The 120,794-nt window shown below is 64.3% G+C and overlaps 5 protein-coding genes across 20 annotated transcripts; 4 read left to right on the top strand and 1 right to left on the bottom strand.

The window, feature by feature from the left end:
- Positions 1–232: 232 nt before the first annotated feature.
- Positions 233–25,532, top strand: STAT6 (signal transducer and activator of transcription 6). 7 transcript variants are annotated; one of them, XM_075901815.2, is made up of 23 exons: positions 233–541; positions 2,417–2,712; positions 6,401–6,532; positions 8,052–8,190; positions 12,688–12,771; positions 13,367–13,505; positions 15,795–15,856; positions 16,051–16,199; positions 16,418–16,549; positions 17,245–17,433; positions 17,524–17,611; positions 18,626–18,748; positions 19,067–19,159; positions 19,605–19,811; positions 19,892–19,986; positions 20,496–20,632; positions 21,731–21,877; positions 21,999–22,068; positions 22,618–22,746; positions 23,102–23,176; positions 23,387–23,479; positions 24,352–24,498; positions 24,586–25,532. In XM_075901815.2, exons 2-23 carry the CDS (start codon positions 2,705–2,707, stop codon positions 24,710–24,712), a joined length of 2,565 nt encoding a protein of 854 aa, XP_075757930.2. In that variant the 5' UTR covers positions 233–541; positions 2,417–2,704; the 3' UTR covers positions 24,713–25,532. The 7 variants fall into 7 exon arrangements, with proteins under 7 accessions (XP_075757930.2, XP_075757932.2, XP_075757933.2 ...); XM_075901817.2 differs by lacking the exon at positions 2,417–2,712 and having other exon boundaries at positions 234–541; XM_075901818.2 differs by lacking the exons at positions 233–541; positions 2,417–2,712 and adding an exon at positions 4,344–5,215.
- A 35-nt stretch (positions 25,533–25,567) lies between these two features.
- Positions 25,568–32,524, bottom strand: NAB2 (NGFI-A binding protein 2). Its single transcript, XM_075901823.2, has 7 exons — positions 32,292–32,524; positions 29,130–29,932; positions 28,639–28,772; positions 28,158–28,209; positions 27,688–27,820; positions 27,314–27,514; positions 25,568–26,662 (listed from the first exon to the last, which is right to left on the bottom strand). The coding sequence occupies exons 1-7, from the start codon at positions 32,353–32,355 to the stop codon at positions 26,568–26,570; spliced, it is 1,482 nt and encodes a 493-aa protein (XP_075757938.1). The 5' UTR covers positions 32,356–32,524; the 3' UTR covers positions 25,568–26,567.
- A 10,455-nt stretch (positions 32,525–42,979) lies between these two features.
- NEMP1 (nuclear envelope integral membrane protein 1) lies at positions 42,980–58,529 on the top strand. 2 transcript variants are annotated; one of them, XM_075901826.2, is made up of 9 exons: positions 42,980–43,133; positions 47,222–47,343; positions 50,815–51,034; positions 51,610–51,682; positions 52,097–52,190; positions 52,787–52,901; positions 53,534–53,759; positions 54,863–55,036; positions 55,557–58,529. In XM_075901826.2, the coding sequence occupies exons 1-9, from the start codon at positions 43,061–43,063 to the stop codon at positions 55,741–55,743; spliced, it is 1,284 nt and encodes a 427-aa protein (XP_075757941.2). In that variant the 5' UTR covers positions 42,980–43,060; the 3' UTR covers positions 55,744–58,529. The 2 variants fall into 2 exon arrangements, with proteins under 2 accessions (XP_075757941.2, XP_075757942.2); XM_075901827.2 differs by lacking the exon at positions 42,980–43,133 and adding an exon at positions 44,504–47,119.
- A 1,397-nt stretch (positions 58,530–59,926) lies between these two features.
- MYO1A (myosin IA) lies at positions 59,927–82,924 on the top strand. Of its 8 annotated transcripts, none has more exons than XM_089774587.1 (31): positions 59,927–60,184; positions 62,232–62,381; positions 62,627–62,742; positions 63,919–64,013; positions 64,944–65,048; positions 65,298–65,344; positions 66,247–66,310; positions 67,117–67,215; positions 67,450–67,553; positions 68,237–68,384; positions 68,593–68,711; positions 69,006–69,092; positions 69,398–69,463; positions 70,291–70,395; positions 70,969–71,031; positions 72,622–72,822; positions 73,161–73,387; positions 73,789–73,989; positions 74,308–74,401; positions 74,923–75,072; positions 75,487–75,555; positions 75,925–76,011; positions 76,658–76,744; positions 78,246–78,332; positions 78,827–78,901; positions 79,494–79,706; positions 80,373–80,479; positions 80,613–80,745; positions 81,399–81,551; positions 81,898–82,025; positions 82,511–82,924. In XM_089774587.1, exons 2-31 carry the CDS (start codon positions 62,259–62,261, stop codon positions 82,632–82,634), a joined length of 3,477 nt encoding a protein of 1,158 aa, XP_089630713.1. In that variant the 5' UTR covers positions 59,927–60,184; positions 62,232–62,258; the 3' UTR covers positions 82,635–82,924. The 8 variants fall into 8 exon arrangements, with proteins under 8 accessions (XP_089630713.1, XP_089630715.1, XP_089630717.1 ...); XM_089774588.1 differs by having other exon boundaries at positions 59,937–60,184; positions 79,572–79,706; positions 82,511–82,922; XM_089774589.1 differs by lacking the exon at positions 78,246–78,332 and having other exon boundaries at positions 59,929–60,184.
- A 25,049-nt stretch (positions 82,925–107,973) lies between these two features.
- TAC3 (tachykinin precursor 3) lies at positions 107,974–117,285 on the top strand. Of its 2 annotated transcripts, XM_075903402.2 has the most exons (7): positions 107,974–108,128; positions 110,135–110,286; positions 113,803–113,911; positions 114,074–114,103; positions 114,395–114,448; positions 114,746–114,820; positions 116,412–117,282. In XM_075903402.2, exons 2-6 carry the CDS (start codon positions 110,173–110,175, stop codon positions 114,817–114,819), a joined length of 381 nt encoding a protein of 126 aa, XP_075759517.2. In that variant the 5' UTR covers positions 107,974–108,128; positions 110,135–110,172; the 3' UTR covers position 114,820; positions 116,412–117,282. The 2 variants fall into 2 exon arrangements, with proteins under 2 accessions (XP_075759517.2, XP_089630910.1); XM_089774784.1 differs by lacking the exon at positions 107,974–108,128 and having other exon boundaries at positions 110,136–110,286; positions 116,412–117,285.
- Positions 117,286–120,794: the final 3,509 nt, after the last annotated feature.

The raw sequence follows: 120,794 nt of genomic DNA, 5'->3' as shown, positions 1-120,794 counted from the left end.
GGGTGGGGGCAGGGGCTGCGGGGCGGGAGCGAGGGTCCCCGGCAGGGCTGGGGGCCTGGCCGGCAGGGGCTGCAGAGCAGACGTGTGCTGGCGGAGCGGGAGCAGGGGAGTCCCGGCCACCCTCCAGCTCCGGCCAGTCCTGGGTCCAGCCCTGCCGGGGGCGTGGGGGGGGGCACAGGCCGGGGGAGCCAGAGGCCGCGGCGCGCAGGGCTCCAGCCGCAGCCAGGCGCCGCAGACGGCCCGGGTGCGACCCGCCCTCCCCAGGCCTCCTCCCTCTTCCTGCCGTGGGTTACTTTCAGTTACAGTGCAGAGGCTCTGATGTCAGCCTGCGAGAGCCTCTCCCGCACCAATCGTCACTTGGCGCCCCGTCCAGCCCTGCCAAGCCGGAAACCCCACGGCGAGCGCCCCACGGGGAGCGGGCGGGGGGCCGAGAAGCCCTGAGCCCGGCCCGCCAGCCCCCGGCCCCTCTGGGGCAGGATGGATTAAACAGACGCGGCCGCTGGCAGCAACGTCTACAGCTTGGCACGGGGCTGGCCACAAGGTAACGGCGAGGCTGGACAAACGCGCCCCCCCCCCCCCCGGGAATGGGGCTGGGGGCCGGGCCATCTAGGCACCCAGGGACCAGCTGGCGGGAGGGGGAGGGAGGGGATCCGCTCTCCCAGCTGGGCTCGCTCGGGCCACCATGTGCCCCAGGAACGGGCTTGAGGCCTGGCCAGGAATGAGGGTCCCTCCCCGCCCCCCGGCTACCTGCCCAGGCTGGCAGGAGCCACGGCTGCCTTTAAAATCTGCAGCCTGCTGAGGAAGTTGGCTGCTTCCTTCCAGGCATCCTGCCAGCTGGGCAGCCCGGAGGCCTGACAGCGAGCGAGGGAGGAAGCCCTGGTGTTGCTGTTTTGTTGACCAGTATTACCCAGACTCGAAGGCTGTTGCCCCAGCCCGGGGCCGCAATGCCACTGAGTTTAGAGGGAGTGGGGACTAGTGGTTAGAGCAAGGGCTGGGCGCCAGGACTCCTGGGTTCTCTCTCCAGCCCTGGAGTGGCTCTCTCCTCAGCTCCAGCTGGAGGTGGGGCAGGGAGCCAGGACCCAAGCTTGGCCACCCAGGAGCCGTACAGCTGGACGAGTCTCTCTGGAGTTCCCAGCCGGGGAGGGGGTGCAGCAGGATAAATAAACCAAAAGGGGGAGGGGGGTCCGGCCCTTTAAGGGAAGTCACTCTCTCACTCCTGACCATGGAAAGAAGGGATTCTGGGACTTGGAGTCCAGGGAGCCCATGGGTGTGGCCTGCAGTGCATGCTGGGAAAGGGAGCAGGGCTATAAAAGAGCTCCCTTTGGGATGCTCAGGCAAAGCCAAGAGAAGGGACAAGTGTAGGTGTCAGGAGTAGGGCCTCTTGGGAGGCTGTGGCCCTTCCCCAGCTTGCATGGCTCTGGCCGATAGGGGAGGGGGCTAGCTGTTGTCCCCCCACCTGCCCCGAGCGCTAGGTGCCCGCTGCTGTGCAGGTCTGAGCCCCCTTTCCAGAGGCCTTGCAGGGGGATGCTGGGCGGTGGGGGGCAGGACTGCTGCAGCGTGGGGGACAACCCCAGTCCCGAGCCGGTGTCTATAGGGGGAAAACCAGGCCTCCCTCACCCAGCGGGTGGGGAGGGGAGCAGGGCCGTGTGCTTTCAGAGCTAGAGGACCATATGCTTTCCTGCCATCCCCCTCCTCCCTGTGTGCCCCCCCCCCCGAACTGAGCTCCCTTCCCGCAGGGGGGGCCCAGAGGCGAGCGACTCAGGAATGCCCCTGAGGAAGGCGTGCACAGGAAATCCGCAGTGGGTGCTGCCCCCCCTCCGGTGGCTTAGGGTAGCTACAAAAAGAGGAAGGCCGGGGAGCGGGAGAAAGTGGAGAGGGAGGAAAAGTGGCCGCAGCTCCTGGCGGAAGCCGAGTTTCTCTCTGCGTATCCGGCTCTCTTTTCCATCTCCGTGGGACGGGGTATCCCCCTGCCCCTGCCCCCGAAAGTGGCAGCCCCCAGCTGGCAGGCGCGCCGGAGAGTGGCTGGACGGCGCTTTCCCACGGTTCCCCTGAGGGTATCCCCTTCCCGGCGCTCCTCATGCGCCTCCCAGAGAGAGATCCGTGCCCCCGCCTGCCTCCGGGGGAGGCCGGTCCCTCGCAGTCCGGGGGGAGTTTCAGGCCGGTCAAGGCGTGGCTGATGGGAAATTCTCTGCCGGGGCAGCGTGGAGCAAGAGGAATGTGGCTGGGTAGGGCTCCGGGAGTGAGGGGGAGAGGAGCAGGCCAAAGACTGGATGCTGGGTTGTGATGCAATCTAAGGGGCCAGGCCGGATCCGGCAGGGAGGTTTGGGGAGACCAAGGGTCACCTGAGGCCTGGTGGGGAGAGGCTCTTTGCTCTGACTTGATGCCTGTGCACCCCACTCTGCCCCCACTTTTCCAGGCAAACAGGGGAGGGGAGGCTGCAAGGAGAACACCCAAGGGGCTTTTCTGCTCCTTGGAATCTCCCCCACGGAGCCACGGAGAATCCAGGGAAGAATCGGGAGCAGCTTCCGGGCCTTTGTTTTCACAAGCGCCCCTGCACGTTCGCGCTGCTGCGGCGCCTCGTGAAACGCAATCGTCTGTCCTTCCTCAGCCCTAGGCAGGGAGTTCGTAGCCCTTGTTCCCATTAGTCCCCGGACGAGGGTCATGTCAGGTCGTCGTGAGAAATCCTGCCCGGCGTGATGAAATCATGTGTCGGTGAGTTCTGCAGGCTCACCAGTGTGTGTTCAAACCACGGTGGCTGTGCTGTGCGTGGGGGCCCCTGTGGCTCCCAAAGTCCCCCGTGATTCTACGGCTGCAAACCGCCCTGCCCTTCCTGTGGGCGAAAGACCAAGCTCCACCGAGCGTCAGACACGGGTGGGGTCAACTGGGGAAGCCCCGTTCTCTCTCGCTCTGAATCGGCAGAGCTTTCACTGGCATGCGAACTGTAGCTTGTGGCTTCCCGTCTGCCACACGCCCGGGCAAAGGGGGTTAGGAACCTGCCAGCCTGAGAGAGGGGGGTTGGCTTGGCAGCTTTCAGATGGCTTGTATGCCTTGAAATCTGAGCCGCGTGGGACCTGAGCCGGCTTGGAGAGAGAAACTGAGGCTGTGAGAGGCGGAGTCATGGGAGGCAGGTGGTGGAGCTGGGACTGATCTCCTGGACTCTACCCCTTGGGCATTCCTTCCGCCACGAGTTTGAAATCTCTGCCGGCTTCTCGCCACCAAGAACAAAAGCCGCACGGGGTGGGCGGACCCTGTCTCAGCCCCGGACCCGAGCAGAGAAGCTGCTAGGTTGGGAACCAGGGCCGCACGGGACCCTCGGAGTCACGCGGCTGGTGGGTGGGGAAGGGCCCAGCGGGGGCGCAGCCGCCAGTACAACCCTTTCCTCGCGGTGCCGGTGCCTTCCTGCCCCACAGGGGTTGGGGGGGGAAGCAGGGGAGCGGGTCGGCTCCTGCCTCTTCTTGCCAGGAAATGACAGAGCAGGTCATGAGTAACCGCAAACAGCTGGGCTACCGCCTCCAGTGCTGGGACCGGCCTCCGCTTCCCACTGCCTATGACTAAGTAGAAAGCCCACGGAGGCCTCCCTACTTCCCCGGTGGGGCCTCGCCTCCTCCCTCCTTCCCCTGAAGGGTCCGGGAATACCTGCTGCCCAGGGGAGAGGAAAGGGGTCACCTTGGCAGCTGCCAGTCTCCAGAAAGGGTCCTGCCGAGCCGGTAGCAGCCAGCTAAGACTGCAACCGTCGGCACGGACCCCCAGCCCAGCCGCACGGGCCCCCAGCCCAGCCGCACGGACCCCCAGCCCAGCCGCACAGGCCCCGCGCCGCGTCTACACACCCGCAGCCCCGCCGGAGCTGGGAAACCGGCAGAAGCACGCTGGGCACGCAGACAGCGCCGTGGGCGGCCGATTTGCCCCGAAAGCCACCGAGGGGTAGCCGGGGGTGGGGGGTAACTGCCCAGATCGGAGCTGATGCAGGATAGGAGCTGCCGATTCCTGCCTGCTGCTGGTGGGAGGCCTGGTCTGCTGTGTGGCCCCGGGTGCCAGGCGGGAGGCGGGATTTCAGGAGCTCCGGAGGGGCTCAGAAACCACGGGTGAGGGGCCCGGCGCCTCTTTCCGGTAATGGCACTTCTGAGTTGGCCTGGCCTCCAGCCCCGAAACGTGGTTATCACCTGCCCGGGTGGACTTGATCCGCAGGCCCGGCTGAGCAGCCCCGACACACCCCAGGGGACTCTGTCTCCGGGGGGGAGGGCTGAGGGGACGGGGCAAAGGGGCGTGGTTGGGCCGCACGTGCCGAGGAATCAGAGCGTCTCCAGGGTGAAAGTCGTTGGGGGGGGGGGGAATTCACACCCCGCTTCACGGAGCCGGTCCGGCTCTGAAGGGCCACCCACGGGGAGCCGGCTTTGTCGTCCCCCCACCCCCGCCAGCGCCTCCCTTCGCGGGCCTGGCTGTAGCTTTTGAGACCTGGGGCTCCCAGCAAACTCAGGCCGGGGCCGGTTCTGCTCGGGTCCTGTTTTCCCCCCAGCAGGGTCCATGTTCAGCCGCGCTCTGCAAGGGGGTGGAGATCGCTGGGGTGACCCCGCGGGTGTTTACCAGCGTGAGCTGGCTCCCTTCCCATGGGCGTGGGGAGACTGGAGTTATCTGGCAATGCTGCATTTGGGCCAGGATCCACAGTCAAAAATTAACCCATTCCAGGCCCCCCAGAGCTGTTGCCGGCTTAGGATGGGGAGAGGACGGAGCCCTGTCGATTTCAGAGGGCCTGGTGAGGGGCCTGGGTTTGTTTCTTCCCTTCATGGCTTCGCCGCATTCTGCCGCCCCCGGCCGCGGGCGGGCAAAGTGGGTGGTGCCCACTGGCAGCTGAGAACCCTTTTCCATCTGCGCCACGCGAGTGGAAGGGGAGGAAAAAAAAGGCCTTGGGTGTTTGCCATCCGTCACGCAAACCCACTTCCCCAAGCAGGCGGCTTTGGTTTGCTTTCGCCGAGGGGCCGCTGCGTGTTGTCAGCCGGGGCTGGTTTCCTGGCCTGGCCCGCGAGGCCTCCGCAAACGCCGGCTCGCCTCCGACTTTGCCTCCGGGATTGTTTGGAGCCGTCTCTAGGGCTCAAGCTTCACTCCTGAGCTTGGATCCCAGAGGGAGCCGGCTCCTGCCAGCGTCTCTGCGCTCCGCCTCCTTTCCGAGCAGAGACGTGCAAAGATCGGGCTGCAGGGGAAGACGCGGGGAGGCCAGCGTGTGAGCAAACTGGAGCGGCTCTATGGAAACCCAGGGCAGGGAGGGGGAGGCGGCTATATAAGACCTGGCCTGAAATGTTTCTCGCTTGCAAACGGTGGGTCCTGGCGGGATTTGCCAGCTGGACCCAGGAGCAGAACGTGTCCCGTTTCCAGACTCTGGAAGGACTAAGGTGGCACAAGGAATGCAAGACGGGAGCGGATCTTTGATCTGTCTGTCTCCGCCAGGAAGCAGATATGGGGCACGGGGGGGAGGGGAAGTTTCTTCCTGACCTCTAAGAGTTAGGGGGCAGCATTTGTCCTGGAGCATGAGAGTTTATGACCTTCCCATTACAGCTCTTGGTCTAGAAACGTCCGTGTGTTCCCACTTGCCAGGACATCCCGTGCCAGTGAATCCCACCCGTTTGTTAAGCGTTGCTGAGATGGTGGGGGGCAGGGGGCAGCAGGCTCCCCAGGAGGAGGGGGGCGTGCACGCTGGGGTGGAGAAGGGAGAGGCGATGCCAGGGAGGGAGGTGGGGCGGGCACAACAGGCTTTGGAAATGACGGAAAGGGTGGGCCAAGCAGAGATTGCGTGCTTTGCTGCTGAACGGGCAAGCTGGGGGTGTGCGGCTCTCAGGCCCACATGCTCCAACTCCCTCTGCCCTAGACTTTAAACCTGTCCTCAGTACTTCTCTGCCCCCTCCCGAGCACCAGCCTGTAAGATATTTATCTCCATACAAACAACCCTGCCCCATGAGGCTGTGTATTCTCCCTGTTGTAGAAATGGGGAAACTGAGGCACATCACCACCACCACCACCCCCCACCCCCCCACCGCACAGAGCAGGGAATTGAACCGGGCTCTAGCAGCATAACCACCGGGCCACCTGTTCTTTCCCCGTCCCTTGTCCCTGACACGTGGGACGATAATGATGCTGATCTCTTCTCTTCAGTGGCACTGCTCCCCTCCTCCCATTTATGGATGGGGAAACTGAGGCATGAGGCAGAGCCGCAACTTGCGAAGGCCCCGCAGAAGACCAGCAGCTGAGTGGGAGCCAGAGCCCAGGTTTCCGGAGGCCTAGTTCAGGGCTCTCTCCACTAGTCCACATTGCTCTTTCCGGGGTCCCCGAGGGAGAAGCCAGGTAGCTTGCAGGGAAGGTTTGGGGGGTTAACGGCGGCTGGCTCACGTGGTCCTCTCCTGCCTATTTTTAGCCCCGTAGGCGGCAAGATGTCCCTGTGGAGCCTCGTCTCTGCCCTGCCTCCGGAGCACGTCAGCGGCCTCTACGGAGAATTCCCAGGCAGCCTGCGCGGGCTCCTGGCCGACTGGCTGGAAAACCAGCCCTGGTGAGCGCCAAGCGCCCGTCCCGGGCGCCCGCCGAGGGGCAGGACCCACAACCTGCCCCCGCCCTGCTCCCTCTCCCCTCCCCTCCGCTCCCTGCCCTGCCTCCCCACCCCCACCCTGCTCCCTCTCCCCTCCCCTCCCTGCCCTGCCCCCCACTCCCGCCCTGCTCCCTCTCCCCTCCGCTCCCTGCCCTGCCTCCCCACCCCCGCCCTGCTCCCTCTCCAGCCCCCTCCTCTCCCGTCCTGCTCCTGCTCCTCCTCCCCTCCCGCTCCCTCACCTGCCCTGCCCCCCACTCCCGCCCTGCTCCCTCTCCCCTCCCCTCCGCTCCCTGCCCTGGCCCCCACTCCCGCCCTGCTCCCTCTCCCCTCCCCTCCGCTCCCTGCCCTGGCCCCCACTCCCGCCCTGCTCCCTCTCCAGCCCCGCTCTGGCTCCTCTTCCCGTCCCGCTCCCTCCCCTGCCCTGCTCCCTCTCCCCTCCGCTCCCTGCCCCGCTCCCTCCCCTGCCCCCTCCTCTCCCGCCCCTGCTCCCTCTCCAGCCCCGCTTCCCCCCACCCTCCCCTGCTCCCTCCTCTCCCATTCCACTCCCTCTCCTCTCCTTCTCCTGCTCTGCCCCGCTCCCACCCTGCTCCCTCTCCCTTCCGCTCCCTGCCCCCCCACTCCTGCCCTGCTCCCTCTCCAGCCGCCTCCTCTCCTGCCCCGCCCCCTCCCCCGCCCTGCAGCCTCTCCCTCTCCCCTCCACTCCCTGCCCCGCTCCCTCCCCTGTCCCCTCCTCTCCTGCCCCTGCTCCCTCTCCCTCTCCCCCCGCTCCCTCCTCCGCCCTGCTCCCTCTCCCCTCTGCTCCCTGCCCCCCCACTCCCACCCTGCTCCCTCTCCAGCCCCCTCCTCTCCCACCCCGCCCCCACTCCCTCCCCCACCCTGTACCCTCTCCCCTCCCCTCTCTCCCCCGCCCTGCTCCCTCTCCCATCCTCTCCTTCCCCTGCCCCCCCACTCCCGCCCTGCTCCCTCTCCAGCCCCCTCTTCTTCCGCCCCACCCCGCTCCCTCCCCCGCCCTGCTCCCTCTCCCCTCCACACCCTCCCCTACCCTCCCACTCCTGCCCTGCTCCCTCTCCAGCCCCCTCCCCTCCTGCCCCACCCCGCTCCCTCCCCCGCCCTGCACCCTCTCCCCTCCGCTCCCTGCCCCGCTCCCTCCCCTGCCCCCCTCCACTCCTGCCCTGCTTCCCCTCCCGCTTCGTCCCCCGCCCTCCTCTCCACTCCCTCCCTCACCCCCCCCTCCACTCCCCCCTCCCTTCACTCCTTCCCCTGCCCCACTCACTCTCCCGCACTGCTCCCTCCCCTGCCCCACTTGTTGTTCTTTCCTCTTGGAGGAACCAAGCCGCAGCTCCGGCTCCTAAAATCCCCAAACAGGGCCCTGAACATCGGGAGCAGTTTGAAGACCGTCCCGGCCTGGTGGGAGGAGGTGGGGGGGGGAAAGTCTGGGCCGTTTGCAGCCGTTCCTCTCACCCGCGCTTCCCTCCGCCGCCAGGGAGTTCCTCACGGGCACCGACGCGTTCTGCACCAGCGCGGCCAACGCGCTGCTCTCTGCCATGGTGGAGAAGCTCCGCAGCCTGCCGGGTGGCAACAGGCAGCCATGTCAGGTCCTGCAACACATCAATAACCTGGAGGTAGGCCCGGGACGGGGTGCGGGGCAGGGGACTCCCAGGGGTGGGGGGGCACCTTGCCAGGGCTAGGAGCATGTCACGTAGCAATGGGACACGGGAACACAGTCCTCAGCCTGGGTGGCCGGGGTGAACCCCTTGGGGCATCCGCCCCCCCCAGGCCTGTTCGCTGACAGCTTGGGACTTGCCTCTGCGGCGCCTCCTGCTGGCTGCTCTGGGGGATTCGTTCTTCAGCCCGCAGGGCGCCTCCTTCCGCCCCCGGCCTCACTCCGACGCCCCAGTTCTGGACTCACGGCGCCACGGCGCCCCCTTCAGGCTGCTGCCCTCTGGCCGTGCCCGCGCCAGTGTCTCTCGGCCGCCTGCCGGGGGTTTGGTGGTAGGCCTTCCGTCTCAGGAGCCAGCCACAGTCTGCATGAGCCACGCCTTGGTGGCCAAGTGGGATGCAAGAGGTTGGGAGGGCACCCAGGCCCGTTTGCGACTCTGGGTCCCGACCCAGGGACCCTCTGGTGGCTGCCTTGTCATAGAATCCCAGGGTGGGAAGAGACCTCAGGAGTCATCGAGTGCAGCCCCCTGCCCAAGGCAGGACCAACCCAACTCAATCACCCAGCCAGGGCTTTGTCAAGCCGGGACTTAAACACCCCTAGGGATGGAGACTCCACCCCCTCCCTAGGGAACCCATCCCAGCGCTTCCCACCCGCCTAGGGAAAGAGTTTCTCCTAATATCCAACCTAGATCTCCCCCACTGCAACTTGAGACCATGGCTCCTCGTTCTGCCATCTGCCCCCCCTGAGAACAGCCTCTCTCCATCCTCTTTGGAACCCCCCTTCAGGGAGTTGAAGGCTGCTCTCAAATCCCCCCTCACTCTTCGCTTCTGCAGACTAAACAAGCCCAACTCCCTCAGCCTCTCCTCGTAGGTCATGTGCTCCAGCCCCCTAATCATTTTGGTCGCCCTCCGCTGGATCCTCTCCAATGCGTCCACATCCTTTCTAGAGTGGGGGGCCCAGAACTGGACACAATACTCCAGATGTGGCCTCGCCAGAGCCGAATAAAGGGGAATAATGACACCTCTGGATCTGCTGGCAATGCTCCTCCTAACGCCCCCCAATATGCCGTTAGCCTTCCTGGCTACAAGGGCGCCCTGTTGACTCCTGTCCAGCTTCCCATCCACCGGATCCCCCAGGTCCTTTTCTGCAGAACTGCTGCTCAGCCATTCGGTCCCCAGCCTGTCACGATGCTTGGGAATCTTCCGTCCCACGGGCGGGACTCTGCACTGCTCTTGTTCCCGGGGACGCTTCCCCTGCGGCCCCTTTACACCCTCCTGGCCCTTGTAGCAAGGCCACAGCCTTTCAGCCTTTTCTTGCCCCGCCGAGCCTGCTTCCCCAAAGGGGCGTCTCTGGGAGCCAGGTCCTGCACCATCCCTGGTCAGGGCCCAACTGCCTAGGCTCTGCTGAGCAGCTCCTTTTATACAGGCCTGCCCCGGCAAGCTACACCCTGATTGGCCCATTGAAAGCCTTTGGGCTCTCCCCTCCCCCGCCGCTTGCATTAACCCCTTCCTGCCAGTGTGGCGCAGCCGCCCTAGCACACAGCTGTCGGGTGGGCCTGCCTGTCTTGCATGCGGTGAGACTGCAAGGTCTCAGCTCAGATCCAAACAGGGCAGGTACTTTCCAGCCTGAGCCCCTGAGCAAAGGTGTTCTCTCCAGGCACAGGTACGAGCCAGAGGACCCCGGCCACGGAGGACCAATATGGAGTTAGGTTTATTTTGGTCCCAGATACCATTTCACGCTCACCTCGGCCCTCCTTGCAGCATCGAATATTACAACCCCGGGGCAATTTTTTGCATCCCTTGAACCTTCCCCCACCACGCTCCACCCGCAATGACTTTTTCGGGGCAGGGCAAATATATTTTTCATGTCTTTTGCATTTTGAGCGACCCTCTTTTTCTTTTTAACGAGTGTCAATGTTTCGGTAAAAAGTTGTGGGATTTTTGATTGACTTTTGATTTAAAATGGCGGGGAGGGGATAGGGAGGTTGGCGTTCAAACCCCAAAGTGGGGACGTGTTTTTTACTGAAAACCTTTTGCTCTTTCATTGCTCAGATGGCATCTTGTTTTTTCCCCCTTCCAGGAAAGTTAAAAAAATAAAATCTTTGGAAATTTTCCCAGCAAAAAAAAATCGTGGATGCTTTTTGGATCTGCTCTACTAAATACAAAGAAGGGATTAAATCTTAGATCAATGTGTCTGAGTCTCTGTTGATTTAATCATTTTTCCTGGTACAAATTTATGCCCATCGGGCACTTTGCCCAAACACATATGCCCGAACTTTCTTTACAGGACTAAAAATATTGGCACTCTCTGTTAAACTCTTTTTGTAATTCCATGCTAACACCAGAATCTTCGGTGCTAGTCGCTTAAAATCACAGCTGCTGTGTACCCCAACTTGGAACCATCATACCAAACTCCTCTGTTTTGATTTTTAGCTTGTTTGGAACATTCACAGAGGACCAGAATAGCTTCTTGTGCTTCTTGTAACCCACTGGAGCATGGGAGGGATTTTTAATTGAAATCCTGTTTGGGCCAAAACCACCAAGACCTTAGAACGGCAGCTGTTTATGACAAAGGGGATCCTTTCACCCAATCTTCCACTTTGAAAACTTGCCAAAAAGACAAGGTTTTGGATTTTTTTTTCCCTCGCACTTCATAACAAAGTTTTTTAGGGGGGAGTTGTGACTTTTCGCTATTTTGTACAACCCGAGAAAGGTATCGATGTAAAAAGTGAAAATCGAAAGAAAACATTTTCAAACGGTTGAAACAAAACCTTTCATAGAATCATAGAGCTGAAAGAGACCTCAGAAGGCCATCAAATCCAGCCCCCTGCCATAGGCAGGACCAATCCCAATTAAACCAACCCTGCCAGGGCTTTGTCAAGCCGAGACTTAAACACCTCTAGGGATGGAGACTCCACTGCTTCCCTAGGGAACCCATCCCAGCGCTTCACCACCCTCCTAGGGAAACAGTTTTTCCTAATATCCAGCCTGGACCTCTCCCACCACAACTTGAGACCATTGCTCCTTGTTCTGCCATCTGTCACTACTGAGAACAGCCTCTCTCCAGCCTCTTTGGAACCTCCCTTCAGGAAGTTGAAGGCTGCTCTCAAATCCCCCCTCACTCTTCTCTTCTGCAGACTTAACAAACCCAAATCCCTCAGCCTCTCCTCATAGGTCATATGCTCCAGCCCCCTCATCATTTTGGTGGACCCTCTCCAACGCATCCACATCCTTCCTGTAATTGGGGGCCCAGCACTGGACCCAATACTCCAGATGTGGCCTCGCCAGAGCCGAGTTAAGAGGAATAATCACATCTCTGGATCGACTGGCAATGCTCCTCTTAATGCAACCTACTATGCCATTGTGATAGAAATGTAGCCGTGTTAGTCTGGTGTAGCTGAAACAAAATACAGGGCTATGTAGCACTTTAAAGACTAACAAGGTGGTTTATTAGGTGATGAGCTTTCGTGGGCCAGACCCACTTCCTCAGATCAAATAGTGGAAGAAAATAGTCACAACCATATATACCGAAGGATACAATTAAAAAAATGAACACACATGAAAAGGACAAATCACATTTCAGAACAGGAGGAGGATGCAGGGGGGGGGGGAAGGTAAATGTCTGTGAGCTAATGGTAGTAGAAGTGATAATTGGGGAAGCTATCTTTGTAATGGGTAAGATAGTTAGTATCTTTGTTGAGACCGATGCATAGAGTGTCGAATTTTAGCATGAATGACAGTTCAGAGGATTCCCTTTCAAGTGCAGATTTAAAAGGCTTCTGAAGCAGGATGCAGGTAATTAAGTCGTTGAGACAGTGTCCTTTCTGGTTGAAATGGCAAGAAACTGTTTTTTCTTTGGGATCCTGTCTAATATCTGTTTTGTGGGCATTGTCCTTTGGCGAAGTGTCTGAGACGTTTGTCCAATGTACAAAGCACATGATAGCATACATTATATATGCCATTAGCCTTCTTGGCTACACTTTCAATTGAGCCAAGCCATTTTCTTTTTCTGGATTATTGGGTGGCAAAAATGTGCCAAGAGTTTGAATTTGCATCCCATTTTTGAGTGGGGGGGGGGGGAGAGAATTCTAAAATCTCACACTTTTGTGGGACAGGAAAACTATTTCTCATCCGACACCTAACCAACCCCACTTAATCTGAGAGCTGCCTTTGAACCGACAGAGGTCAAACCTTGAGTCTTTGCTGTGTTCTAGTCTAGTGGCCCTCCTACCCTCCTTGTTAGGGTGAGCTACTGGGGAGGCGAAGATCCGTGGGCTCGTGGCTGCGGGTATAACCTGCAGCCACGGAATTCTCCACTCACGCCCACAAGCAGGGCAGCACATGCTGATTTGCACCAGTTTGCACGTGTGTGGAGGAGGCCGCAGGAGGCTGGAGTCTGGGGGAGCATGGGTAGTCTCCTGCTATTCATGCTAACGGCGTCCCCTCCGTGCCCGTTACAGAACACGTTTCGGAGGGACCCGCTGCGGTTGGTGGGAATTGTGAAAGGAATTCTGGAGGGCGAGAGGGCGGCTTTGCTCAAACAGGTCAGTGACTCACCTGAAGGGGCGTTCCCTGGAGCTGCACGTGCACACACGCGCACGTGCAAACGCCCACGTGCACGCCTCCAGCCCCTCCTACCCAGCAATTGCACTTTGTCCTTCGTCCCAACCTACAGCCTTCCCCCACCTCGCTGCAGCTAGCAGCATCTGCTGACCTGTGTTTGGCCAGGGAGGATTAGGGCCCTAGACAGGGGGTGCGTATGGCAGTCAGCCCCACTGGTCTGCTGTCAGATGGCAGGAGTAGGGCTCTGTGCCGTGGGATTTCCCAGGGGATTGTGGGGGCCCAGCTACAGAGATGCTGTTTGGATCACATTGGCCCAGGGATCTCGTGGCTGGTGCTACGTGGGTCTCGCTGCCACGGCTCGGGCCATGCGGTGTGTGGGCGGTTTGCCCCCCTCTGGGTAAATGAGCCCCTCCCCGGCGGTTCTGTATCCTCCCGCTGGGGGGCTGCCATCCTAGGGAAGTGCATGACGCCACAGCATCTGAATGAGAAGAGATGCGGCTCCGGGTCTCCCCCCGCAGCGGGCCTGATGGGGGGGCCTGGGCTGATGTATAACACCCCCCGTTGCTGCTTCCCTAGGATCGCCACTTGCCGCTCAGCTTCCACCGCCGGCAGGAGGAGCTGAAGTTTGGATTGGACCTGCAGAGGCTGCAGCACCGCGTGGGGGAGATCCAGGCGCTCCAGGAGCGGTGGAAGCAGATGGCAGAGGGGATCAGAGGTGAGAGGCTCTAGGAGGGGCTGGCAGGGGATTGGAGGGACAGGTGGGAGGGGCTGCAGGTGTACAAAGGAATGGAATTAAAGAAGGGCTGGCAGGGGGTTGCAGGGACAGGTGGGAGGGGCCAGAGGTGTGCAGGGGGGTGGGGTTAAAGGAAGGTAATTGAAGGATGGGTGGGAGGGACTGCACATGTGCAGAGGGGGTGGAGCTAAAGAAGGGCTGGCAGGGGATTGGAGGGACAGGTGGGAGGGGCCAGAGGTGTGCAGGGGGGTGGGGTTAAAGGAAGGTTATTGAAGGATGGGTGGGAGGGACTGCACATGTGCAGAGGGGGTGGAGCTAAAGAAGGGCTGGCAGGGGATTGGAGGGACAGGTGGGAGGGGCCAGAGGTGTGCAGGGGGGTGGGGTTAAAGGAAGGTTATTGAAGGATGGGTGGGAGGGACTGCACATGTGCAGAGGGGGTGGAGCTAAAGAAGGGCTGGCAGGGGATTGGAGGGACAGGTGGGTGGGACTAGAGGTGTGCAGAGGGGCGGGGTTAAAGGAAGGTAATTGAAGGATGGGTGGGAGGGACTGCACATGTGCTGAGGGGGCGGAGCTAAAGAAGGGCTGGCAGGGGATTGGAGGGACAGGTGGGTGGGGTTATGGGCATGCAGATGGGGTGGAGTTAAAGAAGGATTAACAGGAGATTGGAGGGACAGGTGGGAGGGGCTGCAGGTGTGCAAAGGGGGTGGAGTTGGGGGCTACACATGGACCCAGCCAGGTTCTAGACTCCAGACCCTGACAGGCACCCTAGTGACCAGGCTAATTATGCAGTTGCCATGGTAATGGCCCAAGAGGCCCCACCCACCCCATCTGGCCCCGGGCTGGGTTTGTTCCCTCCACAGCTCGCTCTGCCCGGGTCCAAACATGCCCCCAGCCCAGCCCCTGCTCCCCTGGCCCACTCCAGTGCCACACAAGGAGACGGGGGCTCCCCCAGCCTCCCTCAGCTTCTCTTTCCTGGCCCTCGGACTCCATCTCCCCGCAGTCCCCCTCCGCCCCCATGCACCTCCCCTCCCCACCCCAAGCTGGGAGCTGTGGGGCAGACATGCCCCTCCACGGTGCCTCCTGCTGGTAGTGCTGGGAATAGCTCTCGCCAGCCCACGGGGCGCTTCCCTCTGCCTGGTGTCTCCCCTCTCACCCCGTTCTCCCGTGCCGGACCCACGGCGCTCCCAAACCTCTTCAAGGCTCTGCCCTCCAGCAGTGCCTGCTGCAGTGTCCCTCGACCCCCTTCCGGCGGGGGGGGGGCTATCAGTCTCTGCACTCAGGGGTCCTCCCCTCCCAGGGAACCCCCAGTTCCCCTGTACCCGCCTTGCCTCCGTGAGCCACCGCCCATCTTCACTAGCCCCTGCCTGAGGGCAAGAGGCAGCCTGACATGGCCACTCAGCACTGGCAAGGGAGTGGGGACTCGTCTCTCTGCAGCCCAGTATCCTCAGGGCGCCCCAGCTCTGCCTGCCTTCCCCCAGCCCTGCTCCATCTCAGGAAGCCCCCAGTTTCCCCTGGCACCCCGGTCCCGCCTGCCTCCCAAAGCTCTTAACCCAGCCCCCCGCTGGGCCCTAATGAGCGATATCAGCTTCAGCCTTAGACTTTGCTCCCAGAGCTGGGTTTTAGCCTTAAAGAGCCAGTGTGGGGCAGGTGCCCCATCACACCCCCACCCCAACACACAAGGGGCTTGGAGAGTGGAGGGCCTCAATCTCTTGGTGGGGGGGGGGCTTTCCCCTGCATAGGGATGCCAGATAGCTTCACAAAAAAATCCCAAACAGGCAGGGAAAAATTGTTTGAGCCAAGAAAAAAAAAAGGCACCATGCCTTTAAATTTCCTCTCTCCCTCCCACCCTCGCGGACGCCGCCAGCTCTCCGTCCAAAGAAAACAGAAATACTGGACATTTTACATGTCTCTTTTTTTTACCGGATGGAAGGCCAAAATACCGAACTGTCAGGGCGAAAACCGGACACCTGGCAAGCCTACCCCTGCAGTCAACCCCCCCATCTTCCCTGCCCTCATCTCGCCCTTCCGAGTAAGCTCACCAGCTCAGCCCTGAGCTGGGTATCACAGGCCGGTGCTGGAGACCCAAGCCAGGGACCGGAGCCGACAGCCAGATCTGCCTCTGGGCTGGAGAACTGCTTCCGGCTCCTCTCCCCTGCTCCAGGCCCCCGGTACCCGCCCTGAGTGGGTGGGGGAGGGGGGGTACAGAAGCAGCTGCTTTTCTGTGGACACGCATGGGTATTAACCAGGCCTTTGTCACACCCCTTCCCACAGCCTGTCGGCAGCCAAATCTGCAGGAGTCCCCGCTGAAGACAGAGGGGAAACTCCAGGGGAACGTGAGTAAGGAAGGCTGGGGCGGAGGGTGACCAGGGGGGCGGACTGACAGGTGAGTGCAGATGCCATGGTAGGGAGGGGGGATGCAAAGTGACCCCATATCCGCAGAGAGGCACTCTCGTCAGGGCTCAGCTGCAGCGAGGGGGAGGACAGGCCTGCCCACCCCCGCCAACCTGCCCATCCTGTCTCACCCCAGGATCTGCCCGCTCTCCTGCTGGGGACCGTGAAGGAGCTGGAAGGTGCCAAAGTGCAGGTGCTGAACAGGCTGCACATCTGGAAGCGGCAGCAGCAGCTGGCGGGGAACGGGGCTGTGTTTGAGGAGAACCTGGCGCCGCTCCAAAAGAGGTGAGCCTGGGGACAGGAGCAGGAGGGGCACAGGGACTCTGGGGGCTCCCCTCTCCCTCCCAGCACTGACAACCCTTGGCTGCGCTCTGACTGCTGGTGGGTGCGGTGGGATCTGCACCGCTGTCTTGCCTGCGTGGGGCTGGGAACCACAGACCAGGCTCCCGGCCCAGCACCCTGGTCGGCTCAGACGTGTCCCCACCCGGCTGCTTTCTTGGCAGGTGTGAGAGTCTGGTGGACATTTATTTCCAGCTGCAGCAGCTGGTGGCAGCGGCTGGCGGGGAGCTGGGCTCCGACCTGCTCTCCCGGCTCCTGGAGAGACTCAACGCAGTGCTGAGCGCCCTGGTGGAAAGGTACCGCAGGGCAGGGCCCTGGCTGGGGGCAGCAGCGCTCCTGGGGGGCTCAGAGGGGCTGCTGCAGCAGAGGGGGACTGGACTTGAGGGCTCCCCTCTGGGCCGGAGTCTGCTTGGCCCTTTTGTGAAGGTGAAGAGACAGGAGCAAAGCACTTCCCAGGCTCCTCCAAGGGGATAGTGACAATGTGCCCCCCACTCGAACCACCAGCCCCCACTGTCCTCCCAGAGCTGGGGGAAGAACCCCGGAACCCTGGCTCCAGTCCACCTGAACCACTAGGCCCCACTCCCGTCCCAGAGCCAGAAATAGAACCCAGGTGCCCCGGGTCCCAACCCACCTATTCTAACCACTAGACCCCCCCCCACACACACACACCTGCCTGGAGCTGGGGGAAGAACTCAGGTCTCCTGGCTCTCAGCAACCCTCCTGCTCTAACCTCTAGGCCCCACTCCCTTCCCAGAGCCAGAAATGGAACCCAGGAGTCCTGGCTCCCAGCCCGCTGCACTGACCATCCCACCTTGCTCCTCCCCAGCCAGGAGGGTGAATGAGGAGATGGGGGGGCTCGGTGGGGAACGGGAGGAGGAGGAAGTTGGGAGGCTGATCCTGAGGGGCTGAGGAGTCTGGGATGGGACCCTCAGCTCCTGCCTCGGTGGAGGGACCCGCCGGCTCCCGGTCAAGCCCGTGACCCTCCCCCCAGCTCCTTCCTGGTGGAGAAGCAGCCGCCCCAGGTGCTGAAGACCCAGACCAAGTTCCAGGCCAGCGTGCGCTTCCTGCTGGGCCCCCGGCTGCTTCAGGCCTCCACCAAGCCCCAGCTGGTCAAGGCCGACATGGTGACGGAGAAGCAGGCGCGGGAGCTGGCGCTCGGCGGCTCCGGCACCCCGCTCAGGTGAGACAGCCCTGCGGGGGCGGCAGAGCGGGAAAGGGCGACCCCTCGTCTGTTAGCCCCTCGCTGACCGCCCTCCCCCTCCCCGCACAGCGAAAGCACCGGGGAGATCGTGCACAACACAGTCGCCCTGGAGACCAACAGCGCCAGCGCCGCGTCCTCCGCCACCTTCAAGAACATGGTGAGTCGGGTGCCCCCCCCCAAAGCTGGCGGCAACGAGCCGAGTTGGGAGCCGGGGTTGGGGCCCGAGGGCCACCAGGGTGTGACGGCGCGTCGGGGGCCCCCGACCCTGCACCGCCGTCCGCAGCCAGACGTGACTCTCCGCTGGCCAGTAGAGTCGAAGGGTTTATTGCTTCTCAGCTGGGTGTGGACACAGGAGCCAGGGCAGTGCCTCAGTGCTCCTTGGGGCAGGGGCTTCACCCCCTTCCTTGGTCTAAAACATCCTCCTTAGCCTAGCTCAGACTCAGCTCCCCGGCCCTACCCCCAGCCTGGGGACAGTCCCGGGGAACAGGGTTGTTATCGGCTCAGGCCAGGTGCCTGGGCCGATCCACATGGGGAGTGAGTCGGTGGGAATCGCACATAGCAACACAGCCAGGTGGGGACACTGGGTTACAAAGCAGACAGCCCCCCCACTATGTCACACAGGGACAGTTTGGGGGAAGGGAGAAGCAGAGGAAGGCTGCGGGGCCTGAGTGAGGGGCACCGGCAGGGCTGGGGGGCAGGGACTGTGGGTTGGAAGGGAGGGGCACCGGCAGGGGGCAGAGCTGGGCTGGCAGGGACTGAGGGGGTGGCAATTAGGGGCACTGGCAGGGCAGGGAGGCAGGGGCTGCAGGGCGGGAGTGAGGGGCACCGGCAGGGCTGGGGGGCAGGGAGCTGCAGGGTGGGAGTGAGGGGCACCGGCAGGGCAGGGGGGCAGGGCTGGGGGGCAGGGAGCTGCAGGGCGGGAGTGAGGGGCACCGGCAGGGCAGGGGGGCAGGGGCTGCAGGGCGGGAGTGAGGGGCACCGGCAGGGCAGGGGGGCAGGGAGCTGCAGGGCGGGAGTGAGGGGCACCGGCAGGGCAGGGGGGCAGGGGCTGCAGGGCGGGAGTGAGGGGCACCGGCAGGGCTGGGGGCAGGGAGCTGCAGTAACGCCCAGGGAAGATGCTGGGGCCCTGTCTCTCCAGCCCGGCTGTGACTCTCTCTCTCTGTCCTGGCAGCTGCTGAAGAAGATCAAGCGCTGCGAGCGCAAGGGCTCCGAGTCGGTGACGGAGGAGAAATGTGCCGTGCTCTTCAGCACCGACGTGACCTTGGGCTCCGGCAGCCAGACCTTCCACCTGCAGGTCTGGGGCTGGCGCTCTGAGGCAGGGTGGCTCCTGGCTCCCAGCCCTGTCCCTGGGCCCTGGGGGGGGGGGGGTGTCCCGGCCAGGCTGCCTGGATCCGTTTGCATCCGGGGCTGGAACTCGGCTCCGCCCTCCAAGGTCATGGGCCAAGCCCTGGGGCTCTTGGAGATGCGGCCGCTGAGCTCTGCAGTCCCTGTGCCTGACCCGGTGCCCATTTGGGCGCCCGCTGGGCCATCCCCAGGCCCGATGCCACGGTGAGGGTGGGCACCGCTCCCCCTGCCCCGCCCCCACTCATGGGCTCTGTCCTCCTCTCTCCAGGCCCTGTCCCTGCCTATCGTGGTCATCGTGCACGGGAACCAAGACAACAACGCCAAGGCCACTGTGCTGTGGGACAACGCCTTCTCCGAGCCCGTGAGCCCCGCAGGGACGGGAGGGCGGGGGGAGGGGTTTGCTTCCGCCGCCTGTGGCCACAGCACGGAGCCAGGGAGTGGGGGCTAGTGGTTAGAGCAGGCAGCTGGGACTCCTGGGTTCTTTCCCCGGAGGTGGGGGTTAGAGGAGAGGGGCAGGGGTTCTTTAAATTACCAGCTTGGGGGGGGGGGGTGTCTAGTAGCTAAAGCGAGGGGGGCAGGGCTTTGGACCCAGACTACGATCCTTTTCTCGGGAGGGGAGTGGGGTCTAGTGGTTAAAGCCGGGACGTCTGCCCAGGACTCCTGGGTTCACCCCTCATTTGGCCTGGCTGCCCCCCACTCCATGTCCAGGATGGCTAATAAATGAAGCAGGAGGGTGGTGCCAGGGGCCCGAGGGGCTGGGCGGGCCTGGGGGCCTGGCCTGACCTGCCCTCCATGCCCTGGGGCAGGGCCGGGTCCCGTTCGTGGTGGCGGAGCGGGTGCCGTGGGAGAAGATGTGCGAGACCCTCAACCTGCGGTTCATGGCGGAGGTGCAGACCAGCAAGGGACTGCTGCCGGAGCATTACTTCTTCCTGGCCCAGAAGATCTTCAACACCAGCACGGCCAGCCCCGAGGACTTCCACAACCGCAGCGTCTCCTGGGCCCAGTTCAACAAGGTGAGGAGGGCGGGGCGGGCTGCGGGGGCAGGCTGCGCCCTCGGGGCCCGGCCTCACCCCCTCTCTGCGGCTGCCCACAGGAGATCCTGCCCGGCCGGGGATTCACCTTCTGGCAGTGGTTTGACGGAGTCCTCGACCTCACCAAGAGGTGCCTCAAAAGCTACTGGTCAGACAGGTGGGTGCCTCGGGGTCGCCCCGGGAAAGACTGAATTGGGGGAAGGGGGTGCAAGAATGGTAGAGCCAGGGAGAGAACCCTGGCTGGCAACCCGCTGCTCTCACCACTAGGCGCCGCTCCTTCCCGATGCTGGGGACCCAGGTGGTGTGGTCCCTGCCCTTCCCCCATGCTTTAACCACTAGACCACGCTGCCCTCCCCAAGCTAAGAAGAGAGTCCAAGAGTCCTGGCTCCGTGTCCCTTCTGCTCTAAGCACCCAACTCTACTCCCTTCTCAGCTCTGGGGAAAGAATACAGGCATCCTGACTCTGGGCCCCCCTTTTCCTCCCCCCGCCGCTCTAACCACTAGACTCCACCTCGCTCCCAGAGCTGAGGACAAAAGAACCCAGGTGTCCGGATTCACAGCCCCGCCCCTTGCTCAGTAAAACGGGAGGGGAGGGAGGCCCGAGAGAGGAGGTGGGGTGGAGCCGTGGCTGCAGCTTGCTCTCTGATCCATCTGTCTGTCCACCCAGGCTCATCATCGGCTTCATCAGCAAGCAGTACGTCAGCAAGCTGCTGGGCGCAGCGCCTGATGGGACCTTCCTGCTGCGCTTCAGTGACTCGGAGATCGGGGGCATCACCATTGCCCACGTCATCCGCGGCAAGGATGGTAGGAGGGGGCAGTGCTCATCCCCAGCCAGCAGGGGGTAATAGAGCTGGGGGGAGGGGCAGTGCTCAGCCCCAGCCAGCAGGGGGCGATAGACGGGCGGTGAGGGGCAATGCTCAGCCCCAGCCAGCAGGGGGTGATAGAGCTGGGAGGGGCAGTGCTCAGCCCCAGCCAGCAGGGGGCGATAGAGCTGGGGGGGCAGTGCTCAGCCCCAGCCAGCAGGGGGTGATAGAGCTGGGAGGGGCAGTGCTCAGCCCCAGCCAGCAGGGGGCGATAGAGCTGGGGGGGCAGTGCTCAGCCCCAGCCAGCAGGGGGTGATAGAGCTGGGAGGGGCAGTGCTCAGCCCCAGCCAGCAGGGGGCGATAGAGCTGGGGGGGCAGTGCTCAGCCCCAGCCAGCAGAGGGCAATAGAAGTGTGGTGAGGGACAGTGCTCAGCCCCAGCCAGCAGGGGGTGATAGAGCTGGGGGGGCAGTGCTCAGCCCCAGCCAGCAGGGGGCAATAGAAGTGTGGTGAGGGACAGTGCTCAGCCCCAGCCAGCAGGGGGCGATAGAGCTGGGGGGGCAGTGCTCAGCCCCAGCCAGCAGGGGGTGATAGAGCTGGGAGGGGCAGTGCTCAGCCCCAGCCAGCAGGTGGCGATAGAGCTGGGGGGGGCAGTGCTCAGCCCCAACCAGCAGAGGGCAATAGAAGGGTGGTGAGGGACAGTGCTCAGCCCCAGCCAGCAGGGGGAGATAGAGTGGGGGGGGCAGTGCTCAGCCCCAGCCAGCAGGGGGCGATAGAGCTGGGGGGCAGTGCTCAGCCCCTGCCAGCAGGGGGCAATAGAAGGGTGGTGAGGGACAGTGCTCAGCCCCAGCCAGCAGGGGGCGATAGACGGGTGGTGAGGGGCAGTGCTCAGCCCCAGCCAGCAGGGGGCAATAGACGGGTGGTGAGGGGCAGTGCTCAGCCCCAGCCAGCAGGGGGCAATAGAAGGGGGGGCCGAGCTCAGCCCCACCAGCAGGGGGCGATAGAGCTGCTGGGGTGAGGTCCCGGGGAGCCCCCCAGCCATGGGGGGCGTCGTACCTGAGCCCAGGCACTGAGGCTGACCCTCTGCCCCCCTCCCCTTAGGCTCCAGCCAGGTGGAGAACATCCAGCCCTTCTCCGCCAAGGACCTCCACATCCGCTCCCTGGGCGACCGCATCCGGGACCTGGTCCAGCTCCGCAACCTGTATCCCGACAAGCCCAAGGACCAGGCCTTCGGGAGCCATTATAACAGTGAGTGTCCGGGGGTCCCTGGCCCTCCAGCGCCTTCCCCTGGGCCCTGCCCCCGCACAGACCCCCCCTTCCCTGGGGTTCGGCCGGGGGGGCCGTGTCTCACCCCTTCCTCTCCCCGCAGAGGAGCAGATGGGGAAGGACGGCCGCGGCTACGTCTCCACGGCCATCAAGATGACGGTGGAGAGCGAAAGGTAGGTGGGGGGCAGGAACCTCCCTCCCCTGAGCCAGCCCCTCCCCCGTGCTGGGGGGCTGGTGCTCTTGGGGTCAGGTAGACAGCACGCAGCAATGGCCCAGCCCCTGCCTGGTTTTTCTGGGGGTCAACGCCCCCCCCGCCCCCCGCTCCCCGCAGCCCAAAAAGGTTCCCCACCCCCGTCTAATCTTTTCCACCCTGGTACAGAATAAATTTTGTGTTGTGCACCGCGGCAGGTGCGACTGTGCACCACCAATAGAAACACCCCCACGGACGAGTCCCCCCCGACCCAGCCCTGCACCCGCCTGAATGGGGCTTGGGCAGACGGGCCCACAACTCCTGGGGCAGATCCCCCCCCCCCCAAGCCTACTAAGTGACCCTCTGCCCGTTGGCACAGGACGTGCCAGGCAGCTGGGGGAGGTGTTCGGGGTGGGGGCAGAGAGGAGCTAGAGGGTGGGGCCTCGGGAAAGGGGGAGGAGCTTGCGCAGGGCCTTTGGGTGACACATGAAAGGCCACGCCCCCCCGCTGCCACGGTGCTGTGTCTCTGCAGGGATCAGCTGCGGCTGTCCCAGGTGCCTCCTGAGGGCGTCCCTCCCCCAGCCCAGGGGCAAATATTCGACTTCCTGGGCCCCAGCCCCGAGCAGGCCAACCCGGTCCAGATGCTGCCCCCCGACATGCGGTAAGACGCCCGCTCCGACCCCCTGCGCTTAGTACCTGCCCGGGCGACCGTCAGCCCCAGGAGGCGGGGCCAGTGGGTCGGGCTGCTGCCCCGTGCCCTTGGGGGCGGGGTGAAGCCAGGCTGGCTTGTGCCCCTGGCAGACCCACGCTACGTGGCCCCGGCAAGAGGCCAGCGCCCCGCGGTGCCCAGCCCCGCAGGCTGGGGTTCAGCCTCTGCTTTCCAGTGTGGGGTTGCGTCCCGGGGCAATTAGAGCCGTGGGGCCCGCGGAGAATCCCCATAATGCTGGGGGGCTGTGGCCGGGGGGGCCTGACCCTCGGGCCCGGCCCTAAGGCCCTGTGCGTCTGTTTGTCGCCAGCCCTGCCGGGTACCCTACCCCGATGGTCCTGCCCCCGTTCCACGAGAACATCCCTGCCGCAGACCCATTCCACAGGTAAGCGCTGGGCCGGGGTGGAACTGGATTGGAACCGGCGTCTGCCGCAGCTCTCCTGTGCCCCATTCCCACCCCCCAGCTGAGGGGGGCTGGGTTTCACCGGCATCGCCCAGCCCCCGGGGAGGAAGGGGTTAAGGTCGCCTTCCCCGCAGCCCGACTGCCCCCCAGGGCCCTTTAACACCCTCCGCCCGGTTCTCGTCTTCGCTGCAGCCCCCCGACGTTGCTCCCCGTACCCGTGGGCACCACGGCCCCAGCGCTGCCCCTCTGCTCCGACAGCCCCTTCAGCAGCCCGCCGCTGGCACAGTAAGACACCGGTCCCCTGGGTCCCCACCCCTGCACAAGCCACTGCCTGCCCCCCAGCTCGGCCCCATGGCACAGTCCCCCACCCTGGGAGGAGACCGGAGCCAGAGTCCACGAGAGGGGAAAGGCCCCGGGGCCCATTTCCTGACCCCCAAGTCGGCCAGGCCCGACCCTGGGGCCCGATAGGGACCGGCCCCAGGCCCCCCCCCAAGTCGGCCAGTCCCGGCCCTGGGGCCCGATAGGGACCAGCCCCAAGCCCCGCCCCGCCCCCCCAAGTCAGCCAGTCCTGCCCCTGGGGCCCGATAGGGACCGGCCCCAGGCCCCGCCCCCAAGTCAGCCAGTCCCGGCCCTGGGGCCCGATAGGGACCAGCCCCAAGCCCCGCCCCGCCCCCCCAAGTCAGCCAGTCCTGCCCCTGGGGCCCGATAGGGACCGGCCCCAGGCCCCGCCCCCAAGTCGGCCAGTCCCGGCCCTGGGGCCCGATAGGGACCGGCCCCAGGCCCCGCCCCCAAGTCAGCCAGTCCCGCCCCTGGGGCCCGATAGGGACCAGCCCCAAGCCCCGCCCCGCCCCCCCAAGTCAGCCAGTCCTGCCCCTGGGGCCCGATAGGGACCGGCCCCAGGCCCCGCCCCCAAGTCGGCCAGTCCCGGCCCTGGGGCCCGATAGGGACCGGCCCCAGGCCCCGCCCCCAAGTCGGCCAGTCCCGGCCCTGGGGCCTGATAGGGACCAGCCCCAAGCCCCGCCCCCAAGTCAGCCAGTCCCGCCCCTGGGGCCCGATAGGGACCAGCCCCAAGCCCCATTCCCCACCCCAGAGCCGTCCAGTCCCTGCCCAGCTGGAAGCTGGCACCCCCCCCCCACCGGCTGCTCCGTGCCTTGCAGGAATTTGCTTCCCTGGATGCCCCCGGGCTTGGGGGACCTGTCTCCCGAGCCGCACGACGAGGAGATGCCAGAAATCCCCCCCTGCTCCCTCTCCAGCCTCTTCTTGCCCTGCGAGACCCTCCTGCCACCCCCGCTGCTGCACCGGGGGTAAGTGCACGGGGAAGGGAGGGGGCGGGGGACGGGGCTGGGCCGCGGCTGCCCCCCCAACGCGCCTTCCTCTTCTCTCCCGGCCAGCGTGGGCGTCAACGTGGACCTGCCCTCGGAGGAGGAGATCGACCGGCTCCTGCAGGACGCGCAGATGGAGGAAGGGGCTCAGCCCTGCGGCTTCCCCGGCGACCCCATGGCCAACTCCAGCTGGTGACCGGGCCACGGGTCGCCCCCTACTGGACACGTGGAGAACGGCGCCCACCCCGGAGAGGCGTGGCCAGGGGCCACCACCCCTGCCGGACTCAGAACAGAGCTGTGGGTGGGTGGGTGCTGCGTGGGGGGGGCAGCGTGGCGGGGGGGCTGTCGGGGTCCCTCCCATCACCGCCTCATGCTAGCCACGTACAAACGCCACCCCCCCAGACGCGCACATCCCCGGGCCTCAGCCCCCCGTAGCCCCCCCACTCTGGGTTGTGCAGGGGGGGACCTCAAGTGGGAGGAGGGGTCCTTCCGGGTGGGGGCTCTCAAGTGGGAGGAGGGGTCCTGCCAAGGGAGGGGGGCTGTTCTAGGAAAGGGAGCCCGTCGGGGGTTGCTAGCCCTGAGGCTGGGGGAGGGCAGGCTGCCTGGGGAGGGGCGTGGGTGTTAGCACGTTGCCCTGGGTGAATGAACCCACCATCCATTGCTGCCGGTGCCCCTCACTTCCGACCCTGCACCCCCAGCCCCTCACTTCTGACCCCACAGCTGTTGCCAGCCCTGGGCTCCCCCTCAGCCCCTCACTCCCACGCCGGCAGCTGGTCAGGCTAGCTTCCCCCCCACACACATACACACCCCTCTCTCCTGACCCCTGGCAGCCTAACCCTGCCCCCCCTGTATTGCCCCGGGCTCTCCCCTCCATTCGCTGGCACCCGCCCCCTCTGTGACGCCCCCCGCCCCATCCCACGGACCCCCACCTGGCAGCCAGGGAGTAGGGAGGGGGAAGAGATTAAGCCATAAAATAAAGTTTTATTCCAAAATAACAAAATAAATAATCTACTGTACACATTGCAAAGGAAAAGTCACTAATGCTCAAAGCCGGTGGCCCCCAGAGAGGGAACGGGGGGAGGGGCTCTGGTTCTGAGGGGTGGGGGTGGGGCTCTGGTTCTGAGGGGTGGGGGTGGGCCCCCGGGGTGGGCCCCCCCCCCATCTCACACCCCCATCTCTCTATAGGCCCTCACACAGTAGAGCTCAGCCAGGTGGCTTTTAAATATGTCTCCACCCCCCTCCCCGGTGGTGGCACGGGGGGGGGAGGGATGGTGACTGTCCCTTTAATCTCCCCCTCCAGCTGTACCTGGAGGGGGGCAGGGGAGAAGAATGGCTGGGGGGGGAGGCAGTGCAGATGTGCAGAAGACAGACCCACCTTCCCAGGATCTGCATACCCCCCCCCCCCCTTCAGCCCAGGGAGGAGCCGGGCAGGTGGAGGGATGGGGGCGGATTTGGAGGATCCCACTCTTTGGGTTGGCCGGGGGGGGCACGGCCCCAGGAGTGGACTGGACAGGAAGGCCCAGCCCCCCACCCGTGACAGCCCCAGCTGGGCCCTTCCCCTCCCTACCCCGGCGGGCGGCTGGGCTGGACACTCTGGGTTTTCATCCCTTCTTTGGGTCACCCAGGATCGGGCCCCCTGTCGGGCCTGGCTGGCAGCGACCCCAGCTCCTGCCTCTCCCTGCCTGCTTGGGGGGCAGGGGAAGCCCCCCCCATTCCACCACCCTGAGCAGAGCTGTTCAGACTCAGGTTGCCCCCTGCCAGCCAGCCTGGTGAGGGTGGTTTTGGGGGGACCTGTGGGGGGGGGGGGCATGGACGGAGGATACTCCTGTGGCCTGGGCCAGCTCTCTCCAGCCTGGCAGTGCCCGCAGGCTCCGGGGGGGGGGGGACGGACCCTGCTCTGGCTCCCCCCCCCCCGTCACTGGGCTGCGACTCGCCGTGGGGAGTGAGAGGTGGGGGGCGGCTGCCCAGGACGTACCCAGGCACCTTATTGCTTGGTTAGTGGGGGGGGGGTTCCCGTAGCCCCACGCCCCCAGGTGGGGGGCTCCCGCAGTTCACTGCCGGCTGGTCTCCTGCTCCACCTTGATGCTGCTCCGGCGGGACTCGGGTGGGGCCGGGGGCCCCCCCTCTGCCACCCCGTCCTCGAACTCTGCAGGGAGACGGAGGCGAGGTCAGCCCGGCGGAGCTCCCCCGCCCCCCCCCCCAACTGCTCCTAGCAGCAGGCTGGCCCTGGGGGAGCCCCATGGGACCACCTGCTGGCTGGGGGGGGAGCCTGCAGGGTAGCGAGCTGGGCCCTGGCCAGTCACCCCCCCCCAGCGTCCGACTCCCGCAGGCCTGTCCTACCCCCCCTTGTCTCTGACAGAGCTGCCTTCTCAGGAGAAACCCCCCCCCTCCCGCCAGACTCAGTGGGATTCCCAGGACGTCACCCGCCCCCGCCTGCCCCCGCCGCCCCCACTTCCTTCCTCCCCTGCGTGGGGGGCGGGGGGGGAATTTCCACCACAGCGTCTTTTTTCCATTCAGTAACTGGGGAGACTAAGAGCAAAGCACAGAGCTGGGCCCAGGCTCCAGCTCCCCACTCCCACCTGCCGGTGCCCCCCACTCCCGCCCCCCGGCCCTGCCGGTGCCCCCCACTCCTGCCCCCCAGGCCATAGCACACCTGGTCTCTCCCGGCCATCTAGCCTGAGCTGGGTGCGGGGAACGCCGTGTGGGCAAGGCTGACTCATCCCCCTTCAGGCCCCACCCCCCTCCGGAGCCTGCCCTGGCCCCGTGACCCCCTTCCCACCCCACAGGGGCAGCTCACCTGGGCCTGGGGACTTGCCCGGCAGGCAGGGGCTGAGATGCCCGCCACGTTCGTGGGATACCAGCCGGGCCAGGCGCAGCCCCTCGTCCATCAGCGTCTGCTGCAGGATGTGGCGGCTCCAGAGCCCGTGGGGGGGCAGGCTGAGGGGCAGGTCGGGGGCGGCGCTGGGGGGTGGCGTGAGGCGGGGGCAGGTGCTCACAGCTGTCGAGAGAGTGAGTGTCAGTGGCCGGGGGGGGGGAGATATGAGGCAAGTCCCAGGGATCTCTGCCCCCCCCAGGGCAGCTATGGGGGTGGGAGCACAAGCAGCCTCCCCCCCCATAATGCAAGGCAGAAGGGGGGGGTCCGTGTTCCTCCCCCTGATGCTCCCCACTCACCCTGCAGGTGCCCGTCCAGGCTCTCTCCAGACAGGCTGGCTGCGTCCTCGTCCAGACTGGCTCTGTAGGGGGGCGCGTAGGCCTCCGAGCCCCCCGGCAGCTGCAGGGGTTCGGGGCGGCTCTGCTCACCCACCTGCAGGGCGAGCGGGTGGTTAGGGGGGGTGGGATGGGGCAGAGCATAGACAGCACCGCCGGGCCCGCAGGCCCAGGATGGGATTCAGCCGGACCCCTCCCCAGGTGGGCACAGGTGCCAGGCCCCCCCCCCACTGCTGGCACCGCGCAGAGAGCCCTGGCTATTGGGGCTGGCTTGGAGCCTGGGGGGCCGTGGCTAAGGCGGGGGAGACACCCCAGCTGGGGCAGTCACTCTTGCTGCTCCACTGCTGCGCCCGCGCCCCCAGAGCCGGCATCGGCCCCGCTCAGCTGCACCCTCAGGCATGTCCCCTCCCCCCCCCCCCGCACCCAGCACCCACCTCCTGCTTCAGCCTCTTGGGCTGCGCGGCGCCACTCTCGTCCGGGTGCGACCTGCGGGGAACGACGGGACGCTCGGTATCAGGGGCCTCCCGCGGGGCAGGAGGAGCCAGGCGGCTACGATGCTGCTCCGGCTTGGCTGCCGGTCGCACCCCGGGTGGGGACAGAGCCAGGCAGCGCTGGAGGGGCAGGGCCGGGGGGGCGGCTGGCTCGACAGGAGCAGAAAGTGCCCCGCGGGGAAAGGCGGCTGAGGGGCAGATGGAAGGGGCAGGGCAGCTCTGCGGGGGCAGGAATCTCCCGACAGCCTGACTCCCCCCCCCCCGCCCCATGCCCAGTTCTTCCTCCCACTGCCCGCCCCCCCCACTTTCCACCCCCGCGCTCCTCCCCTCTGCACCTCCCTGCCCGCCCCCTGCTCTGCAGAGGGATGCCCCAGCCTGGATCCCGCAGGAGGGATTTCCCGGGGCGGGGAGGAGCCCGGCTCACCTGGCTCCCTTGAGCGAGGACAGGTAGGTGCTCTCCCGGGCCACCTGGCGCGACAGGGAGAAGAGCTCCACGCGACGCAGCAGCAGCGTGTGGTCCCGCAAGCAGAACTGCGCGGCTGCCTCGTTGATAGTCAGCTGGGGGGCGGGGAGGGGCAGAGACGAGGCCGTTAGCGGGAGGGGGTGGAGCCGATCCCCCCTAGGGGGTGGAGCCGATCCCCCCTAGGGGGTGGAGCCCAGCATTAGGCTGGGAGGAGCCTCAATGCCGGGGTGAGGGGCAGAGCCGGGAACTGGGGGCCGATGGGAAAAAGGTACAAGGAAGGATCCAGGGAGGGGCAGCAAGGGGGGGAGGGGCAGGAATAGAACCCAGGCTCCCAACCTGCCTCCCACCCCCCGCTCTCACCGCCACCCATCAGCTGCGCCGTCCCACCCCAGAGGTGGCTGCATTCTGGGGAACGGGGCGAGGGCCCCCCTGTTCCCCCCCCCGTGGCTCACCTCGTGCAGCGTGAGGGGCTTGCCGTCGCGGCGCCGGGCCTCGCCCCGCCCGTAGATGGCGCTGTGCCGCCGGATCTCCTCCTCCCGGCGCCGGTCGCCCTCCTCCAGCTGGAAGATGTGCCCCACTGCCTTGGCCAGCTTCTTGTTGAGCTTCATGAGGGCCCGGAGCTCGGCCTCGCCCCCCCGCGGGCAGCTCTGCAGCAGCCGCTCCACGCCCTCCGCCACCGTCCGCGCCAGCTCCGGGTCCAGCTGCTCCGGCGCCGGCTCCCCGCCCCCCGGCGAGAAAGGGGGCGGCCCCCCGTCCTCCTCCGCCCCGCCCCCCTCCAACTCCGGGGTGCTGCGCCCCGGCCACTGGGGGGCCGAGAGAGGGGACAGCTTCTCCCCCAGCTCTGAGGGGCTGCGGGCGGGCGGCGTGGCCAGCCCAGCACCCCCTTTCCCCGGGGCCTCCCCGGGGCTGGCGTGCCCGTTGCTGAGCGACTTGCGCCCCCCGCTCTCGGAGATCTTGAAGAGGGGGATGCTGCTGACGGGCAGGGAGGCCATGGGCTGGCTGAAGAGGCCGGGGTTGGAGGCCCACTCCCTCAGGGCCTTCTGCAGGCGCCGGACGTGCAGGGGCTTGGTGGCCATGCCCACCAGCGCCATGATCTCCAGGAACTCCTCCTCGCCCGCCTCGCACAGCTGCTGCACGTCATCCCCGCCCTGCTGGATGAAGGTCTCGTAGTAGGAGAGCAGGTTCGCTCGCTGCAGCACGCGGTACAGCTGCAGCTCGCCCAGGGTGCGGGGCAGGGCCATGGCGAGGGGCAGGCCTGTGAGGGGAAGAGGGGACATCAGGGCCAGAGCAGGGCGATGTGGGGAGGCGAGCGGAAAACCAGCGGCCGCTTCCCCGCACTGCCTGGCCGCAATCCCACACTGCATTCTGCACTGCACCCCGCCGATTCTCCCACCCTCGCCTCCCTGCGCTGCATGGCCGCAATCCCCCACTGCGCTCTGCACTGCACCCCGCCAATTCTCCCACCCTCGCCTCCCTGCACTGCATGGCTGCAATCCCACACTGCATTCTGCACTGCACCCTGCCGATTCTCCCACCCTCGCCTCCCTGCGCTGCATGGCTGCAATCCCACACTGCATTCTGCACTGCACCCCGCCAATTCTCCCACCCTCGCCTCCCTGTGCTGCATGGCTGCAATCCCACACTGCATTCTGCACTGCACCCCGCCAATTCTCCCACCCTCGCCTCCCTGCACTGCATGGCCGCAATCCCCCACTGCGCTCTGCACTGCACCCCGCCAATTCTCCCACCCTCGCCTCCCTGCACTGCATGGCCGCAATACCGCACTGCATTCTGCACTGCACCCCGCCAATTTTCCCACCCTTGCCTCCCTGCACTGCATGGCTGCAATCCCGCACTGCACTCTGCACTGCACCCGCCCAATCTTCCCGCCCTGCGCCTAGCACCCTCGCCTCTCTGCACTGCATGGTGCAATCCCACACTGCTCCCTACACTGCACCTGCCCAATTTTTCCATCCTGCGCCTAGCACCCTCACCTCTCTACACTGCATTGTGCAATCCCCCACTGCTTTCTGCACTGCACCCTGCCAGTCCTCCCACCCCGCGCCTAGCACCCTCACCTCCCTGCACTGCACGGCTCCAATTCCCCACTGCTTTCTGCATTGCACCCCACCAATATTCTTTCCCTCACCTCTTCATGGTTCGTGGCTGTAACCCTCCACTGCATTCCACACTGCATCCCCCCCCAAACCTGTTGCACCCTCCCCCCCACGTCCACCAGCTTCCCAGCTCTGCATCCAGCATCCTCACCTCCTTGCACTACATGGAAGCAACTCCCCACTGCACTCTACCAACCTCCCCACTGCACTCTACCAACATGGAAGCAACTCCCAGCCACTGCATGGCTCTAAACCCTACCCCTTCCCACTGCACCCAACCAACTTCTCTGCACTGTACCTAGCACCCTAACCTTCCTGCACTGACTTGCTGCAACCCTCCTCGTCACGCTGCACTGTTCTCCACCAGCTTGCCCGTTCCCCTCTGCACTGCACCTGCCCAATTTTCCCACCCTACACCTAGCACCCGAGCCTCCCCGCACTGCATGGTTGCAATCCCTGCTGCACTCTGCACTGCACCCCGCCAGTCCTCCCACCCTGTGCCTAGCACCCTCACCTTCCTGCACTGCGGGCAGCAGCCTCCCCTCACTGGATTCCACACTGCACCCTACCAGTGCCCCCCCCAACTGCACCCAGTACCTCCTTCACACTCTCCCAGTGCCATCCAGCCCCCCCCCCCCCAGTATTTTTGCAGAGGGCTCTCGCTAAGGGGCAGTGCCCTATGTCCTCAGAGAGAATCCTGCTTTTCTCAGTGCCACTGGGACCTGAGATACACATGGCTCCAGATGGCGAGAATGCTGCCCCCCCCCCCCGGGTGCCAGCACCCCAAGGAGCCGGGGCAGTTGGCAACCAGCTTGGAGAGCCTGATCCACTGATCACCCCTCTCCACAGCCCCCTGGCCAGCCCCACTCCCACGCAACCTGGAGGGTCTTTCTCCTTCAACCAAGAGACATCCCCGCACCCAGCCTCTGCCCCCTCCCCCGGAAATGTCTGTGTGGCAATGCCCCCCCCAGACAGGGGTGCTGGGGGTACATGGCAGCTCCATCCCTGAATGGGGAAGGAAGAAGACCCCAGCCCCTCCCCCATCCACTTTCCCCAGCATCCCAGATCCCTGCTCAGGTGCCTTATTCCCATCCCCCCAGGCCCACATCCCAGCAAGACGCTCTGAGCAGTGTGTGGGGGGGGGTACAGTCCCGAGACACCCCCCCCCCCAGCTCTGCTCTGACTTTGCTGGTCAACCAGCCCCTCCCCCAAGCCCAGTGGTACTCTGACCAGCTCCTACCCAAGCTTCCCTCCCCAGGACCAGACCGACCCCCCCCCCAGCTCACCTCCTGCCCCTCTTCCTGCCCCCTGTGCCCCCAGCACTGCCCCTCCCCCACTCCTCAATACCCGAAATTATCCTGTGCCTGCCCCCCAGCGCCAGCCAGCACCCCCCCTCCCGTGCCAACCCCACTTCCAGCCCCCCGCCCCCGGCTCCCCCCTGCCAGGCCCCACCCCGCGCCAGCCCCCGCCCCCATGTGCCAGCCCCCCCTCGCTTACTGGCCTGGCTGGAGCTGCGCCCGGCCGCTCTCGCTCCCAGCTCCGCGGCGCCTCGCCCGGGCATGGACGGCGGCGGGGGGCCGGGCGGGGGCTCTCCGGGGTCCCCGCTGCCCCGGACCGGCTGGATCGCGCCGCGCTCCCGGCTCGGCACCGGCCGCTCGCTCGCTGCCTCCGCCGCTGCGCTCTGCGCGCCGCCCACACGCGATTTACAGAGAAATAGCAGCGCCCGGCTGCGCGGCGCGGCGCGTGGGAGGCTCCGGGGGCGGGACCCAGCGGCGCCTCCCTCCGCCGGCCCCCGGAGCGGGCCGGGCCGATCGGCCGAGGGGTCGGAAGCGGGGGGCGCGGGGCGCAGGCCGGGGGGAGCGCAGGGGGAAGAGGGCGGGTGTGGGGGAAAGGGCGCAGGGGGAGTGGGCGCCCCGGGGGGAAGGGAGAGGACGCGGGGGAAGGATGAAGGGGGGGGGGATCCCAGGGGGAGGAGTCCGGAGGGAAGGGGCGCAGGGAGAGTGGAGGGCCCAAGGGGAAGAGGGAGGCGCGGGGGATGGGGCCCAGGGGAAGAAGGGTGCGGGCTGGGGGGGACCCAGGGGGAGGAGGGTGCGGGCTGGGGGGCGCAGGGGAAGGAGGGTGCGGGCTGGGGGGGGCAGGGGAGGAGGGTGCGGGCTGGGGGGCGCAGGGGGAGGAGGGTGCGGGCTGGGGGGGACCCAGGGGGAGGAGGGTGCGGGCTGGGGTGTGCAGGGGGAGGAGGGTGCAGGCCGGGCCGAGCGCAGGGGGAAGAGGGAGGGCGCGGAGGAAGGGACATAGGGGAGAAGGGTGCGGGCTGGGGGGGTGCAGGGGGACGAGGGTGTGGGCTGGGGGGCTGAGGGGAGGAGGGTGTGGGCCAGGCGGAGCGCAGGGGGAAGAGGGAGGGCGCGGGGGATGGGGCCCGGGGGAGGAGACGGGGAGGAGGGAGGGCACAGAGGAAGGGACATAGGGGAGAAGGGTGCGGGCTGGGGGGAACACAGGGGGAGGAGGGGGGGCACAGAGGAAGGGACATAGGGGAGAAGGGTTGCGGCTCCCCTCTCATACCCCTCAATACCCAGGTGGGGTGGGGGGGCCTGGGCAGTGCCTAGGCCCCCCCACCAACGGGCTCAAAGCTGGGGCTCAGTCTTAGCCTGGTACGCAGTGCAGCATCCCCCCTATATATCGCTTCCCCCCCCCGTGAGAAGAACCCCTTCATGGCTGGGGTGCCATTGCCAGAGCCTGTCCCCTCCCATGCATCCTGCTGGGTACCCCGTGTCCCATCCCCCTGTGGCTGCTGTCCCGGCTAGACGGATAAAAGCCTTCTGTTGCTGCCAGCCAAGCCCCCCCCCCCCCCACAGCGCCTTTTGTGTGGACAGCCCCAGGTTCAGAAGCGGGGAGGAGGAGCAGGGGCCTGGCCGGGCCCTCGGCGCAGCCCACATGTGCCGTGTGGGCTCTGGGCTTGGCGGGGGCGGAGGGAGAAGTGATTCATCTTGGTAGCAGAGAGGTCACGGTGTGGATTGTTTCTGCCCCCTCCTTCCCTTTGCGGCGGGAGGGGAGGTGTCCCGAGATGGGAGCAGGTGCCTGTGAGGGGGAGGTAGGAGGCAGGAGCCTAGCACAGGACCCAACCCCTCCTCCCCCATTAGACGTTCGGGGCCCCTGACATCCATTAGATCAACCTCCCGGCTGCTCTCACTTACGCCCCTCTCCCCATGCCCCTGGGATGCAGAGAATACCCACAATGCACTGTGCTCTGGCCAGGCCTGCCACTTGCCACAGGCCGGAGAGGCCCCTGTGTGGGGCTGGAGGGGGGCCCGGGCCCCGTTGTCCCTATGTGTGTGGTGCTGGTGCAGCCAAGAGGGGCACAAGGCCTCGTCCCTTCCCAGTTGCCCCTGCTTGGTGGCTCGGTGACAGAGAAAGTGGCTCTGGGACTGGACCGGTGTTGTGGGAAAGCTTCGGTTCATGCGCATCCCTGGTTGCTATAGTAACCCTGAGCATCATCTAGGCATTGATGTGGTTAACACAGGGCCCTTGGAAGCACACGTGTAGCTAGGCCCAGCGCGGATGGCAACAGCTGGATGTCCAGGGCCCCCCTTATCTGGGGGGCATGTGAGCTAATTTGAGGGGTGGGGTGAAGATACGGGGGAACCTATGCCCCCAGCATAGCAATGACATGGGGCACTTTTAGGGCATTGCTCAGTCTCAGCCGCATCTAAGCACCTGCTAGCAAATGAGGATGTTTTCATGGCCATCGTTAGGTTTCAGAGTCAACACTCCCACCCAGAGCCAAATGGCTGGTGCCAGTCGGCAGATGCTGTGGGTAATGGCGGGATGTCGAATGGTGGTTTGGCTTGAAATTGGGGATTTGTTCCAAACGAAGGCAGACTCACAAGTACAGCAGCTTGGGGCGCCATGTTCCTGGTGCATGGGTGCACACGCTGACTCCCGGGGCAGGGAGCCAATGAGTCCTGTTCTGCTCTGTCTCACTCCTCCCCCAGGGCACCCCCTTGTAGTCCGTGGGAATAGCTCAGCTCTGAAAGGGCTCTGCCTGGTTCTGTTCCCTGCATCTCAGCTGCTTCTGGGGTCTGCAGCCTCCTTGGCAGGTGGGGGGAGAATCTGGTTCTCCCAGAATACTGGGATGGAGCCAGCGTGGACGGGCCGTAGCCCTGTCGGGGTCAGTGGGTCTGGATCCTGGCTGGCGTGGGGCCGCATCCCCGTCGGGATCAGTGAGGCCGGGTCAGTCTGCTCCATTGCAGTTGGCGATGCCGAAGCGACGTCACTTCCCAGAGGCTGGGGATCTCGCCCCTAGTTCGTTGGTAACTCCTTGGGGTCTCCATTTGCACCCCTGTCCTGGCTGCCCTTCCCTGCAGGCCCCTCCTCCACTCCTCGTGGGTTGAAGTTTCTTTCTTCCCCCAAAGAACATCATGCCGCCCCCCACAGCAGGGCTGCGGTAGGGTCCCTGGCCATTGCTGCAGGAAGGAGCTGGGCGGCAGGGAGCTTGTGTGAAGTCGCAGGCCACGGCTGCCCCGGGGGCAAATCAGGAATCAGGGATGGGTGCTGGGTGGCCGAAGAGCTGATGGTCCCTGCGGCCTTTCCTTCCCCTTCCTGGTGCTGAGAGAGAGGAAATATCCGCCCCCCCCCCCAGCCATGCCCCCTCCCCATTCCTCCCTCTCCCCTCCTGCACAGCCCTCTGTCCACCCCTGCCCATCCCCCACCCCTACCCCCTTGCTCCACTGCACCCACGTGGCTCATTCAGCCACGCTCCGGCAGCTATTCATAGCCCCACTCGGGTCCCTGGCGCAGGCTGGTGGCTCTGTGAGATGGCAGGGCCGGACTGCCTGGCGGGTGCTCAAATCCACCCACTCACGTCATGCCTCAGGAGCAGCATCTCCTGCTGGTCCCAGCTCCCCAGGGCCTCTGCCGGGCGCAGGCGGAGCTGGAACTGGCGGGGGATGGATGGCGAGGGCCCTGGAGGGATTGTGTGTGACACGTGGGCACATGGACATGTATGGACTAACGGTGTGACTCCCGGCAGCTCCATGTACCCCGCAGCCCCCTGCCAGCCTCTCTGGGCTCCCCATCCCCCACTCCGCCGGTGCCCCCCACTCCCAACCTGCAGCCCCCTGCCAGCCTCTCTGGGTTCCCCATCCCCCACTCCGCCGGTGCCCCCCACTCCCAACCCACAGCCCCCTGCCAGCCCATCTCTGGGCTCCCCATCCCCCACTCCGCCGGTGCCCCCCACTCCCAACCCGCAGCCCCCTGCCAGCCCTAGCACAGGCCCAGTAAATGTGGGGAGGGCTGGAGAGAACACCCAGGATTCCTGGCTGCCATTCCCTGCCACCCTATCTCCCTAGACCCCTCCCCACCCACACTCCTCCTGCGCTGGGCATGGTCCAACGCATCCTGGGCAGTGGGGTCCAAGCTGCTCCAGGCCCTTGTCACAATGTGGGGCTCAGGGTGCCCCCTGGGGGCTGTAAAGATTGGGGTGTGAAAGGATCTAGTCCCCCACGTGAGTCCATCTCTTCCCCACCCCGCGGGGATCAGGGCAGCTGCATGGGGCTGGGAGGTGTTAGATGTGGGGTTCTAGCCCCCCCAAGCGATGTGGAATCGCGCTCCCCCGGAGTGATCTGGAGTTCTGGCCCCCCAAGGATGTGCAATCGGGGTCCCCGAGGGATGTGGGGTTCTGGCCCCCCAAGGATGTGCAATCGGGGTCCCCGAGGGATGTGGGGTTCTGGCCCCCCAAGGATGTGCAATCGGGGTCCCCGAGGGATGTGGGGTTCTGGCCCCCCAAGGATGTGCAATCGGGGTCCCCGAGGGATGTGGGGTTCTGGCCCCCCAAGGATGTGCAATCGGGGTCCCCGAGGGATGTGGGGCTCTGGCCCCCCAAGGATGTGGAATCGGGGTCCCCGAGGGATGCGGGGCTCTGGCCCCCCAAGGATGTGCAATCGGGGCCCCCGAGGGATGTGGGGTTCTGGCCCCCCAAGGATGTGCAATCGGGGTCCCCGAGGGATGTGGGGTTCTGGCCCCCCAAGGATGTGCAATCGGGGCCCCCGCGGGATGTGGGGCTCTGGCCCCCTAAGAATGTGCAATCGGGGCCCCCACGGGATGTGGGGCTCTGGCCCCCCAAGGATGTGCAATCGGGGCCCCCGAGGGATGCGGGGCTCTGGCCCCCCAGAACGACGTGAGGATCAAAGGCCGCCGCCCCGCTCCAGGAGCTATTTGGGGCTGGCCGGGCTGGAATTCACTGGCCCGGCCCCACGTGCTGCTCGCCCCCTCGCTGACGCACATCCCCCGCCCACGCGGCCGGAGCTGGCTCCGCTAGAGCCCGGCAGCCGCCCACGGGCCGGGCCCAGCTGAGGAGGGGGGGTGCCCAGCGGCCCCTGCAGCCCGCCAGCCGTTCCCGCTGCGCTCCCCTGCGGCACGCAGCTGCCTCCTGCTCCCACCACTGGGCCACACTCCCCTCCTGCAGCTGGGGAGGGAACCCGGAAGTCCTGGCTCCCAGCCCCCCTTCTCTAACCACTGGGTGACACTCCCCTCCTGTCTCTGGAGAAGGGAACCCAGGAGCCCTGGCTCCCAGCCCCCCCTTCTCTAACCACTGGGTGACACTCCCCTCCTGCCTCTGGAGAGGGGAACCCAGGAGTCCTGGCTCCCAGCCCCCCCTTCTCTAACCACTGGGCCACACTCCCCTCCTGTCTCTGGAGAAGGGAACCCAGGAGTCCTGGCTCCCAGCCCCCCCTTCTCTAACCACTGGGTGACACTCCCCTCCTGCCTCTGGAGAGGGGAACCCAGGAGTCCTGGCTCCCAGCCCCCCCTTCTCTAACCACTGGGTGACACTCCCCTCCTGTCTCTGGAGAAGGGAACCCGGAAGCCCTGGCTCCCAGCCCCCCTTCTCTAACCACTGGGCCACACTCCCCTCCTGTCTCTGGAGAAGGGAACCCAGGAGCCCTGGCTCCCAGCCCCCCCTTCTCTAACCACTGGGTGACACTCCCCTCCTGCCTCTGGAGAGGGGAACCCAGGAGTCCTGGCTCCCAGCCCCCCCCTTCTCTAACCACTGGGTGACACTCCCCTCCTGCCTCTGGAGAGGGGAACCCAGGAGTCCTGGCTCCCAGCCCCCCCTTCTCTAACCACTGGGCCACACTCCCCTCCTGTCTCTGGAGAAGGGAACCCAGGAGTCCTGGCTCCCAGCCCCCCCTTCTCTAACCACTGGGCCACACTCCCCTCCTGTCTCTGGAGAAGGGAACCCAGGAGCCCTGGCTCCCAGCCCCCCCTTCTCTAACCACTGGGTGACACTCCCCTCCTGCCTCTGGAGAGGGGAACCCAGGAGTCCTGGCTCTGGGAGGGGAGCAGGGTTCACTGGTTAGAGCAGGAAACCAAATGTCTGGACCCCTGCGTTCAGTTCCCAGCTCTGGGGCTGGGGGGCAGGGAGTAGGAGGTTCAGGACTCCTGCGTTCTGTCCCTGGTAAGCTGTGAGCCCCCGCAGTGGCTGCACTGTGGGCAGCAAGTGGGCACAGCCCTGCCAGTTCCCTCAGCAAGAAAATATTTGGCATTAAAGTCCAGGGCGGGGGTTGGGAGCAGCAGGATCGCCAAGAATCTGCCTCCCCCCTCTGTGGAGCTACTGGGGGCTGCCCTCCCCCTCCGTTCTCTCATTTTCCATGTATGTCCCCCCCCCCCATACACACACACTCCCTCCTCCAAGCCCAGCCTTCTTGCCTGGGCTGCCAGCTGCTGCATCTCTCCTCCCCCCCCCCCAAATAAGGGCAACTGCATTTCAGTCCTGGGTCCCCTTACAAACAGCTGCCATACTGCAATCCAGAGGTGGCTGCCTCCCAGCACTGGGAGGGTAGGAGGGGGGAGAAGATCCCTATATAGGAAGGTACCATGCTCCACCCCAGAAGTGGCTGCATCTCAATGCTGGGAGATTGATTCCTATCCAAACTTACTGCCTGCCCCACTTTCCAGAGGGGTCCATTTCACCAGCAGATGCAGCAATTTGGGGACAAAATGTGGGAGTTTATTTGGGAGGGGGATGAAGTGGGAGAACTTCATGTATTAGGAATTACATCCTGGATCAAAATAAAACAAAGGCCAAGAGACGTAACGCTGATCGGATGGACCGGCCACATGGCGTAATGGATACAACACTCTGCTCCTTGCTCCACACACCTTGGCCAAACGCCTTCCCCCACCTCTGTGACTCAGTTTCCTCCCACACACACACGCAGCCCCTTTGTCAGTGGTAAATGCTTTGGGGGCAGTGACCGTCTCTCCCTGGATCTGGAATGGGGGTGGCCAGAGGTAATGCCCGTCTGCTCCCTTGGAGGTGCCCCTGCCAGGGGTTGGTGGGCCCCCTTGCTAATTTCAACCGTCTCCTCTCCCGCCCCCCGTGAAAAAGGCCTGTGCACCCACTCGTTCCTCCTCCCCTGGTAGGCGACGGCCAGGAGCCCAAAGCGCAGTGGCAACTGGAGCAGAGAGGAGGCGAGAGAGGGGGGCAACGCCCATGCTGTGCACCCGCCGTCCGTGCCACCCCTTGGCTTAGGGGAATGGCCCTTCGAGAAAAGCCCCGGGGTTTATATTTCAGGCAGGGAAAAGGCTTGTGAATTGCTTATTTTGCAACGAAAGGGGGTGGAGGAGCTCAAGCAATATTTTGACATCCATCACTGATGCCGCAGGGCTAGGAACAGCCAGCCCAAGTGGGGCTGGCACACAATAAGCACCGCCCGGCCCTTGCTAGGGTAGGTAACAAACCCCAGGGCCCTGTGCCAAGTGCCACGGTGCCTCACGACGGCAGCCCCGGATCGGTGCTGCCTGCAGCCCGGGGGAGGCTGCACGGAGTGGATGATTCATGGCAGCGCCGGCTGCTGTTTGCGGGAGCGTCCTGGGTGTTTTGGCCAGCCCTGGCGTGTCACCAGCCCACTGGGCAGGGAGGCCAGGCCCAGCAGGAGGCGCTGTCACACCCAGAGGGATCAGCCTGTTAGGACAGCGACGGAACTGGGAAACCCAGTGGCTCTTTCCTTCCTTCGTTCCAACGGGGCAGAGGCGGGAGAGGGGGAAAGCTTAGGACTGGTCAGATCATCTGCGCATCCCAGCAACCGCCTTGGTTCCTTCTAACCACTAGGCATGATAGCCCCCCAGATCCTTGAACGGACAACCCCCTCCCCACTCCCAGCACTTGGACGTGGGGGCATTTCTGCCCCTGCCTCCCTGCCTCTCTCAGCTGCCACCCTGCAGCCCCTGGTTTCATTGCTCTGCCATAACTTCAGCTGGGGCACATTGTTGCACCTTGTTCTCTCCAGCAGCTGCATCTCATGAGAGCGGGCTTGAGACCCCGTGGGGCTGAGTGCAGAGTAAAAGCATGAACAGCCAGAAACCTGGGAAAGTCCCAGGAAGAGTTTTGTAATACCTCCCCCACGCACACACAGACACACAAAATCCAATGTCTCCAGCGCTGTATGTTACCCCAAACATCTGTAGTTTCCCATTTAAAGTCAGCAAGTGAGTAGATGCCATGCTGGACTTGATCTTTCCAAACCCAGATCAGCTTTCCTCCTTTAAAGTCCCTTGCAGCAGCCCCAGAGACAGTCTCTGTATCTGAACTCAGGGGACATGGCAGCTTGTGCTGGAAATATGGGGGGTATAGAGAGGCTGGATTCCTTGCAGCTTTTCAGGGGCCACCGTCGCGGCACTGAAGGCGAATGCACCCTGAGGCTCATGGGGAGCCTGTTCAGCTCCTTCCAAGCATCACGTCTGCCCACCCACGCGCCGCCTTGCAAGCTGGGGAGATTGTCAGGACTCTGGGACTCCATTAAAGGCCGGGGGGAGGGGGCTATGAGCTAGAGAAAGAGACACGGTCCCCAGCTTCGATCCACTGAGCTGATTTTATTATTATTTCGCAGCCGTCTGTAAGGTCCAGAGGCCTCCTTTGAGGATGGAGCCCTCCTGGGTTAGGCCCTGAGCACAGAGGAAGACACACGCATGGGGAGAACAAAGGGCTCACCGTCTAACTAGAAAAAAAGGAGAAACTGAGGCACAGGGAGGCAAAACCTTTTTGTCAAAGTCATGGGAATGAAAGCCAAGCGTCTTGAATCTCTGCTTCATTCCCTTACCCCGCTGGTCCACAGGGCCTCTGCAGATTAACGAGGGCCCTGATCCTATGGTGCTCGTGCACGTGCTTCTTTTCAAGTCCACGTGACTACGTGTGCGCAGGGAGCGAGGCACATGTGAGCGGGCCGGGCCGGGGGCACCAGGAGCCAGGTGGGCTGTGCAAGGTGCGTGGGAGGAAGGGCAGATTCGATGGGATGCGATGTCTCTATAAATAGCTGCAATTGTCAGGCTATATATATCGACTCACAAAGAGATGGAGGAAGGGCCACTTGCACCAGCACCGGCTGGCTCATTTCTTGCCGGCGTCACAGCCCGGCGGGAGCTCGAGTGTTTAGTGGCGCAGGGGGGCGGTTTCCAGGCGGGAGCTCCGTGCTGGAGGGGCAACATGGTGGGAGGTGGCACTGGGAGCAGCAGGCAGGCGGACAAGGCTGAGGCTGCTGGCCCAGCAGGGTGAGTAGAAAGGGGCAGGGCTCTGAGAAGTGTGTGTGGGGGGGTCAGACACTTGCCCCCAGTGCAGGGAATCACCCGCAGGAGGTGGAAGGACTCGGAAAAGGCAGCATTGTGGTGAGAGAAGGCCTACGCAAGAGCCCCTACAATAACAACCCAGCCCCCCACGAGGGACCCTACAATAACAACGCACAGTCAATCTGTGGAACTCCTTGCCAGAGGATGTTGTTCAGACCAGGACTTTAACAGGGTTCAAAAAAGAGCTAGATAGATGCATGGAGGACAGGCCATCAATGGCCGTTAGCCTCTGTGTGTCAGAATCTGGAAATGGGCAACAGGGGATGGATCACTTGATTCCCTGTTCTGTTCATTCCCGCTAGGGAACCTGGCTTTGTTGGAATGCAGGATACTGGCCTAGATGGACCTTGGGTCTGACCCAGTGTGGCCATTCTTATGTAATAACAACCTAGCCCCTGTGAGAGACCCTACAATCACAACCCAGCCCTCCAGCAACCCTACAATAACAACCCAACCCCCCCATGAGACACCCTACAATAAGATCCCAACCTCACAATGAGAGACCCTAGAATAACAACCCAGCCCTCCAGCAACCCTACAATAAAAACCCAATCCCCCCCATGAGAGACCCTACAATAATAACCCAGCCCTCCGGCAACCCTATAATAATAACCCAACCCCCCATGAGAGACCCTACAATAATAACACAGCCCTCCAACAACCCTACAATAACAACCCAACCCCCCATGAGAGACCCTACAATAATAACACAGCCCTCCGGCAACCCTACAATAATAACCCAGCCCTCCCATGTGAGACCCTACAATAACAACCCAACCCCCATGAGAGACCCTACAATAATAACACAGCCCTCCGGCAACCCTACAATAACAACCCAACCCCCCATGAGAGACCCTACAATAATAACACAGCCCTCCGACAACCCTACAATAACAACCCAACCCCCCATGAGAGACCCTACAATAATAACACAGCCCTCCGGCAACCCTACAATAATAACCCAGCCCTCCCATGTGAGACCCTACAATAACAACCCAACCCCCATGAGAGACCCTACAATAATAACACAGCCCTCCGGCAACCCTACAATAACAACCCAACCCCCCATGAGAGACCCTACAATAATAACACAGTCCTCCGACAACCCTACAATAACAACCCAACCCCCCATGAGAGACCCTACAATAATAACACAGCCCTCCGACAACCCTACAATAACAACCCAACCCCCCATGAGAGACCCTACAATAATAACCCAGTCATGAGTTCAAATGTTGCTATGGGGCAAAGACGTCACCTGATAGGTAGAGAGGTCTGTCAATCACCCTGGTTGCGCACGTGTGGGCTGTGTTCTGATATACTGGGGAAGCTGTCTGTCACCGTCGTTTCTAGGGGAGGGTGTAAGAGTTGCTACGGGACTGTTTACTGAGGGCCGCGGGGCTCAGCTGTCCAACGATAGGCTGTGTAGCTTGTCAGTCAGCGTGACAAGCGGGAGGCGGAAGCCGGGCGTGGCCGTCAACTGAGCCGCTCTCTGATAGGCTGAGGAGGGCTGTCGGTCAGCGCGGGTGCGCGGGGGCAGGAATTTGCGTCACTCTAGGCCTGGCCGCCTATAGGCTCGCGGCCCGCCCGCCCCCCCGGGTTGCTAGGGCGGGTTGGTGACGGCGCGGGCGGAAGTGAGCGGCGCGGCCATGGCGGGAGGCATGAAACCAGCCCGGGGGTGGCGCCTCCTGGGGGCCCTGCTGCTGCTGCTGGGGGGCGCAGGTACGGGGGGGGCACCCCGAGGTGGGGCTGGCGGGTCCCGGGGGGGGGGGCACCTCGAGGGGCGGGGCTGGCGGGTACCGGGGGGGGACCCCGAGGGGGGGGCTAGCGGGTACCGGGGGGGGACCCCGAGGGGGTCTAGCGGGTACTGGGGGAGCACCCCCAGGGGCGGGGCGGGGCTGGCGGGGGGGGCACCCCGAGGGGGGGCTGGCGGGTACCGGGGGGGCACCCCGAGGGGGGGCTGGCGGGTACTGGGGGGGCACCCCCAGGGGTGGGGCGGGGCTGGGCTGGCGGGGGGGGCACCCCGAGGGGCGGGGCTGGCGGGTCCCGGGGGGGCACCCCAAAGGGCAGGCAGTTCCTGGGTCACTGGGGAGGGCACCCCAAGGGACTGGGGCTGGCGGGCACTGGGGGGCGCAGACCCATAGAGTGAGGAAGAGGGGGCGGGTGCTGGGGGTGGTGGATGGGAACCCAGGGAGGCTGAGAGCGGTGTGTGTGGGGGGGAAGAGGTGGCATGTACAGGAGAGCTGGGGGTGGAGCCACTTGGAGGGGGCCTTTCCCGAGAGCACCTGGAGTGGCGAATGGGAGAGCAAGGAGCGTACGGACTATAGACCCACAGAGAGCCGTGACTTCTCTGACCCCCCCTCCCCATTCCACTGGCTGCCCCTGTGTGGGGAGGTGGCAGATAAAACCCCCACCACTCTGCTACAGCCCTTTCTGTCACCCCACCCTGGGAGTCAGCACTGCCAGCTGCTCTGTTCAGTGGCCACCTTCCCCCCCCAATCCCAGCCCTCTGTGCCCCCAAACCCCACATTGCCAGCCAATCCAGGCTGTGCATGCAGTGACTTGGGGGGAGAGACTTGCGAGTGGCAGACCCCAATCAGTGTGACTGTGAGCCCCGGGGGTTTGGGGTTGGCAGGCCAGGAGAGCCTTGGCAGCCGGGGTAGGGCGGGGGGTTGATACAGGGCAGGAGGGTGCTGGGAGGCAGCATGGGGCCAAGTGGGGAACTGGCAGGACAGGGAGGGGTCAAAGCACAGTGTGGCCTGAAGTGCTTTATACTGCACTTTTCAAAATGCATCCATTCCAAGTGAAGCTTGTGAGCTCTCCAGCAGGGGAGGGGGCAGCAGTCCGGGGAACGGGACTAAGGCAGGACAGAGGAGGGTGTTGGCGGGGGATGGTACACAGCAGAGGTTGGAGGAAGCCTGGGTTCATAGACAAGGCTGTTCTGAGACTTGGGGTCAGCTCCCGGCTCTGCCGCAGACTACAGTGTTTCTATGTCCCCGTTCTGAAGCTGTACCATGGGATTGATGAACCTTTGTCTCCCAGTCCTCCTCTAGGTCAGACTGTAAGCTCTTTGGGTCAGGGACTCTTTGAGGCCACATTGTGCTGGGCCCAGCACAAATCTTAGGACCTCCGGGCACCTGCCTGATGGAGGTATGGCAGAACTGCTTGTGAAGAGGATGCCTTCCTGCCCACAGCGTGGGCATTTCCTGCATGGTTTAGCATAAGGAACAAAATAGCATTTCAGGGAAGAAAGAGACTCTATGAAAAACAAGCAGTCTTTTGATCCCTTTAGGAGACTCTGGAAAATTCCCACTTCAAAGCCAGAGGAAAGGGGATGTTAAATCTATTGTGGCTTGTGTTAAGTGAGAAGTTTAGGATGGTGGTGGGGGACGGCCCAAAAGCGAGTTAATTTTGTGTGTTTGAAATCGCTGCTTCTGGGCTCAGCCCTTTGACGTGTGAGTTATAAACAGAGTGCCAGTTCCTCCTGGTGGTAATCTCACTTTGTAGCTACTTTAACACCTTCCTCTTTCTTGCGAGTGCCCGAAGATGCACCAAAGGTTCTGTGAGTTTCTGCGGGAGTGTTTCCAGTCGTTTGACTGACAGTTTCTCTGGGGAGCAGCGGGTGAATTGAATGGCAGTGAGGTCTGTCATGGGTTTAGCTGCCTCTCCGGTCTGCCTGGTGTGGTGGAGAAGGGTGTAGGTCATCTGATTGGAAGTGCCAGTGTCACTTTTAAAGGTTATAAAATAAAATGTCAGTCAGGAGGCAGAGACACATACTGGGTAGCAATGTTCCCTCTAACCTTTAACATCCATGTGCAGAATAATTTTATGTGCACCGAGGCATGTGGGAATGTGCACCACCAGGAGAAACAAAACACCTAGCTATGGGCGCTCTGCTAATTAGCTGGTCAGCATCGGAATCTCTCCTGAGTCGCTTACAGCTGGGTAGGGGACACCAACTGGGGATAGGAGACCTAGTGCTGCAGATGACTTGGTGGCTGACTTCAGGCAAGTCATGTCGCTGCTCTGTGCCTCAGTTTCCCCATCTGTAAAAGGGGTCTTGCCTCCTTTGTGAAGTGCTTCAAGATCTATGGATGAAAAGTGCGAGCAGAACTTTGCCTTGCATGAAGGGTCCACATGAGCCCCAAATGTTGTCTGGTCACACAAGTTGGTGACTGTAGCATAGTGATTTTTAATGTAAGTCACGTTCTTTCCCTACTAAAGCTGTAGGTAGCTTAACGTTTTGTTTTTTTTTCCTCCTCGGTCTAATGTCTCCCCTCTTGGGGAATAACACTTTTCTATGAACCTAAGCACGTTGGTAAATAGTCTAAAGTCACACAGCATTACTCAAACGCCCACGCTCTGCCATGAATCTACATGAGCCTGAGCCATCTCCGTGGGAGATGCGTGCGCCTGTTGAGACTCTCAGCAGCCTATAAGACACGCATGCCTCGATGGACGCCCCGGGTTGGCTTTTCCCTAAGAAGCCTAAAGGGGAGGATTACCTCCTTACAAAGGCACTTACCGATGCCAAGCCGGTTATAAAACACGAGGACTTCGACGGGATGAACTAAGCTACTAATAGCGACCCAAAGTAATGGCCACCCTGCTAGCTGATCCAAATTCCACTATCCGTCCCCCTTCTGCTGCTGTCCTCTACTGACAGCTGTTCTGTATTATGACAGGGGAAGGTAAACTGAGGCATGGTCTAAGGTCGCAGCTGACTGTAAAGCTAAATCTGGCCTCGGTCCGGGTCTGAAGGTGAAATTGATGCGTGTTTCCTTCTCCCTGTTGAGTGAAAATGCACCTAAGTTCGCCGCGCAAGTTATAGGACTGGCATAAATGAGGGATTCCCCCTTGTTTTAGCCACCGACATTGGGTCTGAAGCAGGAGCTAATATGGGGAAATTAAGGCTTGTGCTCGAGGCCAGAAGCGACTAGCTCTGTGAATGCCTCTGGTTGCTGAGTAAGTTCCCTCAGGGCTGTCTCTCCTAGAGCTGGCATGCTTCCCACGCACACAGGGGCAAAGAACACCGGGCTCACAGCTGCTTAGGAAGAAGGGAGTGACTGGAGCAAAACATGGGTTTGTTCCCAAAGCACAGTCCCTTGCAGATGCCACTGTCTGGCAGGAGACCAGGCTAGTTGGGGCCCTGGTGTGGCCGTTCTCATGTCAGCTCTTCAGGGGCTGCCGTGGGCTGCACTACAGGCCCGTGGGTGTAAATCAGGAGTTGTTACGTTGAAGGAAGTGGGCTGCACTAGTATGTTTAGAATCAGGGTCATGTTCCAGAAAGGTTGGTCTCTGGCTGGTGTTTCCTTCGCCTCAGCCTTCCCAGGACAGCACGTTGGGGGCTGGTGGCAGTACGGAATGCCCGATCCCTAGTCTTGGGGGAAACGTCTGCTCTTGCTTTAAACAGAATCGCTCCCAGAGAACTCCCTCCCCGTGGACTCCACCTGTGGGATGCTTGCTAGGTTCTAAGTCTCCCTGTAAACACAAGCCACTCGCGATGGTTTCTGTCCCCGGTGAGTGTGAAGAAAGTCCATAGCAACAGGAGCTGAGGGCGTAGCGCTGTTGTGGTGCCTTCCTGGGTCTGCAGGCAGCCTGAAACGAGCTCAGGAACAAACAGTCCAAGTGCCCACCTGCAGATCTCCGACCCCGGCCGCCCGTCCTGAATACCAAAGCCTCCAGCCTCCCCGCTCGGCACAGAGCAGGTGCTGCGGAGGTGGGGGCAGGGCCGGACACAGCCGGCGATCGATGCTGGGGTCTGGTTTGTTACTAAATCCTCTCCCCTCCCTCTCCCCTGTCTTACGAAGGTGGCAAGGCCCCAGTGATCCAGCTCCGAGAAGGGCAGGTGCAGAACGCAACGGCCTCGCAGCAGTTCTGCTACGCCAACCCAGGGACCCCGAAATGGCACGACATATGGACCCGCATGCAGGTAGGAACTGGCGACCGCTAGGCCAGCCGCAGAGCAAGGGCCATGTCTCGCGGCCCCGTCGCTTGCGGACAAGCCAAGAAGCCCAAAGAAAGAGGCTTTGCCAGGTTTGTGCTCACCAGCAAACGTGCCTTGAACTCCAGCCCCCTTGGTCCTATGGCCTGCGTTGGGGAGAGAAAGGGGGTAACCAGGTACGGGCCAGTTGCCGCGACAGACCCGTCTTGCCTGCCTTTGGGCCAGTCCCTGGTGGTTTCTCAGCCTTTGCCTTGCTCTTCCCATCCGGGGGTTTTCGTGGCATTAGCAACCAGACTGTGCCTGGTGCTCTCTAGCAGGGGTGGGCAAGATGCCGTCCATGAACCGGATCCGGGCTGCCCCCAATTGAGCCCTGGAGGCAGGGGAGCGTGTGAAGCCATTCGCTGTTCAATATGGCTGGTGGCTCCCTGTAGAGCCACATGCCCCTGGCAGGGGGAGGGGGAGGAGGAGAGACTTTCTGAGCTCCCCACGCTCCAATTGGCCTGGGCTGGGAAGTGCACAAAGTCTCCTCTCCCTGCCGGGGCGTGCGGCACCTACAGGGAACTGCCCCTTCCGCCGGGGCAGAGTTTGTGAAGTGGCCCCCCTGCAAAAACAGTTCTCTTCTTCTCTCCCTCCCCCCCAGCTCCCCCCCCCCCCCCCCCGCTCTAGTGTCACGTGGGAGCACAGCAAGGCCAAAGAACGACCTTACTTCTCCTAGGGACGCGTAGCAGCGGTCAGAGCCGGCAGGCTTGGTTTCAGGACTCCTGGGTTCTATTCCCAGCGTTGGCAGGGAGTGTTGTGTAGTGGTTAGAGCAAAGGACTAGAGGGGTCAGGAGTCCAGGGTTCCCTTCTCCCGTGCTGCCGCTCGCTCGTGTGGCCTGTGGGTCTCCGCTGGAAAACAGGGATAACGTTTGAAGCAGGTCAGGCTTTTCTGGTTGGGGAAAACCTTCGACTTGCGGGCTGGTTCCATCAGCGTCCACCATGGGTGCCAAATGGTGTCGCTGCGGTTTGTTAGGCAAAGGATCTTGGGAAGGCGAAGGGAAGGACTCAGGGTTAAAGAAATGAGGAATCGCGTTGGGGGCTCGCTCAAAGACCGGATGCTCATATGAAACAAAAGACAGGACTATGCAGCACTTTAAAGACTAACAAGATGGTTTATTAGGTGACGAGCTTTCGTGGGTGCTCATATGATACTGAGGCTTTGTCAGACATGGGTGCAGGCTGTCCCCTGACACCTCCCCAAGCTCCCCCACCACAGTGGGCACACGCTGTCCCGGTTTTTCACAGGTGCTGCCCGGAGGTTGCGTCTCCCGTGGGCAGAAGTGGCAAGTGTCTGTCAGGATGAGGGTCCCTTTGCGTCGCTGCTTCTGGAGCTCCGTGGCGATGTTCTTTGCATCCTCCTCAGCTGCGATTCCTTCCTCCCGCCTCCGGCTGGGAGAGAACCGCGCGCCCGCTGTCAAAGGCGAAACTGCCTGACGAGCGTGTCGGGGAATGAATAAAAGGAGCCCATCGAGAGAAGCTTGTGCGATCAGCACGCAGCTCCTTCCCTCAGGGAGACGCCGCAGTTCGAACAAGGATGTGTCCGTTCAGACACCCAAACGGCGTGTTATGCCGCGAGTTACAGATGGGGAAACTGAGGCAAGGGGCAGGGAAGCACATGCAGGAAGCAAGTGGCAAAGATAGGAACCCGCTAGACCAGGAGCAGGGAACCTCTTTAGGTCTGGGGGCCGCTGACCCACAGAAAAACCAGTCGGGAGCAGCTCACAAGTGAGAAGCAAAACAAAAAAACAAACCTGCAGTGAGAACATTCCCCTCACACACCAGAGCTTGGGGGCCCCAAGCTAATCGATTTTGTGTGCCAACACGGGCTCCCCAGTGCTGGGGGGGACACGACCCTGAGCTTTTGGGGCCAGATCCAGACAAGCCAGCGGCCACATCCCCCAGGCCTTAGGTTCCCATTCCTGCTCTAGACTTTCTAGCTGCTGGTCCTGTGCTTTGCAATCCTCCCTCGTCCTTCAGCTAGTCCCCTGAAAATATCTCTAAATGAGACCCATTTTTCTTGTAAGTCACATTAACTGCTCCCAGCTAGAGGTTCTTGCTGATGAGAAAAGGAGACATTGAGGAGAGTCGGTAGCTTGGATGCGAAGGGGATTGTAGGTATCCAAGTGGCTAAACTTCCTGAGAAGTCAGGTAGTTACTGGCAATGCGGCAGGGGTGTTTTCTCTGCAGAGCGCGAAGCTTCTGTATTTTTCAGAGCCCTTGCACAGACCTGCATGCTGGCTTGGCTCTTAGGCCGATGGCTCTTCTAACTCAGTGCTTTTTGGCCAGGAATGTATGTGCCCCTAGAGGAGCCCAGACCCCTTCCAAGGTGTCTTGCCTTTTGATCTGGGTGTTTGCTGCGTTTACAACAAGCTCCTGAAAAGCGCCAGCAAAGTCCGTCCGCACTGCAATTTCATACAGACACCGACTGGTTTATGCCCAGATAGACTGTGCCCAGAAATGTTAGTACGGTATTTTGGCGTTGATGGATTTATCTTGTAATCACACGGTGAAAACGAGAGAGGGGCCAATTTTTCAGCTGTAGGGGCTGGGACACTGGTGTGTTTGCTTACCAAAAATCAGATGAGCACTTAACGGAGGTGAAACTTGGGGGACACCCAGGATGAATCCAACTCCTGAAAGCGTCTAGTAGTCTGGAAAGTTTGAGAGCCGCCTAAGTGACTCTTGATTAGTCGTGTGCTACTAAGTCACTTAGGTTGTTACCTTTTATCTCCCGAAGAACTTCAGAGACCTCCCTGGCAGCTGTAACGAGCAGCAATTCAGGTGCCCTGAGACCATTGATCAGGGAGGAGAACGAGCCTCCCTCGCAGCCGGCGAGCTGGCGTTCGAAAGTTCTAGGCCAGGACTACTCAACTTTGGAAGCCCTGGGGCTGCAATGATACTCACAGCGCATGCCGAGGGCTGCAATTGAAGTGTGGTTGCATAAACATGCAAATATATGCAAATAACTTTTCACACTGACGGGCATGAATACAAAGATTAAGCCATGGCACCCGCCCCAAACGTGGCCAGTGAGAGCCAGTCAACCTCTCAGGCTCTGCCCGCAAGGCTAAGCAGCCAGCATTTCCCACAAGGCCCAGCGCTCCTGGCACCTCCTCCCTGGGGGCTAGAAACACCGACATCCTGTACCCGTCTGTTCTGCCAGCCCGTCCGCTTGCGTCTTTCAGTGCTTGCCCTGCCTGGGAGATGCCTCCCCATTGTGGAGCGTGTTCGCAGTGGAGGCCACGTTCAAAGATCCCACCTGTGGGCCCCAAACAGCCCACGGATCGTGTGCTGAGTAGCCCTGTTCTAGGCAGTATGAACCCCGCCCAGCACAGGTCCCCATCTAGTTTTGTCTCCCTCGCACGCTGGCTCAGTCGCAGACCCCTGGGGGCGTGCGATCCACCTCTCCCCCGTCCGCAGATCCGCGTGGTCAGCAACAAGATGATCCGCGTCATCCAGGTGGAGAACGAGGAGAAGCTGAAGGAGCTGGAGGAATTCAACGTGTGGAACTTCCTCGCCTCCTTCCTGAAAGAGAAGCTGAACGACACCTACATCGCTGTGGACCTTTACACTGAGAAAACCTGCCTGAAAGTCGAGCTCCTGGAGCAACCCACCGCCTACAGCGTCGTCCTCTTCCGGTGTAAGCTGTGCTGGGGGTCAGGCTGCCCCGGCCCGCTTGGGGCTGGAGGGGCGATTCCTCCGGCTTAGTGGAGCACGTGCTAGCTGCTCACCTTGCCTGGCTACTGCCTGGCCCGGCTTGGTTGCCCGTCCTATGCTGGGTCCCATGCTGGTTAGAAGAACCCAGCGAGTCTTGCGGGGTGTCGGGGCGAGTCGCCCTTCGGGCGGACGGGATCTCTGGTAGGTGCTCAGGACAGTCGGTGGAACCAAACTGCAGGGAGCTTGGTCCAGAAGGGGCTCCTGACTGGTGCGGGGGAGACGCCCCTCTCCCAATGTGGGCTGCATAAGCCTTGGAGAGAAGCGGGGGGCACCCGTCTGGTTCCTCCCGCCCCAGGTCAGTGTGGTACCACGGTAGATCCGTGGTCTGAGATTCACCAGGGTCAGAGCAGAGCCTGGTCCTAGGGTCCGTTTGCCCCGAGACGGGGTCCATTTGCCCCGAGACGGGGTCAGGGGTCTGCCTCTACGTCGTGCTGGACGGCAGGGCCCTGTCGCGGTCGTGTAAACCAGGTTTCTCTGATGCCATCTTCTCTCTTCTAGGGTTTGACCCCAAGCTCTTCGTGGTTTCCTTCCTGGGCCTGCTCCTGTTCTTCTGCGGGGATTTGCTTAGCAGGTGGGCTGCCCCGCCGCTGCCCCTGCTAGACAGCCAGACCTCTGCGCGGTGCTGCTCCTGCCGTCCTGTGTGCTTGACCTCCCGTCTGTGCCAACGTGCTGCTGTGCCCAGGGGCGTTCCCGAGCACTGCCCGCACCAGCCTCGCCCGTCCCTCAAGAGCTTTGTAAACCCAGGGCTTGTAACATCCGTAGCTGGCCGGCCTCCTCCTAGCTGTCCTGGCCGTTAAATCCGGGCGGTCGCTCGCCAGGCAGCGGATCCCACTTGGCTCGGGTCTGTAGCTCCGTAGAGCTTTGCTCTGTTCCCAAGATGCAGCGCGTGGCACCTTAGCTCCCTTCTCAGCTCTTGCGGTGGCGGAAGGCGCGGTGGCTACGCTTTGCCGGGGGCGCCTCTCAGACTCGCCCCTGGTCTCCGCAGGAGCCAGCTCTTCTACTACTCAGCTGGGATAAGCGTCGGCATGCTGGCCTCACTGCTCATCCTCATCTACGTGATGGCCAAGGTGATGCCCAAGGTGAGGCTGCGGTTCTGGCGCCAGGCAACCGGGGTGTTACTGGGGTGGCATGGAGCACTCGGCACCTGGCCGATGTGCTAAAACATGGTTCTGATGCACTGGGGGAAACTCATCTGGGCCTTTCGGTGGCAGGGCCGCTGGGTCCGAGGTCTGGCCGCTGCTCTGAGCAAGGTAGAAGGTGGTGAAAACGTCACCCTCGTTCGGTGGCACGGCTAGCGCTGAAAGCCTGCTGTCCCGGCGCGGAGGCATGTCCGGAGAGCTGCCGGCTGTTTGAGGAGGGCGAGGGTCCGCCTGGCTCGTGTGGTACAGAAGCACCCAGCTGAGATCAGGCCCCCCGGGTGCTGTGTAGCGAGTGACGGCTGCCGTCTGCCATGGCAGGGGTAGGAGGGGTCGAGGAGTGGAGTGACGTGCTCCAGGTTGGGGAACAGAACCCAGCCCGGTACCACGGGGCCTGTCTAGCAGCTGGAACATCAGACAGCGGCAGGTCGGCTCCAGCAGAGGGCAGGGCGGCGCTACCGGCAGAGCAAGTGGCGGCCTGTTTGCTGGACCCCGATGGACACCCCTGTCTTGTTCCCACCTCTCCCCTTGTGCCCTAGAAAAGCCCCATCTACTTCATCCTGGTGGGCGGCTGGTCCTTCTCCCTCTACCTCATCCAGCTGGTTTTCCGAAACTTACAAGAGATCTGCAAGTCGTATTGGCAATATCTCCTGGGTGAGTCCTGGTGCTTGTAGGGGAGAGGCTGCGACTTCTTTGCGTTTGGTCAGCTGTCTGCGCCCGCTTCCAGGAGAGGGGGTCTGGGAGGCCGGGGAGTCCTGGGGCCTGCCTGAGCAGCACCTCCGCTCAGCCGAGCATAGCCACCTAAGCTGAGCTCAACAGTCCCCGTCCAAAGGGGGTTTAGAGCCGGGGGGCAAGACGTGGGCTGGATCCAGCCTCTCAAGCCTTTAAATCTGGCCCATGGTCCACTTGCTGGGCCCCTCCAGCAAGGAGCAGCTCCCGGCTGCTCAAAGTAGCTGGATGCTCCCTGTGCCTCGTGTCGGGGGTGGGGGGAGGGGAGGCTTTGCGTGCCGCCCCCACACAGACTCTCAGCTCCCGTTGGCCTCCGTCGAAGTGCAGCCCTTGACCACGTGCCAAACTCTTGGAGTGGCCCCCGAGCAAAAGTGCTTGCCCAGCTCGGATTTCGCGTCTCTTCCCTGGGAAGGGGCCCGGGATTGTAGCAACGCCCGTGGCATGGGGCCGGGAAAGGAGCAGCTGCCTTGCCGGCGGGGCTGGGAGCCCGGTGTCCAGCGACGGCCCGGCCTGTTCGCCACAGCCTCCGGTGACTCCCCTCGTCCTGCCCCTGCCAGGCTACGTGCTGCTGGTGGGCTTGGCCAGCTTCGCCGTGTGCTACCGGTACGGCCCGCTGGAGAACGAACGCAACATCCACCTGCTCACCTGGACCCTGCAGCTCCTGGGCCTGCTGCTCATGTACGCCGGCATCCAGATCCGGCCCATCGCCCTGGCGCTGATGGCGGCCGCCGTCTGCACCAAGTACCTGGAGCACCCTGTGCAGTGGCTCTGCACGGTCTACAGGTGAGGCGGGAGGGGTTTGGTCCTGGGTCGGGAGCCGGCTGGCTGTTACCTGCCGGCCGAGTGGCTGAGCGGCAGTAGGAGATGGCGGGGGGAGGAGAGGGGGCGGATAAGAAGGGAGCTCCCAAGCCAAGCGATGGCCTGGCTCTAGGCCGGGGTGGGGAACCTTTTTGGGGTTGGGGGACCCACAGAAAAATCACTCGGGGGGGGGGGGCTGCACAAATGAGAAACAAGACAAACCTGAAACAACCCCCCCAGCCCCCCAAGCAAGAGAGACCACCCCATGTTCCCTAGAACTCTGGGGGGGCCCAGCCTAGTAGATTCTGTGCCCTCCAGCCCTGGGGGGGGGGGGGGGGGGCTGGAGCGCCAGCGCGGGTTCCCCAATGCTGGGAGGCCCCGGAACCTCAGAGGTCCGATCCAGACAAGCCCCCAGGCCTCCGGTTCCCCACCCCTGTTCTTGGCCCTCGGCTTGGTCAGAGGGAACCTCTCTAAGGTCAGCCCGAAAATCTCCTGGGTGCCCCCGTGCGCCAGGCAACCGGAGCCTTCAGCTCCGCGTCCTGCCTCAGACCCGAGGCAAGGGGAAGGATTGGGGGAGGAGGGAGTGGCTTGTGCTTGGGCGGGTGTCAGCGCCCCCCCCCCCCCCCCCCCCCCCGCCGCCCCTCGGGTCTCTGGCTAAGGACAGATTTTCGGAGGTGGCGGGCGTAGGCCTGGCTCTGCTCCCACCGCTGGAGCATCCCTCGAGTTCCTCAGGGGCAGGGTTCCAGCCCCGGCTGCGCTGCCAACCCCACGCTGGCCACTGTGTGGCGCCAACGGCCGCGCAGAGCTTGCTGCTTCCCGCAGGCGTCCGGGCATCTGTCTGCTGGGCCCGGTGGGGCAGCGCCAACCCCCCTCCTCTGGCCCGGGTGGGAAGCTGGCTTGAGGCAGGGCCGGCAGCGTTAAACTGGGGGCCCAGCCGCTTGGAGCCTTTTGCCCAGGCCAGTGGGTTCCCGCCTGGCTCCTCGGGGGCCGGCCGGCCCAGCGGCAGAGCCCCCGCGGCTCTCGGGGCAGCCCCTTGGTAGGGGACTGCTGCAAACGGGGACTGCTGCAAACCGCTGCTCTGCTGGCAGGAAGGTGCAGAAAGCGGCCGGGAAGCCGAGCCCCCCCCGCCTGCTGACCGAGGAGGAGTACCGGCTCCAGGGGGAGGTGGAGACGCGCAGAGCTCTGGAGGAGCTGCGTGGCTACTGCTCCAGCCCCGACTTCTCCGCCTGGACGGTGGTTTCCCGGATCCAGTCTCCGAAGAGGTAAAACGCCCTGGGGGCGCCCCCCCCCGACAGTGCCCCCTGCTGGGGGGGGCGTGGCTCTGCACACATCCAAGGGCTGCCTCTCTTCTCTGCCAGTGGAGCAGCCTACAGCTGAACTGGGGACCTGCCAGGGCCGTGTGAACCCCCCGGAGCTGCCTGCTCTGACGGGCTGTCACCGGCATGTCCCCGCCGGTCCCAGAGCAGGGCAGCTGGCTCCTTTTCCCCATGCCTAAGCGTCCCTATGGGGCTGGGCTCGGCTGGTGGTTGGGGCAGCAAGACAGGATGCCCCAGTTCTAGTCCCAGCTGTGTCTGAGCTAGGGCCTGTCGCTCCCCCACCTCCGTGCCTCAGTTTCCCTAGCTACACAACAGGGTCAGTAGTTCCACTGTGGAGGTTGAGGTTTAGTGATGTCTCTGCCCTTTAAGGGATCAGAACGGCCACACTGGGCCAATGAGTCCTGCCTTGCCACAGTGGAAGGCCCAGGGCGGGTGCTAATTGCTCCCCATCTTCGTTAACCTCCAGGTTTGCTGACTTTGTGGGCGGCGCCTCCCATCTCACCCCGAACGAGGTCTCGGTCCACGAGCAGGAGTATGGCCTGGGGGGCTCCTTCGTGGAGGACCAGCTCTTCGAGGACGACGAAGACGACTCCTTCGAGGGGGAGGGGCGCGCCCACTCCTCCATGTCCTTTAACCACCTGGGCTTGGCGTGAGGCAGCCGGTCAGGAGCCCTGCGGACCGACTTGGCGGCGGAGCCGCAGAAGCGCCCTGCCGGCCGTGGAACGGTCGCCGCTCTCTGAGCGCCCCCGTGAGCACGTGTGCGTGAAAAGCCCATCTTGTCGGTGCGAGTGCACCAGAGTCAGCTGCTCCCTGCACGGCTAGTTGGGACGGGGCTTTGCACGGTGCGGGAGAAGCCGCTGGGTGTGTGTCGGGGGCGCACTCTCCTGCTGGCGCTGGGCGGCCTGCCCGGTCCGGGGCAGAGAGCCCTCGGGGCTGCTTGTGTGAGCCGCCCCGGCCTGACTCCAGTTGGATGGGCAGGAGGGCTCTGGCCATGACTGTAATTTGTCTGTAGGACGCAGCGTCCGCCCAGGGCTCGGACCTCCCCTAGAGCGGAGGGAATTTCCCCGTCTACGCTTGTGTGCGGCCGCAGAGCCAGTCCCAGTGGCTGTTGCTCTCCTGGTGCCCTGGGGCTGAGCTGTGCGGGAGGCGAGCAGCACCGGGTACTGGCCCCTGCCGCCTCCCCGTCCTTTGGCCCCCGCGCGGCTGGCGCTGTGCTGCCGCTGCTGTGCGGAGAGCCTGGGCGTGCGCTGGTTCGCAGGCGGGCCTGCGGGTGGGCAGGGCTCTGCCCCTGGGCCCAGCAACTCGATCTCTTCCTCTTCCCAGCTGGGAGCCGCTTTGTTTGCACAAGAGGAGAACTTTGGACCCGCTGCCCTGACAGGTGCGTGCGGAGCAGCTGACTTTCCGGTCTCCGGCTCGGAAGGGCTGCCAGCTTCTCCCCCATCGCAGCAATGGGGGCGGGGCCAGGAACGGGTCCTCTTCGTACCAAGACCAAAGAGCCCAGAGGCTACTGAGCACATGCAGCCCCTGCCCGCAGGGCCGAGCAGACGTGCGCTGCTCCTGTAGCTGAGCTCCCTCGTTTGAACTGTGCTGTGCCCCTTCCTGCAGCCACGCCAGGGCTGGCTCCCCCCAGGATCGGGACCTCTCAGGGCTCCCTTGTGTATCTCCCTGGGCAAGCAGGTGGCACCCCCCATCCCCGGCTTCAGGATGCCTGTGGACGCGTCCTCCTCCCTGCTCGCTCTGTGGCCCGTTTATTTACAGCCACAGCCGTTAGCGGCACAGCACAGCCCGGCCCGTTAGCTGGCGCGTGCCCCCGTCGGCACCGTCCGCAGGCTTCCTTGAGCCCGTTCTCGGCCTGACCCCTTCCGCGGCCGCTGCCGAGGGGTCCCCTGCTAAGGCCGAGCACAGGGTGGGGTCTGCGGGGCGCTGCCATGTCCCCTCCCCACTTGGGCTGGCCCGGGAAGGATTCCAGGCCCCCGAGCCAGGGGTTAGTGTACTGCCCTGAGCTCCGGGTGGGGCGGCTCGGCTGCGCTGGCCTCTTACCCGAGGCCGGGGGGATGCAGGGATTAGCCCAGCTCTCCCGCCCTAGCTGTGCGGAGCCGGCTCTGGGGCCGAATGTGGTGGCAGCCAAGCCCTCGGCCTGGCCTGCTCTCGTTCACTCCGCCGGCTGGGTCCCAGCTGGAGGCCGGGGTGGGTGGGTGGGACAGGCGGATCTACCTAGAGGGGGCAGTGGCTGGCCGTGTGCACAGAGGCCAGCCCAGGCTACTGCACCGGGTAGCCCATTTCCCTTGCGGCTACTTGGCGCTAAGGGTGCATGTGTTACCAGAGTGAATTAGGAGCACAAATCCCATTGATTGCAACAGCTCTTGTGCTCCTAAATCACCTGGGCGCTTCACATCTCCCAGGATCACTGCCTGCCCCCCTCCTCCCCCCCCCCAAACTGTTGTCATTCCAAAGATCTTCTCTGGGTAAACGGGTGAAGCGAGACACCCACCCCAGCCCCCTGCCTGTCGTGTCTGATGGTGACACGCTCGAGGGGGGACTGAGCCACTAAACTGGGGGGGCACCCTACTGCTCTAAGCAGAGTGGCTCCCACAGCTGGGACTGGCTGTCTGGGCACGCAGGCCCCGGCCCACCACGTGCCCCCTTAGATCCGGCAAGCCAGCTGGCCGGCTTGTGCCTTAGCGCTGGGCCGGTGCCGAAAGCCGCCAGGGTGCCAAACCGCCAGGCACATCTCCCCGGGCTGCTCGTCCTCGTCCCTTTCACAGCAAAGGCCCCCGCATCGCGCAGTGTCTGGGCGCCAGTCAGCCAAAACCAAGAGGGGCCGGGTCTGTGGAACCAGGCGTGCTCAGGGGGGCTTCTCAGATAACCCCAGGGGCCGTGAGCTGCCCGCCTGCCGCGGGGGTTGTGCGACGGCAGGTCTGCATTGCCCCTCCCATCCCTCCAGCCTCTCCGCTCTGCGCACGCTGCGTCCCAGCCTCTTGCTCCTGGACGGCCTGCGTCAGGCCTGTCCGGCACAAACGCGGGGGCTTCCCCTCCAGCTCTGGGCAACTCTCTGAGCAATAAGGGCCCGGCTCTTCCGTGAAGAGCTGGGGGAGCAGCTCGCGTTCACTGCTCCGTAGCACCCTGGGGGCACCTGCAAGGCAGTCGGACCGGGGGGCGTCCGTGGGCCACAGGGAGACCCGTGCACTGCAGTTGTCTTGGCACTGTCTGCCTGTCGCCTGCCCTCCCCCGAGGTGGCAGCCCCTGGGGGCTCGTTCTGTTACATTTTGAAGGATGTCTGTGTTGCCGCGCTCCTCGTATCGCTTGGGCCTGCGGGGAGCCGCCTGGCGGAGGGAGCCGGCACAGGCCTCGCGGGCCCGCCTGCCTTTGAACGCTTGTTTCTCTCCCCGTTGTTCCCGCGGGTTTGGAATTTTAATAAAGTTTGGTTTTGTAGACGCCAGCGTGTGGGAAAGTGGCGGTTCGGCTCCTGTGTGGCTGTAGCGCAACCCGCCCCCAGCTGTCCAGCCTGCCTGGGGCAGTGCCCTGCTGCTGAGGTCTTGCCCCCAGGGTGGATGGCAGCTGGGGGAAGGAAGGGAACAGCGGGGCACAGCCCTGGCCTGGAAGGGTGCCTCTGCATGGGTTAGGACGCACTTGCAGAACACAGGACTGTCCGGCTCCCAGGCAGGATCCAAGCTCACGCTCAACAGGGGTGAAGGGATTTCCCCCTCTGTCCTCGTTACTGGCCTTGCTGGGGCTTCGTTAGCGAGCCGGGGGGAGGTCAGAGAACGCGCTGACCCACTTGCGGGGCTGAGCGCCATACTTCCCGTCCCGGCTCGCTGCAGGCAGGGAACAGAGCAGTCTGTCCGAGGTGCGGGCGGGAGCAGGGATAGGGGAGCTGCCGGTGTTCCTGTGTGATCAGGATACTGTGTACTTTGTGCCAGCCCAGCCCCCGCTCTTGGAGAGAGGCACAGTCACCGCCATCAGCCACGCCGGGCAGCCCTCCCCTCTAGGGCTTGTGGGGCACAGGCTGGCGAGCGAGGCTCCTCTGCCAGATCACACGCCCCTCTTGTGTTGGCAGCCGATTAGCCAGGCAGTGGAACCTTAGCCCCGGCTCTACTGGCTTCCCCCGGTGCCCTTGGCTGTGTCACACGAGTGGGTTGTGGCTCCGTTTCCCCAGGGCTCGTAAAACCTGCCTTGCTGCGGTTCTCGTTTCCAGGGGGCGGACGGTGGGGGGCATGTGGGTAAAACAGTGGCCAGGGAGCAGGAGAGACCTGGCTTTGATCCCCCACTCTGCTACTGCCTACGCAAGTGCCCTTGAGTAAGTCACTGACTCTGCCTCAGTTTCCCCTGCTGTGAAACGTGCCTCAGTTTCCCCTGCTGTGAGGGGGAGACCCTCCCTTGGGCTAGTCAGACAGACTCTTTGGGCTGTGCATTTGTACAGCGCCTAGGCTGGAGGGCGGGGAGCTTCGCTAGGGGCAGGACTGTCCTTCCCATTGGTGGGGTACTAGGCCGTACTACCACATGGCCGCCCCTATGCCTGATGGCAGCCGGCTGGTGGTGGCGGCGCGATGATTTTTTTGACCTGTAATTTTATAATCTGCAGCCGCACACGGATGAAATAGTTGTAAAGCGAAGTTTATACTAAAGTGCTATCGACTAACAGTCAATTCAGCAACAGCCACTCGAGAGCGGGGGCTGCATTAGCACCAAATGGCTCTTTCACCGGGTCGATGTTCTGCTAAGGGCTCTGGCAGGCTTTGTTACGGAGCCAGGGAGAGGAAGAGGCGGGAGGGGGGGCATTAAGACTCAGCGGTGCCCCAAATTTTCAGGTGCCCTACTCAGCAGTGTGTTTTGCCTATAGGCAGAGAGCGCCCGGGCTAGCATGCTAATAAAGAACCGGAGAGTCCTGCGGTGCCAGAGGCTGCCCCGCCTCACGGCCTGCCAGGAAGTGGGTGGGGTGAGGGCTGCGAGGGGGTGGCCCTGCCTCGCGCTCGGCACACCATGGACAGCTCCCTCTGAGCCAGGGCAGGGTGGCACAGCCGGCTCCTTCCGCAGAGCAGCCCGCAGAACCGGCCCGACGCACCGAGGTGCCAACAGCGTGGTGTCACTGGGGAGGTGAGTCCGGCTCTGGCTGGCTGTGCCCAGCCGCTCTGCGCCTTGCCCCGCCTGCCTGGCATCCCCCGGCCCCTGCTGGGCAGCAACGCCCTGAGCTGGAGGGCGGATTCTGCGAGACCATCCTCTCTTCCCGAAAGGAGCCGCCGGCCAACTCCCGGCTGGAGGAAATTGCCTGCCCTTGCTGGCCGCAGCTTCCAAGGCGAATTCCGAACCTTTTCCTCCCCGGTCTGCCAGGGGAAAGGCAGCCCTGCAGCCTGGCCAGCTGCCGGTGGGAGACGTCTGCACCCAGGCAGGCCCGACTGAGCCAGCAGCCAGGCACTGAGGGTCGTGGTGCGGGGGCCCCGTGCCCCATTCTGTCCTACTGGGGGGGGTGGTAGTTTCCAGCAGGCCCCCCGTATGGTGGGAGAGGGCCCAGCCCTGGGCAGGGGTTGTCTAGTGAGATGGAACTCTCTCCTTGGCTGAGATGATGGGAAGCCAGAGCCTGGATTTAGGGCCCCCCCTTTCCACTGCCCCCCCTAAACATGCAGCCTCAAACCCCTCCCTGGCCTTGACTCTGCTTTCTTCCCCCCTGCCCGCTGCCTGGGCCTGTGCTGACCTTTCTCCAGCAGGCCTGATAAGCGCTGCTGCGGTTTATGGCCCGGGGCAGAGTCCGGGGCGCGGCCGCAAAGCGAAGGTGAAGGTTGGCTCATTCTGAGCCCTGCTATAAAGGGCCGGGCGGGTTGAAAATAGCAGCAGGCAAAGGCAGGAGCCCGTGGGGCTGTGCCAGCTGCTGCTGTGGGCCCCGGGGGCACCAGGTGGAGCCGAGTCCTGCGGGCCCAGGGCTGTGCCCGGATCCTGCTGCGAAGATTTACCTGAACTCTGCCCCGGCTCCCAGGGCAGTGTTGGCCCCCTGGCCAAAGCAGGGTCCCTGGCGAGCCAGCTGCAGGGCTGGGGCCAGAGGGGCACTGGAGTGGGGGGAGAATAGGGCTCCTGCTGGGAGGAGCCCCCCTTCCCCCCCAGGAAGCAGCAAGGAAAGCGCCATGAGGAGCCATGCAAATGGCCCAGCTGGTTCCTCTTGGCCGGGCCTGCATCCTGCCCCAGCGGGGGCTTCCTGCCCTGAGTCACTCCTGGCCCGCTGGGGCGTTAACCCCTCAGGCGCCAGGCCCACCTGCCCCTGTGATCTCCTTCCGGCAGCGGGGCCTCCCCCGTTTCCAGTCCTGGGCGCCGGCCTGTGTCCACCAGCCTCAGCTGCAGCCTGGAAAAGCAGGGACCTGGGGGGGGGGGCACACAGGGAACCCAGGTGTCCTGCGTCCTACCCACTGTGTGGCCCCTGCGCGGCAGCGAGCCCGGGTGTCCTGACTCGGTTCTGGGAACACCCCCAGCACCGGCTGCCTCTCGCCCCAGGGGCGCCCCCCTCCCCTTTACGGCTGGCCACAGACTCTGGGCCCTCCACCTGCTGCTCCCCTAGGAGCCACTGGGGGCAGCTCAGCGAGGCACCTGGCATTCGGGGGGGGGGGCATCCTGCCAGCACCCCTCACTGCCGAGGGACGGGGCAGCCATGCAGCTGGCAAAGGGGCACCCGGCTGCTCAGCTGAGCCCAGCCAGCTGCAGCGGCCACGTGGAAATGCAGGATCCCCGGCCTGGCTCCCAGCCCCGCTCTAACCACTAGACCCCACTCTCTTCCCAGAGCCAGGGGTGGAATCCAGGAGTCCTGGCTCCTAGCTTTCCCTCCCCTGCTCTAACCACTAGACCCCACCCCCTTCCCAATGCTAGAGACAGAGCCCAAGAGTCCTGGTGCCCCCGTCTCCCCTGCTCTAACCACTAGACCCCACTCCCTTTCCAGAGCCAGCGACAGATCCCAAGAGTCCTGGTGCCCATCCCCCCAGGACTCTCACCCGCTGAGCCAGGGAGCTGGACTCTCCTAGATGGATTCAGCTGGGGGCAGAGGCTACTGTCTGGGTCGGGGGGGGGGGGGTGCCCCTGCTCTATCCACGGGGTGCAGCACCCCCCATTACACCCCTCGGCGACAGGGCCCCCCCCCCCGCTCATTGCTCTTCTCTCCCTCCAGCAGTCGCCCCTCCCCCCTGCTGGGGCCATGGAAGCCAACCCCTCCCTGCTGGACACCGTCGGGGTGGGGGACCTGGTGCTGCTGGACCCCCTGTCGGAGGAGTCGCTGCTGCAGAACCTCAAGGAGCGGTTCCAGCACCAGGAGATCTACGTGGGTGTCGGGGGCTGCCCGGGGGGGCACTGGGGACCCCAGGAGGCTGGACCCGGGAGGGACTGGTGCACCCTGGCCTGGGGCCGGTCCCGGTTCGCTGGGGAGGAGGGGAGCCCCGATGCAGGCGGGGGGCCGGACCCAGCCTCTCCCTGCTTGCTCCCATGGCCTGGATCCTCTCCCCTCCCCCCCAGGGGTGTGCACGCCCCCCCTCCCCCGCACTCACGGCCTCTGTGCCCCCTCCGCAGACGTACATCGGGAACGTGGTGATCTCCGTGAACCCCTACGCCCCCCTGCCCATCTACTCCCCGCAGGTGGTGGAGGAGTACCGCAACTGCAACTTCTTCGCCGTCAAGCCGCACATGTGAGTGGGCCTTTGCCGGGGGAGCCAGGGGATGGGGCGGGGGCCTGTCCCAGCTAGGGGGCGCCAGCTCCATTGTGATCTTAGGATGTGGGGCTGGCTGGCACGGGGGGCAGAGGCTCCCATCCATGCCCAGGGCAGGGGACTGGTTGGCTTGGGGGGCAGGGCCTGTCCCCCTAAGGGGTGCTGGTTCCCGCCTGCCCCCTGGTTGGCAGGGACCGAAAGCCCCTAAACGTGGCCACTCTGGAGCAAATGGGGTCCCAAGTCGGGGCCTGGGCTCTTGCTCAGCGACTCTACCGGGGGCTGACGGCGAGGCAGGTCCCAGCCCGGGCTGTCCCGGCGGGGCGGGAGGCCGTGGGGGGCTGGCAGGTAACAGGCTCAGATCGGTGGGGGTCAGAGCCGCGGAGTCGGGGCGGCTCGCAGGAGCGTTGGCTTGTTGGGGGGCAGGGCTGGTGAGTCCACGAACTGTGTCCTGCAGGCACAAGCACCGTGTGACACGGGACCCCTCAGTCCCCCCTGCAGCCCTGCCCCCCCGTCCCGACCCCCCAGCCCTGCCGGTGCCCCTCACTCCAGCCCTGCCCCCCCCCGCCCTGACCCCCCAGCCCTGCCGGTGCCCCTCACTCCAGCCCTGCCCCCCCCCGCCCCGACCCCCCAGCCCTGCCGGTGCCCCTCACTCCAGCCCTGCCCCCCCCCGCCCTGACCCCCCAGCCCTGCCGGTGCCCCTCACTCCAGCCCTGCCCCCCCCGCCCCGACCCCCCAGCCCTGCCGGTGCCCCTCACTCCAGCCCTGCCCCCCCCCGCCCTGACCCCCCAGCCCTGCCGGTGCCCCTCACTCCAGCCCTGCCCCCCCCCGCCCCGACCCCCCAGCCCTGCCGGTGCCCCTCACTCCAGCCCTGCCCCCCCCAGCCCCGCCCCGACCCCCCAGCCCTGCCGGTGCCCCTCACTCCAGCCCTGACCCCCCAGCCCTGCCGGTGCCCCTCACTCCAGCCCTGCCCCCCCGCCCTGAACCCCCAGCCCTGCCGGTGCCTCTTGCTCCTGCCCCACAGCCCCCCCCCCAGCCCTGCCTTGCCTGGGATTCATTTGAGACCCTGAGGCCAGGCCTGCAGCTGGGCTTGGCAGTGGGGCGGGAATTGGTCCCTGTCTAGCCCCCGACTCTTCCCTCCCGGCTGACCCCCTGTAGCTACGCGATTGCGGATGATGCCTACCGCTCCCTGCGGGACGGCGACAGGGACCAGTGCGTCCTGATCACGGGCGAGAGCGGCGCCGGCAAGACGGGTGAGGAGGGGATGCTGGGGAGGGGGGAGGTCTGGTGGGGTCGGGCGGGGGCAGGGCTGGGAGGTGCAGGGGGGTCTGGTGGGACGGGGGGAGGGGGCGGGGCTGCAGGCTTCAGGGGGGTCTGGTGGGGCAGGGGCCTGGCGGGGGCAGGGGGGGGGGGCCGGCGGGGGCGGGGGCAGGGCTGGGAGGGCGGGGGCTGGGGCAGGGGGGTGGGGGGCGGGGCGGTGGGGCAGGGGCCTGGCAGGGGGGGGTGGGGCTGGCGGGGGCGGGGCTGGGGGCTGCAGGGGGGTCCGGTGGGGCAGGGGCCTGGCGGGGGCGGGGCGGGGGCAGGGGGCGGGGGCTGCAGGGGGGTCCGGTGGGGCAGGGGCCTGGCGGGGGTGGGGCTGGGGTCTGCAGGGGGGTCCGGTGGGGCAGGGCCTGGCGGGGGCGGGGCTGGGGGGCGGGGGCGTGGGGGGGGCTGGCGGGGGCGGGGCTGGGGGCTGCAGGGGGTCTGGTGGGGCAGGGGCCTGGCGGGGGCGGGGCTGGGGGCTGCAGGGGGGTCCGGTGGGGCAGGGGCCTGGCGGGGGCGGGGCTGGGGGCTGCAGGGGGGTCCGGTGGGGCAGGGCCTGGCGGGGGCGGGGCTGGGGGCTGCAGGGGGTCTGGTGGGGCAGGGGCCTGGCGGGGGCGGGGCTGGGGGCTGCAGGGGGTCTGGTGGGGCAGGGCCTGGCGGGGGCGGGGCTGGGGGCTGCAGGGGGTCCGGTGGGGCAGGGGCCTGGCGGGGGCGGGGCTGGGGGCTGCAGGGGGGTCCGGTGGGGCAGGGCCTGGCGGGGGCGGGTAGCAGGGATGGTAAGGCCCCAGGGAGCAGGGGCCGGGTGCTGGGCAGGGGCCTCAGACCGGTCCTGGGGGTGCCCGGTGGAGTCGGCCCCTGCAGCAGGCAGCTTGTCCCGGCAGAGGCCAGCAAGCAGGTGATGTCCTACGTGGCGGCCGTGTGCGGGAAGGGGGAGCAAGTGAACCAGGTGAAGGAGCAGCTGCTGCAGTCCAACCCGGTGCTGGAAGGTGGGTCCCCCCCCCCGGTTCCTCCACCGCGGCCTGGCCGGGCCTGGGGGGGCTCCTGAAACCTGCAACGGGGCTCCCGGCTGCCCGCCCCGGCCGAGTTCATCTGAGCCCCCCTCGCGCCAGGCCCGAGCCCGGCAGTGCCCCACGGCTGCCTGTGGCCACGCCCCCAAGGGGCTGCACTGCCGTGGTGGGGGGCAAACCCACGGACGGTTCCAATAACGACCCCCCCCCCCCCCGTTCTCGTTGCAGCCTTCGGCAACGCCAAGACCATCCGCAACGACAACTCCTCCAGATTCGTGAGTGGGTCGGCCACCCCCCCCCCCCAGCGCCAGCCCCCCCCCCCCGCAGCGCCCCCGGCCCCATGGCTACTGCCCCCTCAGCTCACCCCCCCCAGCGCCCCCCGGCCCCATGGCTACTGCCCCCCCTCACCCCCCCAGCCCCCCCTGCCCCTCACCCCCCCCACCCCCCCAGCGCCCCCCGGCCCCATGGCTACTGCCCCCTCGGCTCACCCCCCCCCCCAGCGCCCCCCGGCCCCATGGCTACTGCCCCCTCGGCTGCTCCCCCCCCCCTCAGCTCACCCCCCCCAGCGCCCCCCGGCCCCATGGCTACTGCCCCCTCGGCTCACCCCCCCCAGCGCCCCCCGGCCCCATGGCTACTGCCCCCCCTCACCCCCCCCAGCGCCCCCCGGCCCCATGGCTACTGCCCCCTCGGCTCACCCCCCAGAGACCCTCCTTCCCCCCGGCCCCATGGCTACTGCCCCTTCTGCTCCCCCCCCCCCCTCAGTATCCCTCGGCCCCAGAGCCCCCCCCCCCTCACTCCTGTCCCTCTATCCCCAGCCCCCTGCCCCCCCTCACACACCCCAGCCTCCCAGCTCACCCCCCCCCCCTTCCCTCACTCCTGCCCCCCAGCCCCCTCCCCTTCCCCCTCCCTCCCCGCCCTACTCCTGCCCCCCAGTCCTCCCCCACCCTTTCCCGTCCCCCAGCACTGACTCCTGCCCCCCAGTGTCTCCTGCCCCATCACACCCCTCCCCCGCTCTGCGACTCCTGTCCCCGCAACCTTTGCATCCCCCGCAATGTCCCCCCATCCTGCCCTCACAACTCAGACTCCCTAGCGCTGCCCCTCCCCCCCTCCCGCGATGCCCATCCCCCGACCCACATCCTGTCCTACCCCACAACTTATGGGTCTCTGCCTCCCTCAGGGCAAGTACATGGACGTGGAGTTTGACTTCAAGGGCGAACCCCTGGGCGGCGTTATCACCAACTGTAAGTGCCCCCAGCCCCCCTCCCCGTGGGCAGCCGGACCCACGGACCCAGCCCCCCTCCCCGTGGCCCGTGGGCAACCAGACACACGGACCCAGCCCCGCGGCCCGTGGGCAGCCGGACACACGGACCCAGCCCCCCTCCCCGCGGCCCATGGGCAGCCGGACACACGGACCCAGCCCCCCTCCCCGCGGCCCGTGGGCAGCCGGACACACGGACCCAGCCCCACAGCCCGCGGCCCGTGGGCAGCCGGACCCAGGGACCCAGCCCCCCTCCCCGTGGCCCGTGGGCAGCCGGACCCAGGGACCCAGCCCCCCTCCCCGTGGCCCGTGGGCAGCCGGACACACGGACCCAGCCCCCCTCCCCGCGGCCCATGGGCAGCCGGACACACGGACCCAGCCCCCCTCCCCGCGGCCCATGGGCAGCCGGACACACGGACCCAGCCCCCCTCCCCGTGGCCTGTGGGCAGCCGGACACACGGACCCAGCCCCCCTCCCCACGGCCCGTGGGCAGCCGGACACACGGACCCAGCCCCCCTCCCCGTGGCCCGTGGGCAGCCGGACACAGGGACGCAGCCCCTGGCAGGCTCAAGCGCCATGCCAAGAACCCCTGCGGGGCCCAGCCTCTCCCCCAGCGACTCCTGGGCACCGATCCCCCCTCCCCACCAGGAGCCCCCCTAGGGCACCGATTCTGCCCCCGCGAGGTCCCCAAGCACCCAACACCCGCCCCGCCTGCCGCCGCCCTGGGCTCTGGTCCCCTCCCCTCCTCTCTGAGCACAGGACCCCCGAACCCGCCCCGTCTCCCCACAGACCTGCTGGAGAAGTCCCGCGTGGTGAGACCCGTCCGAGGGGAGAGGAATTTCCACATCTTCTACCAGCTCCTGGCCGGGGGATCCGACCAGCTCCTGAGTACGGCGGGGACCCCCGGGCGGGGGGCAGGGACGAGGGCTGGGAGGTGCGGACGGGGGTTGGGCCGGGCCCCCCTGGGCTGGGGGGGTTGGGCCCAGTCAAGCAGGCCGGGCTGGGGGGGGTATGTGGCCCCCGGGGCCTCCCTTCGCCCCTCAGGCCTGGGCGCCCGTCCCGCCAGCTGGGCTGGGCGGGGGGCCGAGGGGGCTGCTCTGAGCCGCGGCCTGTCCCCCGCAGGAGAGCTGAAGCTGGAGCGGGACTGCAAGCGCTACGGCTACCTCGGCCGGGAGGACCCCAGGCTGCCGGGGGTGGACGACGCTGCCAACTTCCGAGCCATCCAGGTCCGGGCGGGGGACGGTTTGTCTGGCACCCCACGCAGGTCCCTGATGTGCCCCCCCAGAGCCCAGCCCTGCCCCAGCACCCCTGTCCCGGAGCTGGGGCTCTGGATGAAGCCAGGAAGGGCCCTGGTGCAGCAGCCTCCTCGCAGGGCTCCGGCGTTCAGCCCCCTGGGTGCCCCGTGAGCCCCCTGGGGAGCCTGACGCCCCCGGACCAGCCGGGATTCCCAGGAGGGAGCCGGTGGGAGCCCAGCACAGACAGCAGGAACCCTGGGCAAAGTCCTCACTGGGCCCCCCGGGCCCAGAGCCACCCGGCCACACTCCCCCCGCCCGGCCTCCGGGCTGCCTCTGTCCTCGGCCAGCAGGTCCCGGCTCCCCATTCTCCAGCACCCGGCTGGCTCCTTGCAGAGGAGGGACCCTGCCCTCCGGTGCCAGGCTGCAGAGCGCCGGCCCTTCTGTGCGCCCAGGCAGCCTGTCGGCGCCCCGCCTGCCCCATGGTGTCGTTGCAAAATCACACCCTGGTCCCACCCCCTCGATGCCTCAGGAACACAGAGGGGAAACTGAGGCACCCCCCCCCCCAGTATTCAGTGAAACCACAAAGCGTTTCCCCCGCGTGCAGTTCCCCAAACTGCTCCCCCCCAAGGCGCCCGGCCCCACCCTGGTGCCTGACACGGCTGTCTCCCTGGCAGGCCGCCATGCGTGTCATCGGGTTCTCGGCGGCCGAGGAGCGGGCGCTGCTGGAGGTGACGGCCGTTGTGCTCAAGCTGGGCAACGTGCAGCTGGGCGGCCAGTTCCAGGCCAGCGGGATGGAGTCCTGCGGCCTGCAGGACACCCGAGGTCAGGCGGGGGCCTGCGGGTTGGGGGGGGGGCCCTGCACCCCGGCATCCTGCTGCCAGCCTGATCCCCCCCCCCTCCCCAGAGCCCCCCATTCGGGGCACAGCCTTTCGGAGGTCCCTCGCCGGGGTGTGCCCTCCCCTCCTGGCCCCAGGGTGCCCCCCCCTGCAGCCCAGCCCCCCTTCTGGGCTAACCCGGCCTCTCCCCCCAGCGGTGCAGGAGATCTGCCAGCTGATTGGCCTGGAGGACAGCGTCCTGGAGCGGGCCCTGTGTTTCCGCACCGTGGAGGCCAAGAGGGAGAAGGTGGTGACGGCCCTGAGCATCGCCCAGGTGAGCGCGGGGGCGGGGAGGGGGGAGGCGCGCCCGCAGGCCCAAGCCGAGATGCCCTCCCTTTGCGCGGGCGGGTGTCTCCGTCAGCCCCCCCGCACCTGGCCGCCCGCTCCAGCGACTAGCCCCCTCGCGCCAAGGCCGTCCCAGGCGGGCGCAGCTCCTGGTGCCCAGCTGGACGCGCCGGGCATGGGGGGGTCTCTCCCCGACCTCGCCCCGTTCCCCAGCTGGGCGCTGAAATCCCCAGGGCCCCCCCGTCCCCTGCGCAGCCTCCAGCCCCTCTGCTTCTGCCCCCAGGGCTGCTACGGGCGGGACGCCCTGGCGAAGAACATCTACGGCCGCCTGTTCGACTGGCTGGTGAACCGCATCAACCAGAGCATCAAGGTGGGTGCGCCGGAGCCCGCCCCCGGGCGCACGAGCCGGCCTGGCAGAGGCTCCGGAGCCGCTCCGCATGGGAGGGGTGGGCCGGGACTCGGGTATCCTGCTCTCCTCCCCCCTTTCCCCGCCCCCTTCTGCCAGCCCCCCACATCGCCCTGAGCCCTGCCCCCACCCTCCCCGATGGGCTTTGCTGGAGCTTCCCATGTTGTCCCATCCACTGGCAGCCCCCCCCCCCCGCCTCCCGATCCCTGCCCCAGGCCGGGCCCTCGGGGCACAGCGAGTCCCCGGGTAACAAGCCCCCCCTTGCCCAGGTCAGCTCCAGCGAGCGGAAGAAAGTGATGGGAGTTCTGGACATTTACGGCTTCGAGATTTTCAAGGTTAGTGCTGGCGAGGGCAGGTCTCTGCCTCCCCCCCCCCCCCCAACTGGGGCTGCAGGCAACCGGGGAGCCCAGGGCTGGGGGGCAGGGGCTGCGGGGCGGGAGCAAGGGGCCCGGCAGGGCTGGGGGGGCAGGGGTTGCAGGGCGGGAGTGAGGGGCCCAGCAGGGTTGGGGGGGGTCGGGGTGGGCAGGGGCTGTGGGGTGGGAGCGAAGGGCCCGGCAGGGCTGTGGGGCAGGGGCTGTGGGGCGGGAGCGAGGGGCCCGGCAGGGTTGGGGGGGCGAGGGGCCCGGCAGGGTTGGGGGGCAGGGGCTGTGGGGCGGGAGCGAGGGGCCTGGCAGGGTTGGGGGGGCAGGGGCTGTGGGGCGGGAGCGAGGGGCCCGGCAGGGCTGGGGGGTGGGAGCGAGGGGCCCGGCAGGGCTGTGGGGCAGGGGCTGTGGGGCGGGAGCGAGGGGCCCGGCAGGGCTGGGGGGGCAGGGGCTGTGGGGTGGGAGCGAGGGGCCCGGCAGGGTTGGGGGGGCGAGGGGCCCGGCAGGGTTGGGGGGCAGGGGCTGTGGGGCGGGAGCGAGGGGCCCGGCAGGGCTGGGGGGGCAGGGGCTGTGGGGTGGGAGCGAGGGGCCCGGCAGGGCTGGGGGACAGGGGCTGCGGGGCAGGAGCGAGGGGCCCGGCAGGGCAGGCAGGGGGTGGGAGCTTGCCCTCCTCTCGGTTTCCTGGGCATGGTGCCCTCCTGCCTAGAGCAGCCCCTGGCGGGGGCGGAGGGGGACAGGGGGCAGGGACCGTGGCCCCCTGCGGGGAGCCCGGGGCCAACCCGCCTTCTCCCCCCGCCCAGGACAACAGCTTCGAGCAGTTCGTCATCAACTACTGCAACGAGAAGCTGCAACAGGGCTTCATCCTGCTGACGCTGAAGGAGGAGCAGGAGGAATACGTGCGGGAGGTGCGGCCGGGCCCCTCGTCCTGCCCCGCTGGGCTCCGGGGGGCGGGCGGCCAAGCAACCTGGAGTTCCAGGCCTAGGAGCTAAACCGCCTCGGCGGGGGGCGGGGGGGGGGGGGGGGGGGGGGGGGTTACATCATTTCCAGGCCCCCCCCCCGCCGCCCCGTGCACCAGCTGCTCCGGCGGCGCCATAACAGGAAGGTTGGAACAAACAGGTGCAAAGTCCCTGCAGCCGGACGTCCTGTTCCCGTCCGGGCCCCGAGCCGGGGGGCTGGACCCCCGAGGGCGCAGGGGGCGGGCGCCGGGGACTGTGTGGGGCGGCGCAGTCCTGGGACCCACGCGGGGGCTGCTGCTCTGTGGGGCTCTGCCACCGGGCCAGTTAACCCAGCCAGGCCCCGTGCGCTGGGACGGGGATCGGGTTCCAGCCCCGGTCATCCCCCCCCAAGGAGCCGGGCTTTGCAGCCTGGATGGAAGTGCCAGGCCAGGCCTGGGGGTTCAGCCCCCGGGAGCCCCTGAAAGCCCACGAGGCCCCCAGCTGGCCAGGCCTGTGTGGGTCCCACGGCCGGTCTCCTCGCAGGGCATCCAGTGGACACCGGTGGACTTCTTCGACAACAGCATCATCTGCAACCTGATCGAGGACGTGAGTTGCTGTTAGAGGCGAGGGGGGGGCTGGGGGTGAGGGGGTCCCAGCCCTGGCCAGAGGAGTCAGGAAAAAACACTGGCACTGCTGATTTGGGGAGCCCAGGGCTGGGCTGGCAGGGTGGGAATGAGGGGCACCGGCAGGGCCGTGGGGTGGGGATGAGGGGCACTGGCGGGGCCGGGCTGGCAGGGATGAGGGGCACTGGTGGGGCTGGGGGGCAGGGCCATGGGGCGGGGATGAGGGGCACTAGCGGAGCTGGGCTGGCAGAGCCGTGGGGCGGGGTGAGGGGCACTGGCAGGGCTGGGGGGCAGGGCCGTGGGGCGGGGATGAGGGGCACTGGTGCGGCTGGGGGGCAGGGCCATGGGGCGGGGGTGAGGGGCACTGGCAGAGCTGGGGGGCAGGGCCGTGGGGCGGGGATGAGGGGCACTAGCGGAGCTGGGCTGGCAGAGCCGTGGGGCGGGGTGAGGGGCACTGGCAGGGCTGGCACTGGCGGGGCGGGGCTGAGGGGCACTGGTGGGGCTGGGGGGCAGGGCCGTGGGGTGGGGGTGAGGGGCGCTGGGGGGCAGAGCCGTGGGGCGGGGCTGAGGGGCACTGGTGGGGCTGGGGGGCAGGGCCGTGGGGTGGAGGTGAGGGGTGCTGGGTGGCGGGGCTGAGGGGCACTGGCGGGGCTGGGGGGCAGGGCCGTGGGGGGGAGGGGAGGTGGGGCTGGGGGGCAGGGCCGTGGGGCGGGGCTGAGGGGCACTGGTGGGGCTGGGGGGCAGGGCCGTGGGGCGGGGCTGAGGGGCACTGGCGGGGCTGAGGGGCATTGGCGGGGCTGGGGGGCAGGGCCGTGGGGTGGAGCTGAGGGGCACTGGCGGGGGCACTGGCGGGGCCGTGGGGCGGGGTGGGGGCACTGGCGGGGCTGGGGGGCAGGGCTGTGGGGCGGGGCTGAGGGGCATTGGCGGGGCTGGGAGGCAGGGCCGTGGGGTGGAGCTGAGGGGCACTGGCGGGGGCACTGGCGGGGCCGTGGGGCGGGGCTGAGGGACACTGGTGGGGCTGGGGGGCAGGGCCCTGGGGGGGGCTGGGGCGGGGCGGGGCTGGCGGGGCTGGGGGGCACTGGCAGGGGCACTGGCGGAGCCGTGGGGCGGGGTGGGGGCACTGGCGGGGCTGGGGGGCAGGGCTGTGGGGCGGGGCTGAGGGACACTGGTGGGGCTGGGGGGCAGGGCCGTGGGGTGGGGGTGAGGGGTGCTTGGGGCAGGGCCGTGGGGCGGGGTGGGGGCACTGGCGGGGCTGGGGGGCAGGGCTGTGGGGCGGGGCTGAGGGACACTGGCGGGGCTGGGGGGCAGGGCCGTGGGGTGGGGGTGAGGGGTGCTTGGGGCAGGGCCGTGGGGCGGGGTGGGGGCACTGGCGGGGCTGGGGGGCAGGGCTGTGGGGCGGGGCTGAGGGACACTGGTGGGGCTGGGGGCAGGGCCGTGGGGTGGGGGTGAGGGGTGCTTGGGGCAGGGCCATGGGGCGGGGCTGAGGGGCAGGGCCGGGGGGCGGGGCGGGGTGGGGGCGCTGGCGGGGCTGGCGGGGCCATGGGGCGGGGGAGTGACGGCGGGCTCCGCGCAGAGCGCGAGGGGGTTCCTGGCGCTGCTGGACGAGGAATGCCTGCGGCCCGGCCCGGTGACCGACCAGACCGTCCTGGCCAAGCTCAACCAGCGCTTCGCCCAGCACGAGCACTACGAGAGCCGGGAGACCCAGAGCGCCCGGCGCATCATGGACGCCAGCCTGCCCAGCACCTGCTTCCGCATCCACCACTACGCCGGCAAGGTGGGCGGGGCTCGGGCTACATCCCTGGGGGGGGTCATGCCCCCCCCGCTCTCCGAGCTCCCAGCATGCACTGCTCAGGCTGGGGGGCAGGCTGCCTGGCCTTGGGGTGGGGCTTTGTAGCCGCCAGGGGTTGGAGAAGGGAGCTCCTGGCTCGGAAGGGCAGTGGGGGCTAGTGGTTAGACGGGGGAGCGGGAGCCAGGACTCCTCGGCTCTCTTCACAGCTCTGGGAGGAGAGTGGAGTCTAGTGGTTAGAGAGGGGGCAAGGAGCCAGGACTCTGCCTGGGGATCCGGAGGCAGGGGAGCCCCCTTTCAGCGATGCCCTGGCTCCATCCCCACAGGTGACCTACAACGTGTCGGAGTTCGTGGAGAAGAACAACGACTTGCTGTTCCGCGACCTCTCGCAGGCCATGTGGAAAGCTCAGCACCCATTGCTGCGCTCCCTCTTTCCCGAAGGGGACCCCCAAAAAGCCTCCCTCCGGCGCCCCCCCACCGCCGGCTCCCAGTTCAAGGCCTCCGTTACGACCCTCATGAAGAACCTGTACGCCAAGAACCCCAACTACATCAGGTAGGCAGGGCCGGGGCCTCCGTGCCTGCTGCTCTCAAACCCAGGCACTGGGGGAGAATCTCCCTGATTGTGAGCAGTGTGGGGGCTTTGACACACAGTGGAGCAAGGCGTGACTCTCTCCCGTCTGTGAAGAGACTCCGTTGCCTGTCAGAGCAAGGGGAGAAATTCCCTCTGCTGTTAGTAGTGGAGGGTTCTCTTTGACATACAGGGGAGTGAGGAGAGAATCTCCCCGGGCTGTGAGCAGTATAGGGGCTATGAAACACAGCCGCATAAGGGGAGACTCTCCCAGCTCCATAGGGAGGGTTGACACATGAGGCTGAATCTCCCCACGCTCTGAGCAGTGCAGGGGCTTTGACGCTCACCGCGGAGCCATCTCTGACCTCCTCCCCTCCGCGGCCCAGGTGCATCAAGCCCAACGACAACAAGGTGCCGGGTGAGTTCACGGACGTGCTGGTCCGGATGCAGGTCCGGTACCTGGGGCTGCTGGAGAACGTGCGGGTGCGGCGGGCCGGCTACGCCTACCGGCAGGCCTACGACCCCTGCCTGCAGCGATACAAGATGCTGTGCAAACAGACCTGGCCCCATTGGAAGGGGGGTGCCAGGTAAGGGGGGGCGAAGGGTCTGGGGAGGGGGTTGCAGGGAGCACCCTGCTGGCAGCCTGGGAGGGGGAGGATGTCACCAGCGGGGAGATGCTGAGAAGGGGAGCTGGGGGGGGTTGTGGGGCTGGAAGGACCAGAGGGGCTGGCAGGGCCCGGAGGGCATAGCAGTGTCTGGCTGAGCCACCTTGGCCGGGGCGCCCAGGCCTGACCCGCCCCTGTCCCTGCAATGGGGTGTTTGTCCGGGGGGCTGGTGCTTCCCCCTGGCGGTTGCCTGCAGGGGGGAGCCTGGAGCCCCCCGCCTGACCCTGGTGTCTGGCACAGGGCGGGTGTCGAGGCCCTGCTGGCCAGCTTGCCCGTGCCCCCGACGGAGCTGGCCTACGGGCACACCAAGATCTTCATCCGCACCCCGCGCACTGTGAGTCCCCGCTGGCCCGGGGCGGGGGGGCGGGGGGAGCTAGGGGAATGGGCTCATCCAAGCCAGGGGAGGGGTTGTACGGGGATATCACCCCCCCGCGGGGAGCGGCAGTGGAACGGCCTGATCCTGGGACATTCTGGGGGTGCCAGGTGGGAGGGGCAGTGCCCCCAAGCCGCCATCGTGCCCTCCGCTGGCTGCCCCGTCTCGCTGCCAGTGCCACCTCCTGCCCCCTTGCCTGGGAAGCCGAGGGGCTCCCAAATTCCCCCCCAACCCAGCACAGGATCCCCTCCCTCCTATGTCCTTCCAGCCGGCGTCCCACGACTGGGCTGGGCAGGGGGGAAGCCTCGGGGGGGACCCTAATCCCGACGTGGCCGAGACCCCCGCCAGGGAAGCCGGAAGCCGAACGGGGTCTTGTCTGGGGGTGGGCAGTGCCCAAAGGGTTAATGCGCTGGGGGGGGGCAGTTTTGGCTCCCAGCCTGTCTCTGACCTCCCGATGTGTCCCCCCCCCGCCCCCCCCACAGCTCTTCGACCTGGAGGACCGGCGCCGGCAGCGCATCTCTGAACTGGCCGCCCTGATCCAGGCGGCCTATCGCGGCTGGCGGTGCCGCACCCAGTACCAGCTGATGCGCAAGAGCCAGATTGTGATCTCGGCCTGGTTCCGGGGACACGCGGTAACCTCCCCCCGCCCCCGTTTGCCCCCCCTTTTCCTTGGCCTCCCCCCTCCCTCTGGCTCTGGATCGGGGCCCCTGGGTGAGCCGGGGGGGGGGCTCACTCAGGCTGCTGCGAGTTTGGGGGAACCCGCGAGGTGTTTCCAAGCCCTGCCAGGCCCCGGTGCGCCTAGCGCTGCGCAGACGCAGGGGTGGGACCCGAGCCAGGACCTGCCCCACGGCGGGTCGGCCACTGGGCCCCCCGGTCCGCGGCTGAGCTGAGAACAGGACACAGGTCCCCTCCTGCCCCGTGTTCGGAGGCAGGGCTGCGCCAGGCGGGCCCCTGGGGATGTTGGACCCCCCAGGACAGGATCCGGGGAAAGCTCTGCAGGGCCCGTCCCTGGCTGGCGTCTCATCCCCGCACTCTCCCCTCTGCAGCAAAAGAATCGCTATGTGCAGATGAAGAGGTCGGCGCTACTGATCCAGGCTTACGCCCGGGGATGGAAGGTGAGGAGGGGGCAGCCCCCCCTGCAGCAGACACGCTTGGGGGGGGGAAGGCACCAGGTGGCTCAGCTGTGTGGCCAAAACGTTCGCTGGGGATCCGACACGGGACACGGTGCTTGGTGCTGCTGGCCAGGCCCAGGGTGGGGGGCAGGGGCCCGAGACAGGACTGGAAGGGGGCAGACTGGCACCAGAGGCAAGGAGAGCCCCACTGCAGCACAGCGCCCCTATAGGACCTTTGCTTGCCTGCATCTCTCCTCCCGGGGCAGGGGCGCTGGAGGCCGTTTCTCTGTGTCTCTGTCCTTCCTCCTCCTGCTCTGCCGCCTCCTCCGGGTGCCCGTGGGGCTCTGATCTCTCGCCCTTCCCTCCCCGCAGTCTCGCCGGCTTCTGCGGGAGCTGAAGCAGGAGAGACGCTGCCATCAGGCCTCGGCTACCATTTCCGCCTACTGGAAAGGGTACAAGGTAACGGCAGCCCGGGCACCGGCCACGCGCCCGACGCCCGGGGCTCTCCGTACCAGGGCGTCCGCTCAGCCTCTGCCCGCTTACCCAGGGTGCCCGATGGCCCCCATGGACACCGAGCAGGCCAGTGGGTATGTCTAGACTGCAGGGTTTTGTCGACAAAACTACACTACCGCCGAGTTCTGTTGCCATAACGTCAAGCGAACTGGGCAGTTCTGTCGACGGCGGTAAACCTCATTCTACGAGGAATAACGTCTTTTGTCGATTGAGGTATCGCATCTACGCTGTCCTTTGCGTCCACACTGTCATGTCGACAACGCGGCTGGCTTTGTCGACAGAACTGGATGTAGTCTAGATCATGGATTCCCAAACTGGTGGGGTGCACCCCTCTGGGGGGGGGACAATATTGCAAGGGGAGAAGCTGCTGGGGGGCGTGATGCCAGTTCAATATTGCAAGGGGGGGGCGTGATGCCAGAAAGTTTGGGAACCACTGAACTAGATGCTCTTTGTCGACGGAAGCTTTGTCGACAGTGTCTGTCAACAAAACCTGTAGTCTAGACGTCCCCTCTGTGTCTCTGTCCTTCCTCCTGCCCTGCCACCTCCTCCGGGCGCCCGCGGGGCTCTGATCTCTCGCCCTTCCCTCCCGCAGTCTCGCCGGCTTCTGCGGGAGCTGAAGCAGGAGAGACGCTGCCATCAGGCCTCGGCTACCATTTCCGCCTACTGGAAAGGGTACAAGGTAACGGCAGCCCGGGCACCGGCCACGCGCCCGACGCCCGGGGCTCTCCGTACCAGGGCGTCCGCTCAGCCTCTGCCCGCTTGCCCACTGGCCCGCTCGGTGTCCATGGGGGCCATCGGGCACCCTGGGTATGTCTAGACTACAGGGTTTTGTCAACAAAACTACACTACCGCCGAGTTCTGTCACCATAATGTCAAGCGAACTGGGTAGTTTTGTCAACAGCAGTAAACCTCATTCTACGAGGAATAACATCTTTTGTCGATTGAGGTATCGCCTCTACGCTGTCCTTTGCGTCCACACTGTCATGTCGACAACGCGGCTGGCTTTGTCGACAGAACTGGATGTAGTCTAGATCATGGATTCCCAAACTGGTGGGGTGCACCCCTCTGGGGGGGACATCGTGGGAGGAAAAACAAGCCTTCACTCTGCGTTTGTGAGCAACAAGTAGTCAGAGACAGTGTATTGGAGCAATATTGCAAGGGGAGAAGCGGCTGCTATGCCGCTCGTCAAATACAAAACAATTAGAAGGCAATGTATATACTGCAAGAGCGGCGAGGAGTCCTGTGGCACCTTATAGACTAACCGAAGTGCTTGCATCTGACGAAGTGGGTCTTTGCCCACGAAAGCTCATGCTCCAACACTTCGGTTAGTCTATAAGGCGCCACAGGACTCGCCGCTTTTGCAGATTCAGACGAACACGGCGACCCCTCGGATACAATATATATACTGTCCGTTCTATAGAAGAACAATACACAATTATTCCCCTTCCCATAACAATTCCCTTCGGATGCCACCTTACCTCAAGGTCTTCACTAGAGTCAGCATTCTGTCCTTATCTCAAGCACGAAGGAGAGGCGAGAGGCGAAAACAGCGCCTGCCATAGCTCTCGCGTTGTGAGGTCTCAGAGTTAGCGTGAGTCAGGCTAACCAAACTCACTAATGGCTGCATCAAGAGCGGCCCGAGGCCGGCTGCGGCAGATGGCGCCCCAGGCGGAAGGCGCGATCGGTGCCCCCGCCTGCACGGCCGTCAATGGCCATGACGTCATTATCGGGCGCCCTGGGCTGGCGGCGCCCTAGGCGACTGCTTAGTCTGCCTAGGCTCATGGGCCGCCCCAGGGCTACATACGGATCCCTTTGCTTCCACAGTGTGAAGAAATTCCAGGGGGGGTGCAAGGCAGCCTCGCCCCCCACCCCCAATCAAGTTTTGCTACCCTGTTCAGTTCCTTTTTTCCTGTTTTTTGGGGTTTTTTTGCTCAACAAGTTTGGCTGCTATTTGGAAGGAGGCAGGAGGGTTTTTTCAAAAATCGAAAAGGGGGGCATGATGCCAGAAAGTTTGGGAACCACTGAACTAGATGCTCTTTGTCGACGGAAGCTTTGTCGATAGTGTCTGTCGACAAAACCTGTAGTCTAGACGTCCCCTCTGTGTCTCTGTCCTTCCTCCTGCTCTGCCACCTCCTCCGGGCACCCACGGGGCTCTGATCTCTCGCCCTTCCCTCCCGCAGTCTCGCCGGCTTCTGCGGGAGCTGAAACATGATAGACGCTGCCATCAGGCCTCGGCTACCATTTCCGCCTACTGGAAAGGGTACAAGGTAACGGCAGCCCGGGCACCGGCCACGCGCCCGACGCCCGGGGCTCTCCGTACCAGGGCGTCTGCTCAGCCTCTGCCCGCTTGCCCCTTTGCCTGCTTAGTGTCTGCTGTGGCCGTCGGGCACCCAGTGCCTAGCTCGGAGCGTGCGTGGCCTGTGAGACCGGGCCTGCCACCTGCCCCCTTTCCCTGCCAGCTGGTCTCCTGCCCCTGCCTCTCTTGCACTATCCTGGTTCTGTCCTGGCTCTTCGCCCTGGCCCCTTCGGGTTGGGGCAGCTTCTCCACTCCCTGCCCCGCTCCACCGTCCAGGAAGGTAGGATGCACTGCTGAGAGAATCTCCCCAGGCTGTGAGCAGTACAGGGGCTTTGACACACAGCAGAGCAGGTGCATCCACGAGAAAAGCAAGTGGGGTAGGGCAGGAGAGCAGCAGGGCCCCTTTGTCGCTTTCCCCAACTCCTGCCCCCGCCCCCCCGCTCACGGGGCCCTCTCTCTTTGCAGACGCGGAAGGAATACAAGAAATATTTCCGCTCCGGGGCATCCATCCGGCTGGCCAATTTCATCTACCGGAGACTGGTGAGTTGGGGCCGGGCAGGGTGGGAAGGGCCGGGCGGAAGGGGTCGGCTTCAGGCTGCAGTTCAAAGCCTGTTTCTTTCCGAGCCCCCCAATGCACTGTAACCCCCCCCCCCATCCCCAGCACAGCTGTGCCGCAGTGACTGGCTTTCGGCATATCGCCCCTGGGGCCCCATGAAGCTGCATTGTTCAGGGTTCAGCCCTGTGGGGCGGGGTTCTGCCCCACCCAGGGAAGTTTTGGTTTTCTGCCCTGGACCCCAGCAAGTCTGATACTGGCCCTGCTTGGCGGCCCCTGAAACGGGCTCACGGTCCCCCAGGGACTCCCAGATCCCTGCTTGAGAAACACTGGCTCAGGGGGGCAGGGAATGGGCCGTGGAGCCTGGCCCCTCTAGGGGGCGCTGGCTCCCATCCAGCCCCATGGCAGGTTCTGGGTAGGTCGGGGGGGGGGGGGCAGGGAATGGGCCGTGGGGCCTGTCCCCTCTAGGGGGCGCTGGCTCCCATCCAGCCCCACGGCAGGTTCTGGGTAGGTCTGGGGGGGGGGCAGGGAATGGGCCGTGGGGCCTGTCCCCTCTAAGGGGCGCTGGCTCTCATCCAGCCCTTGAGAGCCTCCCCGCCCCGGCGCCTCTTCCTCCGGCCCTTTCACCCCCTGCTCTCTGCTCCCTGCCGCCCCAAGTTGCAGAAGTTTTTTGTGGGGCTGAGGACCGGCCTGCCCCCCCTGGCAGTGTCTGACCGCAGCTGGCCTGCCGCTCCCTACAAGTTCCTGGCAAACACCAACGAGGAGCTGAAGAAAATATTCTACTGCTGGAAGGTCAGAGCTCCGCACGGCTCCTGTCAGAGGAGGGGCCCAGCCCTGGCTGCTTTTGGCCAGAGAAATATCCCACTTCTGCCACCACGGGGAGAGGCTCCACACCTGAGATCCCCCCTCCATTGCTACATCCCACCTCCCTCCATTCCCTCGTTGCCCCGCAGCGCGGTACCCCTCTTCTGACTTCCCCGGCCTCACACGTCTGCCGTGTTGCCATGCGGCTTTTCCTCGGCCACCCTAGAGGTGGCTGCATTTCAGGGCCAGGCTCGGAAGCAACCTCCAGAGCCTCCCAGCCAAGAGATGGCTGCAGGGCGGTGCTGGGGGAGCCGCTCCCCTCTGCCCCAGCTCTCGAGCGGCTGCATGGCAGAGCTGGCTGCACGGCGGTGGGTCCGCTGCCACGTTCCCTTCCAGAAGTGGCTGCATTGCAGCGGCAGGCGCAATCAATCGGGTGATGTCACTCGCCGCCCTTCCTCCTTCTGGGTTTTCAGGGGGCTGCTGCCTTTCCCTGGGCCCTGGGCCAGCTTCTCTCTGCCCCGGGAGCGGCCCTGGCGTGACCGCTGGGTGGCCATGTGCATCGTGCCGGTTACTGGCTTCCCTGGGGGCCGGGGGTGGGGGGGCAGCCCCTGTGCCCGGTTCTGGTCCCGACCCGCCTCTCCCCGCCGCGCGCAGTGTAAGAAGTACCGGGACCAGCTGACGCCGCAGCGGAAGGCCCAGCTGCAGGACAAGCTGTGTGCCAGCGAGCTCTTCAAAGGCAAGAAGACCCTGTATGCCAAGAGGTGAGCAGGGGGGGCGGGGCTTCCTGGGGGGCGGGGCTCCCTGGGGGGGCGGGGCAGCATGACTCCTGCACTTGATTTAAAGCAGGGGGGCGGGCAGCTGGGCAGCTCACGGGTTCCGCTTGGTTTCTTCCAGCATCCAGCAGCCGTTCCAGGGCGAATACCTGGGGCTCCAGAAGAACCCCAAGTACAAGGCACTCCAGGCCGCGGCCAAGGGCAAACTGGTCCTGGCCGACACCGTGCAGAAAGTCAACCGGGCCAACGGCAAGGTGGGCCGCCCCCCCCCCCCCGACTCTGGGCACAGCGCCCCCAGATGGAAACCAGCCCCCCTCTCGTCTGGGCTGGGAGTCCAGCTGCTGCAGGCTCCTGGAGTCCTGCCGTCCTCCCCGGCACCATGCTCCGCTGGCCCCCAATCCGCCCCGGTGCCCCCAGGCCTGGCGGGTCCCCGTCCCCCTCTCCGGGCAGGGGGAGCATAGATCCTAGCGCTCGTCACCTGCATGTGCCCCACGGCAGGTCAGGATCATCCGCCCCCTTTTCTAGGGGGAGGGAAACTGAGGCACAGAGCGGGACAGGGACTTGCCAGAGCTGGCGACAGAGCCTAGGTCTTCGGGCGCTGCCCTCTAGGCCATGCTGCTCGGGGTCCCGCCGAACGGCAACCTCCTGGCAAGGGGGGGAGATGGAGCCGGGGGCACGGATGGTGCGTGGGAAGCCGGCTGGGCCAGAGGGGGTGGGACAGACAGGACTGGACCGGAGCCCCGAGCCAAGCGCCCGGAGCTCACCCTGTGTTGGTGACTCTCCCGGGACTTGCTGCCTTGGCCCTGCTGGGGATCACGTGGGCTGGGGGGGGGGCGGGACTGGCCTGACCCCCCTCCCCCCACGCGTCTGGCAGCCTCCCCTCACCCTCCTGCGGCCTCCTTTGCAGATGGTTCCTCGACTGCTCCTGCTCACCAAGGAGCACGTCATCCTGGCCGACCCCAAGGCCGCCCAGCCCAAGACGGTCGTGAGCCTGAGCGACATCCGGAGCGTCTCGGTCACCCGCTTCTCCGATGGCTTCTTCGTCTTGCACCTCAGCGAGGTGCGGCCCCGGGCCCGCCCCGGCCTGCTGGAACCTGCTTCCCGCCCTGCAGGAACGAGGGGCTGGCCCCAGCATACCCGGGGGAGGGATTGTCCTGGGGGGGGGGGGGTGAGCTGGACACGTCCACCCCCCCTCCTGGTGGCACACTGCCAGGAACTCTGGGCTGCGTTCCCAGAAGGCTTTGCGGCTCACCGCGGGCGGAGGGGGACCCGCCCATGCACCATGTGGTCGCTGCCCTGCCCCATCCTCCCAGGGCTCGCGGGTCCCCCTGTGGGCAGAGACCCCGCCCCTCATCCAACCAGCTGATGTGGGCGGGGCTGTCCCTGTGTTTGCCCCCCTCCCTTAGATCTCCATGGTGGGAACCAAGGGGGACTTCCTCCTCGTCAGCGACCACCTCATCGAACTCGTTACCAAGCTCCACCAGACGATGCTGGAGAGCACCGCCAAGGCGCTCGACCTGAAAGTGGCTGACGAGTAAGGGCGGGGATTGGCTGGAGCGGTGGGTGGGCGGAGCCTGTGCTGGGCGGAGGGGGGAAGAGGAGACTTCTGATTGGGCCGATAGGCAAGCGTGTCACCTGCCCTAGGAGCGTGGTGGTCTCTGTCGCCCCCTGGTGGCTGGCGTGGAAGGGGATAAGAGGCTACTACTGCTGCCGGCTGAGGGACCCAATCTTCTAGCTCCGGTGGGTTGGAGGCTTCTAGCGCTAAGGGACATGTGTTCGAATCCCGTGGTCGGCCCAAGCAGGGTCCCATCCATACTGCTGGCAATCTCAGCCCAGATTTGCACTGCCCTAGGCGGGCAGGGCTCTGAGCCTCAGCCCAGTGGCACGTGCAGCTCTGGCTTTTCCCCAGCAGGGGGCGGTAGGCTGTGCATCCCACCTGCCTAGGGAGGAGACGGGGGAACCACGCCAGGGACAGGCCTGTTGCCAAGCTCATACTGCAGTGGGGGGGGGTCCCTGCAGGTTCTCCACGCAGCTCAACAAGAGCAGCGTCGCCATCCGCGTGGTGGAGACGACCAAGAAGGAAGGGGCGGCGCCCGTGTGCAAGAAGAAAGGCAGCCAGCGCATGGAGGTTCTGGTCCACTGAGGCGGGCGGACAGGTTGGCAGGAGTGCGGGCCGCCTGCCCCCAGCCTGGGCTGGGCAGCCACCGTGCCACGAGCCAGCCGCGGAGAACCTGGCGGGACGTGGCACTTGAGGGCCCAGGAGGGTATGATCCAGCTGGGGCACGGACCTTTCTCCTTCCGCTCCGCTCCCTGCCAACCCAGGCAGCCTGCCGGCCGGCAAAAACTCTTCTCTTTCCGTGCCCGGGGGCGGGGGGAGAAATGGCCTTTGCACGAGGAGGGGGGGCTGGCCTTCGCACGAGGAGGGGGGGAATGGCCTTTGCACGAGGAGGGGGGAATGGCCTTTGCACGAGGAGGGGGAATGGCTTTTGCACGAGGCCGGTTCCCGGCTCTCAGGCGGCAATCGGTGAAAATAACATTAAATATCGCAGCCAGGCCGCTGTGACGTGTCTGTGATGGTCCTGCCAGCCCCCGAGCTCCAGGGCGGGTTTGCTGCTGCGCGGCGTCTCTGCCCCCAAGGTTCTGGGTTTCCAAGCCAGCAGCTGGAGCAGTGAGCAAGCCGCACCCGGCCTGCCCTTCCCGGCCAGCGTTCGGATTGCAGGGGTGCATAGACACCCCAGTTAGGGGCTGGGGCCTCCGGGGGCCAGGGGCTTGGCTCAGGGTTGGGGGTGGAGGTGCCCCAGGACTCCTGGGTTCTATTCCCGGCTCCCGGAGAGGAAGGGGGGGGGTGTCTAGTGGGCTGAGTTTTCCTCCCTTGGATCAAATCTCCACCGCTTCCTGCCTCGGTTTCCCCCACTGCACCCTAGGGCTAATCATTTCACCTGGGGGGGAGGGGAATGAAGTTCTGCGTAGTGGCAGAGGGGGACACAGACCCCCCCCCCCCAGGAGCTACAACCAGCGGAGAAGCCCCCAACGGATGAGCGACAGTCCAGGCGTTTTTTTCTCAGCTGGCCCCCTCCAAGGCGGTTTAACGTTGCCACGGACACGCTGCCGCCAGCACCTGGCGTTGCATCCCCCCCCCCCCCCCCCCCCCCGGCTCCACTGCCATGGCCCAAATGCATCAGCCTGGCTGCTAAAGGCCTCGTACTCCACCCAGCCCGCCAGGGGCAGATCCAACCGCAGGCGCTGGACAGGGCCCTAGTCTCGAAGCACGTGGGAGCTATGTAGGGAAGGGGTGGGAGGGGAAACTGAGGCACAGAATGAGGCAGGAAGTGGCCTCGGTCTCGCCACAGGCCAGAGCTGGGAATTGGAGTCCCCCATCCTGCCCCAGGCTCTCCCTGCCCCACATCCCTGCCTGGCCTCAGGCCCGGAGGCCCAGAAAACTAGGCCCCAAGGAGCCTGTTTTGGGGAAAAGGCCCGTGGCCGTGGAGGCAGGGCAGGTGGAGGGGGGGGCAGGGGAGTGCCTGGCGCTGTCAGGCCGGGTTAGGCGCCGGCGTGTGACTGGGCGGGGGGAGGAGGGGGGAGCTGCAGCCCTCAGCTGAGGTAATTTGGTGGCGGATTTCTCAGGGCGGCTGCGGGGAGGGTCTTGCCTCCAGGGGGGCCGGGCTGAGTCGCTGGCACATCGAGCACCCACCTATAGACCCCCTAGGCAGCTCCGCCACGGGCAGAGGGGGGAGCAATGTTGCACCCCCCCAGCCTCTCGCTCAGTCGTTCCTCCTCTTCTCCCCCCCCCCGGCCGGCATCAGCTCCGCCAGGAGCGACCCCCCCGGCCTGTGTCCCTCTCTGAGCTGCCCGGGGGCTGCCCAGCCTGGCACCCAATGACCCAGCCCCATTGCTCCCCTTTTCAGCTGGCATGGGCCCCTCGGCTGTGGCACCAGACCTCCCCTCTCACCAGCGGTCCCCTTCCTGGCATGCACGGGAAGACCCGCTGCTGCCAAGCTGGGTCCGGGGGGGGCCAGCCACGGTAGGGGCATTGCGGGTGGCACGTACCAGAGCCCCCACCCCTGAGACCTTGGCATGAAACTCCCTGGGCGCAAACTGAAGCCGCCCAGCACAACCTGGACCCTGAGGGTTTGGCAGAGGGGCTGGGGGCAGCGTTGCCCGGCACTGGGGAGGGGAATTGGGGGGGCAGTCTCCCACAGCTGGGGGACCTTGGGGTGTGGCTTTTCAAAGCCCCCCTTCCCCTCGGAGGTCGGGGTCCCTGTCCTGGGCTCACGGGCAGCGCTGGTGCTTGGGTTCCAAGCCAGGGCCTGGAGTCCCGCCTGCGGGTCTGGCACTGCTGTGCCCCCCGCCCGGTGCCCCCCCGCCACAGCCCCGTGCAGCCACAAGTGCCCATGTAATTAGGCTCTGTAATTCCAGGCCGCCAGCTGGCGCCCTGGCACCTGCCCACTGCAGCCTGGCCAAGCAATGGGGGGGCGGAGCACGGCGAGGCCCCCAGCTCCCGGCACCTTGCCCCCAGCTGTGCCCTGCTCGGAGCCAGCTTCCTCCATCCCCCGCGAGGTCGGGCAGGGGAGCGGGTGTGGCTGTGCCCCAGCCCCCAGTCTGGAGGGGGCACATCTCTCCAGCCTGCAGAGCAGCTGAGGCTGGGGGGGAGCGGGGCGCCCCCTGCAGAACAGGGGACGGCGTGGCAGCTCTCTTGCTTCTCCAGGATCCGGCATAGGCGTGATGTGGACATAAGGAGTCAGGGGCTGGCAGCCCTAGACCCCTTGGGGTGGGGGCCACAGGCCCCTGACCCCTCCGTACTCAGCTTAGTCCCTTCTCATGTCATCCCAGCCAAAAACTGCCCCGTTCCCAGGCCCTGATCCCCAGCCAGGTGTCTGTCTCCGCCTCCCTCCCTTTGTCTCTCCCCCTGGGAAGAGCCAAGTTATCTGCTCAGGCTGGGACTAGGTGTCTGGGCCAACCACAGGTGGGTGAGTCGGAGGGAATCTCACAGCCCAGCGCAGGGGGACCCGGGTGACAGAGCAGACAGCCCCCCACTACGTCACAGCCCCGGCACATGTGGGAGGGAAGCAGGCACGGGAGCCCCAATCCGTCCCTCCTCGGTGAAAGAGACAAACGGGACGGCCCCCTCCCCTTGTGGGGTGCCAGGGCCGGGCAGGGAATGTTCCTGCCTGTCCCCGTGGGGTTTCCTTCCCTGGCGAAAGGAGGCATCGCAATTCCCCCGGCATGGAGATGCCAGAGAAAAAGCCCCCTGGTGCAACCAGCCAGTTAGCCCTGCCCTGCTCCCGCTGTGCAAGGTGGGGATACAGCCGGCAGGGGGCTGCAGGGGAGAGTGGATTTAGGGCACGTTTGTTTGGATGTTTCACAGACTGGGGGGAAGCGTCTCTGCTCCGGGATCTGGGAGAGGGTCACGAGCTTGAACGTGGCTTGGTGGGAGCCCCTGCTCCCCGCGATGGCAGGAGAAGGCTGAAGAAGGGGGTGGGGAAACTGAGGCACGTCGCGGCAACCCCGAGTTGTGCCACCAGGGGGCGCTCGAGGCTTTGTAACAGGGTGTTGGCACCCCCAGCATCCAGGGCGCTGCAGGGAACAGCCCTTTGTGGGGCGGGGGGGGGGCAGATATTCCTTATTGAACCTCATCCTCCTGACCTCAGACTATTTCTCCAGATGGATTTGAATTGTAACCCCCCCCCAAAAAAAGCCCTTCCCCCCCCCAGCTTGGGATCGTCTGCAAACCCCATAGGTGTCCTCTCTGTGCCGTCAGCTGCCTCGCGGATGAGGAGATGGATCGGACGTCGAACGCTTCCAGTGGGTTTCTTGGACATTTCAAAAGCGGAAGCCCCGCAGGGAACATGGGGCCACTCCCCGGGTCATTCCGGCTGTGCCTCTACTTCCCCTGCCCCCGCGGAGATGGTGCTGGGGGAAGCCAGCTTCCCCCCCACCCCACCAGCTCCTGCTCCCTCCCCCTTGCTGCCTCTCTCTGATTAGCCATATCACTAATCAACTATCTGACAAGCTTCTGCTTACGAGTCTCTTCCGTCCCTATTCAAGCTGCCCCCGTCCAGCCAGGGTGGCCACGTCCCGTACTGCCTGGCTTTTCTCCCCCGTGGCCTAGTGTGATCTCCGTGGCCTCAATATTGTCCCTATGGGAAACTGAGGCCAGGCAGCCTGTGCAGTGTCTGCTCCGAAGCCTTGGTATGAAGAAGTCTCATTCCCATCCTGGAATGCCAGCTGCCTGGCCAACGCCTTGGTAAATAAACCGGGCTGAGACAGCCCTGGGGCTGGGTCACCCCTTTTGGCACCAAATGGGGAACTGGACAGGCCGGGCCCTGAAAATCCACAGCAGGCGTGGGTTCCGATCCTGCTCCCTCCGGGGAGCAGCAGAGCGAGAACCCGCCCCGGGGGAGAGTCTCTGGGCTTGGTGGAAGGCGCTCGGACGCTACGTTGGAGCCGCGCCGGCCATGGGACGCCGTAAGGCTCCCATCCCACCGTTGGAGCCTCACCCGAGGGGGCTGGGGGGTGGCCAGAGCCAATTCCAGGGCGAGCAGCGGCAAAACAAAACCATCCTGCGCCGGGGGGCTCTTCAGCCGGCGCCCGAGCGCCATGCGGCTCAGGGAGGTGCCAACTCCTCGGGTTTTTGCAGCCGCAGCTGCGTGCACTGGTGTGAAAAGTGCCAGGGGTGTTTTCCGCTCCCTGGCCGGTGCCACGGAAAGTGTGAAAGGAAAGCGGGGAAGCTGATCAGATTGGCCTCCGCGACACCTCCTGGGCAGAGATGCTAATGAGGCGCTGCTAATAGCTAAGCAGAGCTAATTAATTCGTTGCTGGAACCGAGCGGACCTTAATGGCAAAGGCCGAGGCTAAGGATACGCCATAGCTGAGATCTGTTGTTCTTGTCCTCACCCACCCACCCTCCTCCATCGCATGCTGTCCTGGGATTATGGATTATGGGCTCAGACCCCTCGAGTCTTGGGACTGGGGAAGGGATTCTGATCTTGGCCCAGCTTCTCTGCTCTCTGGCCCCCAGGGAGCACCAGAGTGGGGTCCCCCCGGATCGGTGCCTGTGCTAGTGGGGGGGCAGCTTGGTCCTCCCCTAGTCTGGCACCCGGCTGCGAAGTCCAGTGACCCCTTTGGGGCTTTGCAAGGGCACAGAGTTGTGGGGGGCAGCTGCACCCCCCATCCTTGACACACCCCTAGCTGCTGCCGAGACGGCTTGGCCTGTTCTGGGCTCCCCGTCTTCGCAGCAGCCTAGTGGGTGGGGGGGAGGGGAAGAATGGAGACGAAGATATCCAAAGAAGGGGGGCGGGAGCAAAGCTGGTGGCTCCCCCCCCCCAGTCCCTCTGCCGTGACCCCCTCCTCCCAGCTTTCTCATGCAAAAGACCCAGCTCAGGTTTCAGGATCCATTTCCGGCTCGTGTGGCTACTGGGAACACTCAACCGGGAGCCCTGAAAGCGCTGGTGGTAGTAGGTGGCCCACAAATGGCCCCCCCAACTTCTTTAGAAAACCCCTCCAGTTTTTTTGGAGGCCTGACTCAGGTTTTGGGTGTTCCCCCTCCCTCCCGGGGTCAGCAGTACGCCAGTTGTCCTCTCATCTTCAACAGATTGCAGAGCACGGGGTGAAGGAAGTCGGTAATGTTTTCCCCCATGCGCAGAGGGGGAAACTGAGGCATGGGAAGGGTTGTGATTTGCCCGGCAGGCCAGTGCCGGAAGTTGGATCTGCATCCAGGCCTCGCCTGTCTCTTGTCCAAAGCTTTATCCACCCGGCTGGACGATAGTTGCTTAACTTGGTGCGTCTGTGCAGGCAGTATGCTTGGGGAAAGAACGGGCCCCATATTGCTTTATGCCTCAGTTTCCCCCATTGCGAACAGTGACCACAATCCTTCCCAATATCATGGGGGGGTGATGGATTAATTGGGGGCTCTCTGGGGTGTGTTCATGAGCGGGGTGCCGAGGCACCACTGCATACAAAGCGCTGATTGCTCGGAGCCCAGAGGCTAGGGTGATGGGCATAGAGTCCAGACAACAGCCCTGAGGGAAGTGCTCTCCCCAGGGATCGGGACGGTGACAAGCCTGTGCCAAGGCTTCAGGGCCGTTGGCTGCCTTTTGCCAGCCCTGGAGGTTCCTTGTTTCCTTTGCCCCTGGTGCCCGAAGCTCTAAGACCACTGGGGGGAGGGAAGGGCAGGGGGGCGGGAGCAGACTGTCTGTAAACACGCCGGCGAGGGAGCTATTTTTGCAAGCCTGGTGCTTATTTTTGTAACACGTTAAATCCACCTTCCCCCAGGGCCCCCCGATGCTATCTGGGAGCATGCGCCTTGCAGCAGGCGAACAAGCTGCAGAGACCCAGCTGAGAGTTGGGGGAAGCCGGGTCGGGTTTCTGCGTCTGCCACCGACTGCCTGCGTGCCCTGGGGCAAGTCCATTTGCTTCTGTTTCCCTATCTGTAAAATGGGGGATCATCCGCCTGCCTGCCAGTCCGGGTGGCCTGAATTCCCCAAACGCCAGGAATGCAACGGAGCCGTCAGCCTTGGGTGACTGCTGGCCGCATCCGGTCACTCTCCTTGTCCGTTATCCCCTCTGCAAATACCAGCCCTTTAAAACATGCAGATGCAGGCCAGGTGGGGTGTGACGGCGCATCGGGGAGCCCCCGACCCTGCACCCCCCGACCCTGCACCCCCGTAGCTGCGAGAACAGGCTCCGCCAGCCAGTAGAAAGGAGTGTGAATTGCTTCTCCGGGATACAGCCCAGCACAGACGTGATGCGGTTACGGAGTCAGGGCCAGGATGCCTCAGGCCCTTGGGTTAGGGGTCCCATCGCCCCCTCAGCACCCAGCTTAGTCTGTTCCCTTCATGTTTCCCAGCCAGAAAACTGCCCGGCTCCCGGACCCTGCCCCCAGTCTCTGCCTCCCTCCCTTTGTCTCTCCCCCTGGGAAGAGACTTATCTGCTCAGGCTGGGACTAGGTGTCTGGGCCAATCCACATGTGGGTGAGTCCGAGGGAATCACACAGCACAGCGGGGGGGACCCCGGGGGACAGAGCAGACAGCCCCCCACTATGTCACACCTCTCCCCCCTCCGAGAGCGAACTGAGCAGGGTCACTCCACTTGTGGCCTGGGGAAGTTCGGGTCCCCTGCCAGGTGAAGCCGCAGCGGGGACACCGGCGCTCCCCTTGGCTTGGGCCTGCCACGGCGGTGCCCTGCAGGAGCCGGCTCCCCCGTGTTCGGCTGCTGCACGGCTTTGCGGGGGCCGGCGCGGGCCCGCTCCCTGCGGTCGGACCAGCCCTGCCACTTCCCTTGGGCTCTGCCCACCGTCTCTGGCTGGGCCCATGAGCTCCGCGAGTCTTTCCCGGAAAGCCAGGACGTCTTCCACCCGCGACTCTGCATCCGGGGAGGTCTCCCCCTCCCATAACTCTCTCCGCAAGCCCAGGGGTCCTTCCCCCTCCTGCACCCTGGCTCTGTCCGGGAGAGCCTGGCAGACCCTCGGGGTGCCTCCCTGTGTGCAGCCAGCAGGTGGGGCAGGTACTTGTCCCAGTCCTGCGGGTGCCAGTGCATGAAGGCCTCCAGCATCTGCTTCACGGTCTCCTGGAACCTCCGCACCAGCTGGTTGGACCGGGAGCGACATGCTGGGGCCCAGGTGAGCCGGGCCCCGTGCGTCTCCCACAAGCACTGGAGTGGGGCCGACATGAAGTTGGATCCCTGGTCCACGCGGTCGTACCAGTCCTCCTGGGGGAACCTCACCCTGCCGAAAATGGCCAGCGGCGCGTCTGCCACCGTGTCTGCCTCGCTAGAGGGCGTAGCCACATCGACGGCTGCCAGGATGTATTTTTTCCCCGTCTGGGTCGTCTGCCCGACAGGCCCCACCATCTCTACTGCTGCCTTCCGGAACGGCTCCTCTATGATGGGCAGGGGCCTCAAAGCAGCTTCCCCCCATCTCGGGCCTTCCTCACCCTGCGGCAGGAGTCACAGGACCGGCAGGACCGCTGCCCGGCTGCAAATAGCCCCGGTCAGTAGAAGTCTTGGAGCAGCCTCAGCCGGGCGCGCCGGATCCCCCTGGGGCCCGCAAATGGGGCGTCATGGGCCAGATACAGCAGCTTGTGGCGATACTTTTGGGGGACGACCAGCTGCTGCTGGAGCCCCCATCCCCCCACCTTCCCTGGGGGGAGCTATTCCTGGTACAGGAATCCCTGCTCCCACAGGAACCTCTGCTGGCCGCCTTTCCCAAGGGGCTGAGCTGCACCGAGGCCAGTCCAGTCTCTCGGCAGCGGTACGGAGGGATCCGCCTGCCCCTCCGCCTGGAATTCCACAGCTGGGGCAGGGATAGGGACCTGTCTTCCCCCCCCCTCCCATCGTTTGCCTGGGGCTGGGCTTCTAGCCCTGCTGGGCCCCCTGCAGGGAGTCCTTCCCTGGGTCAGGGTTGCCAGCCCCTCGCTGGCTCTGGCTCCTGTAGGGTCCATCTGGCCGCTCCTCTAGGTCATTCCCCATCAGCAGCTCCGTGGGCAAGTGCCCGTGCACCCCCACATCCTTGGGGCCCTCCTCGGCCCCCCGTTTCAGATGCATCCAGGCTACGGGCACTTTAAGCAGGGTCCCGTCTATGCCCCTCAGGGTCAGCTGAGTGTCGGGTACCATGTGGTCTGGGGATGCTTCCTCGGCCGCCGGGCCAGCGTCACCTCCGCCCCCATGTCCCAGTAGCCCGTCACCTCCCTGCCATCCACCTGCAGGGGCACGAGGCAGTCGCTCCGCAGGGGCCGCCCTGCCCCCACCCGGCACACAGAGAAATCTGCCTCCCGAGGGTCGGACCTCCCAGGGGAGGGGCACTGAGCATCCTTCCCCCCACTCTGAGCTGAGGTTTGCCTGCCGGCCCCTGCCTCTGCGGCGGCCTGCCCTTCCCCCAGCCCCAGCCAGTTACAGTCTCAGGTTGCGGGACCTGTCCTGGTGCCTGGGCACTGAGCTCTCGTGGCCTCTTTTCCCCGCAGTGCTGGCAGCCACGGTCTCTATCCGGGCCCTGGGGGGTGGCTGACGGGTGCCTGTCGCCTGGCCTCGCCCCGTCGGTGACTCTCTCCGTTGCTCGGCCGAGAACCAGTCTCTGCACAATTCCCTTTCTCTCCGGGACTCCCGTTCACACCCGGACCAGCACTCCGTGAACTCCTCCGCCAGCTTCCCGGCCTCCTGGGGGTTCTCTGGCCGCCGGTCCTTGAGCCACAGCCTCAGGCTGGGCAGGCAGGCGTCATAAAACTGTTCCAGCATCATCAGCTTAAGCAGGTCCTGTGCGGTCTGGGCTCCGACCCCGCACACCCACTGGCGGCAGGATTGCGCAGGCGGGAGGCCAGATCCACATAGGTCTCCCGTGGCCCCTTCTGCACCCCCCGCAACGTCTTCCTGTCCATTTGCAGGGTCAGTCCTTGATCCGTTCGTAATCACCCGGCTGCAGATCCTCCAATTCCTTCATCCGCAGCTCCATCTCCAGCCGCTGCAGCTCTGCCAGGATGGACCCCGCCCTGGCCGGAGCGTGGTGGAGCGTGGCTTGGCGGCCGCGGCGTCTGTCTGGCAGACTCCAGCCGTGCCTCCGGTCTGAGGGCCTGAGACTCTCTCAGGAGGTGTCTGGCTGCTCCCAATTGCGACAGGATCCAGGCCCCTGGAGAGGTCATTCTCTTCCAGCCGGGTGATCAGCTGGGCCTTCGTTGCTTTCCCCAAGGCAGGTCCCTCTCTCTGCACAGCCCCACAGGGTCTGCCTTCAGGAGTCGGGCGTAGGCCATCTCCCCGCCGATCCCCGGGGTGCAGACTCACCGGCCGCGGGCCGCAGCGCCCCACGACTCCCGCTATCGCTTTGCTCTGCCGCCAGCCTGCCTGGCTCTTGCACGCCCCTTTCTTCTACCGCGCCTTGTCACTCGCTGCCGGGCGCGCCATGCACGGGGTGCAGCGCATCCCACCCGACACCACCGTGACGGCGCGTCGGGGAGCCCCCGACTCTGCACCCCCGTAGCGGCGAGAACAGGCTCCGCCAGCCAGTCGAACGGAGGGTTTATTGCTCCTCCGGGATACAGCCCGGCACAGACGTGATGCGGTTACCGAGTCAGGGCCAGGCTGCCTCAGCCCCCTTGGGTTAGGGGCCCATCGCCCCCTCAGCACCCAGCTTAGTCTGTGCCCTTCGTAATTCCCAGCCAGAAAACTGCCCGGCTCCCGACCCTGCCCCCCAACCAGGTGCCGTCTCTGCCTCCCTCCCTTTGTCTCTCCCCTGGGAAGAGCTTTGCTAACTGCTCAGGCTGGGAGTAGGTGTCTGGGCCAATCCTCAGGTGGGTGAGTCAGAGGGAATCACACAGTGCAGGGGGACCCCGGGGGACAGAGCAGACAGCCCCCCCCCCCACATCACATGGGGTCTAAAGGAGCCACTTAGATCCAGGAATAACAAACCAGGACTCCTGGTTCTGTTCCCCGTCACGCTGATGCTTGGGGCAGACAGACCCCTTCCCTTCTCTGCCCCCCTCCCCCTTCAGCCAGCACAGGGGGTGTGCTTGCGGAGGGGGTGCAGGGGGGTCCCCTCCTTGAGTTGGTGCTGGCTTTTAGCAGCACATAAACCCAAACTCCTGCACCTCCAGGGCTCCAGGTAGCCTGGTGTTTCCCTGAATCCCTGCGTCCGTCTCACCAGGATTAACCGCATGCAGGTGAACCCCTTCCCCCCATACGCGCCTTTCAGCGGCATAAAAAGAAGCCCCGTGCCTCAGTTTCCCTGCATGTCAGTGAGGCCGACCCCGCCTCAGGGGAGCAGGGAGGAGGTCGTGTAGGGGGCGTAATGGGCTGCGGGGGCCGTGTGAAAGCAAAACCTCTTCCCCTCCCCTCCCGCGCCTGTTTCTATCCCTTGCTCCCCCCCCCCTCGCCTCCGGGCGCCCGGCAGGGGCTGTGATGGGACTAATTAAGGAGAAAAAGGGGGAGGCATTTAACACTCTCTCTCTGGTTGAGGCTAAGGCGCTAATTGACTGTGGGCCAGGTTGGGGGGCCTCCCGCCTGCTCTCCTGCCAGGCGCCGGTTTCTTCAGGCCTTCGGCATGGCTGGGAGACCCCCGGCAGAAAGCTCCTGACAGCATAATCCCCCCAGCGGGGCGCACGCACGGGCAGAGGCCTCCACGTGGCTCTCCTGCCTGCCCCCTGCCCCACTCCTGCCTTGTAACCCGCGTCTGACCGCTGCCGCTGACTCCTGCTCCAACCACTAGGCCTGGCTGCCCATGTCCCAGTGCAGCCCCCCCCCCCCAGCCTTTGCCACGTGGCAGGGTGGCCACGTGCCCACGCCTTGCCCTCCCGCAGGCTGGGCATCTCCCCCTGCGCCTCCCCGGCTTGGCTGGGTCTGCGGAATCACGTCCCCAGCTCCCGCTCGCTAAGCGCTGGCTGGCGAGGGCTTTGTGCGGCGCAGACAGGCGAGGGGGGGAGTGCGGCGCCCCCCCCCGTCTAATCTCACAAAGGGGTGAAGTGGCTCGCAAGCCATAAACGCCGCGCCGGGAAATGGCTTTTCCATCTCCCCGGCTGGCGAGGCGCCTGCGACGCTCCCTCGCCTCCTTTGATTGCTGCTCCCCCGCCGCCAGCCAGACACCCTGAGCCGCCCGCAGCCTAATTGAAACCTGCTCAGACGGTCGCAGGCAATCGCTGCTGCGTGATGAGCCGGGAGAGCGGGCGGGGGGCGGGGGGAGGCTGACGGCCCAGCACCGTTAATTTGAGGCCCAGGGATTCAAGGACCTTACAGGGTGTCACAAGGAGGAGGGAGAAAACTTGTTCTCCTTGGCCTCTGAGGACAGGCCAAGCAGCAATGGGCTTAAACTGCAGCCAGGGAGGTTGAGGTTGGACATTAGGGGTGTGTCTAGACTACAGGGGGTTTTTTCGAAACAAGCAGCCTTCTGCCGGGGATGGGGCCAGGCGCCGCGGCTCCCCCCGTCCCACCTGCCAGTGGTGGATGTTTTCTGGGGGCCCCTGGACACGGGCCCTCTCGGCCCAGGGCTAATCCCCGCCCACCCATAAGTGCTGGATGTGGGCAGTGGGTAAAAGCCCAGCTGGGGAAGGCAAGACCAAGCCCCGCCCCTTCCACTGAAGCCACGCCCCTCTCCTTGAGACCACACCCCCTTCAATAACCGCCCCACCCCGGCCAAGCCCTGCCAACCCCAGCCCTCAAGCCTGATCCTTCCTGGCCCCCATAAAGGCCGACACTGCCGCGTCACGGTCCCAGCCCGCCGGGGCAGCTGGGCAGTGCAGGCAGCTGTGGAAAGGCAACACCTTCCCTTGCCCGCATTCCCCGCCGCCCACGGTGCTGGAGCCGGGGTGCAGCACCCCTGGCTTGAAGGGGGTGATATCCAGGGGTTACAGTTTGGCTCAACGGCTCATCCCCCCCCTTGTACAAACTGCTCCTGCCCCCCTGCTGCCCTTGCAGCACCTTCCCTCCCCGAACATAGCTCAGTGGGTTCTGCGCACGGCCGCCCTGCCTGGAGCCAGCGGCAAACTCGGCCGCCGGGGAAGGGCTGGATCCAGACTCCCTTTCTGAGACTGTGCAGAGCCTGCTGCCCGTGGGTCTAGCAGGGCCTTGGCCAGGCTGGGCCCCCCCCACCCCTCCCCCCGCCACCCTTGGTCCTTTGCAAGGCGGGGGGCAGTTACGCCCGGCCCCTGGACAGTGGGTGACGCTCCCATTCACCGCTTGACTGTTTTTTTACCGTGCGCTGGGCTCCCCTGCAGAGCAGAGAAATGGGGGGGGGGGATATGCCCCCCATGCTGCCCCGAGCTCACTCCCCCGGAGCAACTGAATTCTGCTGCTCATGGAATATTCATCCCCCCCCCCCTCTCGCCGCCCCACCACCTGTCTCTTCTCAGCGCCGTACTGGGAGGCGAGTATGTCCCTCCTGTTCCCAGGGCCTGTGGACCCCTGCCTGGGCAGGGTGGGGAGCCAGCCGGCCCCCGGCTTCATTGGCTCCCCCTCTAATCAGCTCTCCCCGCTCGGCCAGCTGCGCCGGCTCCCTGGTGGCGCTTGCTAGCACAGCGGCGCCGAGCCGGGTGCCAAGTGGCCGGCGGCCAGGCCCCAGCCAGCCGGGCCTGGCCAGCAGTGAAGCTCAGAGCCACATGGGCTGTTCTTGGGCTCCCTGGCTCATCCCGCACCTGTGCCGTCCACCTGCCCCCTCCCCGGCTGGCATCCTTCTCCCAGGAGCAGGAGGGCGGGGTCTGGGACGGGGGACCCTTCGCCTTCCCTTGGCCCGGCTGGGATGTAAGGGGAGCCCCCGATCCGGGGGAGCCCCTCTGCCCTTCGCATGTCTGCTCCTAGGAACCAGAGGGGTGAGAGGGGGAAATCTCACGTCTCCTTCCCCATCCGCAGCACCGGCCTGCATTGCAGAGCTGGGACTCGGCCGGGGTGGTTCTGAGAGCAGCGGATGGGACGGGGGCCTTGTGCTTTCCGGAGAGACACGCCGTGGGCCCTGCAAGCCGAGCTCTGGTGCTGCCACTCCACAGGGCCTGGGCGTTCCCTGGTGCCCATCAGCCAGAGTCCAGGGGGCATTGAGTGGGTCTAGCAAAGCAGGGACGGCAGCTGACGCCCACCGTACAATAACCTGCTGCGTCCATCAGCCAGCTCCACGAAGAAGGGAGATGTTATCGCCAAGTTATGGGTAGGGAAACTGAGGCACGGCAGGACCGTGATTTGCCAATGGTTCCCCCCGCCCCTCCGCAGGCCCATGGCAGTCACAGCTACTCCCAAAACCTGGGGTGGCGAGGCCTCGCCCACTGCTCTATCCTCTAGGCCACGCTGCTTCCAGGTCTTCTGCAGGGCACTGGCCCAAGACGCCAGGCTGGGACAGCTAAACGCAGGAACCAAAGTGTCCCATCTGCAAAGGCCCCTCCCTTCCAGTGCCCCCCAGGCTGCGGGATAAGATTCCTGACCCCCCCCATACCCCCCCTTTCCATGTAGCAGTCAGGGCTCTCCTGTGCCCAGTGCCGCGATGCTCCATAGGCATCCCCAGCACCCAGACCTGGGGGGACATGATTTTCTGATGCCTTCTCCCCCCACACCCCGAGGCTGCCCCCCTGCTCTGAGCCAGGCTGCTGCCGTGACACAGCCAGGACCGGCCGGATGACTCCTTCCCATTGCTCAGCCGAGGCCCCTGGAGAGATGAGCCAAGTCACTCCTGTGTCATGTCACGCCCCCCAGAGCCGAGTGTGCACGAACAGGGGAGAAAGCAGCAGGCTGGAGGGGGAGGGAGAAGGATACAATATGATGGGGGCTAATTTAGCTACAACTAATCAGGAAAGAGATCGTGGAGTTATTGCGGACAGTCCTCCGAAAACGTCCACGCCGTGTGCAGCGGCGGTCAAAAAAGCAAACAGGATGTTAGGAATTATTAAAAAGGGATAGAAAATAAGATGAAGAATATCTTACTGCCCCTATATAAAACTATGGTACACCCACATCTTGAATACTACATATAGATGTGGTCTCCTCACCCCAAAAAAGATATTTTGGCATTAGAAAAGGTTCAGAAAAGGGCAACTAAAATGATTAGGGGTTGGAACGGGTCCCATATGAAGAGAGGCTAAAGAGACTGGGACTTTTCAGTTTAGAAAAGAGGAGACTGAGGGGGGATATGATAGAGGTCTATAAAATCATGAGTGGTGTGGAGAGGGTGAATAAAGAAAAGTTATTTACTTGTTCCCATAATAGAAGAACTAGAGGACACCAAATGAAATTAATGGGTAGCAGGTTTAAAACTAATAAATGGAAGTTCTTCTTCACACAGTGCACAGTCAACCTGTGGAACTCCTTGCTTGAGGAAGTTGTGAAGGCTAGGACTATAAAAGGGTTTAAAAGAGAACTAGATAAATTCATGGAGGTTAAGTCCATCAAAGGCAATTAGCCAGGGGGTAAGGAATGGTTCCCTTGGCTTCTGTTTGTCAAAGGCTGGAGAGGGATGGCAGGAGACAAATTGCTTGATCGTTGTCTTTGGTCCACCCCCTCTGGGTCACCTGGCACTGGCCACTGTCAACAGACAGGATGCTGAGCTAGGTGGACCTTTGGTCTGACCCAGTATGGCCATCCTTATGTTTAAGGGGCACTCGGGGGGGGGGGGGAGTTTAGCCCCCCCTACAGTTTGAACCCCGCTGGATTTCACACTTGCAGCCTGCTCAAAGCCCTGCCTAGTCCCAGGGGCCGCGGCCCTGCAGTGGTGAGGCTCCCAGCTTTGTCTCTGGGGTGGGGAGGGTGTTTATAAACATGGGGGGGGCGGGTGATTAAGGGCTTGTCTCTCCAGGAGTTGTAGCCCGGTCAGATGCTCATGAAAACACCGCCCCAACCTCCACTTAAAAGCTAGGAAACAAAGAGTAGCAATAAATAGTCGTGTGCTCTGTGTGTGGGCCTGGCTGTTCGACGCACTCAGAACTGATCGGGGCCAAGGGGTAAACAGTGAGGTGGCCAAATTTGCAGGGGGCCCCCAATTCCTCAGGCCCCGAGCTGACTGCAGATTGTGACTGAGGGGGCTCACAAAGTGGGGGGATGGGCAACACGAGGGCAGGCACGAGTCCCGTGCTGCGAAAGTGACGCACCCGGGAAAATGCAACCCCGCCGATGCCTGCAGACATGATGGGGTCTAAATTACCTGTTACAGCTCCAGGAAGAGATCTTGGAATCCTCGTGGCTAGTTCCCTGAAAGCATCGGTGCCGTGTGCAGTGGCAGGCTGAAAAGCGAATGAAATATCGGGACTCACGAGGGGAGGAGTAAATAAGACAGAAAATATCATCGTGTCGCTGTAGAAAGTCATGGCTCGCCTGCATCTCAAATACCCCATGCAGCGCCGGCCGCCCCATCAGAAAAAAGATCGGTCGGGTTTGGAAAAGGTACAGAAAGGGCCATGGGGGTGAATCGGGATAAGGAGCAGCTCCTATTAGAGGAGAGATTTTAAAAATTGGGGCTTTTCAGCTTGGAAAAGGAAGGACTAAGGTTACGTCTACACTGCGGCGCTGGTTCGGGATACTTCCGGTCTCCCGAAATAGCTATTTGGCGTCTTTTCAACAGGCCCGTTCTTTCCAAACAACAGGCGGGGTATTCCGATGTCCCTGTAAGCCCCGTTCCACGAGGGTGACGGGATGTTTCGGAAGAGCACTCTGTTTCGAAATACAGCCTCTCTCCGACTTATGAACCGGTTACGGACCAAGCAATGGGTCGGAACTCGGTTTGTTCGTAAGTCGGACCCCACTTACACGCGACTGCGCTGTTCGTAAGCGCGGATCGCGTTTGGAACTCGGGGTCCGCCATTGACGACAGTTTTGGTCGTAACTGTAGATGGTCGTAAGTCGACCGTTCGCAACTCGGGGGCCGGCTGTGCACTCGAAATAAGCGATGCCCTTTGCGGTGAACAGAAGCACATAAGAATGGCCGGACTGGGTCAGACCAAAGGCCCATCCAGCCCAGTATCCTGTCTGCCCACAGTGGCCAGCGCCAGGTGCCCCAGAGGGAGTGAATTGAACAGGTAACGATCAAGCGATCACTCTCCTGCCATCCATCTTTACCCTCTGACAAACAGAGGCTAGGGACACCATTCCTTACCCAGCCTGGCTAATAGCCATCGATAGACTTAACTTCCATGAATTTATCTAGTTCTCTTTTAAACCTTATAGTCCTAGCTTTCACAACCTCCTCAGGCAAGGAGTTCCACAAGTTGACTATGCACTGTGGGTTGAAGAACTTCCTTTTATTTGTTTTAAACCTGCTGCCCATTAATTTCATTTGGTGACCCCTAGTTCTTCTATTATGGGAACAAGTCAATAACTTTTCCTTATTCACTTTCTCCACACCACTCATGATTTTACAGACCTCTGTCATATCCCCCCTCAGTCTCCTCTTTTCCAAGCTGAAAAGTCCTAGTCTCTTTAGTCTCTCCTCATATGGGACCCGTTCCAAACTCCTAATCATTTTAGTTGCCCTTCTCGGAGACTTTTCTAATGCCAGTCTATCTTTTTGGAGATGAGGAGACCACAGCTATGCGCAGTATTCAAGATGTGGGCATACCATGGATTTATATAGGGGCAATAAGATATTCTCCGTCGTATTCTCTGTCCCTTTTTAAATGATTCCTAACATCCTGTTTGCTTGTAGAGTGTTGGGTGCCGTGTAGATGCGCCCTAAAGGGGGGGGAGGGGATCTGTTAGCGGTCTAGAAAATCGCGAGGGGTATGGAAAAACCGAATGAGGCGACGTTATTTACTCCTTCCACACAAGAAGCCGACCCAATTACATTTATAGGCAGCAGATTTTAAACAAGCAAAATACATTCTTTTTTGCACGCTCAACCTGCGGAACTCCTCGCCAGGGGACGGTGGAAAGGCCTGAACTATAAGAGGTGTCCAATAAGAACAGAATAAGCTCCAGGAGGATCGGTCCATCGATGGCGATTAGCCAGGATGGGTAGGGCGGGTTTCCCTAGCTTGTTTGCCAGGAGCTGAGACTGGGCGTCAGGGGGATACAGAGCCAGATGGACCATTGACCTGATCCAGTCTGGCCCTTCTAATGTGCTGATAGAGATCCCAGATGTAGCTGCCCCCTGCTGTAACCCCTAGGCTCCACTCCCCTCCCAGAGCGGAGAGTCCAGGAGTCCTAATGGCCTCTCTCTCTCCATCTCCGCAGTTAGCAACAAAGCAGGAGCAGCTCTCACAATGGTGCGGGTCTGAGTCCGGCCCCACGGAGAGCCTGGAGGCCACGGCCCAGAGCCACACAGGCGGGGAGAGGAAGCTGGATCTAGAAGGTAGGTCTCTTAGAGTCCCTCCAGGGGGGCCCAGTTCTCCCTTGGCCTCCTGTCGCAGCCCGTCTCCAGGAGCTGGCTCTGCCACCGCTGCATGGCAGCCCCCTTCACCTCCCTGTGGGACCTTGGCCATATCACTTATTGCTCTGTGCCTCAGTTTCCCCGCTCTGTGAAACTGGCTACCGCCTCCCCGGGGTGCGGAGGCTAAATCCACTAGCCAGCGTGAAGGGCTCATGCGCCGCCCACTGCCCAAGGGTGGCCTTGTCCCAGAGCTGCCTGGCACCGCACCCCGGGTCCCTGGGAGTGGAGAGCCGGGGGGAGGCCTCGGCTTCCGCATGGGGCCGGAGGGTTGCCTGCTCAGAAACCTTTTGGCCCCATGGGGGATGCCTGCAAGCTGTGCAGACTCTAGCTAGTGACCTGGCCCAGGCTCTGGCAGGAGCAGGAGATGCAGAAATCCTTCCCGGGAAGCCGACGAGATCTGTTCCACCCCGGGCCCAGCCCTGTTCAAAAGCCAACCAGGCATTTCTCGACCTCTCAGGCCGGCTGGCTCCCTCCTGCCTCTTTCCCACTCACCGGCGAGAGATCCGCTCCCCCACCGGGCCACGGAGATCGGCGTCCGGGCAGCCCTGCGGCCATCTCCGTTCCTGGCTCTTTGGTTACTTCGGTGGCTATAAATCAGGAGGGAGGCCGGATAGGCACTGGGGAGGGAAGGATCGGGCCCATGAGCATAAGCAGGCAGGGGCTGAGCGCAGGAGCCAGGAGATGGAGCCACGTCCTGGGAATTGGGGGACCTGGGTTGGAGTCCGACTCCTTGGGCAAATCCGTGGCGCTCGGTTCCGCGCCGGGAAAGTGGAGCTGATGGCCGGGGAATGCTCCTTGTGTTTGTACAGCACCCGGCGCGGCAGGACCTGGGTCGCATTTCACACCTCCCGTCTGCTCCCCCGATCCTACCAGGAAAGGGGGTTCGGCTGCGGTGGCTGGACAGGCTCAAAAACGCCTCCCTTCCGGGTCAGTCCCCAGCTGAGGCCTTTTCAATACTGCCAGGATTTGGCCCCAGGAGGGCTGGGACGTGGGGGGGGGGAGTGTGAAGCTGTCAGCTTCTGAAGGGCTCTCAGGGCAGGCCTGAGTGAGCTAATTAACTTCCTTCTTTCTGCCTCGCTGCTTATTAGGAGTAATTGTCGGTGGCGGCCACTCTGCGGAGCTGGAAGGCGGAGGAAGCGAACCCGAGGCTGGCTGGTCAGACGTGTTTGTGTTACATTCCCGGCTCATCCGCCACAAAGGCCTCGAGTGTGAAACACGCCGGATGAAGAGGGGAGAGCCACATGGGGCCCTGTAGGCTCCGCCTTGCCCGCGTTCCGGGCAGGGGCTCATTTGCATATCGCTACCCAGAATGCTCTCCTCCAGCTCACAGGTGTCCCGCTGGGGCGGGAGGCGTCAGCGCCGGCTGCCTTTGCATGCGCTAGCAGCGCCGGCACTCCGGGATTCGGCATGGGACGGAGGAGAGGAGGCCAAAATCTAGTGCTGCAGCTGCGGCAGGGAACACTGTGAGTAAAAGGTGGGTCCGTGGGTCTCCATGCTGCTCGTGCCTGCTGCCATTGGCTGCCCCCCAGTGACCTAGGCACTGTAACACTGTGCCCCCCCCCCTCCTCAAAATCCTTTTCTGTCAGGACAGATCCTTTCCCGCACTGTGGAAAGGGATCCTTACCCTTCCTCCTCTTCGTTTTCTCCTTCCTCTCTTTGTGCTGCACTCGTCAAAGTCAGCGCGAGACTTTCTGTCCCCACCTGTCACTCTGCACGGCGGGTGCTGACAACTTATCTTGGCAGCGTGAGGGAGAACTCCCAGGTGGGCTTGGAAAGGTAGATGCAATTAACTCAGCACTGTGCGCGCGCGCGTGTGCGGGAGAGCGAATGTGTGTGTGCTGCGTGCGTTGGCACAGGTGTGCACTGCATGCACGGATACGGGCGTGTGAGAGGATGCTGTGCGCATTGACACGGGGGCACGTGTGTGCACTGCATGCGTTGACATGGGGCTGTGTGCACGAGCTGCGTGCATTAACACGGGGGCATGGATGTGAGTTGAGTGCACTGATGTGTGTGTGTGTGATCTGCATGCATTGGCCCGGGGGGGTGCGAGCTGCGTGCATTGACACGGGTGTGATTGTGAGCTGCATGCATTGACACGAGGGCATGTGTGAGAGCTGCATGCATTGACACGGGGGGTGAGCTGTGTGCATTGACAAAGGGGGGTGAGCTGCATGCATTGACACGGGTGCAAGCTGCGTGCATTGACACGGGGTGTGTGTGAGCTGCGTGCATTGACACGGGGGGTGAGCTGCATGCATTGACAAAGGTGGATGAGCTGCATGCATTGACACAGGGGTGCGAGCTGCGTGCATTGACACGGGGGGGTGTGAGCTGCATGCATTGACACGGGGGGATGAGAAAGCAAGAATGTGTGTGAGTGTGCAGTGTGCATTGACACAAGTATGTGTTTGAGCACTACAGACGTTGACATTTGCGGGCTGAATGCCTTGACACGGTGTGTGTGTCGTATGCATGTGCACTGCATGCGTTTACACGGGGTGAGTGTAAGCATTCCATGCATTGACACAGAATGTGTGAGTGTTTGTGTGTATGCATGTTGCATGCATTGACACAAGGTGTATGTGTGCATGCACACTGCCTGCATTCACAAAGAGGTGTGTGCAGAATCTCATGACAGCCAGGAGACAGAACAGGGCTGTCCAGGGTATATGTATGTGTGTGTGTGTTGCATGCATTACTACAGGGAGGAGGGGGGGGTGATGTGTGTGTGCATGCTGCTTGCAGTGATACGGGAGGGGGATGTTGCATGCATTGCCACAGGGATATGTGTGTGCACACGTGTGCATGTGCACTGAATGCATTGCCACGGCGGTGTGTGTGCAAGCATTACATGCATCGACACAGGTGTGCGGTGTGTACGTGCGTCGGCGCACACACAGACGGTGCCGTGTCCCCGCGTGGGACCGGGCGCCGCGCCTGTTTCCTTCCACGGGTAAAGCCGCCCCCTCTTTAAACCTGATGAAACCCGATTCCCGGCCCTCCTCTCCTCCTCCTTCCCAGCAGCCCCGGGGGCAGGGCCTGTCCTCTGCCCCCCCTCTCCCCCTCTGCCCCAGTGCTGTCTTGTCCCAGGCGGCGCCCCCCTAATGAGGCAGCGGATCAAGGGCTCCCCCCAAGGGCTGTAACTCAGGGCAGACCATCCCCCCGCTCTGCAAAGGCCACGGTGCCCTCAGCTGCCACCCGGCCCTGCCGGTGTCCAGCCGGGAGCTGAGCTCAGCTGGGCACTGAGGTGCGGCCCTCCGCCTGGCACACAGCCCCTGCCTCTCCAATGCCCTGGCCACAGGTGCACGGCCCGGCTCCCCGGCAGACGCGGGGGGCTTCCCTCTCCCGAGGGGGCCGCCCCGGGCTTTCAGACCCCTTTGCTGCTCTCTGGCAGGGTGAAGGCGCCCCAGGGCGCGGAGGAGCTCACGGGCCCCTGGGGGCCAGTCGCTCTCGCTCTTCCTTCCTTGTCTGGGGGTGGCGTTGGGAGGCCGGGCTCCTGGGTTCCCTTCCCAGCTCCGTCGGGATCCAATTCGGTGCCACTCCCGGTGCCTCAGTTTCCCTGTCTGGCCAGTAGGGAGGATAATGAACATCCTCCCTCCCTGGATTTCATTATAGCCAGGAAACGGGGTCGGGCTGTCGGGGTGCACGTGTCCAGCGGCCCGGGCCGTCTCATAGACCAGCGCCGCGTCTCCCAGACCCCTCCAGGTGCGCCCACCCACGGCAGAGGGCTGGGGGTGGCCGGGCGGGGTTTAACCCCCACACTGGGCAGAGAGGAGGGCAGGAACAGCCTCGGGGCTGGAGCTGGGGACAGGTGGAGCCGGGACACCTGGGGTCTATTCACATCGACATCCCCGTGTCTTCCCGCAGGGGCTGAGCGGGACCTAGGAACAGCAGCCCCCCCAGCCCTGAGGCCAGCCGTCTGCAGTAGCTGGGGAAACTGAGGCTACGGGAGGCCAGTCCCCAGAGAGTGGCAATTCCCTGGCGGCTCTGCTCTAACCGCTACCCCACACTGTCTGTTTCCCTGGTCTCCTTGCCTCGCTCCAGTGCGGGGCCCTGGCTCAGCTTGAGCTTTCGACTGCTGTAGCTCACGGCGTGCCCCGGGGCTGTGAGATTTCAATTCCCCCCCAGGGCTCCGGGCTGCGTCATTCTCGCCCGGGCCAGCCAGCGGCGTGGCGCAAGGCTCCGGGAGACGGGCCACCGCAAATGAAAGCCGTAAACAACATGCTGCGCTTCCCGGCGGGCGGGGAGCCACGCGCGGATCCCGCTGCAATTAGGCCGGCGGGAAGGGGGAACCGCTGGTATTAATTAACTTGGCTTCCTCTGGCCGAGACGCTCTGTAATTAACATCCCTGCTGCTGCAGATGCTGCCCCGGCCGCGTGCCGAGCGCTGGCCCGGCGGTCCCACTGGTCCCGGGGCACCGCCGCGCGGAGGGCCTGCCGGAGCGGGCCCCAGGGACCCCCCGACGGGGCGTGGGGGGAGCAGGAAGGGGACGCTTCTGCCGCGGCTTGCCAGCCACCCGGGCCCAGCACGCAACTTCTGGTTCCCCCGGTTCCGATGCCAAGCGTGCGCGTTCGCTTCGAGCCCCCCCCCGCCTCTTGGGCCCCCCCCCCCCGCCTCTTGGGGCCCCCCAGCCTTTCTCGAGGGTGCGATTAGTTAGGGGTGGGCAGTCATTTTTGTAGGGGCCCCTTGGTCACTGTGGGTAGGGGTCGCGGGCCGCCCTGGAAGGCGGGGCTGGTGCTTACGGAGACAGACCCGTGCTAGCTCGGCCCGGCGCGGGGAAGGCAGGCAGGGCCGTGCGTGCTCCCTGTCGTTCCCCAGGGGACCGGCTGGCTTGTACCGCGCGTGTGGATCTGTGCAGGGCGATTGCTCAGAGCAGACACCCCCCGAATCCCTCCATGGGGAATCGCTCCCTGGCCCCGGGCGAGGTCCCTGCAGCCACGTCTGTGCCCCCGGCTCGCCACAAACCGGCTTCAAACCCCACCGCTCCCTGCCCCTCTTGCCTCCGTCGACCTCCCCACATGGGGCCTGTGACCAAGCGGAAAGGCCTGGGCTAAGACCTGCCCCCACTAACCCGGCCACGGCCGGTGGCCCTGGGGCCTTTGCTCCGCTGGAAACCAAGTCTCAGCCCCCCCGGAATCAGCAAAGAGCGCCTCCCTTTTGGGCTGCCCGTCTCGGAGAGGGAAAAGGAGCCGGGGCCGGTCCAGCCGCTCTGGTTTCTCCCGTTGCCTGCCCGCGCCCCTCTTCTGCCGTCGGACCCGAGGGCGGCCGGCCGGGGGGCCAACTTTGGCCCTTCGTCGGAGCCCCCCGCTTCGGCGTTTGGCACTTCGAGATGCTAAAGAGACACTCCCGGGAGCGCGGGAGATGAAATGCACCGGCAGGGCAATTAGCGTTGCTGGGTTACAGGGGCCGGGAGTTTTAATTGTCTCCTCTAGGAATAAGAGACAGCCCCCCGCCCTTTGGAGTTTGTTCGGGCGGAAGTGGGGGAGCATTCGGCTCCTGGGACCTGGGGGTGGGGGGCAGGGAGCAGCCTGCGAGTCTCAGGGGCTGGGATGCGGGGGCAGGTCCGGGGCGGCGTCCCTCTCTGGGAATGGGCGGATGGATGTGCAGGCAGCGCCGGGCGGAACAGCAAGGGGCCCGGAGAAGGAAAAGGGAGAAAGGGGCGCGTGGGGGAACCGGGGAGGGGGATCCCCGCCCGCCCTGGGGCTTGGTCCCGGTGCGGCTGTGCCCACGGTGCCGGATGGGAGAGGCGGGGCGAGCCGGGAGAAATGCTGTGCGGTCAGTTGTGGTGCAGTTTCCCCTCCCTCCCCCCCCCGGGAGCTGGGCCCCTCCGCCGCCTGCATGTGGACCACGGTGCTTCGCTGGGAGGGGGCCGCCACGTTCGCCGAGCCACGGCAGGGGGCCAGGGCCGTGGCGCCGTTGCTGTGCGTGGACAATGCAGCTGGCGCAGGCCGAGGCGGGGGGAGCTTCTCCAGGGGCTCCCACTGGGGGGGTCTCCCGCTGGCCTCCAGCCCCCGCTGCCCGGGCCCCCCAGACGTGGGACCGTCCCCTCGAGCGGGCTGCGGAGTGGAGATGCCGCCTGCTTTCTGTGTAGAGGTGCCCCGGGCCGGGTGCGGCCACAGCAGGGATGGGCGGCCAGCTCCCCCGCTCCTGGGGTGGGGGCAGAGACAGGGCCTCCCCCTTTGCCCGCCCCACCTCTGGGTCTCCCCCACCGGGGCAGTGGGGGGCAAAAGGGGCTTTGGTGGCTGCCCCTTGCTCCGGGGAGCAGCCCCTTCTACTTCCCACATGGCTACACAGCGACCGGCTGACGGGCAGGGAGGTGGCGTGGGGCTTGCCTGGGGCCTGGGGCCCGGAGCCGAGCCCCAGGGGGTGAGCAGCAACCTGGGAGACGTGCGGGGTTCAGAGGTGCAGAGATTGGTGCGGATCAGCCCAGGGCGAAAGATGTGGTAGTAGTGTTGGGTGCATGTGCGTGTGTGAGTGTATGGTGCTTGCGTTAGGGGGGGTGTGAGTGCGGGGGGATGTGTTGCGATGTGTGTGGTGGTTGTGCTGGAGTGAGTGTGAGTGTGTGTGTGTGTGTGTGTGTGTGCGCGCGAATGTGTAGTGATTGCATTGAGGTGTGTGGGTGTGCATGCCTGGTAGTTGTGTTGTGTGTGTGCGGTAGTTGTGTTGGGATATGTGCATGGTGGTTCTGTTGGGGTGCATGCATGTGCATGAGTGGTGATTCTGTCGGGGTGCGTGCTTATATGTGTGTGGTGGGTGCGCGCGTGTGCAGGGTGATTCCGTTGTGGTGTGTATGTGTATGAATGCGTGGTGGTTGTGTTGGGGCGTGTGCATGCAAGGTGGTTGTGTTTTTTGTTAGTCTCTATGGTGTTACAGGACTATTTGGCATGGGGTTTGTGCTTGTGTGTGCATGGTGGTTGTGTTGGGGGGGTGTATGGTGGTTCTCTTGGCATGCACGCGTGTGCACACATAATGGCTGTGTTAGGGTGTGTGTGCGTGTATGGTGGTTCTGTTGGCATGCACGCGTGTGCACACATAGTGGTTGTGTTAGGGTGTGTGTGTGTGCGCATTATGGTGGTTCTGTTGGCATGCACGCTTGTGCACACATAATGGCTGTGTTAGGGTGTGTGTGCGTGTACGGTGGTTCTGTTGGCATGCACGCGTGTGCACACATAGTGGTTGTGTTAGGGTGTGTGTGTGCGCATTATGGTGGTTCTGTTGGCATGCACCCCTGTGCATGCACGGTGGTTGTGTTCGGGTGTGTGCGTGCATGTGTGGTGGTTGCGTTGGTACGCGTGTGTGCGTGTGCGGTGGTTGCGTTGGTACGCGTGTGTGCGTGCGAGTACGGTGGTTCTGTTGGCATGCACGCGTGTGCACACATAGTGGTTGTGTTAGGGTGTGTGTGTGCGCATGTACAGTGGTTCTGTTGGCATGCACCCCTGTGCACGCACGGTGGTTGTGTTCGGGTGTGTGCGTGCGTGTGCGGTGGTTGCGTTGGTACGCGTGTGTGCGTGGTGGTTGTGTCAGGGTGTGACTGGCACCTATGCAATGTGCGTGTGCAGATGACACAGTGTGCAAGGCGGAGGTGGGGGTAATGGGGGGGTGCCGACTCTAAACCCCTCCCCTGCTGCTCCCCCCATTGGTGGCTCTCCACCCCCTTCCCTCCCCCCGCCCCAGCCCCTTCTTAAGCCCAGCTGAGCCGGCTCTGCAGGGCTCATTCCGGTGACTGGAGGCTGCTAAGTCTGGCTTGGAGCGCGGCTGCCCCTGCTCTGGGCTGGGTCTGAGAGCAGCCGGAGGGACCACCCGGCCACTGGAAGGAGTCTGGGCAGGTAGGTGGGCTGGGGGTGGGGTGGCGGGGTGCTCCGGGCACGCTGCTGGGGTGGGAGCACTTTTGCTTTGGGTTGAAAACCAAACCCTCGCTTGGAAACGAACGCGAAGGAGAAAGTTGCCAGAGCTGCCGGGACTGGTCGGGTCGGGGGCGTGGCAGCGTCTGGGGGGTTCGTGAAAAGGGCCGCTCGGCACGGCGGGGGTGGGGGGAGAGGTGCGTGTTTCCTTCGTGGGTGCTCACAACCGGTGTGCCGATGCTAACGCGAAATGGCTTCGCAGCTGCGGCGCGAGGCTGTTTGCCAGCATGTGCACGCGTGTTTGTGTGTGCACGAGAGCGAACGTGTTTGCACACACGTGTGGGTCCAATGCACGCACACGCGCACACACACACAGAGGCAAACTGCCCCCTTTTGTCTCACGCACCTTCCCGGCTGCTTTCTGCTCTGCCAACCTCCAGCAAACTTTGCCAAAAGCGGCGGTGCCCTGGAGAGGTGGGCAGAAGGCGCCATGGGGGCTGCCCGTGGGGCTGGCTGGCACCTGCCAGAGTCCTGCTCCGGGTTTCTTAGCGACACGTGCCTTGTTACGGACAGGGAGATTTCCTGGGGCGAAACTTGCCCCCTTCCCGTGTCAGCTTTGGCAGGGGGTCATGCAATGTGCCCTGCAAATTACAGACTTGATTAGGCAGCGGGAGGGGAGGATGGGGGGCAGTTAAATTGGCTGATTAGCCTCGAGAATCAATATGGGTCCCAGCCAGCCAAGGGGGGACTGGCCCCTAATCAGCAAAACCAAATCTCATCACATCACTGCCCCAGAAGAGACATTTTCCTGTTCCTTGCCACGGAGGTGCCACGGGGTTGGTCATTTCGCCGGGAGGACACAGAGGCAACAGCCACGGGGTCATGGAGTGACTTTGCTATCAGCTTGGCTCTGGCTTGTCCTGCCTGTTCCCAGCGGGTGCTGGTCCTTAGCGCGTCCCCTGCTTCGGGGTTTCCTTCCCAAGTTGGGACTTTATTTTTCAGGCTTGTGGGGCAAAACCCTGCTTAAAATCCAGCGCAGATCTGTGCGAAATTCTGAGGAGGTGAAACGCCAGATTTTGCGCAGGTTGGCTGCGGCGGTGGCCATGTGGAACAGGATGATCTGCCCGGGAAAAGGGTTGGGGAAAGGGGGTCGTTTGGGGATTTCCCTACCTGGCTGGGGAGCTGCCTTGGGCATTTGGACACTAGTGCGAGCCTCGCACCAGCCCTGCACTAGTGAGAAACACACCTTGCACCAATCCTGCTTTTTACTTAACATTCTGTTTTATTCCGTGTTGGATGCTTTCAAATCCCCCCCCACCCCACACACTTCTCCTTCATGCCCCCCCAGCAAGCTGCCTCCTGTGTCCTGTCCCCCCACAGCAAACTGATTTGCCTTTTAGGGCCTGATTATGCAACATTCACTCCCATTTGCAAGCGTTTACATGACCAAGTGGGTGTTGCCGCTGCCCTGTCTTGCATTTGGCACCCGTGGGTCTCCAAGCACCTCGCCAAGGCAGGCTGATCCGAATTCTGATGATGGGGAAACTGAGGCATGGGGGGGCCGTGACTTGCCCCGTGGTTGCCGGGCAGGCCAGTGGCAGAGCGGGGAGTAAAAAGCCGTCCAGCGTCCTCGCTGCTAATGCTAAGAACTAATCCAGCCTTTATTCTGTCTGCAATACCCGTCAGCACCAAGGTGGGTGTCGTGAGATCTTTTATTGGACAGCAGCTGCCGGGTCTCTGTCATGTCCTGGGAGCGGTGACAGCGGCACGGTGTGCAAACTGTCCGTTGTCCTTCCTAACGGTGCAGCACCCGCCGCTGGGCCGCAGCCCGGGGCTCTAAGCACAGTGAAAATGATTTATTAGGTGCTCCTTTCACTTCTGTAAGGAGAGATGAATGCCCCCACCTCTCCATGGTGGGAATTAACCCCCTGCCCTCAGCCTTCCTCCGCACCGGTGCAGCCTTTCCTTCCTCTGTCTCTCTCCTGCCTTAGATCGGCCGTCGCCCCGTCCCTGCCCTCCGGAGAGGAAAATGAAAATCCCCTTAGTGCTGACGGTGTTGCTGTCCGTAGCGGCGGCGAGTCTGTGTCACGCCTACTGCGATGGGAACGAAGAGCCACAGACGGCCAGAGGGCTCCAGATGAAGGTAGAAAGGGAGGGAAGAGATGTGAGCCCCTGAACCTCAGCTATTTCACCGATTCACCCCCCACCCTGGCGCTCCGGGCTAGTGGCCTAGAAGGGGAGACATTTTAGTTTTGTGCCTTGGCTTTCCCAGAAAACTGAGCATCCATTAGAAACGCCCCAGGAAACTCTGCGGCTGACCGGAGATCTAGCGGGATGGGGCACAGTCGTTCATCAGCTCCCACATCGTTTGCGCTGAGAGGGGAGGAGGGCTCAGTGTCTTTTCATTCGAGATCTTTCACTTTCCGCTGGCGGGGGGTGTTTGCTGGCTTTGGCGCAAGCCTATTTAACTCCTATGCCTAACGCCTGTGTTGGAGAAAGGAAGTCATTCCTAAAATGGGGGGACACTCCAACCCGGTTACATTAATGTCTTGGAAAAAACATCTAAATCTTTCCAAAGTGCCCGATTCCCACATGGCACCACTACATGCCCTGGTATCCAAACGATCCGGCGGGGACGCCTGGCAGAGACTTGGGAAGCTTACGGCTTGATTACGGGGTGCCAATAGCTTTGGGCGGAGAACACCTTCCGTGCCCAGCGCGGAAGCAGAGAAAGGCAGAGCGGGAACCGGCAGCTGCAGGTGCCACCCAGAGCCGGTGACACGACCAATTGTTTCACGGTGAGAGCCGGGAGGCTTCGCTTCTCCAGCTCAGGCCGTCCCCAGATCCGGCCGGCGTGAGCCAGCCCCACGTGACTGCTCTGAGCTGGGTGAAATTTTCAGGCCTGTGTTTGAGGAGAAGGCGGCCCGGGGGGGGTCCCTTCTGAGCTGGAACCACCACCGTGAAGTCCTGCTGACTTCCACCCGTGCGCCTGGAGGATTCCCCTCCCCCCCCGGGTGGCTGGGGGCCTGTGAGCTGCGCGGAGCCGGGGACTGGTTTTCCTGTCACCGGCCCAGTGGGGAGGAGTCGAGAATCCACGCGGCCCCTGCCCATTTCCAGCTCAGCGTTTCTGGCTCCACGAGCCGGTGGAGCCGGCACCAGTTGCACCTGCTGGAAATGGCCCAAAGCCGCCTCGGGCTGGGCGGTGGAGGGGGGGGGAATGCTGCAAAGCCCCCGATAGCCCTGGGCGCGGGAGCGGAAGGCGGGAGCTAGTCTCTGGCCAAGTGGTTTATACACTGAGCCCCAGTCCCCGGCCAGGATCAGGCCCATCGGCCCAGCCCCCCCCCCCCCCAAATTCTGCCTGAGGGGCCAGAGCCATGCCGGGGAGCCGGCTGTGCCGGGCCGTGTAGCCCAGTGTCCCCCAAGGTGCCAGGGTTCAGCCAGCAACTCCCACGAAGCTTTTCCTCCAGCCCAGCCCCTCAAATTGGCCGTGATGTCCAGACACGGCGGGGATCTCCGGGACTTAGACCCCTGCTTCCCATTGGCTTCCAAGGGGCCTTAGGCGCCTCACTCCCTTCGGCTGCATCCACACACACAAGTAGCCCTTCCGTGGGACACAGCAGGTGTCCGGCCGGGAGCCCCTGGCACCTGGGGGACCCGCTGTCCCAATCTTCGGGGCTTTGGATTACCCAGACACTCCCCGAGTTACAAGCCCCCCCGACTTGGGGGAATGGGACTGGCTGAGGACCCGGAGCAGAGCCCGTGTGGGGGAGGACGTGGCTAAGTGCCAAGGCAGACCGGGCGTCAGCCCCCTGCCACGGGCGCTCTGGGAGGCCTTTGCTAAGCTCTCTGGCCTGCCAGCCCCGTGCGGCTGCGTTTGCCCCACGGCCCCGAAGGGCAGCGTGGCGCCGGGCCGTTGGGAGGGGTGCCTCCGGCCCCTTTTCCTCAGTTTCTCTTCGTTCCTCTCTCTGGACACGGCTCCTCTTGCCGCGCGGCGGCTGGAACGGGCCACAAAGGAGGCCGGCGTTTCCGACGGGCACCACGGAATGAGGTGGGGGGGAGGTGGGGGGAGGGGGAGAATCTCTAGCTGCCACTGGGGGGCTCTTGTACCTCCCTGGGGCGTCACGGGGACTAGCCACGGTCCTGGCAAGGTGTGTGGCGGAGAGGGGGCTGGGAGTCAGGGCTGAGGGGGGGTGGCACAGCTGGGGAGGGGAGGGCAAACACAGGGCCTGGGCTGGCAGGGCTGCGGGTCGGGAGTGAGGGGCGCGGGCAGGAGGAATGGGCCTGGGAGTGAGGGGGGCTGGCAGGGCTGGAGGGGAAAGCCAGGGAGAGTCTGCTCCTGGAGCCCTGGGCCAGCTGGACTGGGCATGGCAGCCGGGACGCCAGGCGGGGCTCCGGGCCAGAGTGTTGGGGTGGCAGGTGGGTGAGGGCTGCAGGGCCAGAGGCGCGGGCTGGCAGGTGGGTGAGGGCTGCAGGGCCTGGGGCGCTGGGGCGCTGGGGTGGCAGGTGGGTGAGGGCTGCAGGGCCAGAGGCGCGGGCTGGCAGGTGGCTGAGGGCTGCAGGGCCTGGGAGATGGGGCTGGCAGGTGGCTGAGGGCTGCAGGGCCAGGGGGATGGGGTGGCAGGTGGCTGAGGGCCGCAGGGCCGGGGGGATGGGGCTGGCAGGTGGCTGAGGGCTGCAGGGCCTGGGGCGCTGGGGTGGCAGGTGGCTGAGGGCTCCAGGCCCAGGGGGATGGGGCTGGCAGGTGGGTGAGGGCTGCAGGGCCTGGGGCGCTGGGGAGGCAGGCGGGTGAGGGCTGCAGGGCCAGGGGCGCGGGGTGGCAGGCGGGTGAGGGCTGCGGGTGAGGGCTGCAGGGCCAGGGGTGCGGGGTGGCAGGCGGGTGAGGGCTGCGGGTGAGGGCTGCAGGGCCAGGGGCGCGGGGTGGCAGGCGGGTGAGGGCTGCGGGTGAGGGCTGCAGGGCCGGGGGGATGGGGTGGCAGGTGGCTGAGGGCCGCAGGGCCGGGGGGATGGGGCTGGCAGGTGGCTGAGGGCTGCAGGGCCGGGGGGATGGGGCTGGCAGGTGGCTGAGGGCCGCAGGGCCAGGGGGATGGGGCTGGCAGGTGGCTGAGGGCTGCAGGGCCGGGGGGATGGGGCTGGCAGGTGGCTGAGGGCCGCAGGGCCAGGGGGATGGGGCTGGCAGGTGGCTGAGGGCTGCAGGGCCAGGGGGATGGGGTGGCAGGTGGCTGAGGGCTGCAGGGCTGGGGGGATGGGGCTGGCAGGTGGCTGAGGGCCGCAGGGCCAGGGGGATGGGGCTGGCAGGTGGCTGAGGGCCGCAGGGCCAGGGGGATGGGGTGGCAGGTGGCTGAGGGCTGCAGGGCCGGGGGGATGGGGCTGGCAGGTGGCTGAGGGCCGCAGGGCCAGAGGGATGGGGCTGGCAGGTGGCTGAGGGCCGCAGGGCCAGGAGGATGGGGCTGGCAGGTGGCTGAGGGCTGCAGGGCCAGGGGGATGGGGTGGCAGGTGGCTGAGGGCTGCAGGGCCGGGGGGATGGGGCGCTGGGGTGGCAGGCGGGTGAGGGCTGCAGGGTCGGGCGCACTGTCCCTCGTCCCTAGCATCACTCCCTGCACCTGCCTCATTCCCTGCCGCACTGGGGCTCCCTCCCACCTCTCGCTTCTCTCCCCTGCAGACCAGCGCCGACCTCTACAAGCTGCCCCCGGCCCTGCTGAGGAGACTCTACGACGGCCAGCGGGTCTCCTACGAGGCGCTGCTGCGGCTGGCGGGCAGAGACGAGGCCCGTGAGTGCCTGGCGCCATCCCCCACCCCTGAGCAAACTAGCCCACGTTGGGGGGGGGCTTGTGGCTGCTGTCGGGTGGGGGATGGGGAGCTAGCGGCAAAAGGAGGGGGGTTGATTCACACCCCCTCCAGCGTCACTGAATCCCCGTTTCTTTCTCTTCCAGGTCCCAAGGTGCTCGTTCCCCCTCAGAAACGTAAGTCCTGTTTCCCCCCCTTCCCTGCCCCGTCCGTCTGGGGGCTCCCTGGCTCCCCGTTCCCGCTCCCGTACCAGCCCAAGCCTCCTTCAGCCCAGCGTCCCAGGGCCCGGCTCGGTCCCATCGGCTCTTGAGGCTTGGATCAGCCGGGGAGGCCCTGCCCCAGAGCGCCCGCCTCACCGGGCCCCTCCGTGGCTGCCTGCCCAGCCCACGGGCCCTCCGCAAGCACAGCCGTGCCCAGCGCAGCCGGCAAGGGGCACTCGCCCCGCTGACCCCCTTGTCTTTCCGCAGGGGACATGCACGACTTCTTTGTCGGCCTCATGGGGAAAAGGACCCTGGAGCTGGGTAAGTGCGGCCCATGTGAAGCCAGCTTGCGGGGGGAGGATGTGTGGGGGCCCACACCCCTGCCCCCTTAGGGGAGAGGCCTTGATGCACCCCACGGAGATGCTACAATTACCGAGCCGGCTGAGCTACCCCGGCAGCTCCGGTCGGCCTCCCCTCCCTCCCTGGTCACAGCAGGGGGGATTCTGTAGGGGCTGAGAAATGGGGCCGGGGGGCAGATCGGGTGTGTGGCTGTCGTGAGCGCCCACGGCTGGGCTCACGGATCGGGGGAGGCACCGACTGCGTCTCCTTTAACCCTAGACGACCCTGCGGACGGGGCCAAGGAGACGGCTGCCGGCTTCGGCGACCTCAAATACTCCCCCAACGCAGAATGAGGTATGGGCAGCGGGGCGCCGGCTCCGTTGGCGCCTCGTCCCGCGTGACGCACGCGTGCTCCTGCGGCTTGCACGTGTGCCGCTGGCGTGCGCCGGCCTTTCCCCAGGGCCCGGCGACATTCCGGAACGCGGCACCTTTCCGGCTCGCTGCCCCTGGCGAGGAGAGGCTGGACTCGGGCCGCATCGGCGAATCCTTCTCCCAGATTATGTAGCGCGGCTGGGCTGCTTCGGGGCTACCTAGGGTGAGATCCTTGCAGGGCCGAAGCCAAATTCCCTCCAGTTTCGCCCCCCTGAGGGTCGGATGGCAAGTGTCAAAGCTCACCTCCCCCACGGATAACAAAGGGCTGCTGGACCCAGCAGACGCTGGAGCTAGCCCGGAGCCTCAGGCGCCAAATCCAGGGAAGCCGGGGGCCGCATCCGGCCCCCGGGCTTTTGGTTCCCCACCCCTGGATTAGATGACCACAAGAGTGCCTTCTAGCCTGGCATTTAATGCATTTAAATCCCTGGGTTCACCAGTCCGGGATGGCTGAGAACTTTGCCGGGGGGAAAAGCCGTCGCTGTCCCCTCTACTGACCTGCTCTAGGCTCCTTCCCCAGGTGGCTTTTGTCTCTGCGCCTTTTCCCGCTGTCCCCCAGGGCAGATAGAAGTCCTATCAGCCCTGCACATCCCAACCCCCTCCTGCTAAGTCCTGGGGGACGTCTCAGTGGCCCCCAATTTGCGGTTTGGGGCAGCTCAATGCAGCCCTAAACGCCTCCTCTGAAGATGCCGGGTTATCCCGTGGGTGGGGAACGGGGTCTGATTCCACGTCCCATCCCCATTCGCCACGCCGGGCGTTGGTGGCTCCAGTCTCATTTTTCGCACGCGGGAGCCATTACGACGACCGCTGAGGAGACTCACCAGGCCACAGCCGCCCGAGGGGCTGCGCTTCGCCTCGCGCATTAGCTCTTAAATCCCTGTTTGAGGGTCTTCACTTACCGCCCCAAATGATGGTCCGGAGTTCGCTGTCGCCCGCTTGCAAGGAGCAGGGCCCTGACCCGAGCGTGCGTAAGCGCGCGGCGGGCTGGGTTACGGGCCATAAATAGCTGTAATCCCCCTAACTGGGTGATTACACGGCACTTACTCGGCTATTACGAATTCGTTAGCGGGTGATTTGCATCCCGGCGCTGGCAGGGTAATGAGCGGCGGAAGGCTGGTGGTTTTCTCTCCGCGCCGCCTCGGAGATAATTGCGGTGCAATTTTAGGAAATGGAGGAAAAGAGCAAATTGGTGAACGACACTTTCCCGTGTCTGCCGATGAAGCCTTCCCCACCAGCCCTGTGCGGGGTCGTGCCTGCGGGCTCGGGCCTGCAGGGGATTGTCTGCATCTGTAGAATTGGCGTGTGATTGCTCAGTGTTGAAAGGCCGGCTGTATAGAACAGGCTCACCGCGGCTGGGAAAGGAGCAGTAAAGCCGGTTTCCCTTGGCGCAGTCTTCCCAGAGAAGGGAAAGAGCCTGATGCATCAAACAGGTTTTTTTCCAGCTCTCCCAAGACTTATTCCCCCCGCCGGGGGGAAGGATCCAACGTGCTGCGGGTTTCCTCCTCCTTTCACGCAGGTGCCCACGGTGGGGACACGCGAAAGCGACTGCAGCACCTCGAGAAACTGAGACGGAGCCGCCCTCTTCTGCCCACGCCTGCCCTGCTCTCAACCGCACCGGAGCCTTTCACCGTGTCGTGGAGAACTCCTCCCTCCATCTCATCCCTGCCCGCCCCTCCGGCTTTCGCCTCGTCCTCACGCTAGTTTGGAAATAGAGTCCCGCCCCCGCCCCACGGCGCTTTCCCCTCTATGCGCGACCACAGACCCCCAGGGCAGCGGAACCCCCTTTTGTGGCGTAGATTAAAAAACCCCCTTGACGAGTCAATAACACCAGGATTTTTACTTATGAGCTGCCCTGCCTCTCACCTTCTTTGCTGGCTGTTTCTGTGTTGTTTGCTGGAGCCCTGCTTGCGGGGTAGGACGCCACCGGGCTGCGCGCTGGACACAGAACGAAAAGCCACGCCCTGTCCCAAACCTCTGAATACTCGTCAGCAGGGGTCCCCATGTGGGAGCAGGGGAAATTAACAATGACCTTGTTGGAAGGGAAATTAAGATTTGTGTTTCATAAGAACGGCCAGACTGGGTCAGACCAAAACTCCATTTTGTCTGCCCACAGTGGCCAAGGCCAGATGGCCCTGAGGGAGTGAACAAAACAGAGGGAATCACCCAGTGATCCCTCCCCTGTAGCCCACTACCAGCTTTTGACAAACAGGCTAGAAACACCATCCCTGCTAATAGCCATTGACGGACCTTTCCTCCACGACAGAATCTAGTTCTTTTTTGAACCCTTGGACTTCACCACATCCTCCGGCAAGGAGTTCCACAGGTTGACTATGCGTTGTATGAAGGAATACTTCCTTTTGTTTGTTTTAAACCTGCTACCTCTTCATTTCATTTGGTGACCCCTGGTCCTTGTGTTATGGGAAGGAGAAAATAACTCTTCTTCAATACTTGTTCCACAGCTGTCATGATTTTATAGACCTCTATCTTACACACACACATCCCGAGCTGCCTCTTTTCCAAGCTGAAAAGTCTCAATCTCCTCAGATGGCAGCCGTTCCAATCCCCTCGTCATTTTTGGTGCCCTTTTCGGAACTTTTCCCAGTGCCGAGAGATCTTTTTTGAGAGGAGGCGACCACTTCTGCACCACAATAAGATGTTCTCTGTCTTATTCTCTATCCCTTTTGTAACAATTCCCAGCATTCTGCTTGCTTCTGTGCCAACTGCTGCACGCCGAGCGAAAGTTTTCGGAGACCTGTCCACAATGTCTCCAAGATCTCTCTCTCTTGAGCGGTCACAGCTTAATTCCCCTTGTTTTATTGTGTTTCAGGGTCTGCACCGATTTCTAATGATAAGTGACCATGGTGGTACCTATGTGAGGGGTTCACGGCACTTCTAGTCTTTGGCCACCTCCAGAGACCGGATACTGGGCAAGAGGGACCAGAGGTCTGATCCTGTCCAGCAATTCCTATGCTCCTCAGCACAGAAAAGACAAGTGATTTGCCCCAGGTTCAGAGGGTAGTAGAGCTGGGAACAGAATCCAAATGTCCTAAGCCCCATACCTGTGCATGAACCTCACACCAGGATTTTCTCCCGTCTCTCCTGCCGTTAGCAACAGGGTATCCTCTCTTGCTTCTTGCGATGTAGCCAAGCCGGGGAGGTAACAACCAAATCCCACCTGGTTATCCCAGAGAGCCGAGCGAAGTGTCAGCAACGAAACATTTGTTTCTTGTCCTTATTGGCCATCCAAACGTTTGGCAGAGCTGTCTCGCTGATGGGGAGGCCTCGTGGGGCAGGGCGGAGGGTTACTGGCTGCGAGGGGCGACGTCGTCCGTCCGCAAAATGGACCTTCCGGCCCATGTTCCATTTTGGGAAAGTGTCTTTGGGTTTGGTGCCCACATGGGACCAAACCAGATTTTTGAAACCTGGAGAAAGGTGTCATGAAAGAGAATTGTCTGTCCCCGGGGAGTTCTTTTCTGGCCAGCGAGAAGGGGGTTTCTTTCAGGATGGATTGTCCATTCATTCTGGCCTCTGAGGCCATCAGGGACGGTAGGAGACACGGGGACCGTCTTTGTAAGACGGAGAAGGCCGAGCTGCACAGAGTATGGCCCCAACGTGATGGCTGAGGTGCTGGGCGAGGAATCTGTCGTCTGGAAACGCAAGCCTACAATATTCCAACACCCCGGCTGCAGCCGCTTGCCCAGTACAGAGACAAGGTCGGGGAGGGGAGGTCTTGGATAAGACCGTCTCTGTGAGGGCTATCACGTCGCATAGAGCTCTTCCTCAGGGATGGGAAAGGTACTCGCGGGTGTCCCGGCAAAGTGCAAGTGGGAAGGATTGTTAAGCAGACGCAGCTCACGCAGATGGTGAGAGGTCATTCAAAGGGGTGTGCGCGTGTGGTTCCTGGGTTACAGACGCTTGTACCAAGCACCAAGCCAGTGTCTCTCTCCAGACCTCGCTGTTTGGCATCTAGCAAGGTTGTGAATTGAAGCTCCCCGCACCCTGCCCACCCCACGTAGCTATAATCTTGGTCTCCGCCTGCTGCTTATACCAACCCTCTGCCCCATCCCCGTAGTTAACCAGGTGTGCATGCAGGGCTAAGCAGAGCCCGGTTCAGGAAAGCCTTTTGCACCTCCTGGAAGTTCCCGCGCTGCTGTTTTTCTCTGCACTTTGCTCGCCCACAGGTTGAACAGACTCTGGCCCGGCCCTTTGGTTTAATTCCCCCTCCCTTTCTCATGGTCATTTTCTGCTCATCAGCTAAGAGGCGATCCTGGAAACTTCAGAGCCCGAGTGAATTTTAGCAGCAGAGAGGCCAAGAGAAATGGCCATCACGTAACCCTGGGCAGGGGTCCACACTGGGAAAACAGCACGTCTTCCGATGGGCCCCTTGGTGCGTGGGAGTCCTAGGTTTGCGTTACGGACGCAATGGGGGGGGCACGAGCCAACGGCGCTTCCTCTGCATGAGCTGGACTGGAACGAGCCACGTTCTGAAAATGTAAATAGTTTTGAGAGCCAATTAGCCACACTCAGCAGGCCAACTAGCCACATGTGGCTAGTGTGCAGACAGGGCCAGCCCGAGCCATTCTTGCGCCCTGAGCAGCGGGCGCGTGGCGCATGCGCGACCCCGTCCCAGGCGCGTGGCACTGAATTGATATATACGGGGCGCCGCACCCCCAGGCGTGCAGCGCGTGCGTGGCAACCTATGGGGGGCGCCTGATGCAGCATCCCTTACCACTTCAATCAGGTGCCCCCCATAGGTTGGCACCCCGGACAGCTGCCTGGCTAGCCCCCCCTTAATCCGGCCCTGTGTGCTGGACACCACGGGACTGCAGAATCTTTCTCTGTTGCAAAGAGCCTGGCTGGATGGCAGGGAGTTGTTGGTAGCCCCAACGGTAAGAACAATCAAGCCATGTTTTCTCTTCCTTCCCGCAATAGCAGGGCCAAGTTGTGGGTCTGGGATTCTCTAACCCAGCTCCCAAGCAGAATACATGGTTTATGCCAGCTGTCTAGCTGCTGGGGCTTCTCCAATGCAGAAGGAATCCCAGGCAGACCTGGAAGGATTTTCTGCTTCTTTTGCTTCCAAAGGGCAGGGAAACGGAGTACAGTTACGTGATCTGTCATCTTGGAACTCCGGCACAGCTGTCAAGGAGCCAACATAAATTCTAGACTGCCACAAGGGTGGCATTTCGGTCCACCGGGGGAACCGCTAACACGCTTGCTATCACAGGGAGCTCCCTGTGGCTACACTGAAGTTCGCAGAGGGGCCGTGCCGAAGTGGTTAGCTTCCGCAAGCCGAAACGATACACAGTTCTGATCCACAGGAGGAAACTGGCCCCACCTGCCACGGCCAACGGCATCGTTAATCGTCCTGGCGGGTAGAAATCACCGCAGGAGCACGGCATCTTAGAATCCAGGCTTCCCTCTGGAGTGGGAGGCGGGAGCAGTTGCTGTGAGCAGGGTCCACCAGCCATTCAAGGCAACCAGGCTCCCCTCTTGCGAATTTGGCTCCTCCTGCAGCTCTGACACCAGAATCCCATGGGAGCCAGCCAGGGGCCAGTCTGAAGGGTGGGCTTTTAGCATTGTCCAAATGCAGAGATCTGGCTGGCTGAGGGCAGAGGGCTGGCACACAACACTCCGTTTACGGGTTGTCTCAGCCCAGCGCAGACAGGCCAGCTCGGGGCAAGTCGAGGGTCTTTTCCGGCTCCCCGGCTGGAGTCTCCTGTGACTTAGAGGGTCCAGAAGACACATTATGTGAGGTGCTCTCAGGAGCTATGCCAGGGGTGCACCACAGGGATTTTCAGATGGAGCCAGTCAGCCGAATCAGGCCAAACGCTGTCCGGAGAACTGGGGCGGCTGTCACAGTGCGGGAGTGGCCCCGGGGCGGGTGCTCAGTGACGGTGTT

Source organism: Pelodiscus sinensis, chromosome 31, assembly GCF_052426305.1.
Source record: "Pelodiscus sinensis isolate ZL-2025 chromosome 31, ASM5242630v1, whole genome shotgun sequence".
Classification (NCBI taxonomy): domain Eukaryota; kingdom Metazoa; phylum Chordata; order Testudines; family Trionychidae; genus Pelodiscus; species Pelodiscus sinensis.
Note: the sequence above shows the minus strand (reverse complement) of the source record. Positions and strands in the feature narration are given on the sequence as shown.

Bases quoted from the DNA above. Each gene is read 5' to 3' on its own strand.
- STAT6 (XM_075901815.2), top strand. The intron at 16,200-16,417 runs GTGAGCCTGGGG...CTTTCTTGGCAG, and splicing joins CTGGCGCCGCTCCAAAAGAG to GTGTGAGAGTCTGGTGGACA. The intron at 20,633-21,730 runs GTAGGAGGGGGC...CCCTCCCCTTAG, and splicing joins CGTCATCCGCGGCAAGGATG to GCTCCAGCCAGGTGGAGAAC.
- NAB2 (XM_075901823.2), bottom strand. From the start codon at position 32,355: ATGCCCGGGCGAGGCGCCGCGGAGCTGGGAGCGAGAGCGGCCGGGCGC. The intron at 27,821-28,157 runs GTGGGTGCTGGG...CTCGCCCTGCAG, and splicing joins CCAAGAGGCTGAAGCAGGAG to GTGGGTGAGCAGAGCCGCCC. The intron at 26,663-27,313 runs GTGAGCTGCCCC...GTCTCCCTGCAG, and splicing joins GGGCAAGTCCCCAGGCCCAG to AGTTCGAGGACGGGGTGGCA.
- NEMP1 (XM_075901826.2), top strand. From the start codon at position 43,061: ATGGCGGGAGGCATGAAACCAGCCCGGGGGTGGCGCCTCCTGGGGGCC. The intron at 51,035-51,609 runs GTAAGCTGTGCT...TCTCTCTTCTAG, and splicing joins CAGCGTCGTCCTCTTCCGGT to GGTTTGACCCCAAGCTCTTC. The intron at 55,037-55,556 runs GTAAAACGCCCT...GTTAACCTCCAG, and splicing joins CGGATCCAGTCTCCGAAGAG to GTTTGCTGACTTTGTGGGCG.
- MYO1A (XM_089774587.1), top strand. From the start codon at position 62,259: ATGGAAGCCAACCCCTCCCTGCTGGACACCGTCGGGGTGGGGGACCTG. The intron at 65,049-65,297 runs GTGGGTCCCCCC...TTCTCGTTGCAG, and splicing joins GTCCAACCCGGTGCTGGAAG to CCTTCGGCAACGCCAAGACC. The intron at 68,712-69,005 runs GTGAGCGCGGGG...TTCTGCCCCCAG, and splicing joins CGGCCCTGAGCATCGCCCAG to GGCTGCTACGGGCGGGACGC.
- TAC3 (XM_089774784.1), top strand. From the start codon at position 110,173: ATGAAAATCCCCTTAGTGCTGACGGTGTTGCTGTCCGTAGCGGCGGCG. The intron at 113,912-114,073 runs GTGAGTGCCTGG...TTTCTCTTCCAG, and splicing joins GGCGGGCAGAGACGAGGCCC to GTCCCAAGGTGCTCGTTCCC. The intron at 114,449-114,745 runs GTAAGTGCGGCC...CTTTAACCCTAG, and splicing joins GAAAAGGACCCTGGAGCTGG to ACGACCCTGCGGACGGGGCC.